The sequence below is a fragment of the Gopherus flavomarginatus genome, chromosome 2 (assembly GCF_025201925.1).
Source record: "Gopherus flavomarginatus isolate rGopFla2 chromosome 2, rGopFla2.mat.asm, whole genome shotgun sequence".
In the NCBI taxonomy this organism is placed as follows: domain Eukaryota; kingdom Metazoa; phylum Chordata; order Testudines; family Testudinidae; genus Gopherus; species Gopherus flavomarginatus.
In genome coordinates this window covers 182,772,390-182,877,654 of record NC_066618.1, presented here as the reverse complement: position 1 = coordinate 182,877,654, position 105,265 = coordinate 182,772,390, and the positions used below count along the sequence as shown (strand labels likewise).

The window sequence follows — 105,265 nt, the reverse complement described above, 5'->3', positions numbered from 1 at the left end:
TTTCATGGTAAAAATTCCCTCAGCACCTAATTTTCTGTCTCTGAGCATGTGCACTGCTGCGTCCTTCTAGGCATCTGGATGCCTAAGCCCCACTGTGATTTACAACCCAGGGGAAGACAGGCATTCCTCTGCGTAAGTTGCATGCAGGGCCTGATCCAGTAGCTGTGCTCCAAGGTCGCTTACCAGATTGGGTCTCATTCAGAATTTGGTAGCCTGGGCTTCCTCCCCACTCTAGGGCCAAGACACCCCCTACCTCACCCCTGTAGTTAAGAGGACCCAGGTTTCTCTCTCTTGCCCTGCTCTGTGTGTGTGGGGCCAGCCTGCCTCTCACTCTGGGAAGACATGCACTCCACATCTCTGCTCTCGGGCAAGCGCCTTGGACTTTCTCTAGAAGAATGTGTGCGTACACATGTACTTCCATCTCTCCTCCCACTCTAAGCAAAGATTGCTCCCATTCTGCCCCTCTGTTCTGGGATGGGTCAGGAAGATGTTCTGCCCAAGGCAGAATCATCCCTTTTGCCTCCAGGATTCTCTCATAAAGGGACGTTGACTTTTCTCTCTCTCTTTTGTGAGGCAGACTCACCCCCCCAACACACATAACCTCTCCCTGGGAAAATGGGGTCTAGACTGCCCACCCACCTATCATCTCCACCACCGCACCCTTTCACCAGTGACCCTGGGCTCTACTAAACCTTACCGGGCTTCTCCACTTCAGCTCCTGTTTTTCCCTTTTCCTGCCCATCTGTGCATTTGTGAGATATAGGGGTTTAGGTTTTCCCCTTCCTACATTTTCTACGAAGGAGAAACCCTTCTCCCCCTTTGCAAAGTCTGGTAATGTCCAGGCTTCCTCCCCTCTCACAGGGCAGAGACACTGACAGGTCTACTGTACAGGGAACCAGGTGGCTAATTATCAGGGTACACTACTGTTTTGCATGAAACTGACTTAGTACTAATGAATGTAAAAGGTGTTATGAGCAATATAAGGAAATGGTGATGTTTACCTTACCTTATCTGTAGTGCTAGACCAAATAAAAAACATACTGGTGACAGTTGCATTCATTCTCCTCTTTACTGCTTTCACATATGAATGTCAGGGACAAAATATCTGCACATCAACACTTTGAATTGGAGGACAGATAAAACACACTCCCATATTTAATCTGCTTTGGAAAATACGCAGCATAAAGACAATTGCAACCCCTACAACAGTTTAACGCTAAGATCAAGTGTCTACTTGTTTGTTTATACATTTACAGAATTCGCTTTAAAAGCATCTCTCTCAGGCCAAGCAGCATCCTGGAAGGAGAAATGCTCCCCTTCAGTCCTTATAAGCAGCTCCCTTTCCATTAATGCTTGGTTTCTTGTCCTGTCTTAAGCAGATGAGCTGGCTGCCTCATCAGCCCACATTGCATTTTATGTTGTATATCTTTGTCTAGCAAATTCCGGTTATTATGGCAAAGCCTTAGAAAGTAGTAGCTTTGGAGCCTCAGCCACCTGAGGCTCCAGTTTCAGATAAACTATGAGGGCACTACTGAGTAAAAGTGCCTCTTGTCCCCATATCCAGGCTGCCCTTTAAATGAAACGGAGCATTGGCTTAATGGCAAAGTTTTCAAGCCCTATTTTTAAATGGATCCAAGCCACAAATGTCAGCCTAACTGTTTACAGATATGGTTACAAGCTGCCACAAGCCAGCTGAGTTCTCCTTCAGCCTCAGTTTTTTGTCTAACCCCAAGAGACAGCCTGATGCTGTTTTCAAACAAGCCACAGAAATAAACTGAATGATATGCCTACACTCGTACATTGTTTTGTGGTCCATCTAGTCTTACTGCTATCTTCAGTGACAAATGACTACATTGGTAAAGACTAAAGAGAAGGATGGTCTAATGGTTAGTGTGATAGCCTAGGCCTTGGGAGGCCTGAATTGAAGTCCCTGCTCCACCACAGATTTCCTGTGTTACTTTGAGCAAGTCTTAACTTCTTTCTACCTCATTTCCCCCTTTGTATGGGGATAATAGTACTTCACTACCTCACATGTGTATTGTAAATACATTAAAGATGGGAGATGCTCAAATACTGTGATAATAGAGACCATGTAAATACCTCATAGATAGATGTATAACTAATACTAGAGTTGCCACCACCCCTCTAGTTGTAGACATAAAGTACCATTTTTCTTTCAAGATGTGAGGCCAAATTCTGTTCTCAGCTACACCAGTGTAAACCAGAGTTACTCTATGGAAGTAAATGGTGTAAGACAACAAAACTTACCTTGTATGCCTTCTTCTCCCCTCCATTTTTCTTAGGGGAAGCTTAGGGGGCCACTGAGGGATCTGGGACAAAATCAGTATTTGGTCCTGCTGGTGAAGGCAGGGGGCTGGACTTGATGACCTTTCAAGGTCCCTTCCAGGTCTATGAGATAGGTATCTCTCCGTGTATTATTATATTATAATACAACAGAGTTATACTTGCTCATGAAAGAAAGAAGTGTTTTCTGGAGAGCCCCACTTAACAGAATGTGCAGTGCTTTTCTTGGGATGCTGTAGAGCTTTCTAAAGGTCCAGCTGGCTTAATGGATGGCCCACCAGAAGTTTAACAGCTCTTTTCCACAACTATGGAGCCAAAACATGCCTTTAGAAGTACCTACATAGTTTCTTACTATCAATGGCAGCCATGCATGTATCCAGGGGAATTTGGAATGCTATTTTTTGACATGTCCATCCCTAAAGGTGAGGATGGAAGATTAATCACTGTAGTTAGATAGAAGGTTAATACGTGTCTGCAGCAGAATCAATGAGAATATTGTATTGTTTTATGTCTGATTAGCTGGATGTTCTGCCAGACTTCACCTCCGAGGAAAAGGTGGCAGACACAGAATATCTAACCTGGCATTGTGCAGTCATTACAGAGCCTTTCCTGTGCAGAATAAGGCATATCCTCTACAGTGCTGGACAAAAGAAAGTTTTCAGAGTTTCTGTGGCCCCTGAAACCATGAGGCTCATTATTCTACACTGGATGGGTCCTTAACGAATAAGATTAATTTCAAACTCCAGATGTAAAGACAAAATGGTATTTTTGGAGTGGTGGGGTTGAAATGGTGTTGTTTGGCTCCTCAACAAAAATGAAGTCAGTGGGCTCTGCAAGTAGTCAACATCTTAGAAGCCTTAATATGGAGCCTGGCTTTAGGAACCCATGTATGTGCCTCCATTTTCCCACCTGTATAATAGGGTTGATATTTGCCTATTGTACAGAAGCATCGGGAGGACTGATTAATGGCTATTGTACAGTATTGTGTTTAGAATTGTGCAAAATGTTGAGTGCATTTTAACCTGACATCTCAAAGAGGGAATGCAGGAGTCCCAATTCTTCACTGAAATCCGTGGGCCTATACAGGTGTAAATCAGTACAGCACAGATTGTAGCTCATATTGTGCAAACTCACACAAACAGAAGCCAAATAAAGTTTGCAGAACCCCCACGGAGTTTCGCACTGTTTGAATAATGAAGGACAAGTTTTGTTAAGAGCTAGGTTTCTAGTACACAGGTTGGCACGACACAGGGTGTTGATATCTTTAAAGATCACGAGCAAAGAAGCGTCACCATCAGCTTTCAACGGAAAATAAGAACTGTTGGCTCTGTGCATATTTTTGTGTAAAATGAGTAGGGAAGCAGGTGCAGGAAGATGCTCTCTCAGGTCCTTTTGCAGGGGTTGCAAAGTGCATTGCTCTTCATGGATCTCTTAGTCCCAGGCTGTTATCTTTCGTTCAGTGTCCTGGTTCATAGCGAGAGCAAAGCACATTACCTCTGTTATGTCTATAGGATGAAATGAAGTGCTAACTGATTGGCATATGTTGTTGGGCCCACTCCTTTGTGGTGTATTGCTATTTGGTGTAAATAAGGACAGTGCCTCCTGAGATCGTTCTGTCCTTTTATGCGTGAAACACTAAAGACTAGTACCAAAGCAGAAAACATGAACAGAAACAAGTAATTGATAACTAGGCCTGATCTTATATTTGCTGCACCCGTAAAACTACCATTCAAGTCAATTCAAGATCAGTTCTATAGCTTATTCCAAAGCACTGCAATATTATTAATCATGTTGATTACAGTAGTGCCTAGGGACCAACCAAGAACAGAGCCCCATAGTGCTAGGCACTATATAAACAGGGTAGGCAGTCCATGCCCTGAAGAGTTTATAATCTAATGAAAAAGACAAACACATGGTAGGAGAAAAGCATATAACACATCAGTTTGTGGCTAGCGCCATATTAGTTCCATGATTATCTATTTACTTGGCATGGGGGTGGGAGTTGTTAGGCTAGGATAAGATAAGTGGAAAGACAATGTAAGGAAGGGTAGGAGGGACTGGTGTAGGGTGAGGCTGAGATAAAGAGACTGTGAGTGAGGAGGCCAATCAGCACAAGTAAGTGAATGTCATTTATTTATTTATTTAAGAGCAGACACAGATGGACCATATACGGCCCTAGAACTGCATGGACCCCTCCCCTTGGTATCAGTGGTGCTCCCATGTGTTTAATAAGTAGTATATGGCCTTAACAAGCTGAACCTACAAAGACAATTGTGCTGGTAGAACCCGCTGCCCACATGGTTTTCTCTGCAGAATCAGGACCTGAATTTGGACAACTTATCTGTGGTAATGTCCTCTTTCCTTATGCATCACTTCTTCATCATTTAAAATGTCGATATTCTTACATTTAGTAACTAGTGCTAAAGCAGCATTTAAGGTTGCAAAATCCTATGCAAAGAATTCAGGAAATTTCAAAGCTCTTGCAACATTAATTAAGCAATGTTATATATTTTGCAGTATGCATCAATAACCCAGAGTAATAAAAGGTAAGAATTAAATTTACAAAGTGAAAAAGGAATAGAAAATGTTACATATGTGCAATAGAATTAAAATAGCTAGAATAATGGATGTTGACGGGCAGTAAGTTAGTTTTGTATTTATATAAAACATAATGTAAATATTGTACATATTAAATACAAATTTGAATTGTGTTCTACTCTCCTCACTCTTCAGCCATCGATTGTCTTCTTAAATAGTAAACAATTTTATTAGGGATTGTGTTTTCCTATGTGTTTGGATAGCACCTAGCATATCGCGGCTGCTACTGAAATATAAGTAAATAAAAATAACCTTTGCTTTTGAACTTCTCTGATTTATTTAAGTACTTGATCTCACAGCCTTAGTGATCCAGAAATAAATCTGGAGGTGATCAGCTTGTAACTGCAATCAGCTTCCTTTCTCTGTAGCTTTGCCAGCAGATCCTTTTAGTCTTTAGCATCTAAGTAATAAACAATAAACTAGATGTGCACAGAGCTATTGTTAATCCTGTATTTCCCACACAGTGCTTACATGGAGGAGCAGGTATGAACTTGTGATACTACGGTGCTGGTATGACGGAAGGCCAATGGACCGGAAGCATTCTCACTGGTGCAGAAGTGTCATGAAAACATGCACTGTCTAACATTTAATTTACATAAGGTAAGAACAGCCATACTAAATAATACCAATGGTCCATCTACCTCGGAATCCTGTCTTCCAATAGTGGCCAATGCCAGATGCTTTAGAGGGAATGAACAGAACAGGAGAATCATTGAGTGATCCATCCCCTGTTGTCTACTCCCAGCTTCTGACAAACGGGGATGGGGACACTCAGAGCATGGGGTTGAATCCCTGCCCATCCTGGCTAATTGCCATTGATGGACCTATCCTCCATGAACTTATTGAGCTCTTTTTTGAACCCTCTTATAGTTTCGGCCTTTACAACATCTCCTGGCAATGATTTCCACAAGTTGACTGTGCATTGTGGGAAGAAGTACTTCCTTTTGTTTGTTTTAAACCTGCTGCCTATTAATTTCATTGCGGGACTCCTAGTATGTGTGTTATATGAAGGAGTAAATAACACATCCTTATTCACTTTCTCTACACCTGTCAAGATTTTATAGACCTCTATCATATCCCCCCTCAGTTATCTCTTTTCCAAGCTGAACAGTCCCAGTCTTATTAATCTATTCTCATACAGAAGCTGTTCCATACCCTTAATCATTTTTGTGGCCCTTCTCTATACCTTTTCCAATTTTAACATATCTTATTTGAGATGGTGCGACCACATCTGCACACAGTATTCAAGATGTATGCATACCATAGACTTACACAGAGGCATTATGATATTTTCTGTCTTATTATCTATCCTTTTCCTAATGGTTCCTAACAGCTTTTTTCACTACTGCTGCAAATTGAACAGATGTTTTCAGAGAACTATCCACAATGCATTTTTCAACATTGAATTTTAACTGGCATTTTGTTGCCTAGTCACCCAGTTCTGTGACATCTCTTTGTAACTCTTTGCAGTCTGCTTTGGAATTAATTATCTTGAGTAATTTTGTATCATCTGCAAATTTTGCCACCTCACTCTTTACCCCCTTTTCCAGATCATTTATGAGTATGTTGAACAGCATTGGTCCCAGTACAGACTCTTTGGGGACACCACCATTTACCACTTTCCATTCTGAAAACTGACCATTTATTCCAACCCTTGGTTTCATATCTTTTAACCAGTTACTGATCCATGAGAGGACCTTCCCTCTTATCCCATGACAGCTTACTTTGGTGAGAGACCTTGTCAAAGGCATTCTGAAAGTCCAAGTACACTATATCCACTGGATCATCATAGTTAATGTTTGTTGACCCCCTCAAAGAATTCTAATAAATTGAGGAGGCATGATTTCCCTTTACAAAAACCATATTGACTCTTCCCCAACAAACTGTGTTCCTCTACATGTCTGATAATTCTGTTCTTTACTATTGTTTGAACTAATTTGCCTGGTACTGAAGTCAAGCTTACTGGCTGTAATTACTGGGATCACCTCTGGAGCCTTTTTTACAAATTGGCATCATATTAGCTATCCTCCAGTCATTTGGTACAGAGGCTGATTTAAGTGATAGACTACATACCACAGTTAATAGTTCTGCAATTTCATATCTGAGTTCCTTCAAAACTCTTGGCTGAATACCATTTGGTGCTGGTGACTTATTATTTATGAATTTCTTCCAAAACCTCCTCTAATGATACCTAAATCTGGGACAGTTCCTCATATTTGTCACCTAAAAGGAATAGCTCAGGGGTGGGAATCTCCCTCATATCCTCTGCAGTCAAGACTGACTCAAAGAATTAGTTTAGTTCCGCTACAATGGCCTTATCATCCTTGAGTGCTCCTTTAATCTCAATCATCTAGTGGCCCATTGGTTGTTCAGCAGGCTTCCTGCTTCTGATGTACTTGAAAAAATTTTTGCTCTTAGTTTTTGAGTCTTTGACTAGTTGCTCTTCAAATTCTTTTTTGGCCTGCCTAATTATACCTTTACACTTGACTTGCCAAAGTTTATGCTCCGTTCTATTTTTCTTTGTAGGATTTAACTTCCAATGTTTAAAGGATGCCTTTTTGCCTCTAACTGCTTCTTTTACTTTGTTGTTTAGCCATGCTGGTACTTTTTTGGTCCTCTTTCTACATTTTTAATTTGGTTTATATATTTAATTTGAGCCTCTATTATGTTGTTTTTAAAAAAATTTCCATGCAGCTTGCAGGCATTTCACTTTTGGGACTGTACCTTTTAATTTCTGTTTAACTAGCTTCCTCATTTTTGTGTAGTTCCCCTTTCTGGAGTTAAATGCTGTTGTGGTGGGCTTCTTTGGTGTTTCCATCCACTCTCTCAGGGATGTTAAATTTAATTATACTACGGTCACTATTAGCAAGTGGTTCAGCTATACTCACCTCTTGGACCAGATCCTGTGCTCCACTTACAACTAAAACAAGAATTGCCTCTCCTCTTGTGGATTCCAGGACTAGCTGCTCCAAGAAGCAGTTATTTATGGTGTCAAGAAATTTTCTCTCTGCATCCTGTCCTGAGGTGACATGTACCCAGTCAATATGGGGATAGCTGAAATCCTCCATTATTACTGAGTTTTCTATTTGTATAGCCTCTCTAATCTCCCTGAGCACTTCACAGTCAACATTTGACTCTGATTTCTTTCACATATAGTGCCACTCCCCAATCTGTCTGACCTAGTCCATCACTCCTATATATTTTGTACCCTGGTATTACTGTGTCCCATTGATTAACATTCCACCAAGTTTTTGTGATGTCAATTACATAAATATCCTCATTTAATACCATGCACTCAAGTTCACCCATCTTAGTATTTAAACTTCTATCATTTGTATATAAGCACTTATAAAATTTGTCTACCATTTAGTTGTCTGCAATTTGATAGTGCCTTAATGTACATCTGCTTGTCCAGCTGCTTCTCTGCATTTCCTTACACTTGGGTTCTCATCGCAATACATGCTTTATCATATTTGTTACTGTTATGTGAAATCAAAGACACAAAAGCAGTCAGATTTCATTTGGAGATCTGAAATACTGAGAACAGCATTTATTCAATGTTTATTAGACCACTGCACTTCAGACAGAAAAAGCCTGAGGAACTTCCCATGACAGCCAGCCAGGAAACAAGACTGTTTAGTATGATCCTGACCTGGTCTTGAGTAATGTTACGCTAAAACTTTGCTGAATCAGAAGTGAGTAACCAACAGTGACTGACTAACAAAAGCTATCAGTGACCTATATCTGCTATGTATATGCCTGGAAAATAATTTCAAGGTCACTTATGATGTATTTTTGCAGTGTCACACACCATAAATCAAAAACTGCAGCTATATACCAGTACAATGCAATGCTATCATGTTTTCTTGGGGGTCCCTAATGGGTATTAAAGAATCATAAAGCGCCCACTTGCAATTCATTTATAAAATACTGTACTTTTAAAACGGAGTAAGGATTTCCAATAACAAATTATGAGACAGATCCTGTTGCCTGTAATGTTAGTGGCAAAACTCCTCTTGATTCGAGCTAGAATAAGATCAGTCTCTAATCAGCAGTCTGACCAGTTTAGACACCTACACTCTTCTTTAATATCTCCCCCAGTCTGCTTTCAGCATCCTGTGCTATTCTACAGACACACACACATTTAAGTTAATCTTGTATGTGCAGGATAGAAATTGCAATTATGTTTCACCTGTAGACTCTTCCCAGGCACTTTTGGCCAATAAGAACATGGCTCACCGTGTTCAAACTGATTTCTCTCTCATAATTTGAAATCTTTGAAACATAATTTGGAATCTTTAGTTGCTCAATTAATTTAAGTAAATATTCAGCAAAAACATCTACGGATCTTGATGCCAGGTGTTTATAAATTAAAGCTAAACTAGAAGTAATACACTTGAATCAGCAATTTAATGTTAAAGCAGGGGGGCCTAAACTTTGTGACACAATTCAACTAATGTGGCCCAACGCTGAGGGGTCACAATCAGAGAATTTGCAAAGTTCTGTAAGGACTGTAATCTGAGTTTGTCAGTTCTACAGCAGTGGAGTCAGTGACAGTCAAGAATAAAACTCAGATTTTCTAACTCCTAGTCCTACAATTTTAACCAAAACACAAACTACCTTGTTTAAAAAAAAATAAAAATTCCCCTAAAACCTATACAATGTACTCCAAATTTTCCTTTGCAGGTCCTAAACATTAAACACTCATCCTGTTATATGTACTGCAAGTCTCCAAATAATTACAGATTGGAAGGAAAGGTGCAATTTTAGAAAGGTACCCTTCCATGAACATTTTTATCTTAATGAGAAAGAGGGAGTGGGCAAAATATGCTTAAAGAGTGTTGTATCAAGCAGGCAAGGTACTAACAAGCTTCAACAGTGGAAACCCCTTTTACAGTGGAAACCCCTTTACCAAGCTGCTGCTGCACACTCTGTAACTCTCACTCAGCCTCCTCAACTCCTCCTCCCTCCTTCCTGTTTCCTGTCCTTTTAGACTCCCAACAGCCAGTTCTCCCAGTTCTAATAATTACAAGCGCATCTAAACACCACAAAGAGGCATAAAGCTGCTGGTTCAGTCATTGTGTCTGGTATCGATCTTTTAGTCAAGATATTGCACGGTGCTGATGATAAGCAATCTGCCAGTGGGCTCTTTGTCATGGATGCCTTGCTGTTTATTTTCCTTTCTTTTTATTTAAACAAACAAATGAACAAAGAAAAACATCTTCCCCTGATTAAGGGCCTGATTCTGTACGCTCACGGGTATAAATCAGGAGTAACTTCACTGAGGTGAATGGAATTACAGTACGTACAAATGCAGTGAGAAACAGGCCCCAACATCTAATTTAAAAGTATCCTTTAGTTATAAGTACGGTAACTTGTTTAAAAAAAATTATACAGAGGAAAGACAGTACTAGACGTGTGCTGGCAATTAGTCATACGAACACAGCACTTGAAGGATTTTCACTAGCCCAGCTGAAATCAGATCCCTTTCCTATTCAGCAGAGCACATGAAGATGTGATTAATTGTAAGCATATGCTTAAATCCCATTGAAGTCAATGAGGTTCAAACAAACTTCAAGTTAGCCACGTCCTTAAGTGTTTAGCTGAACAGGAATGGATTTAAGCATATGTTTGGTTGAATTAGTATCTAAATGTGACTCTGTGCAAATATTAGCAGTGCTGTATTGTTAGCTTGGAAGTCATTGCTTTAACCCTCACCTTGCTCTTTGAATCTGTTTTTACCAACATGATATTTTCAATTGTTTTTTCAGTCAATAAAAGGAACGGGCATATTCTATTTCAGAAAAAAATGATGTAGTTTACTTGTACTTTCAGCAAACCATCCTTTGGATTCCAGAAAACAAACTGCCTTAGCATAATGTTCTACATGGTTGGCTTGATATGGAATCAATTAATCTGTCAACACAGTTTACATCTATCATAGGGTTACCAATCCGGTTAATGAATGAAAACAAAAATATTTATAATTAAAACTACTTCTTATTGAGTGCTCCTAATCTGTCCGCACAAGTAAAGCAATGATAACTTTCCCAGCCTCTAATCTTTCAATTGTATAGAAAAGGACTGGAACCCCTTTACTTTCAAAGTTTTAAAACAGCCTTCTTCCTTTCTCTCCTCAACAATGTGACTGGTAAAAAAAAAAAAAAGTTGAAAAATATCACACAAGGTTAAAAGAAAGGGAAGAAAGAAAAATGGCCTTCCAGAGGCTTCATGTTTTTATAATATGTTACTTATAATTTATACTGGGGGGTTGTGTGTGTGATATGTATGGTACACTCAATAGTTTCATGAATGCCAATAAGATTTGGTTCTTTTTTATGTAATTAACTCCACCATAGGAAAAGTATTGATTTGCTTAGAGAGCATATATATTATTCCTCTGCTGGAGAGACGTCCAAGATATGAAAATTCTCATGTGTCTGAAGTTTCATACTTGTGTTAGGGCGGGGATTCTGGCCTTCATAGGTTTTTTTTAATCTGAAAATATCATACTAACATTCAGTTATTACAGAGCAATCTGCCTGCCTGCTTCTATCTTTGAGTGATGCAACCTTAACTTTCTGACACTAGCTCAGTTATGCTGCTGGATGCTATGACAGCCCCCTCCCCCCAAAATATATTAGCTTGCATGTTATTTCCCTTTCTTATATCTCTCATGTGCACCAAGAGGACTAACTTTTTATGATTACTAGATGACTGTAAAATAAAAACTCTAGGCTAGACCCTCAACATTGACTTCATTTGAATTTCTGATTTTACACCAACTGCGTATCAGTTGTCCATCATTCAGAGTTCTCTGTATACATTTACAGGAGAATCCACTTTTGCATGCAACTGACTTGATACTTCTCTGAAGGAGCTGACCAAAATGGACTGTTCTTAAAAACCACAAGGTACACTATGACCACTGGACCTGGTGAGAAACTTCAAACACTTGTCCCCATAATTCCCAGATTCCAAGGCCAGAAGGAACCATTAAGATCTAGTCTGACCTCCTGTATGAGACAGGTGATAGAACTTTCCCAAAATAATTCCAGAGCAGATCCTTTAGAAAAACATCCAACGTTGATTTTAAAATTGTCATTGACAAAAAATTCACCTTGGCTTTTGCTAATTTTTTCCAGTGGTTAATTACTCAATTAAAAACTTACAACATATTTCCAGACTGAATTTGTCTAGCCTCAACTTTCAGCCATTGGATCATGTTAGACCTTTCTCTGCTAGATTGCAAAGCTCATTATTAAATATGTTTCCCATGTAGGTACTTACAGACTGTAATCAAGTCTCTTTGTTAAACTAAAGAGCTTGAGCTCTTTGAAACTATCACTCTAAAGCACATTTTCTGAACCTCTACTTATTCTCATGACTCTTCTCTGAATCCTTTCCAATTTATCAACATCCCAGAGTGAAATCACTCAGTGCAGGCAACGTTGCAAGTAGCTACAGTGTTCAGTCAATACGGCCCTGTGCTATACTCATGCACATGGAGAAGGGAAAAGATGAAGATGAAGTATGGAGTATGAACAAGCAGCAGATCAAGATCCTGCCCATAATCGTGTGTAGGAATATATTGGGATGGCGTCACTTACTACTGTGCTGCTTCATACACTATGTCCCTTCTAGCCTGCAGATTGTTACTACTACTTGAAAGAGAAGTTAAATGTATCTCATGGTATGGTGCACAAGCCTTCCACTTTGAATCTTCCCCTGGCCTGAAAAATTGCTGGGACAGAGGATGCAAGAGATTGCATCTATGCTCCCATCTGTGTGCTTATCATGGAAGGGCCTAGCTGTTAGTACATATTGCAGTATGACAGAGTATAAGAAAGCAAACAGTTAATTCCCAAGATGCAACCGCTCTTCTTTAAAACCCATTCATTGTTAACTGACATCTAATTATCCAATGGAAATAGTATCACTCAGGCTGCACAAGCAAGAAGACATACAGGCTGCAGATGTTCTGCTGGGCTACAGGAAAAAAAGGGATTTGGTAATTGACAGTACTCAGTTTCCTTATCTCCTCACTGGAGTCAAGCTGTAGCTTGTTTTGGGGTAAGTCAAGCTCTTGCTGGTCTGTTTTTGCCATGGGTAGAAAGCCGTTGGAACAAGAAGTGCTCATTTTTAAAACAACAGCTTTATATTGCTTTGTTTTCATTGTACCTGTTTCCAAAGGGACCAGGAAGTGTCTTCCATCCCTCTGAGAGTGATTTTAAAGAGGCCACACTGAGGAAGTTCTTACACTCTTGCCATCAATTGCTGAGATTTTAATATATTGACCCAATGGCTCTAACTCCCTGAAATGCAATTTTCTGTAGAATCCAAATTGTAAGGTTCTTTTCTGGGGCTGGGGTTAAAAGAAAACAAAATCACATAGCTCTAGTATTGTTTGAAATCTTCTGTTTTCAGGCCCCAATACAGCAAAGCAGTTAAGCAAAGAAGGCTAATGGCATTTTGGCCAGCAGATCAAGGGACGTAATCATTCCCCTCTACTCGGCATTGGTGAGGCCACATCTGGAGTACTGTGTCCAGTTTTAGGCCCTACACTACAAGAAAGATGTGGAAAAATTCGAAAGAGTCCAGTGGAGGGCAACAAAAATGATTAGGGGGCTGGAGCACATGATTTATGAGGAGAGGCTGAGGGAACCGGGATTATTTAGTCTGCAGAAGAGAAGAATGAGGGTGGATTTGATAGCTGCTTTCAACTACCTGAAAGGGGGTTCCAAAGAGGATGGATCTAGACTGTTCTCAGTGGTAGCAGACGATAGAACAAGGAGTAATGGTCTCAAGTTGCAGTGGGGGAGGTTTAGGTTGAATATTAGGAAAATCTTTTTCACTAGGAGGGTGATGAAGCACTGGAATGGGTTACCTAGGGTGGTGGTGGAATCTCCTTCCTTAGAGATTTTTAAGGTCAGGCTTGACAAAGCCCTGGCTGGGATGATTCAATTGGGGATTAGGTCCTGCTTTGAGTCTGGGTTGGACTAGATGACCTCCTGAGGTCCCTTCCAACCCTGATATTCTATGATTCTATGTGCTTAACTTTAAGTGCTTTGCTGGATTTAAAACTGAATCCTGACCCTTGTTGTTGCTACAGGCCTCAATTTTATGAAGTGGTGAGTAGGAATGAGCTCATAATAAGGAGCCTTCTGGAACTGCTTAGTCTAGCCAAACTCTGCAGCATGGAAGCCTATGTGTAGCCTGAATGGGTGGCATCCACTTCAGGATTGTCTATGTACGCCTTATGTAGTACAAAACATCTTTGTTGGATGACATCTATTTTGTTTCCTCTTATACTGTCTCATGGTTTGGAGGAACAGTTTTTCCCTAAGCTACTTTATGTAGTTAGCTCTGAGCTTGGGGTATAAAAATCCATTGCTGGCCATGAGCTGCTGTGGGCTCAGTCAGCCCCACCCTGCTATGCATGCAGTATGTAGCAGGCCTGGCAGGAGGAGAGCACAGCTCCTGTAGTGGCTGGTTAGGAAGGAGAGTAAAATCACCAACTCTCTGTGAGAGAAGGTTGACTGGAGCTAGGAACTGTTTGAGAGATGGCTGCCTGTCAGAGCCTCCCTGAGGGAAGGTATGCCTGATGTGAGATTATTGTTCTTCTGATTTGTTACTGGAAACCTGCCTGTAGTTCTGGAGGAGCAACAGCCAAATAAAAAACTTTGTTTCTTCACCTGTGACCAAGGACTTGATAGTGGTTTGTGCTGAACCCAGGAGCAGCTTGCATCAGCAACTCTTAAAATTACATAAAATAGAAGTAAAACATTTGTGGGGGAAAAAACCCCAATCCTTCCACAAGATTCAGAGGGAAACACTCTGAGCCAGTGAGAACTCTGGGATAAAATTGAACAAATTAGGTCTGATTTTCCTCTTGCTTACCATTGTGCCAGTTCTAATTTCAGTGGACTTACTCTTGATTTATCAGACACCCCTGCATACTTCTCCTGGCCAGAGCCTCCACTGATCTAAATTAATATAGCTCAATTGAAGTAAATGGAGCTGTGCCAGTTTACACCAGTTGATGATCTTGTCCATTTACTACTAAGAGAATAAATAATCTGTTCAGTAACCTATGTTATTAACCAGTTCTCACCATGTCTACCCATGCGATGAATGTATACATTTGAAAAGGGCTAGTGTACTTTACTGTGCAATAAAAACGGCTTGTAGACTCCAAGTCATTGAACTGAGATCTTAATTATTCTTTCCTATAGTTGTAGGAAAAATAGCTTTATATTTCAACTGCCAGATGACATCTACAGTTTAATCTCAACATTTTTCTGTTAGATGCAGCAGAAATACTTCATTCAATGTCTCATCTATGCTGTAATGTTGAATTGAAAAGTAAAAACTGGCTATTTGCCACTGCTAGAGAAACTAAATCCAACAGTTTATAAAAAACCTGAGTTTTATTGCTAGTCTAATAGTTTTATTGTTGGAAGAAAGGCCAAACAACAGAGGAGTGTAAGTTCTTTCAACTGAAATACCCATTTTTAAAAGCCTGTGCTATCATTACTGTCTCATAATCAATAAAAGACCACCATATTCTGCAGTCAGAGGAGTGATCTTGAGAGAAACAGCAGCACACAAATAGCCAGCAAAGATCTCTTTAAGGCAGCTTTTTTAATATTGTTTAGCACTGCTCTTTGTGAGGGCAGGGGAAGTGTAAAGGTAAAACACAGAGAGAGCCTGTAACTATTAGCATCAGAGTATTTTTAACATTCTAAACTCACTTCCTTGTTTTATATCTAGCCACTCCAGTTTATTTCACACAATGAGATGTAATGGTTTAGGGCAGAAAAAAATTAGTTCTAACAGCTCATCTAAAACCTATGAGCCAGTTCCTCAGGTGGTATAAATCAGTATAACTCCATTGACTTCCTTCCACTTGGAAGGCTACACTGATTTACACCTGCTGAGGAACTGCTCACATAATAACAGTCATTGGTTCAAAGGCTTATCTTATTGTTGATAAGAAGGAACTTCTACTGAGGATATTTATTTTGACATGTTTAGACTAGGTGTAAGAATTAATGTCTTTTCCCTTGTACTATTTTTTTCAGCATTCTTACTGGTGGAAAAATAATATGGCTAATCAATATGTAACTATGCAGTCATAAGCATTAATAGGTGCTGATATTGATCTTTTGGAGCTGCCTATCCCCAATCTCCCTCCCCAGATTAAATTTAGATTATTAATTGTATTTCTTGATATTGAAGAATAAACAATACTTAATGAGAACAGGAAAGGACCTACCTCTCAAAAAAGCCTCTTTCTTATTATTCAGTGAATAGTTTCAGGGTTTCTTCATCTTCATCCTTGCAGGTAGCACTGGCAGCTAGGGGTAGCAGCAAAGGGCTTTGAAAGTCTGTGGGTGAAATCCTTGTCATATTGACTTCACTGGGGCCATGATTTCATCCTATATCATCATTCCCTGCAGAAAACAGCTGTAGAAAGACTAAATCATTTTTGCTTGTTCGTGCCAACAACTGTGAACAAGACAACTGCAGTCAGGAATTCTTCCTCACACAAGGTAGGTGAAATTTTGCTCTACTCCTTCCCCTCTTGCAGAGCCAAGGTGCAGGTGATAATTTTTTAAATCAACACAAAGCAACCATATTATGCAACCAGAGTAAAGGCATTAGGTAAGTGCTGAATTTTAAGGGGCCTAGTATAGTGGAACCTGATTACAATGGCATAAAACTTTAATTTAAGCAGAGATGTTTTACTAATGCATTGTTTACATAGTGTTTCCAACTGTATTCTGCAACCACTTGAAAATAATACAGGTTAAACTTTGTTGTGACTAAATTAGGATGTACTGTGGCTTGACCAGCCAGTATGGATGGCTTGAAAACAAAAACAGGCATTCTGTAGCCTAGTTCTACTTGGATAAAGCATTAATTTTTGGCCAGGTGATATGTAACATGTTCCTTAAAGATCTTTCAGAGAATCCATGATCTGTACAACAAAATGAAATGTAGATTTGCCACCTGGCTCTGTTTACCTATCTACATACCCCAAGAAATGACAGCCTCAATAAGGAATCTCTCTCAGCTTCTGATAGCACAAATCCTGAGGCAAAAGAGGCAGAGCTCTTTGTTGTTTTGTGATAATTTTTGCACTACGTATGATTTTATGCTCTGATACTATTTGCAAAAGGTCACATTACATCCCAGATTGGATATCACACCTCATTTGTGAGGTACAGAGTGACATGAAACAATCTCTTTCCAGCCTATATCTGTTGTGTGTGAAAGTGCTCTTAAGTACTAAACTTAAGTTGCAACTTTAGCTCTGCCCCTTAGTGCATATGCATTACGACACAGTCTTCAATTACATGATGACATACTATTTCTCAAAAAAATAATATTTCTTAAGGTGTATACTGAGGAAAAAAAAGGAATTTTCCGTGTGGAACTATTGTCTGCTCACCACTGGAACACAGCATCCTACACACCTTATGAAACCCATAGGAAAGAGCTCTTTTTCCAGTTCAGTTTAGGAACTCTGCAGTAGAGAACTCCTGCAGGTTTCATCTTGCAAGATATGTAATACATGAGGCAGATCCTCTGACCCAGTATGGCCGTTCTTATGTTCTTAATGTGCACCAATCTTGACCTAAAATGTGTCTGGTTTTCCAGGCCATGGGCCTCTGAGTAGAAACTATCAGACTGTGTTGTAGTTTTATAAAGCAAGCGAGATGACACCAAGATACAAGTTTGAGTACCAAATTTATTCTTGTCTTTTAGTTTTACTTACACTAAATCAAATTCGAATGACCAAAAATAATATATTCAAGTATATACACACTGTAGCATCTAGTTCTTCTCTTTTTTTTCAAAATGACAAACAACAGATATTAGACAGGTCTTTAGTAATTTGGTATACTTATAAGTAAACCTCATTCATAATTCTCAAATCCTTTTAAATTATTTTGATTGCACTTTCTCATAATAAACATACAAATAGATCTTCTTATAAATGAGCAGAGATTATTCATTCCATTGGTACAAAAGCCTAAAATTGATAAACTGATTTTTCCCTTCCAATAGGTCTATCCACAGTTATGCCCATTTTAGATATTTACAAAACACTTGGCTATTAAAATGCACATTTCTGTAACACTTAAAGGCCAATTTGTAAACGGGGTTGATTTTAATTAGCGCTATAAAATGAAAAACACATGACATGAATAGATATACAGTAGAGATGGAAGCCTACACCTCCCAGTGGCTAGATTCATACACTGCAACAGTCTAACAAAGGAAAAAGCTTCAAATCCTTAGTAATGGCAGCAGCAAATTTAAAATATACTGAGGGCTCAGTTTTGTAAACATGTGAGTAACTTTACTCATGTGAATAGTCCCACTGTTACTTGCATTGATTTCTGTAGGCTGAGACTCCAAATTTATATGGTTTTAATCTCAGAGGAGCAAGATGGATTAAAATAAATTACCTGTAAGGGAATATCCAAATAAGTAATTTACACCTCCAGACATTTAACAAACTGAGGCCATAATTATGCAACCTTTATGTGAAATATTACCCCACATAAAGGTCACAGGTGGAGACCCCAAGTGAAGTAACCTGGTGTTCTGTGAACAGGATAAGGATTCATATATTCCTAAATGATCATTGAAATCAAACACTATCTCTCTCAGAGGGCTTGGGCAAAGTCACCCTTGATCATAGGTGCTGAAACGAGGGCTGTGGGGAGTGCTGCAGCATCCCCAGGGTTGAAGTGATTTCCTTTACATACAGGATTTACAGTTTGGTTCAATGGCTCTCAGCACCTCTTCCCTTGATGATGATTTTTGGCCTTCTCCCTCCATTGCTCTGTCTGTAAAATTGAGACACTTAACCTCAACTGTGTTTTGAGGATTAATTAGTGACAGTCCGTACAGGGCTTAGAGGTCAGTATTACTTTTTATGCTTTGTCTAATAATGTAATGCAGTGTTTATTTTTTAAAAAATCAGAAAGGTCAGGTAGGAGTTATATTACAATTAGCTGTGAAATTTGATTCATTTTAGTAAGAAGCATGTCCCCTATAGTGCTTATGTTAATTAGGGCTAACTTGTGGTGTGAAAATGACCAACTTTTTTTTTTTTTTGCATCAGTATAACTTTTTAAATCTTGTTTTATCACTTGCACTTGGCATCATAAGTTGAGCATTTTAGAATCTATTGCAGTTCAGGCATTCTTTTTTGTTTGTTTTGGATTTGAATAATTAAACTTGTTTTTATTTGAACAAAACACAGGAGAAAAGAGTGAAAATTCTAGACAGCACTCATTTCATTTTCTAAATTATCAAGAAGGTTGACTACTTCTCCTGTCTCATGTTACAAATTTAGGTGTGAATACTGCTTGACAGGATTACATGGTGGTTCCATTTAAGTTAAAGGCATTACTGGTGTGAACAAGGCAAGCAGGATCTAGCTGTCTGGACGCAATCCTGTGAGGCAGCAAGCATCCTCATAGCCTGCTGCTTTCTACTGTGTTTTTCTAGGCACAAAGAGCAACTGTATACTTTTGACTGACAGAATTTAGATAAAGTGACATGATAGTAATTTATTTTGCATTTATACAGCATCTCACAATACCTGGTCCTCCATGAGTCAGGCTGCTGTGACTGCAGTAGAAATACAGTAACTAAAAGTGAAGTCTCCATATGAATGTGACTTCTGTAACATGATGCACCAATCTGTCTCAAAAATGGCAGCTCCACCAGCAGCCTGCTGGAATTCTGAATCCCACATATAAACCGTTTCACAGCTGTGTAAATCAGTGGGAGTAGGAGCAGGCCCTATGTAAGGAAAACCAACAATATGAAGGCCTGATGCTGAACACCTGCAACTCCTATTAACTGCAGTGGGGCTTGTTTGTGCTTAGTATCTTCCACCATCAGACAGTGGAGGTTTCCCATTTGAACTCTTTCAGCAGTAGCTCCCAGACTGGACTGATATATAAAAAAGTCACCCAAGCAGGTGCATTTATACAGCAGCTCACAATACCTGATCCTCCATGAGTCCGTGGTGCTGGATAAATATTTCTCCTGAAAGAGTCCCCAGTGCAGAAAAGCACCTTAACTGCTTAAACCCATGCCTATTCAGGAAAACACTTAAGTATGTGCTTGACTTCTATGGGACTTAGCAAATGTTTTCTGGGGTTGGAGCAGGGATGAAAGTAGCCCAATGGCGTACCAGTAAAAAGTGGCTGCTGGGAAAGGCCCATACATAGCCATTGTTAAAGTGCTGGGGAAGAGGTGGGGGGTGCAAACCCTGGTCACAGCTACTGTGGCCGGAGCCCAGGGCCCATTCAATTGCTGCTGGAGCCCCAAGCAACGCAGGTCAGGCAACACAGATGGGCTGGCTGGGGGAAGCTGACCCCCCAGCCCTGCCCCTTCTGCTGAGGCCCTGTACCCATAAGCGGTTAATGTTACTTTCACCAGGGGCTGGGGTGAGAGCTCTTGTGAATTTCAGCCTGCAAGACTAAGCCTATGTCCACACTACAGCTTTAAATCGATATTAGTAAAATCGATTTTATAAAACAGGTTTTATAAAATTGATTTTACACGTCCACACTAGGGCACATTACTTCGGTGGTGTGCGTCCATGGTCCCAGGGTACCATCGATTTCCGGAACGGTGCACTCCGGTGGGTAGCTCAGTAAAAGAATAGGACCAATAACTTTGATATCCGTCCACACTAACCCTAAATCGATTTAGTAATATCGATTTTAGGGTTACTCCTTTCGTTTAGCTGGAGTACAGAAATCGATTTTAAGACCCCTTAAAATCGATTTTAAGTGCCTTGTAGTGTGGACGGTTACAGCGTTAAATCGATTTAACGCTGTTTAAATCGATTTAACGCTGTAGTGTGGACTTGGCCTAAGAGAGAGTGAAAAGTGGGCTTCTGAGTCTTCTGCCCTGTAGCCTAACACAGGGGTTCTCAAACTTCATTTAATGGCAGCCCCCTTCACACCACCCCAAGAGGGGGGACCGAATCCTAAGCCTGCTCCAGCCATGCCATGTCATGCCACCTCACCCAAGGTGTGGGGCCCAAAGCCTGAGCCCCATCGCCCTGGGCAGGGGAAGGCCAAAACTGAAGCCCAAGGGGCCTGTAACCTGATCCCTGCCACCCAGGGCTTCAGCCTCAGGCAGTGAAGCTCAGCATTCAGCTTTGGCCCCAGAAAATTTAAGCTAGTCCTAACAACCCCACTAAAATGGGGTCATGCCCCACTTTGGGATCCTGACCCACAGCTGGCTCTTACAGTCCCTGCACAAGGGAAAGGAAATTGTTCACAGACGTGGGTTTTCTTCCTCCGCTAGCGCCCTCCTCGAAGGCTACTGCAGGCCAGCACCACCCCCACCATCGAAAAAAAACTAGGCAGCAACCTTCCAGGTAGCAACCAGCCGCTTCGAAGAGCAGAGGACCCTCTCAGGGCTGTACCTGATTTGCAAAACAGCTGTAGCTACAGGCTGGCTGCACGCGCACACCAACCCCTGCGCGCCACACCGCGGCTTACTGCGCTGCCTGCACACAACGGGGCGGAGGCTGACGCTCCGCGCGCACTTCAGACTCGCCTCTCGCGCAAGCGCAGCGCACCCCCGCGGCACCCTGGCCATTGCTACCCGCCATGAGTCCGGCCTGGTCACGTGGTCAGCGCTCGCGCCATGCCGTCACCGTGCCGGCAGGTGGGCGGGTTTTCCTGTCCTTGCCCCGCCCCCGCGCGTCCCCCGCCGTCGCCTAGGAGACGAGTCCCACCCCGGCCGGGCTGGGGGAGCTCGCGGCAGAGGCTCTGCCGGCAGTTCGAGGTCGGGATGCGCCGCGCGCTAGAGGGGGGCGGCCCGGGCACCCAGGAGCTCAGCGCTGGTGAGTGGGGGCCGGGGAGTGGGAAGGGGGCGATGATGCGGGGCCATGGGGTTGGGAGGATGGTGGGGGGCTGGAGCAGGGGATGATTGGGTGCGGGAGGGGGTAGCACGGGTGGGCAGGTCACCTCCGGATTGACTTGTTTTTTGTGCCGGGGGGAGGTGGGTTGTGGGGCAAACCAGAGAAGAACTTATTCTCCCTCCCCCCCCCAAATACATGTGTATGTCTGTGCCCCCGGCCCCATGGTGCAGTTTGGTTGTCGTGCTTTAAAAGAGAGGCGCTGCCTTTTGCTCACTTCCTAACGCAACCTTGAATCTCTCTCCAAACAGCTGGGGCTGTTTGGCTGAAGGGAGCCCACCGCATGTCCGAGCAAGGCTTTAAATGCCTCGTTTGAAACGCGCACAGTATCCCCAAAGGCAGGGAACATAAAACACTCTTCCTGAAGTTAGCCTCACAATGAAAGCTACTCCGTGCAAATGAATGAGACTTGAGAGTTCTGTTCACACTCTTGGCCAGGCAGCACTCAGCTAATAAAGCAGCAGCAGCAGCCTATCATTGTCACAGCCAACTCCTGTAAAACTAACCAGTAAAGAAGTAAATGCAAGGATACCCCCCCACCGCCGCTGCATCCCTCAGGCTACAGTCCTTCCTCTCAGGCAAAACCTCTTCCATTGCCAGCTGTTCAGGTCAGTGGGAATTTGGTCTGAGTAATGACTGTAGACTCTAAAAGGAATGATAATGACTTTTGCAAACCATCCTTGTATTGTTTATCAAGGGGCCTGAGTCTCCACTTCCTTACTCTACTTCATCCCAGTAGAATTACTCTTGATTTAGAGTATGTGAGAGGAGAATTGGGTCATGTTCTAATTCTGCTCAGATAGGACACACTGGGAGGTCAATGACTGTCTCCCATTGACTTCCAAAAGAGTAGGCCCAAACCCTGATAATGTTATGGTATGTATTAATGAGAAGAATCTGATTTTTATCTGTGAGAACGAAGATAAAACTTCTATGGAAATCTTGAGTTTCACATCTTGAATGAATGTGACCTCATTTTCAAAATGAGCATGCGGCTTAATTCTAAAGGGGGAAAATGTATGTTATCCTGACAGCCAACAATATAAAAATGAAACTCTTTAAAAAGTAAATTAATCTCTTTTTTATTATATGTATACAAACAAATATTTACTATGGGCCAGAGTGTGAATCATTTACTTATGTTGGTAAGGAGTTACTCTCATGAGTACTCCAATAGATTAAGGCTGTCAGAATTGAGTCCTAAATGCTCTATACTGTTCCCTTATGAGGTTCAACAGTTTGAATAAAGAGTTCACAATCTAGCTCAAGAAATGTATCCATGTATCTTAGAACTTGGTTACTATCTGTTTTAATCATGTTGTATTCTAAATACTCAGATGTCTTTAAGGGACATAGTCTGTTTTTTAAAATTTGTTTTATGTTTGTTTTTAAAAGTATTGCTACTATTTTATTAATAAAGCATTTTTAACAGAACAGGATCATTTAGGGCCTAATCCTGCCAGCTTTACTCATCTTGGTAGTGTCTTGCGCCATGAATAGTCTCATTGATTTCAATAATCAGTGTAAATAGGGTTGGCAAAATTGGGTTCTAAGTGTTTTATTAATCTGCATGGAGGCTACTGAGTGGATTGGATTTTCTAGTTTGTTTGTAATTTAGGGTTTGTAATATATTTTAGGGTTTCAGTAGCTTGTCTTTTCTTTCATGCAGTGTTGACTCTGTTCCTTGGAAATACATTATAAATGTGCTTCAGGGACTTTGGTGATTTGCTGTTTACCCATTGCATATTTTAAAATTACAAATAGACATTTTAAAATCAGTGATGACATTACTGACTGTTGTTATTGCTGAAATAAAATAATAAAATGGTAATGCTACAAATATGAACATATACTTTCAAAATTGCTCAGATTCTGCAGGTGTAGGCAGACTATTAGGGTCTTCCAAGCTACTGCAGTTTGTCCTCCATTTGTCCTCTGTTTTAATCCTTCCTTAATCTTACGTGAAGAGATTATTGGCAGTGTGTCACTATGAATAAGAAACAATCTGTTGTTTACAATAGACTTTCTTCTTTCAACTAAGTAATCACAGGTGATGCTCCCGAATGTGGTGGCATATTTATTTCACAGAGTGGTATAAGATTCTGGACATTAGGTTGTGTAGAAGAATGTATGGGCCTTATTCTGCTCCACTAACAGCAAAACTCCCATTGACTTCAAAGGGATCAGGACAGAAGCCTCTGTTGCTATTAGTGACCTGATCCTGCATTTCTTATACTCCCCAATCTCTTGTTTTGGTTCCATAGGGAAGTCAGGATTGGGCTCTAAACTTATAGACTCATAGGTCAGAAGGGACCAATATGATCATCTAGTCTGACCTCCTGCACAAGGCAGGCCACAGAACCCCACCCATCCAATTTTATAACACCCCCTAACCCAGGACTGAGTTATTGAAATCCTCAAAATTGGTTTGAAGACCTCAAGCTGCAGAGAATCCACCAGCAAGCGACCCGTGCCCCACGCTGCAGGGGAAGGCGAAAAACCTCCAGGGCCCCTGCCAATCCGCCCTGGAGGAAAATTCCTTCCCGACCCCAAATATGGCGATCAGCTAAACCCTGAGCATGTGGGCAAGACTCACCAGCCAGCACCCAAGAAGGAATTCTCTACAGTAACTCAGTCCCCATCCCATCCAACATCTCCCCGCAGACCATTGAGCAGACCTATCTGGTGGTAATCCAAGATCAATTGCCCAAATTAACGATCCTATCATAACATCCCCTCCATATACTTATCAAGCTTTATCTTAAAGCCAGAAAAGTCTTTTGCCCCTACTACTTCCCTCGGAAGGCTGTTCCAGAACTTCACTCCCCTAATGGTTAGAAACCTTCGTCTAATTTCAAGTCTAAACTTCCTAATATCCAGTTTATACCCATTCGTCCTCGTGCCTACACTAGTACTAAACTTAAATAATTCCTCTCCCTCCCTAACGTTAACCCCCCTGATATATTTATATAGAGCAAGCATATCCCCCCGCAGCCTTCTTTTGGCCAGGCTAAACAAGCCAAGCTCTTTGAGTCTCCTTTCATAAGGCAGTTTTTCCATTCCTCGGATCATCCTAGTAGCCCGTCTCTGAACCTGTTCCAGTTTGAATTCATCCTTCTTGAACATGGGACACCAGAACTGCACACAGTATTCCAGATGGGGTCTCACCAACGCCTTATATAATGGTACTAACACCTCCTTATCCTTGCTGGAAATACTCCGCCTGATGCATCCCAAAATCGCATTTGCTTTTTTAACAGCCGTATCACATTGGCGACTCATAGTCATCCTGCTATCAACCAATACCCCAAGGTCCTTCTCCTCTGTCGCTTCCAACTGATGCGCCCCCAATGTATATCTAAAATTCTTATTATTAATTCCTAAGTGCATGACCTTGCACTTTTCACTATTGTATTTCATTCTATTTCTATTACTCCAGTTTACAAGGTGGTCCAGATCTTCCTGAATAGTATCCCTGTCCTTCTCCGTGTTAGCAATACCCCCCAGCTTTGTGTCATCCGCAAACTTTATTAGCACATTCCCGCTCTTTGTGCCAAGGTCAGTAATAAAAAGGTTAAATAAGATCGGTCCCAAAGATAGACATGTGCACAGGGGAAAGAATTAATTCTGCTACTTTAGCATGTATAGCATTATTTTTGTTTAGTACACATCTGATTTAGTAACAGTAATTTAAAATGTTGGAGATCAATTTAATAGAGATTACTTGTGTCTCTGTTTTCCCTTTGCAGAAAGGAAAGCCCAATAGAGAGCACATCAGTTGGGTATATATTATGTGAAATATGAATCGATGTGTACAAATGTCTGTACTGGAATGTTGTGGTTATTATGGAAATCAATATCGCATTTTTATTGCAATTCTAAATTAAGTGTGCACATCCAATAAGAGCAACAGTTTTGTGTGATGTGCTGAGCACCCTCACCTAACCTTATTCTGATGTCAGTTTAGGGTTAGAGCGCTCAGCATCTTGTAGGATCAAATCCTAGATTATCTGTATTTGATAAGTGTATTGTGCATAAGAGACTTCAAAATTGTTCACATATTAAAAATGCAGTTTATACTTCATAGCACAGTAATGGCTGAAGTGTCATTATTACATCTGAATATGAAAGGGATGGGATGATTGGCATCATTTGACTTCAGCTTCATGCATCTGGCAGTGTGGGCTGAATGAATGAATGACGGTGTGCCAGTAAGAGTACCCTCATGGTAAACAGGAAGGTCAATTTTAAAACAAAACCAAAACATTTTATTTGAATTGTTTTTTACTTAGCTGTTTACTTAGCTAAGATTACCAAAACAGACCGATATTAGAGAAAAATATTTGTCTTGGAGTTTGTTTACTTTTGACATTTGACTGCATTTTGTGTATAGTCAGTTTCACTGTTGCCCTTCCTTGTCAGATAAGGCCTGGTCATACAAACACATATGCATGTAAGTAACAATCCTCCTGCAAGAGTCCCAGTATCCTCATGTGTATGAGTTTGCAGGATTTGGGCCTTATCTGACAACGCAGAGAAAATAGTGAAACTGTTTGGGTCTTAGTTAGGAAACAGAACCTTCTGCCTGCACGGAGCCTAATTGAAATTGGGGCTTTATTTTCCCATCCTTGACTCGCTACAAGGGAGAAGAAACTTTATTTGAAAAGAGATGGACCATAAACAGCTGAGTGAAAGTTTTCATTTAAACCCTTTTTAGCCAAAAAATGCAGACCCAGGACAACTGCAACATTTCATGAATTCATATAGATTTTGGCAAATTGTTTAGAGTGAAACAAAATGTTTGGTTTTTTACAGGCTGGGTATAAAATACTTGAACTGTCAGTGGGCCAGAGAGAGAGTGGGAATGACTCTCTCGCCCAGTGCCTAGGACACTTACCTGCATAGGCACCAACTCTAGCCCCAGAGCACCCATTGGGAAAAATTAGTGGGTGCGCCACACCCACCAGCAGCCAAGCTTCCCCCCTTCTCGCCTCCTTCACCCCTCCCCAGCATACCACATCCCTGCTCCTTCCCTTCCCTCCAAGCGCTTCCCATCCCCATCGCCTAACAGCTGTTTGGTATTTTCAGATGATATACCAGCCTCTGGATTCCCCTACCAATATTCGTGGTGGGCGGTATTATTTAGAGCTGTGTGAATAACTGATTTTTTTGGTTCACTGGCAGTTCTGAACAAAATTGAAAACATTATATAAATATCAGGATCATTTAACAGTATATAGACTTGTGTATGAGATTTTTCAAAGCTGACTAAGTGACTTGGCCACCAAATCCTGTTAAAATTAATCGCATTCTATATTTGTTATATATTAATACGTGTGTGTGTGTGTATGTATGTGTGTATATATATATATAGTTTCTGATGCTTTTCATGCTGTCATTTAAAGTGCCAATAACCATGCCTTTTAAAGGGCTTTCTAAAATAAATCTTTTAAGATTTGGGTTTTTGTTTTTTTTAAAAATAGCTAATTTTAAAGGATAAATAAAACTAATCAATAAGACAAGTCTACCATGAGTAGACTCATTGAAGTTAATAAGAATAAGTGTAAGGGTTTGCAGGATTGGGGCCTAAAATTGCATACTTTAGATGGCATTATAAGGCAGCAGGTTGAAGATTGGATGTCTTTAATTTTTTTTGCCTATTTAAAATTCCCGCAATAATTTACTTCCAGATCTGCTGGGTAGTGTTGATGTGCACCATTAAACAAATTATTTTATTTCACCATAGAGCTGGCTGCATTTCAATGAGGGGCAAAATGATTACCGGTACTTTATACTTTTTGTGGCCAAACTGGTGGAGGGCCAATGCACAGGGAATAAGCCGAATGGGTCATCTGCTACTGGCATCATGACAGCCAGTGCATGATTCCTCACTGATGACAGAGGCATCACTGAATAGTGGGACATGTTGCAGCTTTTATAAGGAGGCTGTGTTTCAAGCAAGCACATCCTGCATACAGGAGTACGTACTAGACAGCTGCAGGGTAGGACATGTCTCATAAACAGCAGAATACACCTACACTGGGATGTCATTTTAATGCTGGATTGTTAGCTCCTGATGCTCTCAGTGATATGGGGAGAATTCTTACATTTTACAGGAAAAGCCACATGGATGTAGCAAGTTGGCTGATGCTTGTAGAATATATTCAGTTTAGATCTGCATCTTTATTCCATATGGCAAAAAAAACCTGGCCATTCTGACATGTTCCATTATACAGAGGAAACATTCATATACGATTCTTTATTCGTGTTAGATATGAGTATTGTACTGTGTTTTTCCTAGAATACATTAATGTTAAAATTCATCATTTCCCCCCCCCCCTTTTTTTTTGTGAAGGATATATGTAAGAATGTCTGCGTTGTTCCGTTCCTTGTTACTTTATTTCTGGATCTCAAAGTGGCTATAATCCTGAAGAAGAAGACCAAATGTCTTAATAAATTATGGCAAACAATCCACTGATATAATATCATTCTGAAAAAACAAAAATTTTGTTTTAAAAAAATTGGATGTAGAAGTCCTCTAATAAAAGGAGACATTTAAGGTTTTCAAGGCTTTCAGCAATCCAGGTCTTACAAAATGAACCGTTACACAACCATGAAACAACTTGGCGACGGCACCTATGGCAGTGTGCTCATGGGAAAGAGCAATGAGTCAGGAGAGCTTGTGGCTATCAAAAGGTACGTGATATTGAATAAATGTGCTCTGAAATAGTAAAGATTGTAACTCTTTTATAATATGCTATTTATAGGCAAGAAAATAATTAAGATAATTTTTTCAAGTAAACTAAGATCTTAAAAAACAAAGATTGTGTGTTCTTTTAGATGTCTGATTTGATGACTTCAGACCACATTCTCAACTGGTGTAAAACGTGATTCCATGGAAGTCAATTGAGTTACACCAGCCAAGGATATGGCCTCTGAACAAAACCAGAATGTGTTTTAAAAATCAATCAGTGTTTTTTCTTCTCCTGGAGTAGCTTTAGAAGAAAGTAATATAAGTGTGATCTTTTTTTTCACCCAATGAAATCAAAGGGCAGAATTTGGCCTACAGTGGATAATTTAGGAAAAGCTGCTGGATCAGTAGTCATACTTGTTATAATTATACCATAATGCCCAGAACAGGGCCGGCTCCAGGCCCCAGCGCGCCAAGGGCGAGCTTGGGGCAGCATGCCGCGGGGGGCGCTCTGCTGGTTGCCGGGAGGGAGGCAGGCAGCTCCGGTGGACCTCCCGCAGGCGTGCCTGCGGATGGTCTGCTGGTCCCGCAGCTCCGGTGGACCTCCCGCAGGCGTGCCTGCGGATGGTCTGCTGGTCCCGCAGCTCCGGTGGACCTCCCGCAGGCGTCCCTGCGGAGGGTCCGCTGGTCCCGCAGCTCCGGTGGACCTCCCGCAAGCGTGCCTGCAGATGCTCCACCGGAGCCGCGAGACCAGCGGATCCTCCGCAGGGACGCCTGCGGGAGGTCCACCAGAGCTGCGGGACCAGCGAGCGGCAGAGCGCCCCCCGTGGCGTGCTGCTGTGCTTGGGGCGGCGAAATGGCTAGAGCCGGCCCTGGCCCTGAATATCATCGTAACTAATTTCTTGCATATGGTGTATGTCAGAAATGTAAGGGTGACTGCAATATACTTTTTGATACTCTGAGATACTTTAAAGTGACCACCAAATTCTTCTCAAGTTTACATATTGAATTCCCATATGTTCCTCTGGGAAAAACTGAACTGTTTACTTCAAGAGTGGATCTTGAGAGAGGTGTGGGTGAAAGAACTTTCCTGATAGCTGACCCGTGACTGTGAAACTCGGGGCCAGAAGAGATTGGAATAGCCACAAGCCTCCAGATTCAAATGGAAAATATGCTGCTTACACATGGTCTTCCAACAATAAGGATTAACTACTATAAAAACAGATATATTACCTCTTAACTGGCAGATGGAGAGAAAGATCCTTACATGCATGCTTTAGCATTTGTAAGTTAAGTTACTGTAATGATGAGCAATATATAAGTACCTAGTTAAGTAAGTAAATAAGCCAGATGACAGTTCGGTTTTAATCTCGTCTTAAAACCATTAGCTCCTGGGCACCCCTAAAATCCTTAAATTCTTATGATGAGGTTCAGGTCCTATCCATTCTGTTTTGTGCAGAAGGGCATAAAATAGGTCTGCAAAAGCAACCTGACTGTGACCCAGATATGATCCCATATAGAGCTTTTGGGGCAAATTATTCCTGTCAGGGGAGGGGAGTTTGGTTTCTAACCTCTGTGATTGACCAACTGTGCAAGATGTAGGGCAATTAGTTCAGGGAGCATATGAGAACAGTTACTGTTCCCACTGACCCTAGGCTCTGCCCCAGCGTGACTCCTCCATGGGTTTCAGCTGCTGAGGAATACCCTAGACCCTGTTGCAACACTTGTGTCCTGACTGACTACTACTTTGCCCAAATACATGTTAAAAAGACATTACCTTACTCTGGCCCATTATAGAACAAGAAGTCTTTTTGTTCCTAAGAGTTTAAATTTGTTGTGCAAGAATGAGGTCTGACTCCATTAAATTTAATTTTGCTTTTACTACATGTACTTTAGAAATGGTAGAACAGATGCATTTCATGTCTGATTAGATGCTGTAGTAGATTACTGCAAGCAATATATTCCTGCCTGTTTGCTTTGCCACACAATCCACTCTAACATAGCTGCTTGTCATCGAGGAATCTAAATAATAAATGTAATGTTAAGGTTTTCTTGGATCTTCTGACAGGTTAAAGATGAACACCAAAGCAATTCTGTTTCTAAAGGAAGAAACACATTGTGGGCCCATGAGAGCAGGTGTCTTTCCTAACCTGCTTTAATACAACCCTCATACTGTAGAGTTACAAGTCTCTTCCCTCCTGCCCTTGGAATTTGGCTTTGTTTTCAAAGGCTTGGTAACTGGACGCAAGCAAACAATATGCATTTTGATATGGCTAAATGTAAAGGTATACATCTAAGAACAAAGAATATAGGCTGTACCAATAGGATGGGAGACTCTTTCCTCGGAAGCAGTGTCTGAAAAAAAATTGGGGGATGTGATGGATAATCAGCTGAACATGAGTTTCTGGTGTGCTACTGTGTCCAAAAGAGCTAATGTGATCCTTAGATGCATAAACAGGGGAATCTCGAGTAGGAGTAGGAAGGTTATTTTACCTCTGTATTTGGCTCTGGTGTGCCTGCTGCTGGAATACTGTTTCCATTTCTGGTATCTGCAGTTCAAGAAGGTTGTTGATAAATTAGAGTGGGCTCAAAGAAGAGCCATGAAAATGTTGAAAGGATTAGAAAACATGACATAGTGATTGAGCTCTTTAGATCTGTCTGTTTAGCTTCACAAAGAGAAGATTTGAGTGACTTGATTACAGTCTATAAGAACCTACATGGGGAACAAATATTTAGTAATAGACTCTCTGCAGCCTAGCAAAGGAAGGTATAACCCGATCCAGTGGTTGGAAGTTGAAGCTAGATAAATTCAGACTGGAAGTAAGGCATACATTTTTAACAGTGAGAGTAATTAACCATTGGATCAGTTTACCGAGGGTTGTGGTGGATTCTCCATCACTGGCAATTTTTATATCAAGATTGGATGTGTTTCTAAAAGATCTGTCCCAGGAATTATTTTGAGGAAGTTCTGTAGCCTGTGTTAAAGGAGATCAGACTAGATGATTGCAATGATCCCTTCTGGCCTTAGAATATGTGAATACGTTAGTGAGCATTTAACTTCAGGAAGAGCAAAACAAAGCCTGATATTTGGATTCTAGTAGGGCTTGGTTGTACGTAACTGTCAGCAACCTGAGTCAGGCTCCCAGACCCCAGCAGGCTTGTACTCCGGCAGCTAGCCCATGCTGAAGTCAGTATCACCATGTCTGCACACCACTATTGTTATCTACGCTAGCTAGATTGTTGCTAGCATGGGTATGGCTACCATGCTACAATAGCACTCTCACTTGCAGTGTAAACATACCCTAAGTGACCTCCCCTACTTCAAATTCCCAGGCCCATGTCTTATCCACTGGGTCATGCTGACTCCCAGACTTAAGGACATAGTTCAAATTACATAGGTGGGGTGAAATGCTTGCTGATATTTATAGAACTCCTGGGGATACCTTGGTCTATGTGGCTGGCTAGCTACCGTTTAAAAACTCTGTGTAGTGGTTAAATATTATACAATACGTTTAATTGTGGCAAACCTAAAAAAATGCAATTCAACTAGATTTAATAATTTTATTAATATTTACTAAAGTATGTTTGAAACATTGAAAATAGAATTTGATTGTTCTGCTGCTGAAAAGTGACACATTCCTGATCTTTCTTGGTTCTAAGAATATTTTGTATGTATTACTCATTTAGAATAAACTGTATTTTCTGGATTTTATTTCAGAATGAAAAGAAAGTTCTATTCTTGGGATGAATGTATGAATTTGAGAGAAGTCAAGGTAAAACTGAGAGCATGATGTTTTTTCATGTATACTGAATGTTGTGTCTTTATCTTCTTGTTTAAATTTACACCTTGGTTAGCCTTAAATATGAAACCAGATTATTAAGGAGCTAGAGGGAAAGCTTACTCTCCTACCTGATGTTTTGTTTTTGAAGTTTTTACATCCAACAGAGTGTAACATAACATTTTAAATTAAACATTATATGAAGCAGTGTAGTGAACTGATTAATGGTGGAGCTGAAAAATTCTATATCTTGTGATTTGTGATATTTATGTGATCTGGAAAGCTCTTCTATAGACTGGTTTCATCCAAGTCATATTCATTTGTCTTGCATGCAAATAAATTTGGGTTGTGGTCATGATTTTGATAACAACCTTAAAATATCCATTTACTGTAAGTTTTCTGTTGATTGGCATTGTCTTTTTTACATGCAAATTATAGATAAATGAGTTCCTGGTTGAAAAATATTGGATTTTGGCATGAAAATAGTTTCACTTGCACAAACTTGATACTCATTGAAAATTTGGCCCTGAAGGTTTATTCTTTCATAAACGTAACACTGATGTGGAGGAATGCAAATAGGTATTCAGAAGAAGTACAGAAAAATAGACAAGAGACACTGCATTTGTCCAAGAACTATTTCTCATGTAGAAATAACAAAACTTTTGGCATTGCTCTATTTTAGCTCTGTTGGATAACCAAAATTACTGTCATAAGTTGAATACACATGTTCCTGTATTGCAGTCTCTTAAGAAACTGAATCACGCCAATGTGATAAAACTGAAAGAAGTTATCAGAGAAAATGACCACCTTTATTTTGTGTTTGAGTATATGAAGGAAAATCTCTATCAGTTAATGAAGGACAGGTATGTTTCATTTGTAAAATGTACAGTAGAATCTGGTGTTTGCAATTTTTTCAATGAGTTCCATTGATATCTTGAGCAACGTGTTAAAATTTCTGTTTTGAGACCCATTCCATACTTAGTAGATTCAAATTAATAAAAGCTGAGGTCAATGGAAGTTATGCCTATGTATCTGAGGACAGAATTATGAATTGTTCAGCTTCTAGTATAGCTGGAATAACAGAACTAGATAAGAATTCTGATATAATCACATGCCTTGGGTGTATAGTGGCCATGCAGGAATTTGTGAAAGCAATTTTCTTAATCTCTTTTACTGTATGAAGGACAAAATGTAGGCAATCTGCAGCCCATCAGGGTAATCTGCTGGTAGGCCATGAGACAGTTTGTTTACATTAACCATCTGCAGACACAGCCGCCCGCAGTTCTCAGTGGCCGCAGTTCGCTCTTCCCGGCCAATGGGAATTGCGGGAAGTGGCGCGGGCCGCAGGGACACGCTGGCTACTGCTTCCCGCAGCTCCCATTGGCTGGGAACAGCAAACTGTGGCCACTGGGAGCTCGGGCAGCCGTGCCTGCGGATGGTCAATATAAACAAACTGTCTTGCGGCCCGCCAGTGGATTACCCTGATGGGCCACGTGCAGCCTGCAGGTTGCCCACCACTGGACTGTTCGGTTTGGCTTGTGGAGAGTCGGGGCAGTAGGGGGTGGTTGTAGGTACGCAGGAGAGAAAGAGAGAGAAGACCAACATGTTTGAATACAGACTTGGAACTTGATCTTTCTGTCCTTTTGCAGATGAAATACCCTTTGCGATCAGAGAGAGTTTTACTTGAATATGGAACTCCATATTAAGCCCTTGATTGTTAATATAAAAATTTTGCTTTGTTCTTTCACCCTTGAGGTTCAGTTACATCATAGTATATTGTATAAAATGCTGAAAATGTTCATTACAAGGAAAAAAATCTCTATAAAAATTGCTTGAAATAGTTAAATATTTTATATAAATTTGTTTCTTTGCAGAAACAAGTTGTTCCCTGAGTCAGTCATCAGAAATATTATGTATCAAATATTACAAGGGCTAGCTTTTATCCATAAGCACGGTAGGTTTCTTTGTAGAATCTAACTGCAGCCCTCTTTTGAGAAAGAAGATAATGCACAGTAATCATAGAAAAAACTTTATGGGTGGGGTTATAGGTTAAACAGATCAAGTTATAGTATTGCAGAAAGTATGTGACTGCCATATGTAGTCTCAAAAATGTGCTATCTTAAACAAGCCGTCTGGATTTTTAAATTATATTTGGTTCTTCTGTAATCGGAGGCTCTCTTTTCTGAAAGCATCAATAATTATTATTTAGAGACCGTTTCTTACGTTTCAGCCATAGATCAAAGATGATTTTGATTCTGAAGAAAGTTGCATGCTGTGCTATACAGTGCATTTCTTATTTTTCTCAAGAGGGTATGTTTGGGGACAGTTGATACTTTGCAGATTGCAGTTTCATCTCTTTTAAGATATCAAAATAAAGTAGTGCAATATGTAGAAAAAATGTTGAAATTATTTGATCACTAAAATACAAACTGAACATGTCTATTGCATGAAATCTTGCAGGTATGAGCAGCCTCAGCTCACTGAAGAAGTTGTGGGTACACTGCATCTTTCAGAACTTACACAAATTTAGCAAAATATTCCACTTAATTTATTCTGGTGTGCAAAGCATCTTTTAAACTGCTTTCTGATATACTAGTATCAAGTCCCTTTATATTAAAAGTATCATCCTACTCTCCTGTTCATTTTATCTTTATACTTTTTTTCCTTCCCTCATCACTTTCTCTGCACTTTCTCTTTTGCCTTCATAATTAGAATTGAATCCTTGTGATTTTAGATTTTCAGTACAAAGTTAGTACGCATTATGCCTCTGGCATTTAGGGCAGTGATGAAGCTCCTCCACGCCTGTCTTTTTTTCTGGCACATCTTTCAGTGGTTCCCCAGCTGTGTCCCAGGTTTTTCAGCTCGGCTTCCACAGCTCTTTGCCATGCTGTTTTCGCTTGCCTTCAGGTATCCATCTTAGTACTGTTCTGGTGATGGACTCAGTTTCTATCCGAAGCACATGGCCAGTCCATCTCCAGTGTCTCCTGATAATGATGGTACTCATATATCTTCTTGGCTGAACATAGAAAACCAATAAATTCAGTAAATACTGAACTGCAATATTGCTTAGTGGGGTCAACAGATAGATAGATAGATTTGTAGAAAGTAACAACATATTTGAATTAAACAGCAAGGATGATTAGACCGTGTAGAGGAAGAAACTATGCTATACACAGCCTAATTTTAAAACACAGATATCTAAATACAATTTGCAAATCCTGTATTTGGATGCTCAAATTAGAATTTAGGTGCATGAAACTGACCTTTGTATGTGTAACTGCTGATATGAACATCTAAAATCAGAATTTAGATGTCCTGTTAAAAGCCAATTTTTGGAAGCTGGTCCCAGAATGATAAATAAAACTAACTCCTACAAGAAATGTTAACTGAAGAATTATGTCAGAGATTCTTGTTTGTTTATATATAAGAGGAAGAAACAAAGAAGTGCTCTGTTTCTAAAACTGATTTCAGTTATTTAAAATTTTTAAACAAAACAAACTTCCATTAACTACCATTGCATTGATAGCCAAACTGTCACAGTACAAAATGAAACAGCCATTTCCTGAAAGCTACTGCATGTTTTCATTTTAAGTTTAGAGTTTTAAAACCAGGTAGTTTGTGCTTCTTAATTTACCAATAAATCCCAATTAAATTATAGGAAAATGGTTTCTTTCCTTTATAATATAACATACATTTGTTGAAAGTGTGTGAATGAAAGAAAAGTTTATGGTCTCCAGAGAATCCCAGAGTGAATTTTGTATGGCTAAATCAAAGCTGGTTGCTGAACAAGTGATGGCATCATTTGTCTTTTTCTGTATATACTCACAGGCTTTTTCCATCGGGATATGAAGCCTGAAAACCTTCTCTGTATGGGTCCAGAGCTTGTGAAAATAGCTGATTTTGGATTGGCTAGAGAACTAAGATCTCAACCACCGTACACAGATTATGTTTCCACCAGATGGTAAGTGATTTATGCAGTAAATGTATGACCTTAACTTACCCTTGCTTTGTACCTCCACTTCAGAATTTGGCCCACTATGTCTTATAGGTACCGTGCTCCTGAAGTTTTGTTGAGATCTTCTGTTTATAGCTCTCCTATTGATATATGGGCTGTTGGTAGCATAATGGCTGAACTGTACACGCTGAGACCTCTTTTCCCAGGGACAAGTGAAGTAGATGAAATCTTCAAAATTTGCCAAGTATTAGGGACTCCAAAGAAGGTAAGTCCTATTGTAGATTTATAGTAGTATACATTAATGAGAATAAAATGAATAAATCATATGGAGTGCTATCTTGCCTTTAGTGGGTGCAAATAAACTACTGACATAGTAATTGCTTGTGCAAACACTTGATGCTTTCTAAATTTTACTTTTGTTTTTATTGACATATAGAATAATATTTCTGTTTTGTGTATTAACACCCTTTATATGATGTGTGATTTTTATATCCACTTAATCCACATCATGATGAAAGCCAGATAAATGAAAGATTATTTTAAAAAAAAGGGGTTGCACCTATGGCTTTAAGGATATTTGCATTAAAAATATTCTTTTCATTGTAATATTGCCAAATTATTATTCTGGAAATTATTATGATGTCTTAATTAGAGAATTGTGCTTCTAAAGTGAGGAAACAATGGAACACACAAGCTGTTCAGATAAAGTGCTTCTGTTTTCATGTAAATATTGTTAGCAATAGCATAAGGGGAGGAAAAATGTACACAATCTGTTGGGTGTTAGAATTACTTTATTTTAGACACCATATGCTATTTAAGGGCCAAGTTTTGATAAATTTAGGCTGAGTAGTGCTTGCAAAAATATGCACGTGTGCTTGCATTTGCGCACACACAGAAATTGCTTGCACAAGTAGATATCTGAGCAGGCAAATATTTGGGTATGCAAACGTTTATTTTCTGCAGGTGCAAATTAGGTTTTGTTCTTTTTAAACAAAAATCGTAAATGCTTGATTCTGCAATGAGATACAAAAGTACTACATAGATTATTATTTGTAGTACACGCTAAATGTGTGTGCCACTTTACACAACACATAGAAAGACAGTCTCCACCCCAAGGAGCATACTGTTCAATTTGGACACAACAGTTCAAATGGAAGGAGGTGTGGAGATACAACAGCAAAGAGACTTCATGAAAGAAGGTTTGAAGGAGGAGGTGAATGATGCTTGGTGCATGGGAAACGAGACTAGGGGATGACATGAAAGAAGGTGATAGGAGCAAACAGTGGTATGAAGGGAAGGTACATGGGAGTCAAGGACCTGTAGGATTAATCAAGAGAAGAGAGATGTAAGCAGGGGTGGAAGGTAAAAATGAGAAGCCTGAACTTAATGCTGAAGGTGAGAGGAAGCCAGTGAAGGGATTTCAGGAAGCATTGGGGTAAGATGGTTGAAGTGGCAGCAGAAGAAGACAGCTTTACCCTGCAGAATTTTTAATAGACTGAATAGATGCAGGTATGCCAAGGCATTATGGATTCTCTCCACAAGATTAATGATTCCAGCTTCCACCACTTGAGCTGTGCACCTCCCTCCTCAGCATTCAGGTTCTGGAATTCTGTTTTAATTGGATCCAAAACGATGTAATGTGTTAACTTTCTGCCATCTTGTTTTCACTTTTTAACAGAGTGACTGGCCAGAAGGGTACCAGCTTGCATCTGCCATGAATTTCCGCTTCCCACAATGTATCCCTATGCACCTCAAAACTCTCATTCCAAATGCCAGCAATGAGGCAATACAGCTTATGACTGATATGCTAAACTGGGATCCAAAGAAACGACCTACAGCAAGTCAGGTAAGACTGTCTAAGTGTTGGATTTATTAGAAGGCTAATAATTTATATAGTGCTTTAGATTAAAATGTTACACATACTAGCAAAATGACCATCATAGCACTGTAGGAAAGTAAAAGTCAGCTTCCTATTTTGTAAATGTGGGTGGAAACAAGACAGAGGAGAAGCCCAAATATTCAAAGTTGAGTGGTTCAACTAATATCAAACTGTGAGTTCTGTTCTCTCTGTAATTTGATCTTATTGGTGCTGTCAGCACAGGTCCATATCAGAGACTCAGTCTCTGTCACATCTGACTTGAATAAATACAGTCAGCAAGTGAAACAGTGTAAACTAATCAATGTGGTCTAATGGACAGAGCACTGATCTGGGATTCGGAGGAGCTGGGTTGTTTTCCCACACACACCTGCTGTGTGACCTTAAGCAAATTACATCTCTGTTCTTCATTTTCTCCATTTATAAAAGGGATAGTGATAAAACCTTCTCTTGTGAAGTATTTTGAGATCCATGGGTGAAAAGTGCTATATAGGAACTAAATATCTTTGTCTGTAGATCTGAGGTGAACCTTACTAAGCAATCAGGGACAAATTTTGTAGGGGCTTCAACATACCACATCTTTTTCCATAAGAGTTAATTAAAACCCCAAATTTGTGTACTGCCAAGTACCAAAGGTGTCTAAATTGGATACCTTTTTGTGGGTAGCTAAAGTTAATGTAAGTACACTTATAGGATGTAAAAGAGGATTACAGTAGCAAATGCAACAGAAAAAGGGAATATTGCAGGACAAGATGAAAATCCAACTAATCACATGTGGATATAATGCAGGTGACTCAAATGTGACTAAATCTGATGGTACAAAATAAATCAACCACCTCTCTCCGCTTTAAAAAAAGAACTAGTGTTACACAAGTCACCTCTAGTACTGTAGACATCACACACAGAATGCCACACAGCCCTTCTGTAAAAAGGAACTGGGTTTAGCCTAAATTGCATTGTCAAAGAGTGAGCTGTGCAGTGCATAAAGGAGACTTTAGTGTGTGCTCATGGAAACAGGTGTCCAGGAGTTGATGTGCAATAGTCCATATGGTATTGTGATATAGTGCTAAATGTTATAATGTTGGAGCCCTGTAGAAATGTACCTATCACACATGCACTCTTTCTCCCTCTCTGTTTTCTTCACCCACACCTACTGTTTGTGTCCTTACTCGTGCAGGGCACAGCCAAGACATTCATTCTGTCTCTGCCCATTTGAAGCATAATACATCACAATGCTCTGTCCTTCTAATGGGAAGAACTGCTCTGGGGCAGCAGGTGGGATAAGGGTGCCATACTGTTGTTACCAGAAGTGAGTGTTGCAAATTCCTCCTTGAGCTGCAGGGAGTGGCCTAGCTTTCCCATCACCTCAGAGTTCTGGAATGTGGCTGACTCCACCTCCTCCCCTAACCCTCACTATTCTGCTGCTGGACTGGTGCCTTGGCTACTACTCCCCACCACTGGGCTGGAGCCACCCTGGAGGGGTAAAGGGCAGTGGGGGGAACAGGGCTGATGGTATGAGGGTGATGTTGAGGGGTTAGTAGGGCATCATTATTAGAATGAACATGCCATTTCTTCTGAGTTTCTCTGCTGCTAGGGAGCCTGTTCCCCAGAGCTCCTCTTTCTCATCAAATACATTCTGGATTTAGTAGTAACATTTTAGATATACACAGTGCTTCTCATCCTGGGTGAGCTCAAAATATTTTACTACTTGCATACATATTGCCCTGTTCAAATGCAGCCTCCTCTGGGGTGGAAGGCAGCAAGCTGGTGCCCAGAGCAATGCAAAAAGGAAAGAAGTAGGAGAGGCAATGTGACATACCAGAGTACAATCCAGACTAATGAGCAGCTGTTTCACCCCTGCCCTGCAACTTTGGGTGCCTTTACAATGCCTCGCTGAAGTAGCTCCCACCTGGACTGCTCACAAACAGCCTTGCAGCATGCAAGCCACACCCTGAGAGTGTGAGTGTGTGTAACTGCAGTCTGCAAGTCACACTTGAATTATGCTCTGGCTCTCATCAGCTTTGGTTATACTGCATGGTGACCCCAACACACCCCCTGTCTTAGATTTTCCCCCAGAAATGTATATCTTATACCATACAGCCCTCTCCTGGACAGTAAAAATTGAATCAAGTCTTATTTATTTAAGAGAATAATATGCTCACAATTTGTCACTCCAAATAGAGGTACCCAGACACTTCAATTTAAACATACTATGTTAGATAAAACAGGTTTGTACTCAATAAAGAGAGTTTTTAAGTGAGTACAAGTACTAAGGTATAAAAGTGAGAAATGGTTACAAGAAAAAAAGATGAGACATTTACTAATAACTTAACAGACGATATCCGATTCAAGCAAGTTTCTCACCACATGCTTTCAGCAGTCTTACTGACCAAACTCTTTAGGTCAGTACCCCTCCTCCAGAGTCCAGTGAATTCTTCCTTTATCTCCTCATGTGCAGTGAATGCAATGGACAGGGAGATAGAGAGGGGTGTCTTGGGATGTTTATCCCTCCTTTTTATAGTTTCAGTCCCCCTATTGAAAAACATTTCCAGCTGGGAACTGGAAGACAGAGAGTTGACGTGCAAGGATGCTCCCTGCTGGCTTTTTCTTACCCAGTTTTGATCGTTCTTTGTTTCCCTCATTGCTTGATGACTCTGTTTACTGCTTAAGTGCAAATTAAGGCAAACATTCATCCTTTGTTTAAGATAGACTTGTTTGCTAACTTCTGCTTGGGCAGGGCATTATAGAGGGAAATCTTATAACTTTACATATAATGTTGCCACAGATATTTTACCAGCACAATACTGACCAGCAAATTATGAGTTGTCAAATGATCCCTTACAAGGCATATCTTGTACAAAGGTTATTACAATAGTGTGTAGGATGTGAATATGGGGGTATATTCTATCATGGAGGGGAATTTTGGTTTATAACATTGGTCTTTACTTCTTGGAAAGTGTGATAGAGTTCCTTAATGTCCATGGAGAGCAGATAAACCCTCACTCAAAATATCCAATGTAATAAGTACATTGAGTTCAACTTGGATGGAAAAATGGCTGAACTAATCTGATGAGAAATTTAAAGTTGTGTTTTCAGGGAATCTTGATATTTGGAGAAGTAGATTATAAACAATATCAGTTAAATGTTTGTGTAATTATGCAGAACTTGTTTTCCTTAAATGTTGTTGTAATTCACAATAGAAAATTGTTTGGTTCTATGTAGTGTAGTGCCAGAAGCTGCTTCATGAGGCAGGTTTTGTATACATTACAACTTTTACTAAAAATCCATGATAGTACTTAAAATGTTCATTGCATATCTGCAAAGCGCTGCAGTTTTGATTTTGTATTTTAGTGCTTGTGATCAAGCTGTCTCAGGGTATGCATGTCACTGTGACATCAGATCATAGGCCAGATAAGACCAGCAGTTTGTAACTCTCAAAAGTAGGCCTAGGGAACCCAAACTTTTCTGCCAGTGCAAATATTTGAGATTGACTTTACGCTGGAGGAAAAAAAATGCAAAGTTGACAACAGGCATTTGATCAGCTTTGACTTTCAAAAATTCAGGGATCTAATCATATGAAAATCAGGCAGCAATGCAGACTACCACAGTTTAGTTTTAAAATTAAACTGATGGCTAGTACAGTACTGAATTGAATACCCTATGTTTCAATAGTTTGAAAGAAATTGGTTACACTTATAAAATTGTTGATCTGCTATATTTTAAACAGATCTTTAGTCCTCTGTTTCAGACAGTTTCACTTTAGAATATTAAATGAAGTGATGCTCTTATTTGTTAATTGAGCAAGCTTAAACCCATGTGGACATGATATATAGCCCTAAAGTCTTGAATTGTAATTGACTATTGATGTACAGTATGCACAGAGTTTGTTCTGGATTCTGAGTTTCCCTTGTACCATTCAGTAACATCACAAGTATCAAGCAATAGGGGACAAATTCACTCTTAGTTGTATCTTATGGACTTGCCTGGGGCTGAGATCATCAAAGATGATTTTGGTTCTGTGTTTTTCAGTATTACAGGTGGTCTTAAAGAAAATCCTAGATCCAGGTGTTTTGGAATCAGGACCCAAATCCAGATCTGTTGACCCAAACTGAAATTTTTCACATCTTGTGTCCTGGCCCTTTAAAATTCTTCCTATCCTTCAAGAGATTTCTTGTTCATTAAAGTGGATGCCATGGAACAACATTAAAAACTTCCTTTCCTGTAGGACAGGAGGACATTTACATGGCCAGGATGGTGTATTTCTTTCATGCAGTATGTTGTATGCAAACTGTAGATCACTCACTTTGCATGAGAAAATAATCACTTGAATTGCATATACAGATTCACATTCTAGTTTATGCATATGCAAAGGCTAAGGGCCAGATTCTGGCAGCCTTGTCCATAAAGCTCAATCCAACTCCCACTGAAGTGAATGGAAGTCTTTTCATTGACCTTAATGAAAGTGGATCAAGCACATAATGCATAGTAGTTTACTCTGAGAAGTCTCTCTAACTTTAATGAGATGGCTCTGGGAATAAAATACTACTAATTAGGAGTAAGGGAGGCAAAATCTGGCCCTAACACACACAATATTTCAGCACATTTTTAGAGTTCCCTTAATGCTGATCCTTATTTCAGCAACCATTCAGTTTCAGAACTTTTGGTATATGGCTGCTATAGTATTTACATTAATTGGAAACCCATTTTTAAAAAAAAAGACACTTCGATTTCCTCATAGGAAGAGTGAAGGAGTAGATGGAGGAGAGAAATTTATAAGTGATTTGAACTGGAGCATGCTGTTGCTGTTTAGCTCTTTTTACTACCCCAGCATGAAACAGTTTATTCTTAGGTGTCTTTCTTAGGCAAAGTAACTTGATTTGCCTACATCAGAAAATGAAGATAGACATGCTTTAAAAAGTTAAATGCGCACACACAAAAATAAGATGCTAATGAAACCCTTCCAAAGCCACATAATCTGAAAAGAAAAGATGTCACTCCTACTCTTTCAGTGGCTCACTTTAAAACCCACTTAAGAATCCTTCTGCTGAGAAAAACCTGGTTAAAACTTAAATGCTACCTTTGAAGAGGAGTTGATTAAAATTAATCCTGCTAGTCACCCAAGTCCAAGCCTGCCTGACCCCCTGGGGCTGAGTTTAGGCAGTTAGCCTGAGCCACCGCCCATGCCAATGTCCACATTGCTATTTTTAGCATACACAGATCTGTCTCCCAGTGCTGGGAATCACACCTCGCAGTGGCAGTGTAGACATACTCTAAGGCTCAGACAATGACAATACCTCCTGGATTTCAGGTGTCAGAACAATGCTCTGGACTGCTCTGGGAAACTACATGTTTGGAGCATATGGTATTGCTGTGCTGTGCACCCAGCAGAGGACATGATTGTTCATTTTGCTTTTTTCCATGGCATCCTCAAGAGCAAGAAAATAGGTGCTGTCATTTACAGATGAACATCATGAGAGTACAGCAAGCACAGCACTCTGGATGTACGCCACAGTAGACTACATAAAACAAAACAAGCGACCTGCAGATGTGAACATGCATAGAGCAAACTGAAAATACAGGAGAAACTTTGCTCATTAGTATATACCAATTAAAGAACAAAGACTCACTCACTCAAAATAGCAGCCATGATGCATGTGTGTAAGGCATCTATATGAGACAGTTCCCATATACATCAATAGCTGTAGCCTACCTAACCGAAGTAAGAGAAGAACCTCGTTCAGAAATATCCTCCTTGGGGATGTTCCTGATTAGTACTGTTAACCTAGGAAACAATGTAAACTGAACATTGCAATAGAGAATCCACATGTGTGCTGGGATGGCAAGAAGGCTCTTAACTTACAAGGAATGTCCTCTATCCATTATCTGTAAGCTATCTAGCTATCCATCCATTCATCTTTTTTTAGGTATTGCTAGGCTGCGTGTTCGCATAATTTACAAGCACCAGATTGTAATCACATTCCCCCTCAAAACACATTCTGCAATACCTGCCAGTCATGTTTTTGCATGCCACCCCAATACCACACAGTCTTATTTTACCCCTTCCTCACCCCAGAATTGAATATTAAGGGTACACCATTCCATGTGTTCCACTTACACGTGTGAGTTCATTTTGCATCCATCTTGCACCTGTACTGTAGAATTTGTTAACAAGCTTGACACCTGCTTACATCTCTGGTGAAGAAGTTACTGCATTTTAGTTATAGAAGTGTATTGAATATGTTTTACATTCTTTTTCAGGCTTTGAAATACCCTTATTTTCAAGTTGGCCAAGTTTTAGGACCTCCTCCACAATATTTGGAACAGAAACAATCTGTTGTTAAACCTGGTCAGCCAACAGAGCCAAAGCCAAATCTACCGAAATTAGAACCTGTATCAAAACTAGAATCTGTATCCAAGCCAGAATCTCAGTCTTCACCTGATGCACTTGACGAGAGTCAGCCACAACTTCCGTCAAAGATTAATCACCAACCTTTCCAGCAAATCCAGCTGCCACAGAATACAACTAACCAACAACTACCCCGACAGCAGCAGCCGCAACCACTTCTTCCAGCCATCAATAAAAACTCATCACCAGTAAGTTATCAATAAAATTTAAGAGCATATATATGAAATAATTTGTCCATGTTAGCTGTGGTACAGTCACCAGATACCTTTTTTAAACAGGGTTACATTTTCCATTAAATACTGGAGATGTGCGTCTCTCTCCCTCCTAACTAGGGTATGTTCAGACTGCACAGTTTCCCTCCTTCAGCACAGATAGGTTGCTCAAGTACACATGCTTGCTTTCTCTTTAGAGACGGTTAACTGGTGTAACTGCTACAGGTATGTAACCATGCAGCACTTCCTATGCAAGCCTGCTTTATTAAGGTAAAAAGCATTACAGAGAAAATATATTAAAAACAATAAAATCACCTACACACATGCTAATAAGATACCAGAATTAATTCCAACTCTAACATGGGCTCTGGCAGGAACAGTCTTTCAACCCCCACCCACCCAAAGGGATTCCTTTATGGTCACAAGTTCATTCCAGCCTCTGCATAGAACAAGCATCCAGCCTTATGAGACCTCAGTAGGCCCAGTTTTTCTAACCCTACCCTAAGGATTGGGGTATTCCATGGAGCAGGGATCCTGTTCATTTGCTGGAGCAGGAAGAAGACCATGAACCAGTTTAAAGCCAGGTGATTTATTCAAAAACCCTTTCTTTATCTATTGGTCCCTGGAGAACCCAGTTTGAACTAGTATTTGCATATCTCTCCAGGAGGTAGCTTCAAAAGGTTGGTGAAGGAGGAAGTATATCAACACTCCCACTCCCTTGTAGAGAAGGTACATAAACAACTGCATTTTTAATGGTGTACCCCAAAGGGGTTATCCCTAATTCAATAAGGTTTAATGTAAATTAATTAATTAATTACATCTTAATTGTGAATGGTTTGTTCAGGATATTACAGGATGTTGTCCATCTGTCACAAGAACATCTAAAAGTGGTTTATCAAGGATTAATAAATGATTAAGTGATGTTTTAATAATGGTTAGTTATAACCTGTTACACTGTCCAGAAGGTAATTTATAACGATGACTTATAAGCATATCAGTAGAAAGAATCGTAGATGAATGTACTTACAGTATCTGTAAGACATACTACTCATGTCGTAACATAGTTATCTAGTAATCATTCCTTTTATAAATTATTTATAAAAAATACCATTAATATAAAGCATTACCAAAAAGGTTTAAATAACCACTTGGAAAGGGTTAGTGCTCCTCCTTCCTGAAGCAGGAGTTGGACTAGATTATTTAAGACCACCCTTCCAGTGCTTTGGTATGTGACATTACTTCTCCAACTGAGGTCTGCTGGCATAATCCTGCTAGGTAATGAGTACCTACAAAATCCATAAAACTCACGTCTTCTAAGCTGTAAACTAGGTCTTGATATCTTCATTTTATTTCTAAACACTTTTTAATTCTGTACAGTTCAAGCCAAAGTTGGAGTTTGAGCATAAAAACTATTCTCAAGAATATTAAGAAATATCTTATGAAATTAAAAAGATATCCAGTATTTTTTGTTTTATTTCCCCCTATGATATTCACTGACCTCTAATATGAGAAGTATTTAAATAGCGGGTTTCCAGAATCATGCCAATGCCCATCAGCTCAACTGCAAATGAATGAAGCAGAGAATGTCTTTAAAACCTGGTTGGGACTTCGCAGGAAACCCTATGGCAGAGGGTGCCTGGGAGAGGCTTGGCCGGCCTGGCCCTGCTCTCTCCTGGGCAGGCCAGTCTACTTTTAGGGTTGTGCCAGCTGGCTCTGGACTGCTGGTAATGTGACTGGCTTGTATTACTCTGCCCCCTGTTCCTGTCAGATTTTCAGCTCCCAGGTTCTTTCCGCATGCTTGAGCCAGTGGAACCAAAGAGGTGAACTAGGCCCAGCAAATTGATACTAGTATATGGTCCCTAAACTGACTGCATCAGGTAGATTTGGACAACTAGGGCCTGATCCTGCATTGAGCCACACTCAGAATTCCTACTGATACTAATGTCTGTTCAGGCATTCAGAACCACTGCAAGATTAGGCCCTGAATGGCTTACCACGAGGAGAGAAAAATCTCTCCAAGCATTTCATTGCATTTAGGCAGGCAATGAACTAGATTTAAAATATAAGAATAGAGAATATTGAAACTTTTTTCTATTGAAAACAGAAGCAAGCAGTCACAGGCCCACAAAATGGTGCAGTTGGTCTTAAAAATTGCAGGAGACGATGGGGTCAGGCTCTGTTAAAGACTGTGGACAGTTGGGATGACTTGGAGGACACAGAATTTGGAATTTCATATTCCAAGAAGCCCAGCATTACACAGTTAAAGGAAAAGAAAACAAAAGAGTTTCTGTTTAGGTAAGTCCCACAATTACATAAGATGCTTGATTTGTATTGTGTTTTATTTTATCTTTGATTGGGTTTTAGAGTGAGTTTTCATATATTGTAAGGTTTATTTTGATGCTTCCTAAAATCTAGATACATTAAACTAACTTTATTTTCTTTATCCACTAAGACAAATTCTGCCACCCTTACTAATGTTCAGGACTCACTCACTCTTAAAATAACATGTAAAGAGGTGGGCTGCCCTTCTGCACCCTCTCTTGGCCATGTCTGGCCCTGCAGGTATGCCTCACCGTACTTGAGGCTGACTGGCTATTAACAAGTGTACTCAGGACTTTTACGCTAGTGTACGCTAGTACTTTTAGCGCCCTAGGCGCACGGCCATTTCGCCGCCCCGCGCGCTGGTTCCGTGGCTCCAGTGGACCTGCCGCAGTTGTGCCTGCAGAGGGTCCCCTGGTCCGCCGCTCCAGTGGAGCTGCCGCAGTTGTGCCTGCGGGAGGGCCACCGGAGCCGCAGGAGGAGCAAACCATCGCAGAAATGCCTGCGGTAGCTCCACTGGAGCCGCGGGACCAGCGGACCCTCCGCAGGCATGACTGCGGCAGGTCAACCGGAGCCACCTGCTGCCTCCCCTTCCCCCCAGCAAAATGCCACCCCCCAATAATCCTGGCGCCCTAGGCGATTGCCTAGGCTGCCTAAATGGAAGCGCCGGCCCTGAGTGTACTTACTTTGATGGAGGCAGTGAGAAACCAAACAGCCTAATACACATAAGTAAGCCTCCCTGTAATGAAGCCCCATAAAGGGAGAACTTGGGCAACATTTTAAAGATTTTAGTCTCAGGTCTTCATTATTGCCTAATGTCATTTTTTCATGCTCTCTGTTGAGGTGGAATGTGGTATATGATATTGGTTGGGGAGAGTTTTTTTTCAATGATTCTTTCACTTAGTGCTGCATTTTTATTTTTATTTTTATTTTTTTCATTTTCAGGACGATTATGTTCCTTTGCTCTTGGTGTTTTTGTTTTTGTTTTTTTAAAAACAACACACGCACACTGAAAATATACTCCTATTCAGTCTGTTTTACACCAAGTGATAAATGTTTACTTGTTGTAAACTTATTTTGTGATTAGGAGCTGATTTGTGTATCTCAGTCTCCAATCGGAGAGAAACTTTAAGCATTCAGTAATCACCAGGCACTGGTGCTCTTAGAATAGACCTGGACATACTTTTTTTCACATATAGCCTGGGTCTACTCCCATTGAAGTAAATAAGAGTTTTGCCATTAACGTCACTAGAAATAAAATCAGGACCACAATCGTTACTTGGAAAAGATTTGTGGAGTCTGGATGAGAGCACTGTACTTATCAGGCTAAAGTAAATAGCTGTAATTCTGAGTCTAGAGTAATCAGTTAAATTATTAGCTATCTTGATTTTCAGCATGCCAGAGCCAAAGGCCTTGGGCTGTATCCAGTCAGGAGGGGAAAGCAAAGCTCTGATGCGAAATGACTCTGGAATATCAACTACATCAGCAAAACAATACTACCTGAGACAATCAAGATATCTTCCTGGTAAGGGAAAAATCTTTGTCATGGAGAACACAAGTTTTGAAGGGACTATCTGTGATACCTTTTATTTTTGTTCTTCTGATTTGATAATTTCACCTTTCATTGACTAGTTTAAATTTTCAGATTTTTGGCCAAATACTATTCCAGTTCTTCAGGAATACAGGGCCCTCAAAACACAGCATAGTTGGCACAAGACGACCAGGCTGAGTAGAGAAGATCTCAGCACCACTTGCCTACTGTGGCAGTTCACTCCACAGGTCCACTTAGCGGTAATGTCCAAACCTGCTCACCATATCAGTATCAAATACTTTTTGTCCATTGGTAAGAGAGGCTCATCAGCTAACACAACCAGTACAGTTCCTGATATCCAGAACTATAACCCAGTTGACCAATATCAAGGAATTTGAGGACTGAGGATGCTGCCAGAGTTGCCCCAGCACAACTTTCTAACTGGCCTCCCCTAATAATAAGGAACTGGTTACGTATTGGTTAAACAGATTGTCAGCATCAAGATTTAGTTTTTTGAACGTCGTACTCACAATGGTTTCCTAAAGAACTACTGTTATCCTGTTCATCTATAGGGAAAGGCTGACAGTCTCAACTGATAGTAGAGTCGGTCCACTATTAAAATGAAACGCTGAAGTTCAGTTTCTCTAGGGTTGCTGGAGAGAGGCAGCTGCTGGCTGGGTGTCCAGTGCTGAAGGCAGCGCCACTGCCAGCACCAATGGAGAAGTAAGGCTAACACCATACCATGCCACCCTTATTTCTGCGCTGCTGCTGATGGTGGCGTTGCCTTCAGAGCTGGGTGACCAGCCAGCAGCTGCCGTTCTCTGCTCTGCCTTCAGAGCTGGGCAGCCAGAGTAAAACTAAAGATTTTCTGTAAAAATTTAAATTCTGCATATTTCTTTGCCAAACAGATTTCTAGGATCCATGCTAATCAGTCCAACTCCGAGGCTGTAGGTTGAAGCCATACCCCACCTTGATAATCTGAATGATTTTTGGTTGTCTGAAATTCAGGCAGAGAAGGCAACTCACTATTTGTCCCTTCACCACACATCTGTTTTCTTGTGAGTAGAATGGGCAGCTCAATTGAAATCAGAGCAATTTTGTCTACAAAGTAACAGGAAAATTCTTTAATCACCAAGAACAAGAATAGGGAGCTAAGAAAGGAAGGGGAGCTGTTTACCTATAAGTAGTTGTCTCTGAAAGTAGGCTATAATAAGCTCTCTGGTGCCATGCTACTCATCTCCTCTTCACTTTTACACTATGTTACATTCATTTCTATATCAACTTAGTTAGCTTGAAAAGGAGCTTTTGGTTCTCCTTCAAATGTTCCCTGCTCTGACTGGTGCAGACTGACCGGTAGAACTGTAGCTAGCAGTAGTTGGGGCACTCATGTCCTCCCTCGCCCCTGCCTCAGTGAATGTTGAGCGTTCCAGGGTGAGGATATAAAGGAGCACTGTGCTCCAGCTGCCTCAGTTCCTTCTAAGCTGCAACCAGATGAATGCTTTTTGTGTGAAGCTCTGGAGTCCTCCCAGATCTGTGATTAGTTAGCTAGTTTTAAGTAGTTCTATAGTTATAGTAATACAGTTCCTTAGTTGGCATGGAACTGAAGAACAACTACGGTTTCAAAAGATGTGTATCTTGTCTGGCGTTGTTCTGACATTGAATATACATGTAGATACCTGGCACTCACCCTCTAAGTGTTCAATTTGCTGAACATTCACAACAAGAGCAAAGAAAGACAGAATAGACTTCAAGTAACCTTTTTAAAAGAAGCAGTGGAATGGTTTACCTAGGGAGGTGGTGGAATCTTCTTCCTTAGAGGTTTTTTAAGGTCAGGCTTGACAAGCCCTGGCTGGGATGATTTAGTTGGGGATTGGGCCTGCTTTGGGCAGGAGGTTGGACTAGATGACCTCCTGAGGTCCCTCCCAACCCTGATATTCTATGATTCAGTGTTGGCAAAACTATCTGGAAATGAAACAGGGCCACGAGCTGAGAGAGCCTACAGACCAGTAGTGGCACTGGACGAGTCTACTAGAAACTGAATGAGTCTTCTTCCTCTGTTGTTAGGAGTCTCTGTGATAAAGATTAGAAAAGGATATCCTCCTGAGGCGCTGTCTAGAGCCAATACTTTTAGTAAAGACTCAGCTGGCAGGGTAGGCATGATTTTCCAGTTCTTGGTGGTGTCAGCCTTTGTGAAAAAAACCAATCTGCAGGAGAAAGACTCCTCTTAACAAAGGTATTTTTAAGGACCCATTGTTTTGATATATATCCTCATAGGAAGGTGAGGAGATGTTCTTCCTCAGATCCGGATGAGCTGGTTCTGAAAGTGAGACTTTAAGGAACCATTGAGATGAAGGAATGCTTTGGAACTAGTGGCTAGTAGCAGTGTGGCACTGCAGAATTTAATAGTCAAGGTACAGATTCATTGATCCAGTACATCCCTGGTTCAGCCAGAGGTTGATTCAGTTTATAGTAATGGAAAAGGAAGCAGATGTACTGAAACAGTCCCAGATGTGTGTATTTTCAGAAAAGAGAGGTCATGTAAAAGAATTGAGAATTACTTTTCTACTTCCATCACTTAAAAAGCCTCCTAGGTTCCCCAGAGAAGAATTTTTCTCCAATGTTCCATATCCAACTAAGGGTAGTATTATCTCCAGTTTCTTCTGAACTGAGAATAACCTTGGATCAGAAGAAGAAAATATGAATTGTGAACCAGACCTGCAGAAGGAGTATTTTGGACAAAAAAAACAATGAGGGGTTGTCCTATTTTGGATTAAAAAAAATAAACTGTTTTTATTGTGGATTTCTATGTATGATTAAGATCCACGTGCAGCACCAATCAGTTAAATTTTATAGAATTTATTGTAGCTTAAGAAAACAGCTTAGTAAAGGTTCATCTCTCAGCCATATCAGCATAACATGTACCTATGGAGAGCACATCAATATTTATTAATAATGTAGTTAAGATGTTCTTAAAAGGTCTCAATAATTTATACCTTCCAATAAGACATCCTATGCCATCTTGGAATTTAAACATAGTGCTCTCACAATTGAATGAATTGGAAGAGACCTCAGGAGGTCATCTAGTCCAATTCCCTGTTCAAAGCAGGACCAACACCAACTAAATCATCCCAGCTAGGGCTTTGTCAAGCCAGGCCTTAAAAACGTCTCAGGATGGAGATTCCACCACCTCCCTGCTAACCCATTCCAGTGCTTCACCACCCTCCTAGTAAAATAGTTTTTCTTAATATCCAACCTAGACCTCCCTCACTACAACTTGAGACCATTGCTTCTTGTTCTGTTATATGCCACCACTGAGAACAGCCTAGCTCCATCCTCTTTGGAACCCCCCTTCAGGTAGTTGAAGGCTTCTATCACATCTCTCTCTCACTCTTCTCTTCTGCAGACTAAATAACCCCAGTTCCTATAGCCTCTCCTCATAAGTCATGTGCCCCAGCCCCCTAATCATTTTTGTTGCCCTCCGCTGGACTCTCTCCAATTTGTCCACATCCCTTCTGTAGTGGGACCAAAACTGGACGCAATACTCCAGCTGTGGCCTCACCAGTGCCGAATAGAGGGGAATAATCACTTCCCTTGGTCTGCTGGCAATGCTCCTACTAATGCAGCCCAATGTGCCGTTCGCCTTCTTGGCAACAAGGGCACACTGCTGACTCATATCCAGCTTCTCATCCACAGTTATCCCCAGGTCCTTTTCTGCAGAAGTTCTGCTTAGTCAGTTGAAGAAAACTAGCCCCAGGACCGACCCCTGGGTCACTCCACGTGATACCAGCTGCCAACTAGACATTGAGCCGTTGATCACTACTTGTTGAGCCCAACGATCTAGCCAGCTTTCTATCCACTTTATAATCCATTCATCCAATCCATACTTCAACTTGCTGGCAAGAATTCTGTGGGAGATCGTATCAAAAGCTTTGCTAAAGTCAAGATAGGTCATATCCACCGCTTTCCCCATATCCACAGAGCCAGTTATCTCATCACAGAAGGCAATCAGGTTGGTCAGGCATGACTTGACCTTGGTGAATCCATGTTGACTGTTCCTGATCACCTTCCTCTCCTCCAAGTGCTTCAAAATGGATTCCTTGAGGACCTGCTCCATGATTTTGCTGGGGACTGAAGTGAGGCTGACTGGTCTGTAGTTCCCCCAGTTCTCTTTCTTCCCTTTTTTAAATATGGGCACTATATTTGCCTTTTTCCAATTGTCCGGGACCTCCCCTGATTGCCACAAATTTTCAAAGACAATGGCCAACAGCTCTGACATGAGACCTCCCCTTGAACCTTTGGCAAGCTGTAATTTATTTTGTTTGTCTGTTAAGACAGTGTTTTTTATAGCCATCACCTGTGCAAGACATATACGTAAACTACGTGCATTAACGGCTGATCCACTATTCATAAAGATTACATAGACTATGGTTTTCATAAAGACTATGTAGTTCTTTGTAAACACCCTAGATTTTTATCAAAAGTGATCTCAGATTGCCATATATATACTAGTTTTCAATTTTATCAGCTTCCTTTCCCAAACTCCAGTCTCACAATGGAGAGGATAAATTACATACTCTGGATGTTAAAAGGGCTTTAGCGTGGTATTTAGACAGGACTGAACAATTTAGACTGTCCCCAAATTTGTTTATTAACTAAGAAAGAACAAGGGCAAAGCTATATCTGTACAAATGCTAGAGTTAGAGTATGTATTAATGAAGCTTATAAACTGATGGAGTTGCCCATTCTTCAGGGAATTAAAACACATTCTACTAGATAGAAGGCAGCCTCTGTGGCTTTTTCTAGATATGTTCCTCTGAGAGAGTTTTATGGCAGCAACATGGAGTTCTGTTTATACCTTTTCTAAATCCTAACAATAGTATTTAGATCTGATGCAAGATTTGGCAGGGCAATACTGCAGTCCTTATTCAGTTAGGATTCTGTCATCCCACCTGCCTGGGTCAGAGTACTGCTTAAACTATGTCATGAGTGGGAGTATGCAGAGGACACTCAAAAGAAAAATGAAGGTATTTGCCTCTGGGGTTCTTTGAGGTGGACTCTGCATATTGACACTTCCTTCCTGCCTTTCCTCACTACCTTGGAGTCCTATTTATCAAAGGGCTTGGAGTTATAGGTAAAAGAACTGAAGTGGCTGGAGCACCATGCCCGTTTGTACCTCTGCCTTGGGACCCTGAATGTTCACTGATGGGAGGGATACGGAAGGTGCGTGAGCACTGCAATGGCTACTGATAGATAGAGCTCTACCATTCAGGCTCCATTAGTCAGAACATTTCATAAGTTTGAATATGCAGAGTCCATCTCAAAGAATCTCAGTTACAGTAAATAATCTTCATTTGCCAAAGAAATGAGTTTGTTATTCACTTTGTAAAAAGTGTAGTTGAGGCCTTTCCAGTGAATTCCCTGCAGGGAAGAAAAAAGTCAATTCCTTAATGTCAGATAAAGGCCCAAAGACTCAAGAACATTAATCTCTAAAGAATGTGTCTCTACCTATAGATAGCTCAGTTGATAAATAATCTCAATTTCCTTCCTTTTTCAAGGACATTTCTAATATTCCTCTGGTTCAGAGCCACATTTTTAATATGAGTGTATTAATATATTCATCCAAAAATAGAAACCAACTTCAGCTTGTAAGAAAATTATAGCACCAAGGCAGATTTTTTAAAAATGGTATTTAATAGTCTTTCTAAATATTAAATCTGGACACTTATCTGTTACTTTAATTCCACTAGATCCGGGTGCTGCTTTCATGCTGTTTAATCGCATCCACCTCTTTCAGTACATCTGTGTTTTAGAAATACCAATTTTTCTTTTAGTCGTGGGAAGCCTAATATTTTGCATTTCCCTTTGGTGGTTGTAACTGTTTATATTTCATTTGGGAAATACAGCACTTGGTAGCACATAATTTAACTTTTATATACATAACACATGGCCTTTAATTACTTGAAGTCCATAAAAACTTTACTACATTTTTAATATTTTGTTTGACTTTCATTTAACTAGAGTAGCTCACATTGGTCACATTAAGGCAGACTTTTACAAGGTGAAGATCAATTGTCTCTGAAGCTGTTAAAAGTTTATCTTATACATTTGATCATTACAATTCTCTCTGTACTAGTCTTTTTTAGGGATCAGTTGTAAAACCTAAGCAGTGTGCGTCATTCTTTGAGTTATAGGAAAAAAGTTATAGTTCTTTGTAACATCATGTAAAGTCCAAACACTTTTTTAATGTACTGTCAAGGTGTTCTTCCATTCTTAAGATTTTAACTGCTTAATATGTTGTCTTTTGAAGTTGACATTCACACTCTTTAAAATGATTGCTTTTCCAAGGTGTAAACCCTAAGAATGTCTCCTTAGTAGCAGCCAGTAAAGAAGACTCTCAAGGAATCTGGAACAATTCATTGTTTTCTAAACCACTAGGGCCTACTGGAGGAGGTCTGTCTTTTAACAGAACGAATGCAGGTAATTCATAATTACAAAAAGTACAATTATATGTGCCAGATTATTTTGTGTTAATTTTTATTGTATAAAATTGATTTCGGTAAGGTCTTCTAGCTTACAGTTGTTTCACTGTATTCTTGCTTTTCTCTTTTAATGTGTATCCCCTGAAAAGAACAGTGTACTCAATATTTATATGCCAAGATATATATTCTCATGACGGTGTGGAGGAAGTATATGCTGGCAGTCCAATTATGAAGCTCTGCCAGGAAGAATTTGAGTTCTAATCTATCAGAGCCATTAATTTACTGTGTTAATTTAAGAAAGTATTTTGAGTTCATTATTCCTAGTCAATTTGAACTGGAACGTTGGGTAAAAGAGCAATCCCTCATATGGGAAAAACAAACAAAAAAGGATGCTGGGTGTGAGCTCATATAATAAAAATAATGTGCAATGTTTACACAGTGCTTTGTTTGAGGATCTCAAAGCAGTTTTCAAACATTGAGCCTGCCAGCCTTCCTTAAACAAAATAGTACTTTATTGCATAAGTAATCCTGCTTTCTTCAGTAATGTTGTTGGAGTAATGTACTTCACAATATGAGTAAGGATGGCAGTCTGGCTTTTGCTGATTAAGCATCACACCACTACTGAACTGTATGACATGTACTATATCCCCATTTTACAGGTGGGAAAATTAGACACAGAGAGGTGAAGTGACTTATTTAAGATCTCTTAGCAAGTTAATGTCAGAGCCAGGACTAGAGACCAGGCCTCTTGGATTCCCAGCCCCGTATTCTAACCATATGACCACATTATTACTTTTTATTATTTTAGATAATAAAGTAATAATTTAGAACCAGTTTCTCAGCTGGTGTGAATAGGTGTCCCCCCATTGACTTCAACAGAGCTATGCTGATTTACATCACCAGCTGAATATCTGGCCCTAAAACTTTTGTAGCAGTCTTCATCCTGAAGGATCTTTGAGTTTTAAATACTATGCAGAGGTCTCACTTCCTTGCAACTGCCATGCCCCTTCTAATAAGGGGGAGTACAGTAGCCAATCTGTGCCATCAACAATACAGGTTTTTCTGTTTGAAAGTGAAGCACATATTATCTGTCTGAAATTACATGAACACTGTTTGGTAGGAAGAAGGTCATTGCCCACACTGGAATTTTTGACACAATATGAGGGGCATCTCTTTCAAATATCTATCATAGGTACTTATGTGACTCCTTCACTATAGTTTCTGAGCACCTCAAAATGTATTTATCCTCACAATACACCTGTGAAGTAGGGCGGTGCTATTATCCCTATTATACAAATGGGTAAATGAGGCAGACAGGCAAAGGCCCAGATTTTCAAAAATATTCAGATGCGTAAAGATGCAGAGAGGCACCTAATGGGATTTACAAGAATGCTGAAGCAGGTTAAGCACCTAACTTCCATTGAAATAAATTGAAGTTAGATACTTTTGGAAAATCCCACTAGGCACGTCTCTGCATCTCTAAGCACCTAAATAATTTTGGAAAAACTTGACCCTTGGGCAAGTAGTGAGTCTTCAGTGGAGCAGGGTCAAGTCTGCACTCAGGTCTGCAGTCTCAGGCTAGCACCTGAACCATTCTTTCTTCTTTAAATAGTGCAATGGCATTTTCAGTGACTTCACTTTAATCTTTTATCGAAAGAAGACCCCTTCAATCAACAGTACTCTTCCTCTTAATACCATGCTAGGGTAATGCTTCAGTAGTGATTCACAGGAGAGTGCCATCTAAAGAACCAGTGGACCTACTTTCTCAAATACCTGGGTTTTTCTTTAAGGTCTCCAGTCCTAGTAGTGACCTGCTGGAATCCATTTTAGCTTATGAAATTGGACAAGATCACAGCTCCAGGCTATAAGAATGTGAAATGAAGCTGAATAATTCTGTTCCAGATAAACTAAAAATCAGTGCATTATATAAATGTATAATGAAATTCAAACATATGAAATGGACACAATCAACCTAAAAATCCCACTTCTGTCTGGAAAAAGTTGCTTCCAATAACTATAACTGAAAGAGTTTAGAGAAGAAATACTATTTATTTTCTGTTTGTTTGCTTTGTGCATTTGATAGCACTTTCGAAAGCTATTTTAATCATTTCTCTTTTAGAGTCCATCAGTTTCTTGTCTAGCTCTTTTACACACCACCAACAGGGTAAAACTCATTTAAGAAAGACACATGAAAATATGTTTGGTAAAACACAAACATTGGCAGGGGGCTCCCAAAGGCAGGTATAATAGAAGCTACTTTTTTAAGTCATTAATTAATTTATTTTATTTTATTAGATTTCAGGTTGTCCCCTTAACTGATGAAATAACCAAATTAAATTTGTTACTTTGGAGTGGTATTTTTCCTCTCCCTCATTGTAACCATAAAACATAGCAATTTAAGAGCAAGTTAGTTCCAAATTATGAGGCACTCTCTCTGTGCAGAATTATAGGGTTAGGTTCAGTTAGGCCTACAGTCTGACTAGCTAACCATGCTTGAGTGATTTAATATATTTACTGTGAACATGTTGGTGATAAATTATATTCTGCTTCCCTTGAGTAGAAGCCTGGTGGTGAGTTCAGTAGCAGCATTTCCCACTTTAGGGTGAGCCTTTTTGCAAACATAGGACTGACGTCATTATAGTTATAAAGGTACTTTAAACACTCATTCTCACCTGTTTTGATTTCAGATTTTTTTCATTATTTCTGTTTATAAATCACCTAATCAATTCTTCATCTACATTTTCTGAAGGACTGTCTTTTCATCCTTTTTCCTCTTTCTTTCTTTCATCTGCCTTCTCTGCAGAAGAAAACATAATTAAACCAATTGAAAAACTATCATGCAAAGAAAGGTTGAATGAAAAATTAGAGGAGCCAAAAGGTAATTTATGGCAATTATAGCTTGGGATAGATGATTCTTTGCAGGTTTCATAGTTATGTCATGCATTTTCTTATTTTGCTTTTCTTGTAACAGTTGCTCTTGTATAATATATTCCAAATGATCATATACTTTTTTGTTTCAGTTTTAATCACTATTATTCCATGTTGTGGCAAACCCTGCCTTCCACCCTGTAAAAGTGAGGGATCCCAGTTGCAGAGGGATCATTTTTGGTTTTGCTGTGCAGGGGAGAGGAGGGAATGAAGGGGATCTGCTTGCCACTGAGCTGTGCTCCACAAACTCTGTTATAATGGCAGGGAGGATTGAGGATACAGCTGGATCAGTCAGTCTGTGATTGTTTACTTGCACATGGAGCAGGGTAAAGGATTTTCCCCATTGTGAACTTCGCCCATAGTTGTTTGCGTCAAGCAGGTGAACTCAAAATATATGAACATATTTAAAGAATCCTTTGAGTGTTTCATACTGAAATACTGGACCACATCTTTTGTCTGTTTGTTAAACTCTAGTAAACATGCTTAGTTATTGATCCTGCCCCATTAAAGTTAATGGGAGCTCTGCTGTTTACTTCAGTGGGTTCAGGGTCAAGTCCTTAGTGGAGGCAGTCCTGTGACAGTGGGAGGGGAGGGCCGTCATTTCCCTAGGACTTAGGCCAACTTGAAAACTACCTTGTAGGCTGTCCTCTATTACACTAGTGCAGCCTCAGAAATCTGAGGACAGAAATTGGCCATATAGTTATTAAATTCATTAAATAATATTTATCTGTCTTACTTGTTGGAATCTATGTGCCCTGGTGCTAGTCCTGTTCTGAAGCCAGAGAGTATTCCACCACCATAATAATAAACCACAACAGCTTCTGCAATAATAGGCTTTTGGTGTACTGCATTCAGCCAAGTGCTTTAAGCACCACAGCACTGGTGCTGTATTAAAGCACACCCTTGCATAGCTCACTGCTTTGGAGTATGTCTTATGAATTTAAAATTATTCATTTAAAATGTTGGTTGGTGTTTTTAACAATTTGGTGGTGGGAGAGTACTCATCTGCTGTGTTCTTCCACTAAGACACAGAGTTCCTAGTAGAAGGAGAAGAGAAAATATTGGGGGGAAATGTATAAGTATTTTTCTGTACTACAGATAAATTCTGATCTATAAAAGGCTGTGTGCACACTAAAATTACTTGGCCAAAATGTTCCAAAGTTGCTAACATCGGTGTATACAAGAGAGTTCTGTTGTTCTCAAGCTCAGAGCAAGTTTCCATGACACCATGCTTACAGTGCCAGCAATTTATAGGACTTTTGTCTTCGCTAGGGCTGCTTCACATGCACATTTTCATGATACAGCGAATCCTGTCTACATTAGCACTTGCTCTATTCAGCCACCTGTGTATCTACACTATTGCTGGAAAATGGGTCTGAAGTTTTCTAGGGGAGAAGCACAAGCATTTACACTAAGTGCTTTTATACCTTTGCAGCTTGCTAAGTAGATACTAGCTGCAACTGCGCAGAGCAACTCCACTTGGTTATATTGGTTTCACATTGATGTAATTGCATTTACTGCAGTGAAATTACACTAGTGTAATGGTGTGGAGAGTATGGATGTGAAACAGAATGTCTCACACTGTACTCACTGCAAGCATTACAGAGCCTGTGGACTGTTTCCTGGCAGAACTGGTGCATAATACCTAAGGAATATAATATCAGCTGTTCATATTTTTGGATTATCCTATTACTTGCTTCAGATGGGCTCAATGGCTATGCCCTGAATGAGGAACCATGCATGCATTGTGAGGGGCAGGGGTCAAATCCTGGTACACACTTACACATGCTAATGCCATGACGAGTCTATTAATGTATTGTCCAGGAGGGTACTGGGCAGTACAAGACGCAGATATCTGGGGGAAGTCTGGGACTGGAAATTTGCTGGTGTTGATCTACGGCAGAGGTCTCCAAACTGTGGGGCACCCACCCCACCCCAGGAGTGTGTGGAGAAATGTCCGGGGTGCGTGCAGTGGGTCAGCCCCGGGGGGGGGCAGGGAAGGAGTGCTACCTATCCCCTTCCCGCCCCCAGCTCTGCTCCGGTCCTGCCTCCAGCCATATCCCTGGCTCCTGGTCCTGTGCCTGGCCCCATCTCCAGCCTTCGTGCGGCTCTACTCTCACCCCTACCCCATGGCTCCATTCCCAACCCATGGCTGAGTCTGTGGACAAGGCCGGGAGTGGAGCTGCACCTGGCTGCGGGCCCAGTTGCCAGCCCCCACCACAGCCCAACTGTGGCTCCGTTCCCACCCCCAGCCTTGGCCCCTGGCTGCAGCCCTACTCCCAGACCCAGACCCGCCCCCAGCTGCGGCCCCAGCCTCAGTGCCCTTATCCTTCTCTGCGTTTCCCCTGCCCCCCATCCCCCAGCTGCAGCCCCACTTCCAGCACCGGCTCCAAGGGGCAGTGGGGTGTGGACAGGGATAAGGGGTGGCATGACCCTCAAAAGTTTGGGGACTGCTGCTCTACAGTATAATTCAAGAATGGCTGGCTGGGTGAAGCCCTCTTGCAGTATAACGGGGGGTAACTTACATGCTGGAGACTGTGTGTGAGCAGGCCAGGAGTGGTTGTTCTCCTAGAGAAGCAGTGTAAAATGCATCCCAGGCTGGAGAACTGAGGGGATGTGCTATCCAACAGTCCAGATTGTACCCTGGGTAATGTCACAGGGACATGTTTTATTAAAGGTTTATCTTTCATCTGGACTTTTGTGTCATTCTTTATTGATCTGTGTTTTGGTGTGGGATGGGTTGGGGAGGTAGGGAAGCTATGTATTGTTTCAGCTGCTCTCAGCCCTGGCCTGAATGGAGATCTGAGGAGGCTGGCAGAAAGAGTACAACTTTTGCTGACTCCTGTGTATGGAGGTGTGGAGAGGGCACAACAGAGTTGAGACCAGCCTGTGCAATCTGCTCATAGAGTCTGTTTTTCTGGCTGTGCTTGCACAGTCTCTCTTCCTCACAGGCCAAGGAGATCCATGACTTCTTTCCTGCTCCAGGCAGGAATGTGTCTAGTAGCTCGGAAGGGGGGGCATGATTGCATGCTCACAGAAGTGGGCTTGTAGTTGCACTCATCGAGATGGGCAATCAGGAAAAGGCATTTCAAAAACATGCTGAAGATTTTAAAGAGACAGAGTGGGTTCCGGTCTCTGTCTCTTGGGTAGTGGAGTTCCAAACTGTGACCAGGGCAACCACTGGCACAGGCATAGGGGAATTGTGAGACAGCTGCAGGAGAACTGTTAGGGTCAACACATGTGATTCAATGTCTACTCTCACACTGTGTCAATGGAAGGTGGACCAGGCTTTTGATCTTTCAGTGAAGTGGTGTTTTTGTGGCACTGTAATGCAGTGGTTAGATCAGTGGGGGAGAGATTTAGGTGCAGACAATATGCACAAGTAGATCGAAACAAGTCAACTTTGGTCAATCTAACTTTGTCATGTAGATCAGACCTTTGCATCCTAGCTAGACTCTAAGTAAAGATGCATCCATACATTTTCTAAATAGACATCAGTTTCTTATATAAAACTGATACTTTGCAGGGTTGTTGTACCATGAATAAGTTTTAAAGTGACCATGAAGAGCAAGTAAAGATCTGTTGGCTACCTGAATCTTGCTCAAAAGTTTAAAACTTTGTACATCAATGTACAGACCACCTACCCAGGAAGAAGAGGTGAATAAGGCTTTTTTTAAACGGCTAACAAAACCATCCAAAGCGCAGGACTTGATGGTGATGGGGGACTTCAACTACCCAGACATCTGTTGGGAAAATAACACAGCCAGACACAGATTATCCAACAAGTTCTTGGAATGTATTGGAGACAGTTTTTTATTTCAGAAGGTGCAGACAGCTACCAGGGAACAGGCTGTTCTAGCTTTGATTTTGACAAATAGGGAGGAGCTCGTTGAGAATTTGAAAGTGGAAGGCAGCTCAGGTGAAAGTGATCGTGAAATGATAGAGTTCATGATTCTAAAGAATGGTAGGAGGGAGAACAGCAAAATCAAGACAATGGATTTCAAGAAGGCAGACTTTAGCAAACTCAGGCAGCTGGTAGATAAGATCCCATGGGAAACAAGTCTAAGGGGAAAAACAATAGAAGACAGTTGGCAGTTTTTCAAAGAGACATTATTAAGGACACGAGGAAACTATCCCACTCCATAGGAAAGATAGGAAGTATGGCAAGAGACCACCTGGGCTTAACTAAGAGATCTTCAATGATCTAAAAATCAAAAGAGAGTCCTACAAGTGGAAACTAGGTCAAATTACAAAGGATGAATATCAATAAATAACACAAGTATGTAGGGACAAAATTAGAAAGGCCAAAGCACAAAAGATCTAACTAGCTAGAGACATAAAGGGTAACAAGAAAACATTCTACAAATACATTAGAAGCACGAGGAAGACCAAGAACAGGGTAGGCCTGTTTCTCAATGAAAGGGGAAAAATAGTAACTGGAAATGGCAAAGGTGCTTAATGACTACTTTTGTTTTGGTTTTCACCAAGAAGGTTGGTGGTGATTAAAGATGTCTAATGTACTGAATGCCAGTTAAAATGAGGTAGGATCAGAAGAGGTTAAAATAGGGAAAGAACAAGTTAAAAATTATTTAGACAAATTAGATGTCTTCAAGTCACTAGGGCCTGATGAAATGCATCCTAGAATACTCAAGGAGCTGACTGAGGAGATATCTGAGCCATTAATGATTATCCTTGAAGTCATGGAAGATAGGAGAGATTCCAGAAGACTGGAAAAGGGCAAATATAATGCCTATCTATAAAGCACAAGCCAGGGAATTACAGACCAGTCATCTTAACTTCTGTACCCAGAAAGATAATGGAGCAAATAATTAAGCAATCAGTTTACAAACAGCTAGAAGATGATAAAATGATAAGTAACAGCATGGATTTGTCAAAAACAAATCTTTGTTAGACCAACCTGATAGCTTTCTTTGACAGGGTAACAAGCCTTCTGGATAGAGGGGAAGTGGTAGACATGGTATATCTTGACTTTAATAAAGCTTTTGATATTGTCCTTCATGACCTTCTCATAAATAAACTAGGAAAATGCAACCTAGATGGAGCTACTATAAGATGGGTGCAAAACTGTTTGGAAAACCGTTCCCAAAGTTATCCGTGGGTCACAGTCATGCTGGAAGGGCATAATGAGTGGGGTCCCATAGGGATCAGGTCTGGGTCTGGTTCTGTTCAATATCTTCATCAATGATTAAGATAATGACATAGAGAGTACACTTATAAAGTTTGCAGACAATACCAAGCTGGGAAGGGTTACAAATGCTTTGGAAGATAGGATTAAAATTCAAAATGATCTGGACAAACTGGAGAAATGGTCTGAATTAAATAGGATGAAATTCAATAAGGACAAATGCAAAGTACTCCATTTAGAAAGGAACAATCAGTTGCACACATACAAAATGGGAAATGACTGCCGAGGAAGGAGTACTGTGGAAAGGGATCTGAAGGTCATAGAGGACCACAAGCTAAATATGAGTCAACAGTGTAACACTGTTGCAAAAAAAGTAAACATCATTCTGGGATGTATTAGCAGGAGTGTTGTAAGCAAGACACGAGACGCAATTCTTCCACTCTGATTAGGCCTCAACAGGAGTATTGTGTCCAGTTCTGGGCGCCACATTTCAGGAAGGATATGGACAAATTGGAGAGAGTCCAGAGAAGAGCAACAAAAATGAGTAAAGGTCTAGAAAATATGACCTATGAGGGAAGATTGAAAAAATTGGGTTTGTTTAGTCTGGAAAAGAGAAGACTGAGAGGGGACATAACAGTTTTCAAGTATGTAAACGGTTGTTTCAAAGAGGAGGAAGAAAAATTGTTTTTCTTAACCTCTGAGGGTTGAACAAGAAGCAATGGGTTTATATTGCAGCAAGGAAGGTTTAGGTTGGACATTAGAAAAAACTTCCTAACTGTCAGAGTGGTTAAGCATTGGAATAAATTGCCTAGGGAGGTTGTGGAATCTCCATCATCTGACTTTTAAGAGCATGTTAGACAAATATCTGTTAGGAATGTTCTAGATAATTAGTCCTGCCACAAGTGTAGGGGGCTGGACTAGATGACCTCTCAAGGTCCCTTCCAGTGATTCTATGAAAATCTTGGCTAGCCCTTCCATGATTCTATGAAAATCTTGGCTTTGTAGGTGCTGCTTACAACCCGTCTGGAGGATATATCCCTTCCTTTCATAAAAAAGAAGTTGGATCTGCTGGACAAAGGATACAACTAGCTCCTCTTGGTGCATCAGCATCAGGTAAGAAGCATCTCCATAACCTTATCATGTACTGCACCATAAGCACAGGGAATGATATTCAATTCCCATAATTTCCAAGGAGGGTTTTTAAGAGTGTTTCTTTTTATATATATACTTGATATGTTGGACTGGATCTGTAATGGTGTAAATCAATTGGTGTAAATTGACATAACACAATGAAGCTATGCTGATTGACATTTACTGAGGATCTGACTGGTTACCATTTCAAAATGGCATGGACCTTCCACTAACAAGGTCAGGTACATGTATCAGTAATAAATTCCAATTTTTAAGCTTTCATCTTAAAGTAGCCCCAAAGTTTTCAGCATTATTTTTCATAATTTTTTAAATAAAGGACCCTCTGCTAAACAGCCTGGTTTAACTGGTCTCCTTGCATGGGCATTTAAGATGGGTTTTGTTGTATTTTTATCTCATTGTGTGGGAGTTGGTCATGTAAATCCTTGGGCTTTGAGATGAGAATATATTCTTGGATGAGTGGAATATTACAAAGAATAATGCTGCTGTGTTAATAGAACATTTCAAAGTAGCTAGGCTATTTTGTCTGACTTCTATTTTCTGTAATATAAATGACTGTTATAACTACAGTTGATGTAGTTCTGCATTGTATTAAAGCATATGTGAAAGGAACTATTATTTTATCATGCAATATTTATGTATTTAGCAGTTTAAGACCAATACAAAATTTCACTGCATATAACTGTTACCTCATCTTATCTGTAATAGACATCACATTCTGGGCACTAGGAAGATATTGACAAACTGGAGGGAGTTCAGAGAAGACCAGTAAAAATGATCAGGAACAGGAGGAACTGACTTGTGAGAAATGATTTAAGGCCTTCTCCAAGTTCCATTGAAATCAACAGAAAGACCCCCATTGACTTCAGTGGAACTCAATGGGAATCATCATTACAGCTAAAGGGACTGTAACAGGCTGACACTGGGTGTCTGAAAAACTCATCTGTTGTCCTGATATGCTCCCACTAAAAATATGCAGCATGCTTTGCTGACTCACTATAGCAGCTGGCTCATTACTCCATCCAGCTATAAGGGACATGGGAATGACTCTTAAGGTACATTTACGCTACCCACCACTGGTGTCATGTAGGATACATGTAGAGACATGCCGCAGTGTAAAGCAGGCTTTGTTCACACTGCAGCATGTAGCTATACGAATCAATGAAAGGCTCTGTCAGGAGCGAGGCAGTGGGACACTGTTACTGAAAATAGCAGTGTAGATGGGGTAAGCTATGCTTGGACTTATAGAGATCTATGTAGGGTACATGCCCACAGGGTTAAGGTATGTCTTTATTCACCTAAGCCATGCCTCATTGTCTACAGTGTTGTTTATACCTGTGCTGGGGTACATGCAGTGTATATATTCTACGTACTGAAAGGAATGTGTAGTGTAGACATAGCCATAGAGAGAGAAAGACGTAGGGTTTGAGCTACTCAGTCCTGAGGTAGGAACCCTAGGAGCAGCAAAGCCTAGGGAACAGATTTGAGCTGTACTTCATTGACTTTATTAACCAAGAAATCAATAATAAAATAAACACAAAGAAGGGATGAGTTTTGATTCACCAATTTGTGGATGTTGGTCTGTAACAGGTTGGAAAAGGAGAACGTATGGCTGCACCTTTTTGAAAGTTGTGAATGCCAAGAATGGAAAGGGATCATTTAGCGTGGTTCAAAGGGACATAAGTGAAAGTTATAAGATGATATTAAGAAATGGAAAGTTTATTTTAAATATCAAGAAAAAGAAAAACGTAGACTTGAAGAACAGGTCTGTGGAATTGGAAAGCTTATTTCTTTCACCAACAGAAGATGGTTCGAAAAAGATGCTGTCTGACCCACCTTGTCTTCCTCATATCTTAGGACCAACATGGCTACAACAACATCGCTTAAAAAAAAACAAAACACTTTGGCAAATGAATTAGGCTATGGAAATATCTCTGTGGAGAAGTAGAGGAAGCCCATTGCTTGGGACATTTAAAACTAGACTGAACAAAATCATAATACCTACTGTAGGGGACAGTACTGTGTTGGCAGATAGATATTAATGAACTGGATGCCCTAACCATTTTTTTTCTCTCCCTAACTTATCTGGTTAGAATACTACTATTTTTGTAGCACATTACTTTCTTCTCCACATAACATAAGCTTCTGTTCTTGTTGCTTCCTTTTATTTTCGAAAATAATTGTGCTCTCATCTATTTTCATGTCTTCATTTATTCTGCCTATCATATATTTTTACCATCAGTGACATTAAAAAGGTAAAGAAAAAGTTAGCTAAAATTAACTAGCCAAAAAGGCTGTCGGCATTGTGTCTGGCTCAGGTGCTGTCATGTCAGTAAGAGGCATGTATACAGCTTTGGTTTTTTGCATGAGAGCGCGTCCTTGCTCTTAGCTAAGCTATGTATTGTATCCATTGAACTCCGGGCAACCTTCAGGAGCAAGTATCAGAGGGGTAGCCATGTTAGTCTGGATCTGTAAAAAGCAGCAAAGAGTCCTGTGACACCTTATAGACTAATGGAAGTATTGGAGCATAAGCTTTCGTGGGTGAATACCCACTTCGTCAGGCGCAGAAGCAAGTAAATCTTGGAGAAAACCACTGTGCTAATTCTATGATTAAGCCCCTTTAAGGGTGATACAAATTTTCGCGCTGCCTCCATGGGCATGTCTGGCTTTCTTCGGAGCACTGTAATGCTCAATATGTAAATTGTATTTGATTGGCTCTGCCATGTCAGTCTTCTTGGATCTGTTTGGTGGTTTTCTGCATGCTGTGGTTGTGCCAGGAGGAATGTCTTGTGTCTTGCTTCGGTGGAGGAGGGGGCATTTTATCAGTTATACTGCTAATATAGGCACAGATACAGAAATAACATATGTACCTCCTAGGTAATCATGTTCCATAATAAACTATTAGTGTGAAGTTTTAATAAAAAAAAAAATTTGAAATTCAATGAAAGTAGTTTCATTGTAACCTGGTTTTGTGGATCAGGATGGGAGGTGGTAATAAGTGCTCATATTTCAAAATGACCAACAGTGACACGATCTTTGAATTTAGGGTTTTGAAAATCAGAATCCACAAACAAATGTATGGATGCTAAAACAAAGAACTGCTAAAACCTTACATTTGGCTCCCAGACTATAAGTCATACATGCAAAGGGCCAGCCCTTATACATGACTACTTGGCCACCTTCCCCACTGCCAACAGAATTCAATTTGAAGCCATGTTGCCACTAACTTCTCTGAGGAGGGGCACAGAACAGTATTTAATGCTAAAAGGAACAACATTATCTCCAATAGAATTCACAATGGAAATAGTACTTGGGGGAAGATATGTCCCCCAGTTTCACTTCCTTGGGGTAGCCTCTGCTAAATGCATGAATCCTCAACTGTGTAAGGCAGTTGAAACTTGATGTTGAAAAATACAAGGAGCAAATGAAGTGATTCAAATGAGAGAAGCGTGATTTGGCTGTAGCAGCAGGGAAAATAGATTATTTTGTCTGCCTCATATTGGATAGATAGAATGAAAAGAATTAGGAAGGCCAGAGAGTAGGTTACAGTAGTCCAGATGAGAAAGCACCAAGCCATGGAACAATATTTTAGTGGTAGGAGTAAAAGGGATAGGGCATATCTGAGGAATGTTGTAGAGGAAGGAGTGATGGGCTACGGCTGGGAAGAAAAAAAGAAAGGGAAGAATCACAAATATCCTCAAAGTTGTGAGCTTGAGTGATCTGGAGCACAGAGTTGACAATGATCGCTGGGAAAAAAAAGGAAGGGAATTGAATTAGCCGTAAAGTTTAGTTCTGTTTTAACCATGTTACGCTTGAGAAGTGGCAAAACATCCAAAAGGATGTATAAGAAAAACATGGAGAGGGAGGTCTGGATTGAGAGAATAGGGATGCAGAGGTAGATTTGAAAGAGGTGATATGAGAGATCATAGGAGGATCAGTGACAAAGCTTGAGAACATCAACAGGGGGATGGGAAAGGGAGAGAGAGAGAATCTAGCAACAGTAATACTGTAGGAGCTCTCAGCTAAGGAGCAGGAGGAGGAGGAGAACCAAAGAAATAGAGTCACAGAAGTACAAAGTGAGAGGGTCTTCAGAAGAGGTGAGTGTTCCAGCAGAGGCCATTTTGATTCTTGACAAATCTGACGAACACTCAATAAAAAAAGTTAACATTTTCAAACAAGTTAAGAGATTCAATTATCAGATGAGTAAACACCCATTTTCAGTGACAGTATCCACAGTGCAGATGTGTGTGTATATATGCTGTAAGATCCAGTTTTAAACTAAATTTCAATCTCAACACATTTTTACAGAGACCATTGCCCCAAAAAAATAAAAAAGTGCTTGTCAGCTGAAAGTAAGACACATCATAATAATATTTGCCTCTCTGGTATCCATGTAAGGTAAGACACTTTGGGAAACTTCCTTTAGACTTGATAGAAACCTTATATAGCCACTGCTGCCTAGTTTAATAGATCTTTTATTGTGCAAGTGCAGTAACCCAGTTAGTATTTCACAATCAGTTGCACTGAACAACCTTCTACTGAGAACAGCACAGGACTATTAGCATCTTTTAATTCCATGAGTCAGAAATAGTTAAGCTTTGGATATTTTCTCCTTTAAAATGGTGAGAGATGTAACTTCTCATCCCCATTGCTTCTGACCTTTTGTTTGTTTGTTTCAGATTATTCTTGGAAAACCAAAGCTGCTCGTGCTCAATTTCCAGGCCCTATTTACAATCCAGCTGCAAAAAACATGACTATCCTGACCCGCCCACCTCCAATTCAACCAGTACATGGAAGAACAGACTGGGTGGCCAAATATGGAGGACATAGATAGAAGCCCTGTCTCATGATGCACTTTTCATGCAAGCTACATTGTCATCCTACACTGGGAATCTGAAATGCATATTTCCCTTAATTTCTGTTAAGACTGTGCAACAATAGAAAGACTGGAGATCTTGTATTTTATTTCTTCTGCAGGTAATAAAATACGTTTTACATAGCAATATTCAAAACACTGGCTAAAAGATGGGATTTTATGAAATAGCGTATATAGCATCTTGCCAGAATTGAGTATTTGAACTACTAATAGAAAAAGTGTACATTTTATTAGAAAACTTCTGTAGACCCAATTGCTGCCCGTACACTCTTAAAATTGCTTGACTTTAATTTGTCCTATATGAGTAATCCTGCACTGGTGATTTATGAAGTAACAACTGGCTTCTGAATGGATGCTGCTTCCTTGTGCAAGTTCCTTTCTATGAAGTTGAACAGTGAAAGCACAAATAGTGTTCTGAGGAGAAAGATATGCTGTGTTGCTAGCTAAACACAGGTCCCAGCACTGAGCTAGATGTGTTTGGTGTTTCCCTAGGGATAGTCTCTGCACAATTGTATACATTGGTGAGCCCTTACTCCTACAAGCAGGCCATGGAACTATTTGTGTGTAAGTACTCACCAACAAGAGAAAGGGTTGCATTATTTAGCCCTAAGCTGTGTAGTGATGGGAGTTTGGGAACACAAGGAGTGAATGCTACAGTCATGGGGCCAAGGTACCCTAAGACTTTAAAAAAAGAAAAAAAACCCTGCTATTATAATTAAGCTATATGTAGATTAGGCCACAGTTCTGTAGCTTCCCCTCACCCGCCCCATTGCCCCTGTTGAAGTCTTAATGAGGTTACAAAGAATCAGTTATGCAGTATATTTAGCTTATTGACTGGCTAATTCACCAAAACAGTAGCTAACTGGTTCGTTAACTCCCATTGAACTGTAGTGTCTTTTCTTAGTGACCATAAAATTAAACTATAGAATTCCCCACTACTTACAAAAATTCACCAAACTACATAAGACTGGAAATGAGACTCTTAGTGGAAGAAAAATTTTAAGATTGTTTTCCTTATTGAAGTAAGGATCCAACTCCTGGTTTCTAATAAGTATACAAACTCCTCTGATGCCAGTAGGAGGTATGCAATAGTCAAAGATCTATAAACTTGTCCATCAACAACACATTTCTTCTAATAGGTTATATTTTAATATGCTAAATCAAGGACTTCATATCTTCCAGGAAGCTGTTGGGGGTTTTTAAAACGTTATCCTGGGATGTGTGCTGTTAAAATCTGCATTTAAAGTAGAAATTGTAGACTTAATAGCTACATTAAATCTGCCATTTTAAAGTCCAAAATGTGTATGTATTCTGTACTTTTAAAGGTATAAAAACTGTTATGGATTGATCCAAGTATTGTAAAAAGTATTTTGTATAGATTTTATGAGTGTATAAAAATTTTTAGTTCTTCTTGCAGACCTAATTTGCCATAATCCAGTGGTTATGTAATTTACAGGTGCTCAATTTAATCAGAGGCAGACTAGCCATAAAAAGTAAACTATTTTGCTATGAAAACTTCACCCTAAATAGTAGCTAAATAAAATGTCACCATGTAATACTGGAGAAGTTGTTAATAGTATCTATAGTGTGATATAGGAATTTCTGATTAGTATTTACTACAGAGGACTTCAATCCCATGTTGTGTTTTTCTTTACTAGTTTGTCAGTTCTTCAAAACTAATCCTCCTTGTATTATTTAAAGGCAGTTTTTAATATGCTATTTAATTACTGGTTATGTTACTAAAGGACAGACAGACTTTCAAAACAGGCCTGGTTCATTAGTGCACTGTGAATTGGAAAGCACTGACTTCATAATAAAGATCACTTCTCAGGAGTACAAGATAGTGGTTTACAGTCTTTATTGTTTTTTAAACAATTTTTTTATAGTTAAGTCAAAAAAACATAATAAATGGCCTGTGAAAAGTCACTTAGGCCAAGAGATTCTGAAAAACTAATATCTGTTGTCATTAATATACATGCCACCTGCTGCTTTTATGTGATCAGAACATATTTACGCCATGCAAATGAAACTAGCAGCTGATATGGTCAAACAACCATAACTCAAACATGATGACGCCTTGAATGTACCGAACTGTTAAAGCATGCATGTCCTCAAAATCATGAACATTGCTTTTAAAAAATGTGAGTGTAAATGCCACAAAAATGGTTAATAAATTAAACAAACAAACAAAAATAAAGCCTAATATTTTTTCCACTCAGTCTCCACTTGGGTGGCTATTGCTTCGCCTGAACATGCAACGAGTTGCTACTTGCAGCAGTTTGGAATTGAAACTGCCTCCTAGATTTTATTAGGGGTGAAAACGCAGCCACAACAACATTATTTTCCAGTTTTGTGGAACAATGGAGAGTAGTGTTTAATGATAGCTACTGAACAAAATTTTAGAAGTTAGGTGATAGCCACACCTAATCCAGTGAGGCCTGGTTCTGGGATTTAGGCACTTAATTTGGCAGTTCAGAGTCTGTCCTTTTGTGAATCCAGTCCTCCTTAGTCTTCATTCATATTTTGTTCAGTTTGTTTAAAGTGTTGAAGTCCACCTTAAAGTACACCCACCTGCATATGTATCCTACAGAGCACATGTAGTTTGCTCAAATCTGTAACAGACCTTGCCTCTTTGCAAACTGTTAGGCCTTGATACAATGCTAACAGATTATAATCTGCACTCATTTTTTTCCTTTTCCACTTAGTGGTTGGGAAGGGGGGATGGTTCTTATGCAGATACCAGCCCACTGCAATGACTTTCATTTTCACAAAATAGACCCATGCACACAGTGTAGGAAAGACAGAAAACTGCACTAGTCCAGACAAGCAATAAAAAAACCTTTCACAACATAACTAATTGAACATAAATCTTACTAATAAATCTAAGTGACCCTTCATTTAATTTCAGAACTGCAAAAAAAATTCATCTGATTTTAAAGCAACACACACCTGTACTTCAAACATTGGCAGATTAGGCATGTTGGGATACATTCTTGAAAGATACCATATCAAAATGAAAGCTACAGTATTTAATCTGGCACTCTTGCTGACAATTGTATGCTTTCTTTTCCATTATTATTCAATAGTGCAGTAGCACCAACAGGCTCTGATCCTTGTGTGGGGCTCCTCTGTGGTAGGCCCTGTCTAAATACATTCTAAAAAAAGAGTCACTGCTTATGTTGTAGCTCTGGCAGAACGAAACAGACAAATCTGGGTGGAGTGAAAAGGTGAAATAACAATGCAATGAAAACATAATAATAGGAGCTATACCTATCTCCTAGGACTGGAAGGGACCTTGAAAGGTCATTGAGTCCAGCCCCCTGCCTTCACTAGCAGGACCAAGTACTGATTTTTGCCCCAGCTCCCTAAGTGGCCCCCCTCAAGGATTGAGCTCACAACCTTGGGTTTAGCAGGTTAATGCTCAAACCACTGACCTATCCCTCCCTGTAAATCACATTGTACATAGTGATTACTAGTAGTATGTTGGTAGCTTCTCTCCCCCATCTATGCCTATTGTCTTAAAGATATAGAGTGCTCCAAATGCGGGGTAGGGATCTCAAGATGAGGGATGTACTGTGAGAAAGTGAGATCTCAATCCTGCAGTTTACTGTGTATAACCCTTCTGCCCCTCTGAGTTGGCAGCAACAAGGGCCAGTTTCAGTATCCAGGGGTTTCGTTTCAATAACACAATGCATAACCAGCTCGAGCCCCCACCCAGTGACCTGCGACACTTACATACCACCACCACCACCACCCCTGGGCGCCTCTAGGAGGCAATACTTCCCCTCTCGCAAGCACAGAGTCTGAGTGTAGCAAAATCCTTTTAATAAAGGAGGGAAACAACGCGGCATCACATTGGAGAAACACCACAAACAGGATTATAACACAAACCATAAGGAAAAAAACCACCTCCAAGTACGTTTGGCAATGTCCTTTCCCCCTTAGAGTCTTAAGTCCAATCACCCCAAAGTCCAACAACCCAAAAGTCTGTGGTCAGTGCCACCCCAAAGTTCAAAAATTTATCTGCAGAGTTTTACACCCTCCCCCCCCCCCCCGCCTGGGTGGAAATGGAGGGGAGGGCACACAGTGGTAAGGGGCACCTTACGTGGGCCAAGGCCAATTGCTCCGCCTCTCCGTGGAGTTCTGCTGAAGCCTTCACCACGACCAGCTCCACCTCACCAGCTGTGCTGCTCCTCCAGCCGTCCCCACAAACTGCTCCATTCCGCGCACTGTTCCATGGGCTGCTCCAACATGCTGCAAACTGTTCCGCTCTGCCAGCCGCTTAGTGATAGGTCTTCAGGCTCCCCCACTAGTTAGCACAGCACTTAGTGCTCTCAGCTCAGTAATTCCAGCTCTTTAGTGATTTCAAGTCTTAGCGATTTCAGCTCATAGGAGGGAAGCCCTGGTGCTGGTGCACCATTGGTCTAACCTGAATTCAACTCAGCAGCCTTTAGATGAACTCCTAATGGAATCAAAATTAGCTCTACTCTTTAACAGAGGAGAGAGAAGGATGTACAAGTGGTGTTCTAGGCCCTCAAAAGGGCCCCATACCATCAGGTACACACACCACTCCCCAATCTCTCTCCCTTCACTGGGTTTTGGAACCCAGTCCCTTGTCTAGCAAGTGTCACTTAATTTATATTGAGACATCTGTCATAAAGCAGTCTCGTAGTTCCTCATTCACATAATCAGGTCACAACACTTTATTTATCCTGCCCCAGTAACAAAGAAATTGGGGATCCCAGAGCTGTCAAAATAACCATCCCAGGCTGCCTTGGGCTGTGCTGGGCATGCCCATGCAAATACCAGAGATTCCACACTTTCTGAAATTCTTTCCACACTTCCCATAATTCACCACCAGATGTCAGGGTAGAGCTCATCCTGACTCTTTACATGTGCTTGGGGGCACCCATGTGCAGTCAATTGCAGGATCAGAGCCTACCTTTATATTATAGCCTAGTTTCTTGCTTCACAATGAGGATAATGTACTGAAAATGTTAAGACAAATGCCAATTTTAAAGAGAGAAATAGCCTCACCCTTTATGAGGAAAAACCCACAAATACCAGGGTAAGATTGATGCAAAAATCGTTGTGTCCTTTCTGCTTGTTTTATGTTGTATGTTCATGCAGCTGCATTTTCAGGCTTCCTATATTTTAAGTCATGTGATTATGCATAATTATGGCTCAAGAGGTTTGTCCATCATCTGCAATCCAAGTCACCCAACCATTAATAGACTGTTGAAAGGAAAACATTGTAAGTTCATTGAAGTTCTAAAAAAAAATTCCCCAAAAACACAAGAGCAAGAAGAAAATTGAAGTGATTTGGTTTTATTGAACCTTAACACACACATAACATAGTCCACATATAATTCAACAAAAGGGTCATTCAAAAATATGAACAAGGACAGGGACATGTTGTACAGTACCTTGGCACCAGCAACTAATCCTGCAGGCATGAAATTTCAGTGAACAGATTGTTGGGAATCATTAAGAAAGGGATAGATAAGACAGAAAAGATCGTATTGCCTTTATAAAAATCCATGGTACGCTCACATCTTGAATACTGCATGCAGATGTGGTCACCTCATCTGAAAAAAGACATTTTGGAATTGGAAAGGGTTCAGAAAAGGGCAAAAAAAATTATTAGGGGTATGGAATGGCTTCCATATGAGGAGAGATTAATAAGACGGGGACTTTTCAGCTTGGAAAAGAGATGAGTAAGGGAGGTTATGATTGAAGTCTATAAAATCATGACTGGTGTAGAGAAAGTAAATAAGAAAGTGTTATTTACTCCTCATAACACAAGAACTAGGGGTCACCAAATGAATTAATAGGCAGCAGGTTTAAAACAAACAAAAGGAACTATTTCTTTAGATGTTGCACAGTCAACCTGTGGAGCTCTTTGTCAGAGGATGTTGTGAAGGCCAAGACTATAATGGGGTTCAAAAAAAAAAACCTAGATAAATTCATGGAGAATAGGTCCATCAATGGCTATTAGCCAGGATGGGCAGGGATGGTATCCCTGGCCTCTGTTTGCCAGAAGATGGGAATGGATCACTTGATGATTACCTGTTCTGTTCATTCCCTCTGGGGTACCTGGCACTGGCTACTGTTGGAAAACAGGATACTAGGGTAGATGGACCTTTGGTCTGACCCAGTATGGCCATTCTTATGTTCTGGAGTTATAAAATCTCATTTCCATAATTCCGGGCAAGATTCCAGATGATGTCAGATGCCACTGGTGTAATGCTCTGTTCTATCCAATGCTGATAACTGTCGGCTGCGTGCGTGTGTTCCCTCTGTGTGCCACCCCAGCTCTGCAAATTGCTAACACAGCAGACCCCTAGAGAACTCCCAATGACCACAGACTCCGATAAGGTATGAAGGCACCCAGACAGGTTTATTGTCAAAAGAAACACAGTAATAGTTTCTAGCAGACTCTACAGGACATACTACGAATATGTGTCCCCTGACAATGCACACAGCTCAGTCAGTGGTGGGACTTTCCACTGCCCCAAAGACACTGCCCCAGGGATGTATTCTTATACACAGGTACAAACAAGTTACACATCATTCCTGACGTTTGAGGTGCAACCCCTCTACGTAACAAGGTACAAACTCTCTACATAGCAAAGTGCCGCCTCTCACCTTGTATATATTGGTTTGAACAGAACAACTCTATCCATCATATTACCCTTTTGCCCCTGTCTTTAGGATGGGTCAGCTTGTTCCTTGTTGTATGTGTGGAACGTGCAAGTATTGGAGTGTTCTGATATCTAGTGTGCAGTACCTTTTAGGTATATATCTTCTTGCAGCATCAGCCCTTTCCTTGCCAGCTTCTGTGAGCAGGGCCTGCCTCTGGCTCACAGCTTCACTTTGCTTTATGTTAGCAAAGTCTTGACCATTACTTTAGCTTAGGCTTTAGGCCTCATACTGAGGCTCTGATTCAAAGGTTTATGTTTCAGGGCCTCATCTTACTACACCAGATGCAACTGATAGAAAGACATGAAGTATGTCTTCAGTCAGAGGCAGCTCTATGTATTTTGCCACCCCAAGCACGGCAATGAGGCAGCCTCCGGTGGCATGCCTGCGGGAGGTCGCGGATTCGGTGGCACGTCTGCAGGAAGTCCGCTGGTCCTACGCCTTTGGCGTACCCGCTGCCGAATTGCCACTGAAGCCGTGGGACTGTCGCACCTCTGGCAGAAACGCCGCTGAAGACAGCTTGACTGCTCCCCTCACAGCGACTGGCAGGCCGCTCCCTGTGACCTGCCACCCTTGGTGCGCTGGTGCTTGGAGCCACCCCTGTCTTCAGTGGTGTGTGTCTGACATGCTAGCAGAAGATGATAAATAATGGTACCAAGTAAATTGACTTGGCTATTTCATTAGACACAAAAACAAAAAACAAAACAACAACAAAAAACCCATCAATAAATGTATATACAAACTAATCTGGAAAAGTTAACATTGTTCCCTTATCTTTTACTACCTGTACAGGCTCTCACCTCCTAGAGTTCCCTAGTAAATGTGCTCCTCTGTTGAAAAGAAATGCTGTTCTAACCCCTGCTGTGGCACTGATTCTGAGTCCTTGGGCAAATTACTGGAATTGTTTCACCCAGGTTCTCCTCATCTGTTAAACAGGGATAGTATTTTCTATCTCCCAGGGTTGTTCTGAGGATGTTTGTAAAGCGCTTTGAAGATACTGAGTGCTGTGTAAGAACTACATTATTATGGCCCTACCAAATTCATCGTCCATTTTGGTCAGTTTCATGGTCATAGGATTTTTAAAATTGCAAATTTAATGATTTTAGATATTTAAATCTGAAATGTCATGATGTTGTAACTGTAAGGGGCAGTGGAGAGTCGCAAGATTATTGTAGGGGGGTCATGGTATTGCCACTCATACTTCTGTGCTGGTGCTGGTGGTGGTGCTGCCTTCAGAGCTGAGTAGCTGAAGGCAGAGCTACTGCCAGCAGCAGCACAGAAGTAAGGATGACATGGTATGGTATTGCTACCCTTACTTCTGAACTGCTGTGTTCAGAGCTAGGCCCTTGGCAAGCAGCCACCACTCTCCAGCTGCCCAGCTCTGAAGGCAGCAGCACAGAAGTAAGGAAGTAATTTCATCCGAGACTGCTGAAATATTACAACATGAAATATATGGCAGAATGTGGGTAAAACAAAGCAGGGGGCGTACAATTCTCCCCCAAGAAGTTCAGTCACAAATTTAATTAACGCATTATTTTTTAACAAGTGTCATCAGCATGGAAGCATGTCCTCTGGAATGGTGGCTGAAGCACGGAGGGACATATGAATCTTTAGCACATCTGGCATGTAAATATCTTGCAAAGTCTGCTACAAAAGTACCATGCAAATACCTGTTCTCACTTTCTGGTGACATTGTAAATAAGAAGTGGGCAGCATTATCTTCTGTAAATGTAAACGAACTTGCCTGTCTTAGCAATTGGCTGAACAAGAAGTAGGACTGAGTGGACTTGTAGGCTCTAAAGTTTTATATTGTTTTGGTTTTGAGTGCAGTCATGTAACAAAAAAAAAAAATCTACTTTTGTAAGTTGCATTTTCACAAAAAAAAGATTACACTACAGTACTTGTATAAGGTGAATTGAACAATACTATTTCTTTTGTTTACCATTTTACAGTGCAAATATTTGTAATAAACATAATATACACCTTGATTTCCATTACAACACACAATACAATATATATGAACATTAGAGATGTAAATACTATATTAGTTAAAAAAGTTAACCAGTTAAACTATTAAAATTATATCATTTAACCAGTTAACCATTAGCAGAGGTAACTCAGGCAGGCCAGCGCGGGGGGCTGGGATCCCACTGAGGCTGCGGGCCTGGGGTCCCAAAGGCTCGGCACAGCCAGGGTGTTGTACCAATTATATTAGACCAGTAAAAACCAGCAGGATCTTATTAAAGGGGACAAGGCAAAGATGCCACATATATTATGATAACAATTTATGACTAATAACTAATATCTTAATTCTTATACACACACATTATACCTAATACCTATACACACACACACACACACACATTCACATTATACCTAATACCTATACACACACACACACACACACACACACATCCACATTCATCAGGTGTTCTGCAGCTGCTGCATAGTTACCAGTCCTGAAGATAGCTTAAGTTCATGGCTTGATTTTGCAGCTTGGGTTCATAGCTTGTGGCAGCTAACTGGCCAGGAAAGCTGGGCACAAGGCTGAGCTGGATCTCTGTTGGGCAGGCACCGATGTTCTTCCATGTTGGCAGTAGAATGTTACCCAGAGTCTCTCATCTCACCCTTCTTTTTTTATAGGCTTTTAGTTTGGATTCAAAGTCTATAGGTCTTGCTGTGTCACGCTGCCTCTGGGTTTAGATTGATCACCCATCAATTGGGGGCGTGACTTTCAGCCTTGAACCTGGCTTTGATCTTCCTTCTATTGTCCTTTTCTTTTTAGGGTGGATGCTTCTTACTTTGTTTAGGGCTGTTGTTTAGGTCTTCAGCTGTTGGTATTTGAACTTTATCTCATCAGGACAGGCTGGGGCTGGAGGTTGATTCCATCATTCATACATATCTCATTCACACATCTAAACTAAACTAATAAGATTACAGCAGGGTTTGCAAAAATGAAGGTTGGAGGAAGCTTTTACAAAATGGAGTGAGTGTTTTAAAATGGGGTTTGAATTACAATATGGAACAGAAGTTACAGTGTAGGCAAGTGTAGTGAATGGTGAACAGAAGTTACATTAATAAAGTGAACAATTAAAAACAATTTCATTTATCAGTTCTACAAGGGCTGGGGCCACTCCAGATCTCTAGGCCCAACATGCCCAGGGTCCTACCTGCCCGCTGGCCAGATAGAGCTCTAGTCAGCTGGCCCAGCATGGCTGACCGGCACTGGGATAAATGGTTATGGTCCAGTTAATGGTAAGCCTAATGCTTACCAGTTAACCTTTCACATCCCTAATGAAAATGTAGAATAACATCCAAAATATTTAATAAATTTCAACTGGTATTCTATTGTTTAACAGTGTGATAAACACTGCGATTAATCACAATTAATTTTTTGAGTTAATCATGTGAGTTAACTGTGACTGATTAATCCTTAATAACAAAGGATAATTTTTACTCCTAAAAATAGAGACAATTTACCTAAAAACAAATACCTCAAAGTCAGAAAATAAATACTTCAAACCTGGCATCCTAACAACACATCTGGGTATATGGGAAGTGCATGGCCCTGCACTAACACAGAGCAAGAAAGTGTCAAACACATAAGTATACAAACTGAACTAGATTTTAAATGGAATCTGAAGCCTCAAAAGAAGTGCTAGAGGAGACCAATGTGCTCTGAAGGACTGTCAGTGTCTAATGGTTTGAGACAGATGCACTGAAGCTACTCCTTAACAGAGGCCATTGCTAATGTTTCCTTGTCAAGCGTCTTAAGCAATTCCCTATAATGACAACATAAGGGGTAAAAAACCTCGTCGTCCTGCAATAGCTCAAGCTTAGAACTTCCCTGAAAAGCCAGAAACTGAGCCATGTTGCCATGATCAGATCTGGATCTAAACTTTTTCCAGGCTCAGAGATGTCTGGATCTAGGTTTGGGTTCAGCCCAGTACACACACAGGTGTCAGCCACAAATCTGGATCCAAACCTCCCCACAGTTTGGGAAAACTTAGACGTGGGGGCTGGTTGAGGTTCGGTTCTATAAGATGGGTTGACAGACCCCTGCGATCATCCCAGAGGGATGCAGAGTGACTACAGAAACGCAGCTCGCTAACCAAATTCAGAACAGTCCTGCCATGGCCGGGCGAAGAACCAGGCGTGACCAGAGGGGAACGTCACCATCTCCAGAGTCTGGAGTCCCCAACCGCAACACACAAGACACCTCACTCCTGAATATTGGCACCTCCTCCCAGCCCACATAACTTGGCACAGTCCCGTCCCCCACATCTGACCTCCTGCACAATCTGGCTCAGCACCCCCATCCCACCTCCCCAACACCACTCATCCACCTGCCCTGCCCTCCCCCCTCCGCACAGCGTGGCTTAGTCCCCCCAGTGCTTGGCTCAGCTCCTCATCTCCCCTACCCTCACCTGGCACAACCCACTAGAGGTCTGAGCAGCCAGTCCACAGGCAGACACGCGCCAGTGCCTGCACTACCTCAGCCCGGCACCCCAGGCCCGAACTAAACTTGCTGTTGCCTGAGCTACCATAGAACGCTCTCCCAAAACATTAAGGGACCTAACATTCTAAGCTGGGCCACTCCCACGGCAGGGCAGGTTGTAGGAGGAGCTACCCAAGCCATGCAGCACCCGGAGGCTGCCTTGAGTAAAGGGCAGCCAAGCAGCACTGACTAAGCATCCTTCCCAGTGATGGGTGCTGGGGGAGAAGTAGGAGATTGTCCCCAGCCTCCCTGCCTGCCCAGGGCTGGGTGCAGTCTGCTCCAGCCTCTCGGATGTCAGGTCCTAGGAAACTCTGGTTCACATGTGCAACAGCTTGTCCAAGCTTTATGGACAAGCCAGCAGAGCAGCCCTGAGTGAGGATGGTATGACAGTAGGGTGACCAAACAGGCAGTGTGAAAAATTGGGACAGGGTGGGGGGTAATAGGAGCCTATATAAGAAAAAGACCCCATAATCGGGACTGCCTCTATAAAATCAGGACATCTGGTCACCCTATATGACAGCCCAGAGCCCTTCCCTTTGCCCTCCTTTCCCCTCCCCCAGTCATGCTAGGGTAGGGTGACCATATAGCAAATGTGAAAAATCAGGACAGGGAGTGGGGGGTAATAGGAGCCTATACAAGAAAAAGCCTCAAATATCGGGACTGTCCCTATAAAATCAGGACATCTGGTCACCCTATGCTAGGGGGAATCCAGTGGGTGAGAGGGAAGCACTTGTACATTTCAGGCAACTGTGGAACTGGCAGAGTTCAAGTCTGTGTTACCAGGATTAATGGGGCACTGCTGAAAGGGGCAGAGTTAAGGTTGTGAGAGCGACCTCACTGGTGCATTGCCTGCTCTTCAGACATTTGAGTTTCATTGAACTCAGCATCAGTCAGGAACGACGTACCACCACACGGCTTGAACTCTGCATGAACATCAGGTCTTGCCATTGAAAAGCAATATGCCAACCCTCATGGCCCTGTGCCAGACACAGAGTCTGACAGACAGTCTAAAGTAGCGAGCCTATTCCTCCCCAGGTCGGGCATTCGTCCCCTTTGCTTACATGGATCTGGAAACTCCTGCCACAAAAGTCAATTACACACAGAGGGATGTTGAAACCAGTTATATAGAAGAATATTAGACAAGGGAATGGGGACAGACCAAATGGCCAAAAGGAGATAGAGATTCAAGGGAATTCAATAACAATGGAACAATCCCTTCCCCCACCTCTGGAGGTGCCTAAAACCTTTAGTGCCCACCCGATGCCTCTGATCCCAACAGTGATGCACACACAGCTGAAATGCGCTAGCCCAGTGAGGGAGCTGCTCTGTGGCTGCTCAGTCTGGGCCTGCTTCTCAGCTACTCGGCCTTCACTTGCCCTCAGGACACACGTGCGTTTAAGTCCAAAATGTTCACCACTCGTCCCGCTCTAGCAATGTACATCACATGTCCTATTCCCTGGGCTCACGTGCACCCCCTCCTAGAACAACATAGTCCTTCTTCCTTCCAGCAAGCCCCCTCCACTCCGCAACACACACTGCTTACAGCCAAATGGCACTCACCCTCCAGCTCCCAATTATCATGGTATCCTTGAGCTTCTTGCCCCTCTCAGCCCTTGATCTTCCAGGACTTGGCTGCTCACACATAGGCACCATCTGCTGGCATATTACAGAAATTTTGTCTAAGTCAAGTCCACAGCACTGGGCTCATAGTTAGAATAAAATAAAATATTAATTTATTAGGGTGTATATACTCCTCTACAGTTGGGAAGTTAAAAAACAGTGATGTAGAAACACCAGGTGCAATGCCTGCCCCGAACTTGGGAAAAGTTCAAAGCCAGATACAAACTATGCTGCCCAGACATCTCCAGTAAACATTTTTACCAATGTAGCTCAGTCTACAACAATTGGTAACCTATGCCTTTAAGATGTTTTTGATGAAATTTTCCTTCCAGTGAGAAGCCAGATCTTCCATTTAGATGAAAGCTAAGTTACGGAGAATGCCCTGGGGCCCTCATCAAATACATTCACAACTGTACAAAGAGGAGCAACTGCTCCCATTATACTAATTATGTAATAAATTACCAGAAGGAACGTGCTTCAGGTAGCCTCTCTCACTAATATTTTCCTGGAAAAGATATGTGTGGGTTGCTAGGCCAAAGAGATGCTCCTGGGGATTATAGGCTTGTAAAACAATGATTCATATAAGCACTTCTTAAACAAAGTGCATGAACAATTGCTTAGCCTGCCTTCCTATTGCAGAATAAACATTTCTTAAAATAAATGGTAGTAGGGTATAGAGCTCAAAGCACCTTAGAAGAGCTCAGCATCTCTCCTAGGCACTTTGGTAAAAAAATGAGCCTTTTCACAAGAATTAGTGTCAGGCAGGAGATAGAAAGCACAAGTACTTTTGATTCAGTTCTTCCATTGAGTTTCTCCCACCCTTTTCTCATTATGTTTTTCATATTGGTCTGTCTTCTATATCCAAGTCAATCAGATGTTTTTGTCTCAACGCCTAATCATGGCCACTGTGCATTGTCTGCTCATGGCTGTTTTCCTGTATCAATAGGCAACATTATTTCTAACACTTGAATAAGTGTACAGTGGAACCACTGAATATTCCTTTTATCTCTTCTAAAATGCGAGGGTTTGTTTTAAATTGTCCTCAAAGGGACATAAATTGACCTGTATTTTTTTTTTTGAAATTATCAAAACTTCCTTGCTTTCTGAGCAGACATCTTTATTTTTCAGGTATGAGGAAGAGGTAGGGGAAAATATTTTTCTAACATGACAAGCAACTTTAAGTAACAAAAGATTCTTCTGTCCTTTGGGCCACAGCATTAAATCCCAAACAATTTCTTAGCATGCTGGATGAAGAAAGAAGGAGAAGGAAAGAAATATGAGAATAAGCTTTCCCAACACCTAACTGCCTTACAGCAGATTCCTTTAAATAAAACAAATATTTACTCACAAAGATTTCTGAAGTTGTTGTAATGCATTGGTATTTCAAATAGTTCTTGATGAATAAAGCTCATTGCATTCTCACACGCCTTCATCTTTATAACGTACATTCACAGGAACAAAAGAAATGGCACAGTGTCCACTGCTGTATTCTAGAAGTCATCCATATTTACAGTGTTGGGGGTGCCTTCAAAACACAAAGTGAAGCACTGAGCATTGAGATGGAGCCTTCAAAAAGGATTGCATCCACTGTACAAAAGGACAGTTATGTATTAGTATGTTGAAGTACATTTGATGCAGCCTTATAGCAAGTACTAGTTAAAAACATAGAACACAGTTCTTTAAAATGAGGACATAAAACAGAGTAAGTTAGTGGACAGAAAGGCAAGACTTTTCAAAATTAAAAAAGACATGAAAATATTAGACAGATGGTAAACATTTTATCTAATGCCTTTTATTACCCCCTCACAGGCTGAAGCAAAACCATTCTCTTATAGTCATATGACAGGTTTCTTTTTTGTTTTGATTTTTGTCTTAAACAGCACAGAGAATATTTTAGGATTGCCATTGTAGTTACTCAGGGTATGTCTACATCTACAATTTTGCAGCGCTGGTTGTTACAGCTGTATTAGTACAGCTGTATAGGGCCAGCGCTGCAGAGTGGCCACACTTACAGCAACCAGCGCTGCAAGTGGTGTTAGATGTGGCCACACTGCAGCGCTGTTGGGCGGCTTGCAGGGGGGTTCGGGGAACCCGAGAGCAAACCGCGGGGAAGGAGACCTGCTTGCAGGGAGGTTCGGGGAACGCGAGAGCAAACCGTGGGGAAGCAGGTCTCCTTCCCCGCGGTGTGCTCTCGCGTTCCCCGAACCCCCCTGCAAGCAGGTCTCCTTCCCCGCGGTTTGCTCCGGTGTTCCCCAAACCCCCCTGCAAGCAGGTCTCCTTCCCCGCGGTTTGCTCCGGTGTTCCCCGAACCCCCCCTGCAAGCAGGTCTCCTTCCCCGCGGTTTGCAGGGGGGTTCAGGGAACGCGAGAGCAAACCGTGGGGAAGGAGACCTGCTTGCGGGGGGGTTCGGGGAACGCGAGAGCACACCGCGGGGAAGGAGACCTGCTTGCGGGGGGGTTCGGGGAACGCAAGAGCACACCGCGGGGAAGGAGACCTGCTTCCCCGCGGTGTGCTCTCGCGTTCCCCGAACCCCCCTGCAAACCGCGGGGAAGGAGACCTGCTTGCGGGGGGGTTCGGGGAACGCGAGAGCACACCGCGGGGAAGGAGACCTGCTTGCAGGGGGGTTCGGGGAACGCGAGAGCACACCGCGGGGAAGGAGACCTGCTTGATTACCAGAGAGGCTTCCTCAGGTATGCTGGGATACCTGCTTATTCCACGGAGGTCAAGAAAAACGCTGGTGAGTGTCTACACCTGATGACCAGCGCTGGATCACCAGCGCTGGATCCTCTACACCCGAGGTTCGACCGGGTGTACGGCCAGCGCTGCAAACAGGGAGTTGCAGCGCTGGTAATGCCCTGCAGATGTGTACACCTCCTAAGTTGCAGCGCTGTAACCCCCTCACCAGCGCTGCAACTTTGTGGTGTAGACAAGGCCTCAGTGTGACAGGGTAGTCTGCCCTCTTAAGGGTACGGGTGCCTAGTGGTCAGCACACCCAACACATGGCTTGGCCCTTTAAGGTTTGAACTGATACACACTCAAACACACAGAGGCCTAGGGGTTATTGATAAAGAGGAAGCAGTCCTAGGAATAAGAGGTGCTTGGGAGACAATCGCATCATTATATTTTTAAGAGCCCAGGGCCAAGAGCCTTGCAGTGATGGTGGGTTAAGGCTCCTCTCTCGCTCAACCAACTGGGGATAAACTGTGGGTAAGGGGCCAACATAAATGCTGTCTTCACCCTCATAACAGAACAGATGCAAGTAGGAGTTGTCTGTTGGTTTGGTCTAGCTTGAGGATTAATTGGGGAAAAGGGGCCCAGGTGGGAGGGGAGGGAAAGCTGGCTATAGCATAACAGCCCCAGGAGGAGAGCAGCTAAGGACTCCTGTTTAAGGAGAGAGGTAACACTTGCCTGAATTACTCAACTCCAAGGGAAGGCTGGGGTTCCTGCCATAGAGACAGAGTGACTGTCTCATGAATGTATACTCTGTTCCAGGAGAAGAGCTGAGGATTACTATTTAAGAAGAGATGGGGAACTGGTTAACTCATAAGCTGACAGCCTCCTCTTGAAGGAGGAGAGCTGGGGGGGTCTCTTGTTGTGAGAGTGTGAAAGACCTTTGGAAGTACAGCCCCAGCTCCAGGCAGGGAGTTGCGGGGGGGTCTCCTGAACTGGGATGAAGAGCTGACCTGAACTCCTAGGGGGACCCAGAGTGAGGCAATATGGGGTGTGAAAGTAGAATGAATTATATTGTGAAAATAGAAAGGATTAAAGAAATGCTGTCTGTACCTTTAAGCAAAACTGCTGGAATGCTGCAATCCAAGTGTCAGGAATACAGACATTAACATAGAACAATTGCACCGTTTAAGGGCAATTTTTTTTTGTTTACATTTCCATTTTATTCAAATTTTTCTTCTGACTTGAGGCTTGTTAAATCTAGAAGGCTACATTATAACTGAAGAGGGAAAAACACATCCAGCACAGACAGGAGACTCTCAACTTGCTGAGATTCTTCTAAATCATTGGTGAAGTATTAGCCTTAGATTGATAAGAATTAGTAAGGAAGTAGGATATGCATGCTGTGACCCAGGTGAATTTTACTGTTTTGCTTTCTTTGTCCCTTTGTCTAATTCCCGCTCTTTTATCTGTATAAATAAGACTGTTTGGGTCTTGCATGGCCACTCACATTATCTGGGTGTTATTGGCGGAGCGCTGCGCTAATAAAACAGAGGGGTCTGACAAATTGTGAGTCCTGATTCTAACTTTGACAATTTGGAGGTTCCACCGAGATGGCAACTGTCTTCACTGGGGTGTGATTCCTGACCATTTTTGTAGGATGACCGTGGCAGCCGGCACCTGGGCATTTGGCCTGAGCGGTCCTCCACTAGAGCGGAAAGGCGCACAGCCACAGTGAGGTCTACGCCATCTAAGCTGTTGGTTCCTACTCTGTTCTGATAGGGATCCCAGGATCTGACATCAGGAATCTGGTCAGGTAATTATTTCTGTGTTTTGTCCGGACTGAGGACTGTCCTGTCTCTGTGTCTATCCGTCCTTTTGTGGAGTGTTTGAGTCTGGGTGCCGTCTCCGTCCGGGGATAGGCTGACCAAGGGGTTCCTGTCTCCGCGGTCTGAGTGAGTGGAATCTGCACAATCGCAGCTGCACCGCACTTTGGGTAAAACTCCTGGTGTGAAAGCAAGGGCGATTGAGGCAGTAGCCTGTGGGCTCCTTTTGTGTGTTGCAGTGGGCATCGCTCTGACGAACCCAAATTTCCTTCTTGTGTGATTGGTGTGCGAAGTCCTCCTGTATTGGTAATCAGACGTCTAAGTCGGGACCGTTCCCTAAATGAACGCCGGCTCATTTTATGTATTTAGGATGGGTCCGGACTCCTGTAAAAAGGGTCCAGACTCCCGTAAATTTCTGAAAAAATGGTCTAGGCTAACTCAGGGGGATCCCAAAACTCAGTGGCCACTGTTAAAATCTTGGAACAAAGACTGAGTGGACGTCTAAAAGGACAAACTCGGCCAACCTAAAACTAAATTGGCTAAAGGAGAGGTTAATTGTTTCATGCAGTGGTGGCAAGAGGCAAATCATAGGTGGACAAAATCAAAACTCTCCTCTCTCAAATATTCAAATAATAAGTTAAAAGCTTTATTAAAAGCCTCCTCTCCCACCACCAGACTGAGTGCTCCCCTTTACCCTGTTCTCCAAACCCCGGATCGATCCAACCCCGTTCATACTCCCATCTCATTGTAAAAAGGACAAAAAGCCCCTTGTTCTGTTCCCCTTTGTTGTCTGCCTCAAAAACTGATTCTTTAGTGTTCCACTACCAATTCAGCAAGGAGGGTGGGCTCCTCAACTAGCCCCCACCCTTCCTGGTCCCTTTCCTTGAATATTTCTTTCAAAATTGTGAAATGACCACAATATCACTCACAAACGGTTCATTGAAAAAAAAAAAGCAGGATCGGGCCCAGACAAGCAGGCAAGCAACAGATAAACTGAAAAACAGGTTGAAAGCCCTAAGGGAATAGTGTCGGGAGTAAAAAAAGCAGTAAGTGCAGGCATGAACCCCTGGAACAATACTTAAAATGGTGAAATCTGAGGTGATAAAGGTGTCATTTTGGAACATAAACAAGTGATTTAAGGAAAGAGAGTGAAAAGTTAACTCTACAGAGGCTGAAGAGAATTAAGCAGTTAAACTTTGTGGAAAATGTTAAAAAGGACCATGTTAAAGAGAAAGAATTCTTGGTTTCTTTGCAGCCATTCTGAAGGGAAAATGGGCCCTTTTTCCAGAAGAATGCTTGTAAATAATCCATATATATATACAGCTCTGTAAAAACAAAGCAGTGTAAAGAAATGTTAAGGAAAAGAAAATGCGTATGTATCTATTTGTCTGTGAAAATACGTAACGTTCTAAGAATCTAAACCAACACATCTGGTTTGTAAAACTCCTGTTTTCTAGGTGTGAGATAAATTGGTTTTGTTTTTGTTTTTAATGCCACTAAGAATTCATTTGACTCTCTAATTCAAAGTTGCAAAACTGACACACCTTTTTGCAAGACCCATGTAATTAGTGCTGTTTGGCTTTGGGATTTAGCATTTAACCCTTAAGGGGTAACTTGATTCTTTACAAAAATTAAAATGTTTTTAAATAAAGACCAAGTCATGGCTGCAATAGGGCAGTCAAAATCAGGAGAACAGGGAGAGATTCTGAAGTCTTTTTGTTTGTTTGGGTTTTTTTTGTAACAATAGCAGATAAAAGCTGTAATGAAAGAATAAGAAATTAACAGTGACCCTCTGAAGCAACAGCAGAGGTGAGGTGCACAAAACAAAAAGAAGCAATGTTAAAAACACTGAGCCTTAAAATAGCTCTGTGTAATCAGATTGTCACTTTTATAAGGGTACATGAAAACTCTGTAAGAACAAAGCAGTTACACCTTATGTAAAAATTAATACGGCTAATGTTTTTTAAAAGTTATAGTATAGAAAGAATGTGCGTTTTCCCTAGGACATGTGCAGTGTATATTGTAGAAAGGGGTAAAAAAAATGCAAATGAAACGTGCTGCTGATTTAAAATCCTATTAGGGCTCCAAAAAGAGCCACAATAGGCTGTGTTTTCTTTTTCAGATCCCTGTGTGTTAAGACAGAGTCTCTGAGCTCTGCTGATGGCTTTGAATCCAAAAGCCAAGCCTGTGTTGATTCAAATTACCTAACTGATAAAGAAAGGTGAGAACTGCCAGCACAAAAGAAGCTGCAAATAAAGAACATACCTGGTCAGCAAAAAATTGCCTACATAAAAGGCATGGTATAACAAGATACCTTTAATAGATTTGATGCCAATGTTATTGTTAATATTAAACACTAAAATAAATTTAATGTTAGTAAGTACCCCAATAACAACTTATAGTGTGTATGATTTTTGGAAAAATCCTGTAAAGTAATATGGTAATGATGCTTCTCAGCTATTACCTGTGAATGAACTTAAAGCTTAACACAGCAGGAAAAACATTACAAACTTGGTCTGCTTATAAGAGGAAAAACTTGAGGTACACCATCTCATGAATTTAATAATGAAACAGTGGAATAATTTCCGCATAACCCTTAAAAAGCAGAAGCCATTAAAACCTGGCCTGCCTATAAAACAAACAACAACAACAACAAAAAACAAGAAAATATGGGGGTAATTCCTCTATTTTGCCTGCAATCAGCAAGGGTATTTGTTAAAGAAAGGAATCTTTTAAGTAAAATCAATGCCACCCCAAAAGGGGTAGAAAAATGTTATTTTTGTCTTTCAGATAATCCAAAGTACTGTATAATGGGCTATGTGTATGTGTTAATTCTTGGGGAAAAGTGTTTAAAAAGTGTTAGCAACCCACCAGAAGATAAATATAAATGTAATGTAAGTACTGTGTTTACCAATAATCACATTTACTATTTGCCACAACAACAACAAAAGAGTCTCATCTTACTGTAAGCACTGATTTAGCTGAGTTCTCTATCAAGCTTGGCACTGAATGGCAAACAGTTACCAATCATCTGTTAAAAGGTAAAAAGGTAACATAGTTCCTAAAAAAAAAAAAAAAAAAAAAAAAAAAAAAAACCACAAATGTGGAAAACTGGACCATTCATATTATACACACAAATGGGGACATGTTAAGAATTGCCATTACAGAAAAACATAACAGTTTACCATTGGTATAACATATTTTCTGGATGGTCTCACAACTACTGGCATACTAATGTTACTACCCCAATTATGTTTTTGGTTTTAAATTGTATGTGTTTAATTGAACTGTTTAAAATGTGCTGGTGGATAAAACAAATGTGTGCAAAGCTAAAGCTACATGCCTAAATCACCTCCCAGTATTTTCTATTACGTGGACTAAATAAGAAGTGACACTGGTGATTAATAATCTTAGTGTCAAAAGGGGGATATGTAGGAGCAGGATTTTATAATGTCCCATAAGAATTAAAGTATAATTTGATTTCATCCTGCTAGCCACTTTTTTAAATAGCAGAAAGAAATGACCCCCTGGAACTATAAGATTCTGTTTTCCCATATGCATTACAAATTGGGCCCTCTCTTAACTCTTTGTTTTAAGATTTAGTTAGTAAGAGACAGGATTCTCTATTGTGTCTATGTTAAGTAAATTAGAGAAACATTAAAGGCCTGGGTCTCAATGTAAATTGTCTTGGTTATCAATTGTAAAAAACTTAGCAAGGTTTAATTTGCAATGCCTTTTTTTTTTGCTTGATATATAATACTACTGTTTGTATTCTCAGTCTATTTGTGTGAATGAGGAATGTATGCATCAGGAAAAGATAAGGTGTGAAGGCTATTGTTATAGCCAGAGTCAAGGAAGAAGTAGTAAAGAGACTTAAAGAACATCAAAGAATCAAGCACTGCTTACTACCCCGACGGCTGTTAAACTGTCTGGCATCTCAGAGTGGATACATGCTTCGCAGTGTAAGAATGCACCACCCCCAGTGAACCAATCATCACCTCAGGACCATGCAGAGTCAATTTTGACTCCAGAAGAAGACGTAGAGGAACTGCCTGCAATACCTTACAATCTACGCTCTCATAAGGGTTGCCGGAAGCAGACGACTACATAAAGCAAGGCCCAAGAAGAAGCAGTAGTGAGCCTAGCGCCTTCTGCCTAGTGGACATAAAACTGTGACTGCAGTTCCCTCAGTTGAGGTTGTCAGAACCAGAAGGGCCCTGCCTCCAACATGCACCTCTGGTGGTGCCTGTTCCTCGGCCGTTGGTGTCTTAAGGTCTGGGGAGTCCACAATTCTTTTATCCAACAGCAAGTGTGGATAGCTCGGACCCTTATATTTCTAAATGCTAGGTCTGCAGCCACATCCCAGCCCACTCTCAAACTGGTGTTCCTGTCCTGGCTACCCATTCAATTCCCCAGACCTCACTGGAGGACCTTGTCCGTTTAACACAATATGGAACAGTAATGACACCTGGGAAGAGGCTATTGGCAGTTCCTTTATCCCACTTGGGCGAGTAATACACCAGGCAAAAAGGCTCCTGAGGTTACAAGCAGTAGTTGAAATAATGGCAAATGAAACCAGAGAAAGTTTAAAAACCCAGGCCAAAGAAACAGAGAGGGATCCGACAGGTGGCCCTCCAAAACCATCAGGCATTAGACATAGTGCTGGTGGCCAAAGGAGGGACCTGTGCTCTCATTGGAAAAGAATGTTGTGTGTTTATACCTGACAATACCAATGAAGTAATAGATCGCGCTAGCCACCTAGAACAAATCGCATATCTTCCCCATGAAGAGCCGAGTTCTTTATGGAAGTGGCTAAGTAACCTGTTCAATTTCTCTGGCATAGGAAACTGGTTGTTTCAGGGAGCCCTAACTATCCTGTTTGGAATCTTAGTGATTTTTGTATGCTTTCAGTTAATCTCCTGTTGTATCCAGAATTGTGTCACCCAGGTGACTGCCCCGAAACAGAGTGCTAATATGATGATTTTGAATATCACTGATGAACAAAGAGATAAGGAATGGTTAATTTGTGGAACCCAGTAATTGTTGGTCATGGCGTGTGCTTGACCAAAAGGAGGGATTGTTAAAGTAGAATGAATTATATTGTGAAAATAGAAAGGATTAAAGAAATGCTGTCTGTACCTTTAAGCAAAACTGTTGGAATGCTGCAATCCAGGTGTCAGGAATACAGACATTAACATAGAACAATTGCACCGTTTAAGGGCAATTGGTGAAGTAGTAGCCTTAGATCGATAAGAGTTAGTAAGGAAGTAGGATATGCATGCTGTGACCCAGGTGAATTTTACTGTTTTGCTTTCTTTGTCCCTTCATCTAATTCCCGCTCTTTTATCTGTATAAATAAGACTGTTTGGGTCTTGCATGGCCACTCACATTATCTGGGTGTTATTGGCAGAGTGCTGTGCTAATAAAACAGAGTGGTCTGACAAATTGTGAGTCCTGATTCTAACTTTGACAGGGGGAACTAACAAAGTAACTCCCCTTTTTAGAAAAACTTAATAACTCAGACCACATAAGGGGGTGCATGTATTTGAACCAAACAAAATATGTTAATTGATTGAAAGAACCTGATGGGGTCCTGAGTGCAACACACCTGCATTGCCACAAGGGGGTGTGCTGGAGAGGCTTTCTCCTTCACAGGTAGTTGTTAAAAATGCCTTAGTTTATTAAGCAGCAATACTGGGCCCCAATCCTGCAACTGGATCCCTTGAAGTTAATGGGCTCCACATAAGAGTCCACCCACATGGAACCCTAGTGGCATCAATGGATCTAACAGCCTGATAAAGGCCCAGGTTTTTAGTTAATATTTTTAAAAGTTTTCCTTGAATTTCATATAAAATTGGCCACCTGTAAAGCCCAATGCATCTAGGGAAGGTAGGAGTTCCCAGTGAATGCGGAAGATTGTTAGGGTTTCCAAGACCACTGCAAACAATTTCTCATACCACGGAAGTGGTACATATCAGGTTATTTTCAGTCTCTATATTAGGAAATTTTACTCTGAGTTTGGCTTCAGTAGGACTCTTCCCACTCTTATTTAAAACCAAAATCTCTAGCCATTATGAAGAACAGCACCACCTTCAAACAGTAAAGAAACCAAAACAATAAAACATCATGAGGGGGGAAAAAATTCTACAAGTCATTTCAGAAACAGCAGTCACAAAGAGCACACGTTGAATGTGAATATCTGCTTTAGGCCTGAAAAACCAGAGGTAATCAGTTAAGTGCCAATTTGGAGCAATAAGCTGTGCCTTTGCTAAACGGCATGTTTAAAGGCTTTCTTTTTACAAGGATATCTTACTATATATATTTCAAGAATTATCATGGGGGTGTCTGTGTTTCCTTTAATATTCACAGTGATCAAAGGTTTTAAATGTGCCCTTATTGGGTTTTTTTAAAAAATGTCCTGGTAGCTGTATGTCACTTAATGATTATGTAGACTCAATCAAAAGACAAACTGAAAAATCCACTATCTGTGAAAAGCTTTGAATTCAAAATGTCAGAAATGAGTTAACTGACCTAGACTTAATATTATGACCAGTTAGGTGTTATGTACGTTCAACAAGTTGGGGATTACGTTGATTGCTATTAAGTTAATAACATCAACATTTTTGTGGTGTGTGTATGTGTGTGTATAGTTGCACCTGTAACTTTTTGTCTCTCGTACTGTCCAAGTTAGCATGGGATGTTAGGAAGAGCATATTGCTGCCTTTTTAGAAGAGTGATTAATAGAGACACCCACTACCTAACCAGCTAAATGTGAAGACATCTGAAGACATTTGGTAACTGCAGGTGGCAGGAGAGGGAATAAAAAAAGCACAGTAGGATATTCACACTTTTCATTTCAGTTGTCTCACATGTCAGAACTGACCGACCGTTAACACCATCTGACAGTGCTGGTGTGAAATGAGTGATCTGACTCAGTAAGTGAACAGCTGTCTGCCTCACTGAAGCCACCTCACAGGGCTGGCTCCAGCTTTTTTGCCACCACAAGAGGTGAAAAAAAAAAAAAGAAAAAAAAAAACAAAAAACATCTGATTGAGCTGCCACTAAAGTGCTGCCGAAGAAGAAGAAGGGGAGTGAAGAACCCGCCGCCAAATTGCCACCGAAGACCCGGATATGCCACCCCAATCATGTGCCTGCCCCTTTCTATTGGCCTTCCCAGGCACCTGCTTCCTTCACTGGTACCAGGAGCTGGCCCTGCACCCTCACAATAAACACACCCTGCTGGTAGCCTCAGGAGACAAATTGAGGACTGAATAGCACAGCGATTGAAATCTTTCTTGTCCCTAAAAGGTGATTCCCTCAGGAACAGACTGAGGCAAGATAAGTAATTATGCACTGTTGCTCCCTGTGCTGTAAATATCCTGTAGATAGACCGGAGAGCCACTCTTCAAAGCTATAAATATGGCACCTTTTAGGACCATGAAGACTGAAAAGAAATCCCTGAACGATGCTCTTCTGGGAAAGCCCTGACAAAGCAGTTTAAAATTACATGCAGCATAAGAGGTTCTCATTTAACATCACTCACAAAAAGAACCCTTCTACATTTTCATGATTACTCACATCTAGTGGTGCTGAAAATTTGGTCGTGTGGTTCCCCACACAGCTCATCCAGCTGAGGTTACCTAGAGATGTCCAGATGTGCACTGAGGTGGTATTGAAATGAAACACACACAGTAATAGCAGCAAAGAATCCTGTGGCACCTTATAGACTAACAGACGTTTTGGAGCATGAGCTTTTGTGGGTGAATACCCACTTCCTCAGATGCATATAGTGGAAATTTCCAGGGGCAGGTATATATATGCTAGCAAGCAAGCTAGAGATAACGAGGTCAGTTCAATCAGGGAGGATGAGGCCCTGTTCTAGCAGTTGAGGTGTGAAAACCAAGAGAGGAGAAACTGGTTCTGTAGTTGGCAAGCCATTCACAGTCTTTGTTCAATCCTGAGCTGATGGTGTCAAATTTGCAGATGAACTGAAGCTCAGCAGTTTCTCTTTGAAGTCTGGTCCTGAAGTTTTTTTGCTGCAGGATGGCCACCTTAAGGTCTGCTATAGTGTGGCCAGGGAGGTTGAAGTGCTCTCCTACAGGTTTTTGTATATTGCCATTCCTAATGTCTGATTTGTGTCCATTTATCCTTTTCCGTAGAGACTGTCCAGTTTGGCCAATGTACATAGCAGAGGGGCATTGCTGGCATATGATGGCGTATATTACATTGGTGGATGTGCAGGTGAATGAACCAGTGATGGTGTGGCTGATCTGGTTAGGTCCTGTGATGGTGTCGCTGGTGTAGATATGTGGGCAGAGTTGGCATCGAGGTTTGTTGCATGGATTGGTTCCTGAGCTAGAGTTATTATGGTGCGGTGTGCAGTTACTGGTGAGAATATGCTTCAGGTTGGCAGGTTGTCTGTGGGCAAGGACTGGCCTGCCACCCAAGGCCTGTGAAAGTGTGGGATCATTGTCCAGGATGGGTTGTAGATCCTTGATGATGCGTTGGAGGGGTTTTAGCTGGGGGCTGTATGTGATGGCCAGTGGAGTCCTGTTGGTTTCTTTCTTGGGTTTGTCTTGCAGTAGGAGGCTTCTGGGTACACGTTTGGCTCTGTTGATCTGTTTCCTTATTTCCTCGTGCGGGTATTGTAGTTTTGAGAATGCTTGGTGGAGATTTTGTAGGTGTTGGTCTCTGTCTGAGGGGTTAGAGCAGATGCGGCTGTACCCTCAGTGCTTGGCTGTAGACAATGGATCATGTGATGTGTCCGGGATGGAAGCTGGAGGCATGAAGGTAGGCATAGCAGTCGGTAGGTTTTCGATATAGGGTGGTGTTAATATGACCATCGCTTATTTGCACCGTGGTGTCAAGAAAGTGGACCTCCCGTGTAGATTGGTCCAGGCTGAGGTTGATGGTGGGGTGAAAGCTGTTGAAATCGTGGTGGAATTTTTCCAGAGTCTCCTTCCCATGGGTCCAGATGATGAAGATGTCATCAATGTAGCGTAGGTAGAGAAGGGGCGTGAGTGGACGAGAGCTGAGGAAGCGTTGTTCCAGGTCGGCCATAAAGATATTGGCATATTGTGGGGCCATGCGGGTGCCCATAGCAGTGCCACTGATCTGGAGATATATATTGTCATCAAATTTGAAATAGTTGTGTGTAAGTATAAAGGTAATATACGCCATCATATGCCAGCAATGCCCCTCTGCTATGTACATTGGCCAAACTGGACAGTCTCTACGGAAAAGGATAAATGGACACAAATCAGACATTAGGAATGGCAATATACAAAAACCTGTAGGAGAGCACTTCAACCTCCCTGGCCACACTATAGCAGACCTTAAGGTGGCCATCCTGCAGCAAAAAAACTTCAGGACTAGACTTCAAAGAGAAACTGCTGAGCTTCAGTTCATCTGCAAATTTGACACCATCAGCTCAGGATTGAACAAAGACTCCTTTCTTGGTTTTCACACCTCAACTGCTAGAACAGGGCCTCATCCTCCCTGATTGAACTGAACTCGTTATCTCTAGCTTGCTTGCTAGCATATATATACCTGCCCCTGGAAATTTCCACTACATGCATCTGAGGAAGTGGGTATTCACCCACGAAAGCTCATGCTCCAAAACATCTGTTAGTCTATAAGGTGCCACAGGATTCTTTGCTGCTTTTACAGATCCAGACTAACACGGCTACCCCTCTGATACTTGACAACATGCAAGGCACTGCATTTAGCCGTATGGAGTGGAAATCCATCAACCTCATGAAGAAACTTGCACAAATACAGACAGATATCATCTTCCTTTCCAAATGCAAACGGATGGACATCATACCAAATGGACTAAAGGTAAAAAATCCACTGCTATCTACATACTACACAGACCACAGTGAGAGATTATGCCATGCTCTATCAAAAAAACTGAGGAACCACCTGATCAGCATCCTATACAGCAAACAGGAAAACATCAAAAAAGAGCTCTCCAACCTGGAGACTCTCATTAATAACCAAACTTCTATACAAACGGACTTCACTAGAATAAGACAGGAGATCTACATTACTCACTTCACCTCTCTACAAAGGAAAAAGGACTGTAAGCTGTCTAAACTCCTACCTGCCACAGGGGACCACAACCGTGGTACCCCTAACCCACCCAGCAATATCGTCAATCTATCCAACTACACACTCAGCCCAGAAGAAAAGTCTGTCCTATCTCGGGGACTCTCTTTCTGCCCTGCCACCCCCACCAACATGATACAGTTCTGTGGCGATCTGGAAGCCTACTTTCGCCGTCTCCGACTCAAAGAATACTTCCAGGACAACACTGAACAGTGCACTGATACACAGGTGCCCTCCCACCAACAGCACAAGAAGAAGAACTCCACATGGACTCCTCCTGAGGGTCGAAATGACAGTCTGGACCTATACATTGAATGCTTCCGCTGGCGTGCACAGGCAGAAATCGTGGAACAACAACATCGCTTGCCTCACAACCTAAGTCGTGCAGAACGCAATGCCATCCACAGCCTCAGAAACCACCCTGACATTATCATCAAAGAGGCTGATAAAGGAGGTGCCATTGTCATCATGAACAGGTCTGACTACCAAAAGGAGGCCTCCAGACAACTCTCCAATACCAAATTCTACAGGCCACTTCCCTCAGATCCCACTGAGGAATACACTAAGAAACTACAGCATCTACTCAGGACACTCCCTACACTAACACCAGAAGAAATCAACATACCCCTGGAGCCCCGACCAGGGTTATTCTATCTACTACCCAACATCCACAAACCCGGAAATCCTGGACGCCCCATCATCTCGGGCATTGGCACTCTCACTGAAGGACTGTCTGGATATATGGACTCTCTACTCAGACCCTATGCCACCAGCACTCCCAGCTATCTCCGTGACACCACTGATTTCCTGAGGAAACTATAATGCATTGGTCACCTCCCAGAAAACACCGTCCTAGCCACCATGGATGTAGAGGCTCTCTACACAAACATCCCACACACAGATGGAATACAAGCTGTCAGGAACACTATCCCTGATGATGCCACAGCACAACTGGCTGCTGAGCTCTGTGCCTTTATACTTACACACAACTATTTCAAATTTGATGACAATATATATCTCCAGATCAGTGGCATTGCTATGGGCACCCGCATGGCCCCACAATATGCCAATATCTTTATGGCCGACCTGGAACAACGCTTCCTCAGCTCTCGTCCACTCACACCCCTTCTCTGCCTACGCTACATTGATGACATCTTCATCATCTGGACCCATGGGAAGGAGACTCTGGAAAAATTCCACCACAATTTCAACAGCTTCCACCCCACCATCAACCTCAGCCTGGACCAATCTACACGGGAGGTCCACTTTCTTGACACCACGGTGCAAATAAGCGATGGTCACATTAACACCACCCTATATCGAAAACCTACCGACTGCTATGCCTACCTTCATGCCTCCAGCTTCCATCCCGGACACATCACACGATCCATTGTCTACAGCCAAGCACTGAGGTACAACCGCATCTGCTCTAACCCCTCAGACAGAGACCAACACCTACAAAATCTCCACCAAGCATTCTCAAAACTACAATACCTGCACGAGGAAATAAGGAAACAGATCAACAGAGCCAGACGTGTACCCAGAAGCCTCCTACTGCAAGACAAACCCAAGAAAGAAACCAACAGGACTCCACTGGCCATCACATACAGCCCCCAGCTAAAACCCCTCCAACGCATCATCAAGGATCTACAACCCATCCTGGACAATGATCCCACACTTTCACAGGCCTTGGGTGGCAGGCCAGTCCTTGCCCACAGACAACCTGCCAACCTGAAGCATATTCTCACCAGTAACTGCACACCGCACCATAATAACTCTAGCTCAGGAACCAATCCATGCAACAAACCTCGATGCCAACTCTGCCCACATATCTACACCAGCGACACCATCACAGGACCTAACCAGATCAGCCACACCATCACTGGTTCATTCACCTGCACATCCACCAATGTAATATACGCCATCATATGCCAGCAATGCCCCTCTGCTATGTACATTGGCCAAACTGGACAGTCTCTACGGAAAAGGATAAATGGACACAAATCAGACATTAGGAATGGCAATATACAAAAACCTGTAGGAGAGCACTTCAACCTCCCTGGCCACACTATAGCAGACCTTAAGGTGGCCATCCTGCAGCAAAAAAACTTCAGGACCAGACTTCAAAGAGAAACTGCTGAGCTTCAGTTCATCTGCAAATTTGACACCATCAGCTCAGGATTGAACAAAGACTGTGAATGGCTTGCCAACTACAGAACCAGTTTCTCCTCTCTTGGTTTTCACACCTCAACTGCTAGAACAGGGCCTCACCCTCCCTGATTGAACTGACCTCGTTATCTCTAGCTTGCTTGCTAGCATATATATACCTGCCCCTGGAAATTTCCACTACATGCATCTGAGGAAGTGGATATTCACCCACAAAAGCTCATGCTCCAAAACGTCTGTTAGTCTATAAGGTGCCACAGGATTCTTTGCTGCTTTTACAGATCCAGACTAACACGGCTACCCCTCTGATACTTGACACACACAGTAATGGCTTCATGAGCTATAAAAACAAATGTGTGGATACACTTTCACAATGAGAATACATAAGTTTGTGTGCTAACTTTGCAGTTCAATACACCAAAAATCATACAGGGCAATTAGCTTTCTATTTTAAATATAAAAGCAAGCTGCATTAAGCAAGATGTGCTGCAGACCCTGACTAACCAGGCTACAGGGCGCATTCAGCACTGTGTAAAATTATACTGTTTTCATCAGCTTTTAATTCACAAAGACACTTCTGCAATTCACACTCGGGCACCCTTACAACTTCAGCATTCTCCATTAACAGCAAGGACACAATCTTTAGAGGAGGAGAGAAAGATGCACAGATGTGATTAAACTAACTCCAAATACCTCAAACAATTACAATCCTGCCATCCTGGTTTCTATCTACTGTAATAAATCTAACTAAAGAAATCTTCTTCTCTGTTGTGATGATGCCAGACTGTCATAGCATTCCTTCTCTGATCTGAACCTTAGAGTTCAGAAAATGAGATACTAGCACCTGAATCCTCTAAGCTTAATTACCAGCTTAGATCATATAGCACTGCCACCACCCAAAAATATAGTGTTTTGGGGCACTCTGACCTCCCCAACCTTCCCTGGGGACCCCAAGAACCCAGATCCCTTGGGTTCTTAAAACAAGGAGAAATAAACCATTCCCCCACCTTTCCCCCTCCCAGAATTTCCCTCCCTCGGCTATCCTGAGAGATACTGATCCAACCTCTTAAATCATCATATAGAGAAGCATCTCCTTTCCCTTCCACAAAGAGGCAAACAGATTCAAGGAAAACAGAGAGAGATTCTATCTCTCCCCCCTCCCATCTCTCCCACCCGTCCTGGTGAGTTATCCCAATCCCCTGGAATAAAGCAAGGGAAACAAGAAAAAAAAAAATCAATCAGGTTCTCTAAAAAGAAATCTTTTAATAAAAGAAAGGAAAAAGTAAAGAATTATCTCTGTAACTTCAAGATGTAAATATTACAGGGTCCTATAGCTTACAGACACCAGAAAGAGACTTTCCTCCCAGTACCAATACAAATCAAAATATTCCCAGCAACTTCACATATAAAAGTTAACCAGCCAGATCCACAATTGCAAATAGAGTAAAACAATCAAAAAGCCTAAACCGCCTGTTTTTACTTACTATTTGGAAAGAAACTTAGAGAGCCTGTAGTAATGTCTGGTCTCTCTCAGACCCTCCAAGAGAAGAACCCACAATGGACAAAGAACACACACAAAAGCTTCCCTCCACCCAAATTTTAAAGTATCTTGTCTTCTGATTGGTCTTCTGGTCAGGTGTCCAGTTCCCTGCTTGTAACCCTTTACAGGTACAAGAGACATTAACCCTTAATAATCTGTTTATGACACAGACACTGATAGAAGTTTTCTGAGGTTTAGATATTTAGATATCCACTTTGTTTGCTGCTTCTACTTACCCCTGCATGCTTCTCTCCACTATGGGACTCATTCAACTGTGTTTGTCGATCTGTAAAGGAACAGCCTGGCCCTAGAATACATAGCTAGTCTGTAAAAGAATAGTGCCTCACTTCCTAGATACATTTTCTCAATAAAAATGATTTGGGATGCAATCTAACTGCTGTACAAAATACCCATAGCCCCTCTACAGAGTTATATAACTCTGACTTCTAATCCCTCTCATATGCTAATATGACTCATTTATTTCTGTTCATTTGATTATTTTTATAATTCATATTTAGGTCATCTAAGGTCCTATTAAAAATGGGTGGTTCTCTGGTACAGAAAGTCACCAAGAATTCTTGTGTAACAGGGTGGCCTGTCCTTTTAAGAGCCAAAGGCCTTGGGGCCAGCTCTACCCTAGTTGTTTATCAGAGCCAGCTGGGAAGAGGCCAAGTGTGCCCCATAGAAGACTGAGAGGGAGCAGTTGAAGGTTGGGTGGTGTTGTGGGGCAGTGGTTAGTTTTAGCCCTAGAGTAGACTGAAAGCTCTCTGGATCCCAGCAGCCTGTGTAGATTGAGTTTTTGGTGGCTTTGTGAGGCTTTAGTTGGAGATAATAAAATAGTGTTGTGGAAGCCTCTGGGGACCAGCAAAGAGGAGGTGATATGCAGCTGAAGCCAGAAGCAAGGAGGAACTGGAATGGAACTTCCAGTGTGGACAAGGTGGGGCCATTTTAGATGTTTATTATTTAGTGTTGTGGGCCCTGTGGTCTCTGTCTTGGTGGGTTACCACAAGCAGGCAGGGTCTCAGGAATGGTGGCACAAGCTCAGTGACCACAGAACATGTATTTATTACTGGATGCGGGGACAGAGGTCACTGCTGACTGCAAAAACACTGTACCCCCTTTCACCTTTTGGGGGTTGCTTCCTCAGTCAGGGGTCATCCCTCTCTAGGAGGAGCCAAACCTTTTCAGGGGTTGTCTGTGTGGTTATGCCCCAGCCAGCACAGTAACTCAGTGACAATATCCATTCTTCAGTTCGGATCTGGGTGAGCAGGCATCTTGGTGAAATGCAGCACTGTATGCAAAATTAAACCATGTCCCTAAGTGAACTCAAGTTAAACTTGGCCCCCAGATCCCAGCTGCTGTTAAAATAATAAACCCTCTCTTCTTTTTGTGTAACTGTCCGTTTGCAGCAGCAGCACCAGGCATGATGAGAGCTTCCGGCGCAGAGAAGTCTGTCCACAGGAGGAGATGTAGGGCATAGGCACCATCTCCTGTGTGCTCAACTCAGTCCCAGCAAAGGGGTGAGGAGGGGAGTGGGGCAGTGTAAACTACAGTGAGTGATAGTGTTGCTCCCTATTCACGGCCCCACAAAGTTCTGACACCATCTCATCAGCAACTTTCTGCCACTGGCCACAAGGACCATGCATACATCTCAGAGATGAAAGCTGGATGGGGGAGTGTTCTCTATCACTGGGACCTTTTTCCTCAGCTGTGCGCGCATCCACTGACTCCTTGGACTCCTTCACAGAGCAGCAGGTATTGTCCAGGGTTCTCTGCTTAGGGTCTCCCTCAGAATCCCTCATTTTGACCCTGTTTGTTCCCCTGTTTGTTCATTTTTGTCCCCTAGTAATCAGTTAAGTTCTGGGTTTCTGTGGCTCCTCTCTCACCAGAGGGAGTGGGCCTTTTGTTGTTCTAGTGGGCACTGCTCACCATCTCAGGATTCAAAGAAGCTGGGCTGGGACTTGCTCCCCTGCTTGTGTGTTCGCTCTGTGTGAGCTGTAGCCAGTTTGTTTCCATGCTGCCGCCCTCTCCCCCACACCAGACCAAAGACAGACTCCTGTGGGACCCGCTTGCTATAGCCTCCTAGTTTGACTGTGAACCAGTGATAACTGCCCTTTGAATATGGCCTGTGAACCCACCTTGCAGTAATTTCACTGGATGATAATTGATCTGTTTACATAAGAAGTAGACAGAGAACACTTGCCTTCAAAAGGGAAGGGTGTGAGGGGAGTGAGATTTTTCTTTGCTTTAGAGTAACAGCACCTCCCAATGCCTCACGACTGTTGGTGTCACTAGGCATAAATCTAGGCCTCAGTGAACCAAAGTTCCTCCATGTTGAACTCTACTTGATCTAGAAAGCTAGCAGCTGTGAAATTAAATGTGTAACAGTAAGTTATCGGTTGCAGCACAGCTAAAACTGGTTTAAAGCAGTAGTGATAAGGCCTGTGCACCTTTAGCAGAAGGACAAGATAACTTGCAGAAGGAAAACTTACTAACGAGCTGCCGCGGCCAAGATTACTTAATGCACCTGCGCTTACGTAACTGCTACAGGGGGAGGAAGGGGGAGGGGAGAAAAAAGAAAGAGAAAAAAAACCTTATAAAAGGGAAAAACCGCTTGTGTAGGGGTGCATGATTTGAGGCGTTCGTCTCCTTGCACCGCTTTGAGATCTCAAATAAACTTTGCTTGCTTCTCCACCCTGGTGTGTGTTCATTGGCGCTTCGCGCTCTGGGCAACGAACCACTGTTGCTTGCCTCGGGCACCCTCTGTGTCGGCAACACAACCCTGCCTTTTAGTTGCCTCTTGTGATCCCCTAGGGGGCTGCAACCCACCAACTGAGAAATGCTGGTATGCAGCAAGTCTCCAGTGTCCTTCACCCCTGGAAGCCTATTCCCCTCCTCTCACTGCCAGTGCTGGCCATTCACAGGACATACCAGGACAGCAACAGGGCCGGGTTTAGGCCTATTCCACCAATTCCCCCAAATCGGGCCCCGCACCTAAGAGGGCCCAGTGAGAATCACTTCCCTGGCTAGAGGCACCTTTTTAATTTTTACTCACCTGGCGGTGCTTCGGGTCTTCAGCGGCACTTTGGCGGCAGGTCCTTCGTTCGCTCTGGGTCTTCGGCGGTGAGTCCTTCAATGCTGCTGAAGACCTGGAGCGAGTGAAGGATCTGCCACTGAAGTGCCGCTGAAGACTCGGAGCACCCCCCGGTGAGTAAAGCCCCACGTGTTCTTTTACATGTGTGGGTTTGTTTTTTTGTTTGTTGTTTATTTTAAAGTCATCCCTGCCAGGCCCCGTCAAAACTGTTCGAATTGGGCCCCACACTTCCTAAAGCCGGCCCTGGACAGCAGTCTAGGCTTGGCAGACTCCACTGTCTGTTCAAGCAGAAGAGTGAGACAGGGCAGCTACAGCAGGGAAGCAGCACGAGATATTCTTCACCCCCTGCACTTAGTGCAGCCAGAGCACTCTTACCCCAGATTAGAGGGAGCTGCAGATTCTGGTGTCCTGGTGGCTCCAGAACAAAGGACAGACACCACCCTGGGGAGGGTGGAAGAACCCATGCACGTAGCAGATGCTAGCAGCAGATTTTGTACAGGTCCACAGCCAAGAGCTGACGGATTCCTGGGCACCTGAGCTGAGGGGAGGAGCTGCCTGTGGCCCTGCTCTGGTTCCCTGTCTCAGTATGATGCCTTCATTTAAACTGCTGCTCCTCACCTTGGAAGATTCAGTTACTAGACCTGGTCTGAGGCTTCTGATCCAGTTGTGTATATCCATGGGAGCAGCTACTTTTACCTATCTGGCCTGTTTGATTCCTATGTGGGCACCTACATAAGATGCTATGAAGTTATTAACTCTCTCAAGTAGTCAGAACCTCCCTTTTATAGTCCACCCATAAGATAAATCCTGGCGCCAAAACCCTGAAATGCTTGCATTGCTGCTTTAGTAGCAGGATCAGCATTCTAAATTATGTTTAACTGTCAGTTATGATGGCCATCAGAGGCCCTGGACTTAATCACAGAGTGCTAGCTCCTCCAGCTTAAGCCAAAGCTGAATTTGATCTGGAGTCCTGAAATGCACATGTGAGCTCAGACTAAGGAAGCATGTGCCCCATGTTGTTTTCAAAGGTCTGTAACTCTTGAGTATTCTCAAAGCAAAATCACCATGTTTAAGAAATGTGTTTGCTCAGCCCCAGAGGGGTAGCCATGTTAGTCTGGATCTGTAAAAGCAGCAAAGAGTCCTGTGGCACCTTATAGACTAACAGACATATATGGCTGATCTGGTTAGGTCCTGTGATGGTGTCGCTGGTGTAGATATGTGGGCAGAGTTGGCATTGAGGTTTGTTGCATGGATGGGTTCCTGAGTTAGTGTTACTGTGGTGTGGTGTGTAGTTACTGGTGAGAATATGCTTCAGGTTGGCGGGTTGTCTGTGGGCGAGGACTGGCCTGCCACCCAAGGCCTGTGAAAGTGTGTGATCATTGTTCAGGATGGGTTGTAGATCCCTGATGATGTGTTGGAGGGGTTTTAGCTGAGAACTCTGTGATGGATATGTATTCACCCACAAAAGCTCATGCTCCAATACGTCTGTTAGTCTATAAGGTGCCACAGGACCCTCTGCTGCTTTTGCTAGGCCTGTCTTCTTTGCTTTCCCTCCACACCTATATGGAGCTCCAAGGGTAATGTGTAAGCAATTAAGAGACAAGGGAAATCTCAATCACCCAAGTTTTTGGGCTCTACGGTAGTTGGAGAGCTGTGAACACACACACACACACACACACACACACACACACACACACAGCTGGACTCAAGGAAGGGTGTCAGACAAGATCTGAGCCCAGGAGTGTGTGTCTTAAGGCCCCAGTGCTAGAAACAGTGACTGGCATATACCCAAACCCAGTTTATTTGGAAGCACGTGGA

The 105,265-nt window shown here is 41.6% G+C and overlaps 1 protein-coding gene across 4 annotated transcripts; it reads left to right on the top strand.

Annotated features, from left to right (window-relative positions):
• Nucleotides 1–21,699: 21,699 nt before the first annotated feature.
• On the top strand, nucleotides 21,700–71,060 carry MAK (male germ cell associated kinase). 4 transcript variants are annotated; one of them, XM_050937854.1, is made up of 14 exons: nucleotides 21,700–21,799; nucleotides 28,230–28,570; nucleotides 32,284–32,338; nucleotides 33,086–33,207; nucleotides 34,219–34,298; nucleotides 36,173–36,305; nucleotides 36,393–36,564; nucleotides 37,978–38,145; nucleotides 44,434–44,769; nucleotides 46,898–47,088; nucleotides 48,507–48,637; nucleotides 54,989–55,120; nucleotides 64,202–64,309; nucleotides 69,025–71,060. In XM_050937854.1, the coding sequence occupies exons 2-14, from the start codon at nucleotides 28,470–28,472 to the stop codon at nucleotides 69,177–69,179; spliced, it is 1,884 nt and encodes a 627-aa protein (XP_050793811.1). In that variant the 5' UTR covers nucleotides 21,700–21,799; nucleotides 28,230–28,469; the 3' UTR covers nucleotides 69,180–71,060. The 4 variants fall into 4 exon arrangements, with proteins under 4 accessions (XP_050793811.1, XP_050793812.1, XP_050793813.1 ...); XM_050937855.1 differs by lacking the exon at nucleotides 21,700–21,799 and adding an exon at nucleotides 22,407–22,482; XM_050937856.1 differs by lacking the exons at nucleotides 21,700–21,799; nucleotides 33,086–33,207; nucleotides 34,219–34,298 and having other exon boundaries at nucleotides 28,472–28,570.
• The last annotated feature ends 34,205 nt before the right edge of the window (nucleotides 71,061–105,265 follow it).

What these genes read in the sequence shown, in the direction of transcription:
- MAK (XM_050937854.1), top strand. Translation starts at nt 28,470, where the DNA reads ATGAACCGTTACACAACCATGAAACAACTTGGCGACGGCACCTATGGC. An exon ending in TATCAGTTAATGAAGGACAG is followed by an intron (nt 33,208 to 34,218) that starts GTATGTTTCATT and finishes GTTTCTTTGCAG; the next exon opens with AAACAAGTTGTTCCCTGAGT. An exon ending in TATTAGGGACTCCAAAGAAG is followed by an intron (nt 36,565 to 37,977) that starts GTAAGTCCTATT and finishes ACTTTTTAACAG; the next exon opens with AGTGACTGGCCAGAAGGGTA.